Here is a 110,266-nt window from a genome sequence, read left to right as displayed (position 1 = left end):
GTATTAATAAATAGAGTGGTTAGCAGTATCCAGCCACTAAGTTAAACAAAGTTAATGGGAAAGACTGGTAGTTAAGGGACTGCATGGTAGGACAAGCCGGGTCAAATTAAAATTTGCAGTAATCGGTACTTAATCGGTAGGTAGGCACCTGTCCGGTACTGACACAACCAGTACTGTGGTTTGAATTTTTAACACTGGAAGGGTTGTTTCTGCTATGTTAGATCGGTGAATAAACTTTATTAACCATTTTAACTAAACATAAGTAAATGTGAATATTTACTTATCCAAATGCATTCCCTCCTCACAAATGTTAAATACACAATTAAATGTATTACTCAGTACAACTAGTCAGGCAGTTCTTTTTGCTTTGGGTCCTAAGAACCTTAAACCCCAAATGCAGCAAAGTATTGTAGTATTACCAGTGGGATGAAGTCCTATATTCGAACTCCAACCTTTCGCTTGGAATACTGACTTACTAGTGTGGCTATATCGTTTTAGTGCATGTAGCTTTGGAGAGTTTAGCATTCAGGCAACTAGCGCTTGGTTGAGATTCTGACATTAGTGTACCCAGAACAGGAGTGAAATCTTGACATGTGCACTCACCACTGTTTCTAAAATCGTGAGTGGGTTAAGCCTCAACTGAGGTGTGGCTTTAAGATCAGCATCATTGTAGTCAGCACTGAGGTGTGTCTGACAAATGGAGAGACGCCTCTCGAAACCTGTACAGACTCCACTCTTGAGAAAATTGTCAGAATAAGAGTTGCTGCGTCTGGAATACAGAGAAGCACACGGCCCATTTCTCATATCTGGGATTTAAAAAAAAACTTTTTAAGCCAAATTTATATATATTTAAATATATATATATATTGTACATATTTACATATACACACGAGCACAAGCATCAGCCATGCTGGCTTCACCATCCCCATTGAAAACAGCCCTGGCATCAGAGGTGTTCCAGTGGCAGAATGAATCTTCCTTGGCTGTCCCATCGGACAATCGCCTACGAAGTGGAGCATCTGGGGACCAACGTGTTAAGGAACAGGTGATGATGACCGTGAGGAGGCAGAAGCCAAGGACATCATCATCGACTCTGAGTTATGGCAACAAAGGTAAGTTTCAAAGATTTAGAGAAAGGGAATGGAGCTGACAAGGAAAGTAAAATGTAGCATTTTGAAAAATGTATAAAAGTGTATAAAATCTATTACGTTAACATGTTGTCCAGACTGGCCAAGACTTTGGGAAATAAAGACTTGAGACATTATTATTAAGTTAGTGGATATGTAAAATTCAAATTCTACCAAGTAATCTAAAGCAAATTGTTGGGTATGTGTATGTTTCCGTATGCCATTGCAACTAGACCTATTTTTTATTTTATGACCATACTATGATATTATTTAACTATGAACTGGCGCAGATGATTTATTTCTGGTTAGCTCTTTGTTCCCCTGGCATCTGTATTCTTCTTCTACGGAGAGATGGAACAGGGAGAGATTTAAATTGGGCTGTTTATCCAATATGCAGTGAGAAAAAGAAAAAGCATAGTATATTGTAATAAAGATGAATAAATGCATGCTGTGATAGAGGAAACAGCTATAATCAAACAACATATAGTGGTGTAAGAGGAAATGTACTTAGTAGGACAATGAGGGCAATATTGAAATAACAGCGTCCCTTGTGTTAATTAATCTTGCTTCCTAACTCTTTCCACTGCTCTTAGTGGCCTAAAGCTAGAAATATTTGCTTTCATCTATAAGTAGAGTTTTTGGCACCCAATACATTTTTGTTTAAACATAACTTTAGCTTGGAATTGCGTTAAGATTTTTACGTTTTTCCTTAACTGTCAAAACATGTTTTCTTCTCTTTCCCCACTAATATACAGTCATCCTCTGCTTTAACTTTCATTCTAGTATATACAGTATGGCCAAGCCAACTGTGGCCCCTGTACGGTAAATTAAGTGTAATGATGCAAACATGGGGTCCCTAATTAGGTACTTTGGCTGAAATTGCATAGAAATGTTAACATTTATGTATATTGTGAATACACATACATTCAAATGTTTGGGCAAATCTACACATGTTTTCTCACAGGCTAAATTCTTTTTTTTTTACCTGACCAACTATGCTAGCTATGTAACATTTAAACAGCAAATGTTAAACTGGTTTAAAACCTGTACTATATACACTCCTGGCACAACAGCTATATGCATATTACGCATAGCAATGCAATACATGGGGGTGATTTTATTTTATTAGGGGTGCAGAAAGCATTCATACCTCCTTATTCTGTTATAAAATAAAAATGAACTGTAGGCAGTGATGGGATCTGTAACTGCACCACAGGCACACTCTGTTTATTGCCTAAATTTAGACACACATATTTGGAATTATTGCGTGTTATCTGTATGCTCAAGTAATGACATAAACACACACACACATGTTTTTCATTCTTCTATGTTTCACTCTTGCCTTCTCACTTGCACGTATCTGCAGGTCCCCATAGCTGTTTGCTGTCCATCCATGGTTATTATCTGTAACAAAGTTCAGATATTACATACAACATTCTAAATATTGTACTTAAGAATAAAATATAAAGCCCAAAAATGATAGCAGTAAAAAGAGCAAAATCCACAATGTTTTTTTTTAAAAAAAATGTGCAAAATTATTTCACATTGTCTGAAGTAGGGTAAAAACAAAACAAAACAGAGAGACGTGATGAACTTGCTGAACATGGATGTGGACAGCAGTTTTACTAATCCAGGGATTTGAGGATAGTGTTCAGAGAATGTCTACCAAGTTCCAACCAAAATCCTACTATGAATGAGTCAACTATGGTTACTCGGGGACTTCCTTTTTTAACTACTTTTTTGTATTGACAATGGATCAGTCACTAGCCACATGTATTACACATACTTACATGCCTTACTGCTATACACAAAGGTGTCTATTCACTAAGAAGTTGAGTGGCCAGTCAAGTTAACTCAACTGACCATATTGGACTGAGGCTGCATACCCTCACAAGCTAACACTCACAAACAAAAATTCACTTAAATTAATTTGCATTTTTCAGTTCGCATACACTCTACTCTCATGCAGGGGGTGTTTATGAGTTGTAATGTGGATTTATGAGTAGACTTTTGTCCAATTTGTGTAACTTTGCTGCTTCAAACGTTGCTGCCAACTAACAACCACCTGCAGTTTAGCGAAGAGGTATAACCCATTGAATCCCAAAACACACACTGCACTTGAGCCACCATGGTACTTGGCAGGGCTAGGCAGCCACATTGTTCGTGAAGGACATTTGACTAAATGCCCTGTAAGCAACAATGACTTCCAAAAACCTAACCATTGTACTTGGATCCACATACTCAAAATATGTGTTGCTTCACTCATTCAGATCCAGCCCCAACTGCCCCTGGCACTCCACTCCCTTTTTCTGTTGAAAATGTACATAAGCTGCCAGAATGAATCATAAGAAACCAATAAAGTTGGTCGGGCTTCATTTAGTTGGTTAATATTTGAAGACTGTAGGGTGTAGATTCTCATCATACTCACAGACCTACCACCTCACAAAACGTTCCAATTTATCTGGCACAATGCATACACAATTTCTAAAACAATATAAAAATTACTCAGTGAGTCAATTTTACCTCATTAATGTATGATTAGTAGTCCACGCCGTATTGGAAGATATTCTGCTAGGCTATCAGTTGGTTACAGCTATATAATGATGATGATGCCTGTAGCGATGATGAGAGCTCACACATATAAATCCTCCTACATACGCTTTTGTTGTTTATAGTTTGGAAATAAAATAAAAATCAATTTTCTTCTGCTTCTTTTAGCAGGCTCAGCGTATGAGTCTCTGGCAGATAATTACAACCTGAATCGGAACAGCACTGGGAATCATTATGCAAAGTACCAGAGTGGTACTCTGGGTTATCAGGTAAGTACTTTCTATGGGATTCATGGTACCTCTATGGATAGTCAGAAGTTAAAAGCATAGTTCTGGTCTATAACACACATAAAATTGAGATATTTAAAATTGTAGGGTTGGTATAGAAAGTGTTTAGCTCAGTTGGACCTTTTCTTTTTATATATATATATATATACATATATATATATATATATATATATATATATATATATATATATATATATATATATATATATATATATGGAGGAGAAATCAGCCCATTCAAAATTGGATGACTAACTTGAGTTGAACTGAAGCCCGTTTATCTAGTAAAAGCTCTGTAATGGCATGTAGTGGTATAATTGTATATTATATTTGCAGAAGAATTAACCTGATTATATAAGAGCTTGTAAAGTTCATACTGGGAGTGCATAAATATGTCTTTAAATGGCCAATGTGATCTGTTATATTAATGACTCCTAAATATTGGAAATCCTGAACATTTTATGTGTCATTATATGACCAGTCAGTTATCTGGTAATGTTAGCGCAGGGCTTTGTATTCCTAGACACAATGACTAATGGTGTCTCATACCACCTTAAAAAGTTTAAAAAAAATGTATGTGAATGTGGGAACTGGAAAAGCCATGGGCTAAAATAGTAGGAATGTGACTGTGATTGTGCAAAGAAATTTGCTCTCTGTCTCTTAAAACACCTACCTAAGAGGGTTTCAGGGTCTTACATGAATGGATTATGCCTCACAGAGCCTGTCATGGATAACAGAATATATAGGGATATGACTTACAGAGCCTAATAGCTTTGCTAAGGCATGAGTAATCATTCACACGCAATTTTACTGTAGTAAATGAGCCCCATAAGACTTACTCTACATACTCCAGTAAATGCAATTATTTACATAAAGATCATGTCAAGCATGTACTCATTACTGTGTAAAATATATGGATTAAAGCCTTACGTAGATTCCTGTGAGGAGCTTGGGACTTGCCATTATGTAACAACAAGTCATCACGTACTGTTGCAGATAAAAACAATAATTATCTGTGATTAGTGTTATGCAAAAACAAAACTCTTATTGGTTACTACATGTGTACTACCAAAGTTACAGGACATTCAATTCTTGCGGGATTCTTTTTTACTCTTAATTTTGCAGATAGCTAGATGGATAGATAGATAGACATACATTCATAGATAATTATATATATAGCGCATATAGAGGGAAAAACTGTGAAAGACATAAGTCCAAAAGAGTGGAAAGCAAGGGGCACCATAATGGAGGAGTTAAAGTACATGGAGAGAGGGCTGGATAGAGAAAAGAGTGAATGCAAATATGAAATACAGGAGGAGGAAGTTGAGAGAGCAAGAAAGAAGGTCTAAGATACAAAACAATACATATATATATATATATATATATATATACATATATATATATATATATATATATATATATATATATATATATATATATGAAATACGTGTATATAAGTAAATGTGTGACACTATACTTTTAGAGTATATGGATATTATGTCATCTCCAAAAAAGGCATACGTAATTTTGGCTGTCCATCATTCTTTTAAATTTAGCAGGCAAAGGGACAATGACAACGTTAGGTCAAGTAAATGATTATTTACCATATTCCATTACTATTGTTATTTCCACCTCATTCACGCAAGCCATCTTGGATTTCCCTCCCTGACTGTGCTGTTTATGAACTAGTTTATTGTTTGGAAACACATAAAATCCTTTACTGTAGTCTACTCAAGCTACATTTACCGCCCCACCCCACATCATTAAAATATATCCGATATGGTCTTCCGGTGTCTTTAAGCTATACTTGTTCGGTGCCGATGAATCATAAGACTTTATGGAAAAAAATTTAAACATTGACATAGGAAATAAAACCACCTATTAAAATTTTGATGTATGGTCACATCACATTAACAGATATTATCATACCATTATTGACATATTAACCACATATTAACAGTAACCTAGTTTACCTGATTTCTTAAAGGTAAATCTGAAGAGGTACTATGCTTATCCAGTATCCTTAATGTTTGCTCCCAGATTAACCAAACTACAAGGAGCGGTACATTATGTACAAAACCACAAGATTACATTGAAATTATTTAGTATTAGTTGTTCTACAAGTTCTATCAATGCCAAAATACACAGAGAGGTTAAAATACAGAGCTGGACATATCTATGTAGAATTTAGAAGCTGGGTTATTTTTTAAGAACAAAAAAGACTGTATTCATAGAGATTAACATTAGAGCAGTGAATATCAAGAAATTATAAAGAGAAAGAGAAGAACGAGCAGGTGATATAGGGACAGTAGTTGTTATCTCAAAATCTTTATTGTATTTAGTGGTATTGTAAAAAAGGGGGTGGTTTTGAGGCTGCTGCTGCTTCTGAGAAATGCTAAAACCAGCTATGGGAATAATGTGGTGTCAGTCAAAACTCTGCTATGGGGCTAGTGCAGGGAAAGCATAAATTGTGTTCTAGAAATGCATTCGAAAGAAGAACTTCATACTTTGTACACATCCACCTTCAAACTAATTTATGATGTGGTGGTGCAAATACATGTTGTATTATTTGTACGTATGAAGTCACTAACATACATCTAATGCAACAACATCTAGGTGCTCCAGTAGGACAGCCACGTTAAATATTCCCTTACGAAAAATTACTGCAGTTTTTTCTGAAGTAATACTGCAGTTGTTTGGACATGAAAAACTGCAAAACTGCACTTTTACTGCAGTATTACTACACATTTACTGCAGTTTTACTGCATTTGTACTTCATTGTACTGCAGTTTTACTGCAGTTATTTTTGTACGGAAGTACAAATGCAATAAAGCTACAGTACTTTGATAGACAACTGTAGGTTTGCAATATAAAAAAAAGTGCAGTAAATGTGCAGTAAAACTGCAGTACAGTGAAGTACAAATGCAGTAAAACTGCAGTAAAAGTGCAGTAATACTGCAGTAAAAGTGCAGTAAATGTGCAGTAATACTGCAGTAAAAGTGCAGTATTGCAGTTTTTCATGTCCAAAAAACTGCAGTATTACTTCAGAAAAACTGCAGTAATTTTTCGTTAGGGTTAGCTTGAATAAAATTTAGCATAAAGAGTAATGCAGGGCGAAGCGCTCATACTGTGTACTTAGACATTATTGTTCCACAGTATTTTTATCTTGTCAAATATATATATATATTTGATAATTTTTATAAATGCTTGTTATCATAAAGCAGCACCAAATATTTCTCTTTAGCAGGTATTGTAATAGTAATAATAACAATATCCTTGGGGTGTTTAGGGTGAGGTATGTTAATACGCCCTTTCTCTTTGTAGCTTCTCCTGTTTTTCTCCTATTTTCATTGGTGTTCCCACAGCAACAGACAGAGGGGTAGAGAGAGAACCCCTCCTGCGCCTGGGGCCACTGGGGCCACACCTACATTGCAGCTTAATCAGAGAATTGCAAAGTATTAACTCTGTAGTTGCAGAATGGTGCGTGATGTATAGTTCTTATCAGAAAAACAAAGCATAAGAGACGGTGAATAGGGCGATGTTTGCAAAATAAAGGCAAAGGTTGCATAAGTCAAATGTCACCCATTCCATTTTTTTTTTGTGTGCAGATTATTTTATTGAACTGTAATTTTTAGTTGTACTTCTTTTATAAGAATTTTATGACAATTAAGAAGTTGCATTTACAAGCCACTTTATGAAATTTTTATACCTTTAAAATAAAGCTGCTGGACACTTACCCGCTTAGTAGAAAATGACCAATGCAGATTATTATTTTCCTGCACCAAAGGGCACTCTGTTGTTTAACACTATAATTCATCAAAATAATAAGAATTCTGCAAACGTTATCAAAATTCTATTATTTTACATAACATATCTTTTAACAACTCGCCAGCTACAGAGCCTTATAACCAAGCAGGTAGTTCCTGCACAAATGCGACCAAGAGTTCCAGTACATCCAATGCCATAAACCAAGGACACTTGTTCCCAGGCCCTTCTGCGTGAGCTCCTGGACAGAGGCAACACTTCCACAGTCACTCGGAATGAGTGCTGACAAAACTGTTTATGATCCAAAGCACACTTCAAATTTCATCAGCAGAGAACCACCCTAAACCATCCCCGCACCAATGGCTCCTGTCTGCTTAATAGCTGGATAACAGATGCACTGGACAAAACTGCCACCGGTCACATGGGGAAACCACACGAGTCTCTACACCCTGCTAGTCAGTCTTGGTCTTGACCACCATCTCAATTGTATCAGAACCCACCATAACCCCGAACACAACCAATGGTTTGAAAGTTCAGTGCCCCACCACTCAATGGCCTCTACAAAAGTCACGGAGTTCTAGATCAGCCCACTGCACTGCACACCATTGACCCCCAAAGTCAGTGGCAGAGGGACATGGAGCCCTTTCATCAGTAAATAACTCAGTATCTCCGTATACCAGCACATTTGCCCATTGTATTGATACAAATACAATTAAAAGACATACACCATTTTCAGTCCTGCTGTTGTTCCACTCAGGGTAGAGGCCGTCATAAGAAACAACCAAAGATTGCCATTCTGCATTTCAAACTGAAGCCCCACTGCTGGTCATATTTGAACCAGAATTGACCTCCATAAACCTTGTAAGCATCCCAAATCAATTCCAGATAGGCAAGCAAAGTTCCACTACATTAAGGAACCTGCTAAACCAAAGGTAGCCACACATATTGCAGCCAATTTCCAAAGCTATGGGGTAGCAGATGTCAACCTCTTGCCCTCCACTCCTAGGCCTTGAGTCCCTATACTGAGAAACCAGAGATAACATTTCAGTTTCTCCAGAGACTTACAAGGCACATGCATTCCTAGCAAGGACAAGTCTAGCGAAGGGGACACCAAGGAAACAGTCACCATTGCTGTTCTAACAATAGGAGACTGACCCATGTTGGACCTGTCATCAGCCTTACCAGCCTGCAGAAAAGAGCAGCAAAGCTTGAGCTGTGTCAAAATTCCGTAAGGGAAAGATGTTCCATACAATCCCCAAAAGGAAAGAGAGAAATGCTGACAGGCAGCTTAAGGCCTTGGGAAACTCTCATGTCCCCCCTTCCCTACTGGTCCAGGGGGCCTTTATCAGCATAAACAGTCAAGCTAAGCATGCCTTCATCACAAGATGAGTCAACATGACACACTACCCTTCACACCCATTCATCCCCAAACCACATGAGTCATTTTGGCGGACTTTTCATGCTAATTCAGCTGTAAAATGAAGCTCTAGAATTTCACGTAACCTGTTTTTCCTTCCTTGGGAATTTAATGATATAGCTAGAGTGTCATTCTATAAAATCCAGTTGATGACACTTTGAAAACATGCAGAGATGATTGTATTTTTCTATTCATTGTTTTTTCTTTTATAGGATATTTGTATATAGTATTTCTATAATTTCACAACAGCTCCATAAAAACTACTAGAACTACTAATGGCCAATTGTAGTAAATTAAGAAATGTGAATATTGTCATTAAGCACATGAACAAGGCCTGTTGCTACCTACCCCTGGTTACACACAAGGCCTGTTGCTACCTACCCCTGGTTACATTCAAATTGTGTGTGAACGAAAGACAGTAAACATATTTTGTGCCCCCCCCCCCTTTTGAAAATGTAAAAGATATTACTACTGTCACATTTAAAAAAAAACCTTTTGAAAACAGTGTTTTCAGCTCTGTTATCTTTGGACAATCTACTTGCCAAAATCCCCCATCATGCTGATGATAAACAATCAGTCTTAACAATCAGCAGGGACCTTCAGACTCATGTCTATGGCATGGAAAATCAGAATCTCATGTCTGTCCACAACGGCAACGGCAGCCATTTTAACAAATGTGTTATTATTTGCCATATCCCCTACTATAATAATCCCATTTGTGTCCTCATTCCATATGAGATTGCAGTGATAAGGGTATAAAAATTTAAGCAGCTGCACATACATCTTTTAGCATCCGCTGGCCTTAAAGTGCTAGGGATGCTTTTCATCCCCAGTGCAGCCCTGGTTACTGGTTATATTCCATGCCATATCATTCGGACATTTTCATAGCTTGTGAGGGAAAAGTCATCATTTTATTAAAGACAGGACTGCATATCTCTCTTTACACTCCCAGTAGCAAAGTGTTAGCATAGGAAAATTTGGAACAGTAATCCACTCAACATAATAAAGACACAAACACTGCTCTTCCAAATCTTCAGCAAACCTGGAAAAGGGTCTGAAAAGGTAAATTCCAATTCGGAAACATAGGGTGGGAAAATATTCGCCTCCTGTCTTTAATAAAATCGTGACTTTTCCGTCACAAGCTAGGAAAATCTCAGAATGTTATGGTAGACAGGAGTCTTCATATATTGCTGCAAGTTTAAAGCTACATAGCATAACCAACAAACAACCAACAAATAGTAACTAGGCAATGAATCCATATATGTAACAAAAATTTAAAAAATAATAAGGATACTACTAATATGTATGTTAGATAGGGAGGATGTTTATTAAAGAGTACAGTCAAAGCTATGGGAAGTGATGGAAATAGATGGTTTTGACCAATCTGGTTTGAAGAATATCAGAGAGTCAGTCACGAGGTAAGTACAGGTATAACACAAAACAAATTTAGTCTACTGAGTTACCGTTGGTAAATATGCCAAGTTATTAAAAAGAAAAACTTAAGAAAATACTTATCAGTATGATAAAAAATTACTATTTTTGCTGCCATACCCAGTTTGTTTTACATAAGGCATTAATATATAAGGCAGTATTAGACTTTGCACACCTTGTGTTTTATTACTTAGGCTTTCCTATTAAAATGATGAGACCAATAATAAGTGTCTGTAAAACACTAGATTCATGATACATATCACTAAAACCACGTCTTTCATAAAACCTTGATATAAAAACAGTAGAGACTCAATGACACAACCTGAGACTCAGACAGTATGAGATAATAATTTCTTATATTCCATGTATGTACAGAATACTATGACATCAGAAGGACCCAGTTGTGTAGACTTATACCTGCAGAGCATAATGCCTTCTCTCAGATTCTACAGCCTGATGATCTTTATTAGGTTTCCTCCTCTGCGTCCTGACTCAATAAACAGGGTGTGTTTTGGGAGGGTGAAGTAAATGCCCCATTTTATGCTGATGTGGTAATCTCCCATGGAATTAATATTTAATTACTTTTTTTTTTAAAGTATTTATTTATGAGAATTAAGATATTCATAGAATTTATACAACTGCACTAAAGTTATTTACGGTAGTTTAAGAGTAATGCAAATTCCTGAAAATTTTGGTCTGTAATCAATGAAAGAGAAAAGCTTGAATTGTGGACTCGCACGTAATTTAATACCTATTATTCCACAAATGGCACAATGGAAGAATAAGGGTTCAATTACCAATAGGTATTTGGCTCCTGCTTTTGTTTGTTGTTAAATCCAGCCCATTATGTCTTAATAGTAGCCTCGTCAAAGGTATTCTTTCTCAAACAATAAAAAAATAAAAATACGAAGAATTGTTAGATAAAGATTTTAACGATATGCTATGCTGTTCCTTTAATTGAACTTGAAGTTAAAAATCTTTCTGTACGATATCATTCAACATGAGTAGTCTTATGAAGTATGATAAGTTTTACTAAGTTTTTGTAGATATCAGAAATACATATTTTGTGAGTGATGTAAGCCATTGGAAACTGGATTTCAACATTGGGGCAAAAGGGGCAATTGACCCACTTGCTACTAACATGTTTTTGCTGTACTGCATAGCAGAAATACAGTGACTGTTGTTGGGGCTCAGATGGGGGTCCGCATGTTCCTGCAGCAGGGTTATGTGCAGAGAGAAGGACAGCTTCCATTGCTGGAGCATAATTAGTGGAGCTAGAAGGAGCTTCTCTTCCCATCATGTGATAGGATCATCCAGATAGAAGTTGTTTTTGTAGTCAGTAAGAACGAAAGCTGTGTGGCCCTCTGTTTGAAAGGAAAAGGCAATGCTAAGAAATAATCAGAAGTCAGGATCCCCAGCCAGCAGTCACAGGAGCAGAGATACCCTGTGCAGGAAGAGCTTGAATCTATGTATTCACATGTTGTTCGAGTCTTCCTTGTTGATTATTTTTCTCTGTGACAAGATGTGAATTATAATGGTTCATAAAATAGAGATATTAATATATTAGGTTGGGAAACTGTACCATATCATTAGAGTCTGCAGGGTGTATTCATTAATCAATAGAACGGGTAAATCTGGCTTGCAGTCTGGTCAGGGATGCCAAGACATTCAGTCTGTAGTCTATATATATATATATGCAGCAAGTTGCCTGGAGTAGAAAGGGTGTTTCCAAGCTAACACCAGCGACGCAGATAAATGAGGGGAAAACTGCACTCTTTGCTTAAATTATTAAATGCCATGAAATCCCGCATAACTGGAACCAAACAGGAAAGGCACAGATCGGATAAAAGCTTAACGCGTTTCATGCTCACATTAGTGCTTACTCATAAGTTTTGCAGAAGCCAAACTGCGATTAAGTGCTGTAATCTCACCTCAACTTCTCAGTGCTTTACTAATTCATGGTTTATCAAGCGTCACTTGCATTCTCTCCAATGCCAGAACAGAAAATGAAGCTCTCATGGAAAATTGTTTTGTTCAACCAGGTTGGCCTCCGAACATTTTAACGAATATCATGACATGACACTTTTGATCTCATGACAATAGTTGGGTCAATTGGGCCATTAGTGGATGCAAGCCTACGTAGAGTAACCTATGGGACAAAAGTGGCCAAACGACAGTTTTTCAAGTGTTGGAGAATTGGAAATACATTGATGTTCAATAAAATATAGTGATTGCTGGTACTTGTACTTCCGCAACTGCTAGGAGGTTGACTTTTTTGAGGCCGTTTTACAAGAATTCCCGTTTATAATCAATTGTCTATAGCAACACTAAGCAATACTAATTGTATGTGTGTATATCGCAGCTTAAGAACATTTTTACATTTTAGCAATAGTAACTATGTTTAGAACAATACAAATATATTAAATGTAGCCATATAATCATTTACATACCATTCACCACCACTGTTATGCATGCTATGTTAATGCTCACTCTTAAAAAGAGGTGAACCATGCTTTTTGAGCTAAAGCCCAACACCTGCCTTTGGCTTGTCAGATAGGGAAGGGGTGCAAGCTGGAGCAAAAAGGCAGAACCCGCTAGAGATTTCCCATTCTTCCTGCATTTGGCCTTGATGAAGAATGCTCTGAAGGACCTGTGTCTCAAGAGTATGAGTCGGCTCTATAGCTGAGCTAAGGTCTATCAAACAAAGTTTATCAGTGCACTGTTCCAATTACAAATATTATTTCTTAGGAGGGTGGATCAGCGTATTTTTAATATTATTATTATTTATTGTTTTATATAGCACCATCATATTCTGTAGGCCAATGGGTAGACAGGAAATAACAAGTAATAAATGGCATAATTTGTCTTACAACAGGTGAAGAGGGCTCTGCTCAAATGAGCTAACAATCTAGAGGGTACTAAGGCAGGCTGTAGTTGCAAACATTGTCTGGAGTTGCTTACACACTTTTTCCGTAAGGTACGCATCTAGGTCTAATCATAGTCTGTTGACTGTGAGCTTTTTTGGCCTTGTTCCACTGGTTACAGACATGGCTGCTGATTCATGTAGTGTCTTGTCAAGGGCATTGTTCTTTACAACAACAACAAGAAAAACAATAGTTTGAACTTGGTAATTCTCTTTGCAATATGAAAAAAATAAGAGCATAGACCCACATTAAGACTCCATGGGAACTGGGAACTTTGTAAATTATGCCTTTTAAGTTTCGTAAGAAGTATTCTAATGAAGAAACTACCTAATGGTTCTAATAATGGTACCTATAAAACCAGGAGTCAAAAGTAGTATGAACTAATTCACCTGTGTAAAAGCAAAAAGCGAGATAAAAGCATCAATTTCGATGGTCGGATATTATTGTCAGGGTAAAACATAACGTGAGATGCAGATGGACACTTAAATATTTTGCCCTTTTATAAAAAAAAAACCTTAAGGCTCAGGGCTCCACATGTCTTGCGCAGGTGAAATGATATCAAATCCTGCTGTGTTGCATTGTAATTAAGTTCTTTTGGCCAAGTGCCATGGGAAAAGGTTCATGCTTGTGCGTTTCATTAATTAAATACTTTTCTTCTCTTTTGCTTGCGCAGCCTCAATACAATGGAACATTGAAAAAGGATAATCGCCGCTTCAGCTCATACAGTCAAGTTGATACTTGGGGTCGTCAGCAGTACATGTCTGTAGGGGCTCCTGTTAGCCCCGGGAGTGATTTCAACTACATGCACACCCTCAAAAGTAGCCGGAGTGAGCCAGACCTGACAGGCCCTGATGGGAGGGCTACGCTGAGGCGCCAGAACCAGTACAATCATATGAACAACTACAATTACCAACAGCAGCAACAACAGCAGCAACAACAACAACAGCAGCGATCTGGGAGAAGTGCTGTCCACAACTCTAGCTTCTACAGTCACCAAAGCAACCAGCAGAGGAAGAGAGGAACTCTGCCACCCGCTCGCACGCCCTCCTCTATTTCAGCTGTGCAACAGCAACAACAGCATGCGGTCTATTCACAAGTGCAAAAGAATGATCTACAAAAGATGGATCCCTATGGGACTATGACTATACCATCCAGGTGAGACAACTGACTGAGGAGGAATATTCATAGGCATGCTTTATAACAGATTCTTTGTAGTGCAGTTTCTAACTTGTTTGGCCAGACAGACTCTAAGTGTTTTAGTTCATGCTTGTTAAACAGGTTCCATATTATGTATTTTTGTGTTGTTTTTTTTTTTTTTTTAATTTTAAAAATTCTTGCTCTTGTCCCCAACTCTATTCTAGATCGCTTGTAGGCTATTGTTCTTCAAACTGTGCCATTTTTTTGAATGTATTACTCTCTTTTTTCATAGGCTGGACTCTCGAGATGATTATGATGGAGGGATTATGACCATAGAGAAAGCGGTGGAACAGCTTTCAAGTCCAAATGACAAATATCAGACATCTGGAGCTAATTACATACAGCATACATGTTACCAGGACGAGAATTCAAAAAACCTGGTAAAACCCAATGTTTTATCCTATATTATTGCTTCTCCTATGTTCTAACTTCTTCATAATGCATTTCCTCGCTTATAAATATAAAGTCAGAATATTTGTCTGAATCTCATCCATTATGTCAATTTTAATGGAATCAATTATGTTTTTTTTGCCTAAGCAACTAGTCCTTTTTGGTTACTTTCTGCTGTTTAATACCTAGACTTTTAAATATTTTTAATGCCATATATTCTATACCTGTCCTGTTCTACATTTCTCCTGGATACATACATTCTCTCTTTTAAGCCATTTCTTTACTTGTTCCACAGACATTTCTCCAAGGCCAAGATTTTGTGTTACACATACATGATAGCTTCGACTAGTTCGTCTAGGATTAATTTGCCACACATATAACGTATATACACAAGAAGAATTATATTCCATGTACTTTATCCGTGTGCTCGATGAGAACTTGTCAATTATTAGTACAATAACACTGTTATAACACTGTTACACTCTCTCTCTCGATTTTCTAGGTATATCAATACAATGGAATCGCAAAACTTATCAGTCTACTCCAGAGTCCCAATCAAAATGTGCAGCTAGCAGGGGCTGGAGCCTTGAGGAATCTTGTCTTCAAAAATACCCCAAATAAGATTGAAACAAGTCGCCAGGGAGGTGTGAGGGAGGCTGTCAACCTCTTGAGAAGGACCTCTAACTCTGAGATTAAGAAACAACTGACAGGTCAGAGACTTGGGCTCATGATGTTATGATTTAAAGGACTTCCTTCTGAAAATAAAAGACTGTCAGACCCTTGAACGCACACGGGTTCTAAATTTCTAAATCAGTTTGCAGGCTTTAAATAAAGGTTCATTGTTCGTAATAATATATGGATAATATGGATATTTAATCATGTTATTAATATTAATCTCTTAATACTCATAATACTTTGATTTCTACAGGTTTGCTCTGGAATTTGTCCTCAACAGACCATCTGAAGGAGGAACTTGTTAGGGAAGCTTTGCCTGTACTCAATGAGTCTGTTGTGATCCCAAATTCTGGTTGGTCAGAGAGTTCAATGTCTGGTCCGAGATGTTTGATTGACCCAGAGGTTTTCTTCAATGCCACTGGATGCTTACGGTGAGTTATCACTATGTGATACTATATTCCTATGTGTAAAGATAAGTCCTCCTATCTGCATCTATTCAAATTACAATATCTTTCTAACCACACATTATTAATTAAGAGATTTAAATAAATGTTCTATATAAGTAGTAGAATCAGAAGATTTTAAAGATATATTTACTGCGTTACTAAACAGAGAGTTAGTATTTATCTTGCAGAGGTAATCTACAGCGCACCTTAAGCAGGAGCCCCACTTGACAGCGACCGCTTATTACAAAGCATTATTCTCTGTAGATAAAAACGTGTATTTCTTTAATTGTATTTTTTAGAAACTTAAGCTCTGCAGATGTTGGCCGTCAGGCAATGCGTAACTGCCCAGGACTTGTGGACTCCCTGATGCATTACATTCAGTATTGCGTGGCCAATAATTGCCCTGATGATAAGGTAATTATATTTAGGAGTCATTGTTGTGGCACTGCATGCTTTTTCTGTGTGCTTTGTTATCTCTGAATTTTTTTTACAATGTCCATTTACAGTCAGTGGAAAACTGTGCCTGTATCCTGCACAATCTATCATACCACCTGGATTCCGAAGTCCCAAATAAATATTCTCAGTTGAATGAGCAACTCTCCCGCAACCAGCAAACTGACAAGACTTCTACAGGCTGCTTCAGTAACAAGAGTGACAAAGTTCAGGTGAATGCCTTTTACTCAGACGCCACTGATTATATCTGCAACTTTATTTCTTTATACCATAGTCATAGATATAGCCATAGACATTGTTATTCCACTACAGACACTCTTGTGTCATTTAGACAAAACCTTACGAGGTTGATGGGATTAATAAAACATAAGTGGCTGCTCATTGCATCAAAATACTTTGACATGAGCAATCCTGATGAAATCACGTTCCATAAATCGCAGTACACACTGTTTCCCATTTGAAACCTGTTAGCCACAAAACATGTTGGAAGTATATTCTGAAGTTATGTACTGTATATTTTGTTCTCGCCCCTTTTGTTCTTGATGATCTTGCCTCTAAAATGTATGTCGCTCATCTCTTTTTTTTTTACCACTTGGATCTGTAGAATAATAACTTTGAGCTGCCTCTGCCAGAAGAAGATGCCAATCCAAAAGGTGCTAGCCTCCTTTCTCACTCGAATGCTATAAAGACGTACCTGGCCCTCCTTGGGCAGAGCAAGAAGGACTCAACACTGGAGGCATGTGCAGGAGCACTGCAAAATCTGACTGCCAGCAAGGGACAGGTAAGCAGCCTACAACAGAGCATAGGTCATACAGGTTCTCTGAGCTAGGCATTGAGCTAAGCAAGTTAAATAAAGATGTATGTGACAATTCTTAAAGTCCACAGAGACAAACTGATTCAGGAGTACTGCTTCAAAGCAAAATAATTATCCAATTATGAATTATCAAAATTATCATTAATTATTACAAAATTACCAATGATTTCAGCCATCAAGATGTCTTGCGTAACACCAAGGGACAGAGTAACTGATAGACAGGGGTTAGTCTTACTTATTAAACGTTTCATGCCATGTTTCATTTCCCAGATGTCGAATGGGATGAGTCAGATCATTGGCCTGAAAGAGAAAGGGCTTCCACAGATAACCAGCCTTCTCCAGTCTGGAAATGCTGACGTGGTTAAAACAGGAACATCTCTGCTAAGCAACATGTCCCGTCACCCAGCACTTCACAAAACCATGGGTAAGAATAACAATGTAGATACTGTATATGCTTTTCTGTATTATTCAGTCCTTCTCAATATCACCTTTTCTCTAATAATTATGTTCGGTACATCTGTATCATAGGATCTCAAGTTCTCCCTGATGTCTCCCGTCTGCTATCCCAAACCTCTGGGACATCAGCAAACTCGGAAGACATTCTGTCTTCAGCATGCTACACAATGAGAAATCTTGTGCTGGCTGAGCCTCAGCTTGCAAAGCAGAATCTTTCTGCAAATCTAATCAGCAACCTGGTTAATATGGGCAAGAGTGGGTGAGTTCCTTCACTACTGACCTGATAAATGTTATACGAATGATAACTGCTTATGTCCCCAAAAAAGAATGATCTGTAAACCCTTAAATATGCATCGTGTTCCTAAAATCTAGAGGTGGATTTTGATGCATTTTACATGGGGCAGTTCACTTATTATGTAATCTACTTTTAGAGCGTCCCCTAAAGTGGCAGAGGCGGCACGACTCTTCCTGACAGACATGTGGGCTCAGAAGGAGCTTCAGGGGCTCCTAAAACAGGTAAACTTTGCTGCCGATTTATATATAGCTACGGTTCAGTTATCCAGCAGACACTCATTGTCAAGCAGATGGATAGCATAGAGTTTGCGTTCTCTATCTTTTACCCCAATAATAAATCACCATTCACCCCTTTTACCCTGTAAAGTGCATGGAAATGATATTTTTTTTGAATTTTCTGTATTTACAGCAAGGACTTGATAAAAGCATTGTGGGATCCTTAGCAAGCTCTGCACTCCGGAATACAGTGTCACGAGTCTTGTAAAATCCTATTCAATGGAGACATTTTTGGGTGAGGCAACATTTTATACTCTGCTGCCTACTGTCATCTTTATGAGTTATCATATCTTCAGTACTTCGTAAATGTGAACTGGGCGCATGTAGCTGAAGAGTGATATTTCATCCATGTAAAATCTGCATTTACCAGGACTTTAGTAATATGAGCAGGGTGGGAATCATGTGTGGGACACCCTGATTTTGGAAGCCAACTGGCTCTTCAGTGACGTGTTTAGCACCCACCCCAGATTTTACCAAATTCATACCTCTTTAAGATCGAAATACCCCTGCCCCTCTTTCTGTTCCTGATGTTAGTCCTTTTTCATACCTCTTTCAGATCCAAATAACTCTAGCCCTCTTTCTCCCCCTGATGTCAGTCTTTTGTTGGAGATCAGAATGTTTTTTAAGCCCTAAAATCAAAACTATGACATAAGTGTTTTGCATCTAACATCAGTCTTCCAAATGTCTTACCCTATTGCACGAATAGCAATCAATATGTCACAGTGTGACATAAAAAGTCCTGGTCTGCCTCCCAGCCGCATCTCAAAACACACCACCTAAAACCATGAAAAATTGAGGGGTATGCAAGTTTTGTTTAAAAATGACGTTTGCTTTCATTCTGTATGGTGATATCCCATTAAAACAATTTTCATCTCTTTTTCAGGATCCATGCCCACCTTCCCTTTCTCTGTTCTGAGATGCTGGTGCCTGCCCTAATGGCTCTCCTCTAAATGCACAAGATCATCTTGTCTGGTGGATGGGCATGAAGAGCATTCTATGGTGGGGAATCAGGAGGGTTCACCCAGAAATTGTTAGGTCATTGCACATATATTACATTTTAGGATTATATTTTTTTAAATGTTTTTAAATGCCACTTTCCGCCTTGAGAGCTGAGTTCACTTCCAGAACTGTCCCAGACCAAACCCTCCAATTAATAGCGACAGCAACGCAGGATGTGTTCTGCTGGTAACTCAACTCCCAAGGTGCCCTAATGCTAAACATACTCTATTTTAAAATTGCTTATAAACGAGAAAGAAACTGGGTGTGCTCCATATGAAAATACAGGCTTTTGGATTTTATTTTTTTTTGCACAAATGCTTTTCTGAATTCTCTATACTAAATGCTTGCACGCTTTATAAAAACAGAATGCCATGCTTCATATAGTTTTTTAGTATTCAGTTGAGTTTTCTTCTTTCATGCACCTTGTTATTGCTTGATATACTAGACTTCCCTCGAGTATAATAATAAAAGACAGTGCCCACTTCCTATAGTGTATTGCATATTTAGAAGGGGTCATTCCAAGAGCTAAAAGTCTATATTTCGCATTTCTGTCATTTACTATTCCTGTAAGGGCAATTTAAAGATTAATTATTTGTAAATAGTTCCATTGTTTGTATGTTTTAATCAATTGAAAGAGGAAGGTCATTCTAAGCTTTATGTTGGATCCTAGTAGTAGGAGTCTTTTTTTTTTTAAGCTCTTTTAAGCAAAAATATGTCTGTTCTTTTAAAAAGCACTTATGTTCGGACTTTCCCACTTTTCATGCAATTGCATAATAATTACTTGTTTTATGCAATAGTTGTAATTTATGGCTATTTTAAGCAGCAGATGAGATATTTAAGTGCATGGTATGTTACTTAAATATGTGTGCCTTCAAAATACCCACAGAATGGTTATATTTTTGCTCATTAAAAGACGCTTTTCATAAACTAAATACATTAATGCACCCTCTTTTTTAAAGAAATACATAAAATATACATCTCACTTAAATGAAATACGGCTAACAAAAACAATTTTAATACACCCTACGTTTAAACTAAAAATACCATCATTGCGTTACTAAATACTAATAATAGACCTTTGAGGCTCGCACCCTTAGCAATATTTTTATATAACGCTAGCTTCATTACATATACCTGGAGATGCAGCAAGTTACCGCTTCCTATAGTTTAGATATTCTAGTGTTACAGTAATAGTGCAAATCTTTAAACTCTGAGATGCTTACAACTTGGTTACATTAACTCATAAAACCAAAATAAAAATAAATGTTAAAAAAAAATCTACAAACTCTACGCTCTTTTATTATTGTCAAAATAATGTATGTGTTTAAAACATTATTACCAAAAGGGCACTTTTTCGAAAAAGGTTTAAAGCACATTAATGGCAATTATTTGTGTTGCTTGAAAAAACAATTTATCGTTAGAAACTTTTCCCAATTTCATGAAGGCACGATAATAATAAAGCCAATTAACATTATATATCAAAAACCTCCATCAGATGAAATCAGAATCCTTTGCGAAAATATCTAAGCTCTGCCATCACATCAGACTTTATTTTCCATAGATAAAAGCGCTACAATAATGAATGCTGTTTTACATTCAAATTCAAATTCAAATCATCAATAATTTCCCATTTTTAAAAGGACACTTATTTTGCACTTTAACATGGGGAATTTGAGTGTTGGCTAAGAGCCTCTTTTTGGGCAAAACCAGATTAAATAATTGATGGGCCTGAAATCACAAAGACTAGTGTTGTGGTGTGATCTCACTGAACCGCTCAGTAAAATGTGCTTGGTTCTACCATGACTACTCCAAGAAGGAGGTATTTGCCCCTTGAACTTGTGTGCTTAATGCACTTAGATTCTACTTTTTGTCTTTTCTGCAACACGGCTCTTAACCCCTTAAGGACAGTGGGCGGTTCCTAATCCCATTGAAAACCATGCATTTTGAGCCCGTACATATATGGGCTTTGTCATTAAGGGGTTAAAAAATGTTGTGCTTAATAATTTGATTTATTGTATTAACAGTGCTGCCTTTTTTTGGGCCCTCTTCAGTTGAACCATCATAACCTTTTGTTAAGTATGTTATTCGGAATTTATAATGATAAATGTCTTTTTTAAAGTGAAAAGCGATTTTGATGGTAACTTTAGTTACTAATATGCTCTCCAGGACTGCTTTGCACTGCACTTTGTGCACCAACACGCTGTCCAGATACTTAATAAACTATGAATTAAAAAAAAGTCTCCTGTTTACCATCTATCCAAATCTTTATTTCGTACATCCCACTGACAGCTTGTTGGTCTTTGTTTATTTGTGGGTCCGGAATCTATCACTTCAGAAGAGACTGGATATAGTCAATCGATTTATGCATCATTTACTCTTAAACAGTCACCACTTATTAAACACTCATTGGGAACCATGTGATACACATAAGTTGTTGCCTTTATTAGCGCACTACAATTAAACTCTCAGCATACAAGCTTCATGTTCAGACAAGATACATAATTAGATGTGAACTAATAATTAGATGCAGCATACGATACCAAGAGCTTATGACGCCAAACACATCTGGAGGCTTATGAAGATTGCCATGTACTAATGCACACCTGATGTAGGCAGTACGGCTATTTAGTGTTTTTTTTTGAGTAACATGGGAAGTGGGTAATAAGGCAACTCATTCCCCTCATTCTCTCATGGGTGAAATATTTTATTGTAAATATAATGTCTAAACTCATAATAAGATTGTTTTTAGGTGAATATCCTCAGATATGTCCAGATATGGTCTTTATGGTGTGTTCGGTGAGTGTACAAGAGCATAAATGTACAATTATAATACAGGCCGTCCGCAGACCACAGTTTAAAGGAGCAGTAGTTGTTTGACATGGAGCAGTGAAGCAAGCTTTCCATGCTACACTGATCCCAGTGTTACCGCTAAACAAATAATGTTTCTGTTAAAAACACAGCTTGTTTATTGTCCTGGCAGCTGCTCCTTTTTTCCAGTCAGACAGGGTGTTCTGCACTCCCATTGCCTAGTTAGTGCAAGGGTGTCCAACCTGCGGCCCTCCAGCTGCTGCAGGACTACAAGAGCATTATGGGAGATGCAGTCCTGCAGCAGCTGGAGGGCCGCAGGTTGGACGCCCCTCGCCTAGTGGGATAGCTCAGTGTGTGCCAATGGCACATGACCCTGTTTTAATGCATACATGTACACAATGAATAGAGGAGTGTATAATCATGGGCATGGGTGTGCATGTCAGTTGTAGCCACATGGCATTTACATGTGTGTTGTTTATGCGCGTGTATAAGTAGATTCCAGACGGTGTGCTTTTCTCCTGATTTGCCAGGTGTTCTTCATTTCCATCTTCCTCCCAGTATACCCTTCCCAGCTCGAGGACCCTTGGAGCTGCAAAGTGAAAACATCAGAATGCATTGAAATACATATAACACTTTGTGTATAAACGGTTTCTAACCGTACATCAAAAAGTGATATCTAAACCTGCCAAATGATACCTTAATAACCAGTAAGAGTCTCATAGCTGTATATGTGAATGCATAGTAGGCAGTGGTACATCCTGGCCTACATATCAAACTCTATAGTCACTGAAGGTGACAACTTATTTTCCATATAATTGTGACGCAAGTTGTTTAATAGTCATAAAATGTTATTTCAGTGTATAATACATACACACCCACTCTTAAAGTTACATAATATGTATGCACTAATAATATGTATGCACTCTTTTATTGTCTTTTGGAAACCACCTGCACTTACTGTAGCTTAGACTGGTTTCCCAGTAAGTGCTCATAATGTTGGGTGGATGTTTTATAATTTTGTTAACCCCTTAAGGACAATGGGCGGTCCTTAAACCCATTGAAAACAATGCATGTGCGGGCTTTGTCATTAACGGGTTAAAAGTGGAATTGCTCCCATAGTTTTTTCTTCACTTGCATCACTTCAAAAGCAACTTAAACATAAAAATAGTTATGGTTTTTGTACAATACATTGTTTTTACCAACTGTTCATCCAGGCCCAGTCTACTAGACAGTCACACCAAGTCCTTATCATACTGCCTCTTAATGAACCATAGAAAGGCTTAATCACCCAACATTAGTATCTGACTCAGTACAATTTAAGGGGTTAAATGACTTCATTGGCACAAGCCACCAGTTAAGTGGGATGCTTTTGTAGGGAATGTCACCCAAATATCATATCGCTACTTACAAAACAGTATGCCTGCAGGTAAATTCCATTTACTGGAACAACTTGAAGTAACATTCACTTTTGCTTGGTGCTAAACTACATTTTTACACTTTATGCAATTATATACAGAAATATCTTACAATATGTTGCAGATTCGTAGATTCAGTATGGCTGTTGCTACAGTCACTCACCTCTTACTGCATATTTCGTCATTTCCAAAACAGGTGCAGTTGATCAGCAGTAAAAAAAAAAGGAAAAGAGACAGTTTAGGCCTATTTTCGGCTTCAATAAATGACATAATAGATGCATACAATGCTGAGGAATCAAAAACATATATGTATAAATAAAAAAAGGCTGGGTGTACTTGTTTATTAATAGGGTGGTGTGAACAAGGATATAGGAAGAGTCAAAGGAAGATTGTAAACCAAACCACTCACAGCTTCTGGTGATCAGTAACACGATTCCGCAAGACATTGATCTGCAAGAGTCAGAGAGATAATTTTGAACAGGAAAAGGTCTTCTACAAACTGGAGAAGCATACAAGTATCTGTAATTTTAGCATTACACTTCACTGGGACTAAGGGGCCTAGTCCAGACCATTTTCCCTCCTCCACCAAAATATCAAGTAGGCATTATGCATTCTGGTAGGAAGCTCTGGTTTCTCCTGGCATCCGCCAAACCCAGATATATCCATCAGACTTCCAGACAGTGATGAGAGAACACATTTCCACTGCTCCAGAATTCGGTGGTGATGTGCCAGCTGAAGCTTGGCATTGTGCATAATGATTTTTGGCTTGTGTGTTGTTGCTCCAATACACACAGGCACATTACAGTATATGCCCTACTTGTTTCAACACTGTTCTGCGACTGTGCGTGGCCTACCACTTCGTAGCTGAGCTGTTTTTACTCCTATACACTTCCCAATAATAACACTTACAGTAGACTGGGACAGATCTAGTAAGGCAGACATTTCTCCAACTGACTTGTGGCAAAGGTGGAATCCTATGACACTGCCATGTTTAAAGTCATGGAGCAACTCAGTACGACCCATTCTACTGCCAATGCTCGTTTATGGAGACGGCTGCCTATGTGCTTGAGTTTATACACCTGTTAGCAATGGGTATGGCTGAAACCTAAACTCAATAATTAGGAGGGGTGTCCACATACTTTTGGTCATATAGTGTCCGTAAAGGAATTACCTCATATTTCTGCTTCTTGAACTTCTCCTGCAGATCAAATTTTTCAGCCTCTAGTTGATAGATCCTGTTAAACAATCGCTGAGCTTCTGCCCTGTTCATATATGAATATATATTATTTTATTTCTACATTATTTTACATAACTATAATACTATCTTGAAAATCACATTTAATACCATTTTTGCACTGATTAAAAACCAAAGTGCATTTGGTGCTTCAAACTTTATTTTTTCCAAGCACTCAATGTAGTAATATCACATATACTCATTGCCCCATTCATGTCTTCACATGGGGTGAGCAGTTAACTACAGACCAAGCCCAGCCAAGTGCTCCAATATTACAGTGACCATTAAAAAAATTGGGTGTCTGGTGATCAACTAGTTCAGCTTCATGGTTGTGCCATATCTGAATTTACATACAATTCTGAAACATAATTACAAAACAATGACAACATACCTTAATCACTCACACATTACACAACAGGCAACATAAATAAAACCATTCAGCAGTACTTCAGAAATATTCTGTAACTTCCTTGTGTATACTAATTACAATCCAGGCAGGGACAGTGCACCAAAAAATTGCACTTTAAATTTTGCAGAATTCTCAAATTACTAAGAACTCGGCATTTAGTTATACAAAAAAAATAGCGTTTTAGCCACAGTAATTTCGCATTTTTTGGTGTGTACAGGTTAGATCCTTAAATGTCCAGTAAGATTGTTTTTGTTATAATTGTTTTATTAATTTAGCGTGCACAATAATTCAATTATGTCCCACACATACTTGTTTATTACTTAATCTGTTTTTTAAGGTTTGTTAATTACACACTATGACCTACCTATCCTGGGATAATTATGATCATTGACATTCCTCCTCTTTTTAAATAGTTTTTGGAATCATGCACATGTTGCAAAGTGTCATCAATACAAAACACTGGAATGTTGGAATAAATCTCATTGGACATTCATAGAATGCTTAGGCAAAGTTTGCAACAAATCCCAAAATGGTCTGGATTATATATACCGTATATTCTTTGAGTCCAGAGTCAAATCAGCATCATTTGCTACTGAAGCTTCTATGCCCAAAATTCTAATGATGCTATGTCAGTTTTTTAACACATACAGATTGATGGCAGATAAGAAGCATTTGGCCCATCTAGTCTGCCTATTTTGCATGATGTAAGACTTTTAATCAGTTCTAGATCTTATCTTATAGTCAGGACAGCTTTATGCCCATCCCATGCATGTTCCCTTAAAACATTAGCCTCTCCTACTTTATTAATGGGCGAATTATTAATTGTATGTGTATTGCTTTCCACTCTATTCCATGCATTAAATATACCTCACTTTGTCTTCACTTAGATTGTCAATATTCAGAGATTGCCTCCTCTCTGTCAGTATCATTTTTTTCTTTTCTCGTTCGGTTTGTTTCTTTCCTCCTCTTCTCTCTGTCTAGAAAAACACCACACTCCTTTAGAGCAAGTTCCAAAATATATCTTTAAATATATACCTTTAAATCATTCCCCCTCCCTCTGTGTAAATTGAATCGTGGATCTACGGAAATTCACCTTATTATCAAGAATTAAATGCAGGAAAACATTTTGTTGCGTTACAGTACATGTCGGGACAAGGCTTGCACGGATTCGTCTTGCTGGGAAAGTCTGCATGTGCCAAATATGTTAACTGGGACCTGTTCCCATTCTGTAAGGCTTACATAGGAGCATTGTGTAGACAAAATATAAGACTTGCCATCATTTTAAAACGAGAAACAAGTGGTGAAAACTGGTAACACCCTAGTATTATTCTTGCCGGTTGCTCCGTGTTTTCTACTTTGCACAGGATTTGCTCTTTATACTTAACCCCTTACTATTTGTGCAAACTTCGAATAAGTTGAAGTAGACACAGAGCTATATTGACATTGATTGACAACGAACGTTCCTCCATATGAATATGTAATGGTAACTGATATATGACACTGCACTCCACTTTTTAATTTTCCAAAATTGGTAAGGGTCGACAAGTGAAGGTGGGGCAATTGTCTCACAAGCTTAACTGCTTTGAGGATTTGTTGACACTAGCAGACGCTGTTTACATTTTTTGTGGACATTTCCACCATAAAATCTGGGGGGGTTTGTTGTTGTTGTGCAACCCAATGGTAAACTGGAAGCTATAGCAATCCACATATAACCTGCCTTGTTGCAGCTTATGGTAGTTTCTCTAAGTATGGGTGACAGTCTGTAATACTCATACACAAGATAAATAAAGACACAAGATATACTTTTTGCAGATATCCTCCAAAGTGCATCATGTTGGATAAAGCTTTCTTTTTCTTTTTATCTTCCTCTGCTCTCTTTCGGTTTTCCTCCTCCTCTTTGCGCGCACGTTCCTCCTGAGATGTAAAAAAAGCAATACAAGGTGCTTGAAAACATTAAACGATAAGTCATCTAGGGGTTAGAGAAAACAGAGCTTACAGAAAAAAGGAATATAACATACCAATGTCCTTAAAGACATGCCACGAGTACCTACATTACCCTAATAAACAAACAGCATATTTAGGTTTGGTTATTTTTGAGGGGATGACCCTTCCCCTGGATCAGGAGACCAGAATTCATGGATTCATACGTATTTGTTTTAATGTGGCGTCTATATTCAACTCCAAGTTTTGTCTTAAGCTGTTATATTAATGCCAGCTAATTCTGGCAGGGTGCATTGAGCTGATTCACTCGGTTTTGCTTCACATCAATAGATCCCACTGCATTTTTTAATTACGTAAGTGTTTTGGGCTCTGACTTTTATGGCTCGAATTGTATTTATTTGAACGTTCCGCAGCAACGATAATGCTGGCACTGCATTTGGTATACTCACTGCCACTCTGGTCTGCCTCTCTTTTTCTCTTTCGTTTCGTATTCTCAGCTGTTCAGCTCGTTCAGACCTTCTCTTTTCCTAGATCGGATAGTAAAAAGCAACCGATGATAAATGATTACAAATAATAATTTACCGGTAAGGATATGTGCTGGATTAACCTTTTAAAAGATTTTTTTTAGACTGTGAACCCAAAGTGCGCATCACTCCAAAACATCAGCAGTCTTCATTGTATTTTAAACATGTGAAGGCAGGGCCGGCCCTACCATGGAGCAGAATGGGGCAATTGCTCCAGGCGGCACTTTTGAAGTTGTCAGTACCCGCTCGGCGCCCCTCTCTCTCCTCTGTGAGCTCTCTAGCTCGGTCTCGGTGCTGGCTTGTAATGCTGAGCGCCGGAAGATGATGTCATTTCCGGCGCTCAGCATTACAAGCCGGCACCGAGACTGAGCAGGGAGACTTGCCACAGGACTGCTGAAAGGTAAGTACAAAGGGGGGGGGTAGATAATAGGGAGGGAGAGGAAGGGTAGATAATGGGGGGGGCATTTTAAACTTCACCGCAGGCGGCATTATGTCTTGGGCTGGCCCTGTGTGAAGGGCTGTTAGCTAAATTGTGTTCAAGGAGGGATGAGCTGACCCTGCATGCTTCAGTCAGTGAGGTGACTTTCAGGAAATTTTACTGATTTAAATATGTTTACTACAGAATCATGGGAGCTATTCTTGGTGCCCAATCTCAACGGGGTTAACTTCATAATAGGGAAGTCATGGAGATGAATGAAGGCAAACAAGCATCATATGGGATTGCTATGTCTTGGTTACCTCTATGCTGTCATGAAAATACCACACACCTAGATTGTTTAAAGCCTGAATCCACCACTGGCGCAGGTGTATGGTAATACCTTCTTAAATGAGAATACCTTATTTAATGCGTGCTACCATATCTGATGGAAACGCAGCTACCTTCACTTAAGCAAGTGAGAATGTAGGAGAACAAATGGGTTATAGTGATAATTATCACTTCTAATATAGTGAATAGTTGGCAGCCAAAATATTAGGGGATGCCACAGAGCTGTTCAGTGGCTGGTTTTATAGTCTTACTTCTTGTGCTGATATTATGCACCACATTTTTATATTTGTGTGGCTCCGTTAAATTAACTATGTGTTTTCTTCTCTATTCAGTCTTGTAGTCTTTTATCTTTAGGTGTGCAACCATACCATGCGTTCAGTCAACTCCAGTAGCTCCTCCTCTTCTTTTTTACGATTCTCAAAATGAGCTTCGATAAGAGTTTGCAGTTCTGTAAGATCCTTCTCCATACGCTTTCTATGTATGTCCTATGGCAACGAGGAGACAAGAAGGGATGACAAAAAAGTGGACTAATGCAGTTTGATTCAGATTCTTGGAAACATGTATATTAATGTGTGATCTATTATAAATTCTATTGCTGCACATACGAAATGTATACTTTTTTTTCTTACATCAAAATCCACTTTTTCTCCATCAGGTATTTTCAGTGGTATCAAATTGGGCATGAAGAGCCTAATAAAAAGTTTTAAAAAAGTTATCACTCAGTATCTGTTATCATCTATTCTGTTTAGCCCCCCCACCTCCCCCACCAACCTCAATAAGGCCGACTTACTTTGGTTTAGGTTTTGATTCCTCTGGTTCCATAAATGCCATATATAAAATAAAAAAAAGATAAAATGAAGAACAATAAAAATCCAGAAGTGACACCCTGTGCATTGCAACAGCCTTTGTATGGATAAGAGTCTCAAATGATTATTATTTGATTGCTATAAAGCTACCCATTGTACAGCGCTACAGAATTTGATGGCGCTATATAAAACAATAAATAATAATCATATATCACAAAACTCTACAACACGTAAAATTAATTCAAATACTTTTATAAGTGTTATGATGTCATGTCTTTTCCAGCTTTATTGTTACATTGTATAGTAGCTATTTACTGTCAGGGCTCTGGTGGCTGTTAAGGTATTGGCAAAGATAAAATCTAGCCATCATTAGTATTTTGGGGGGGCTTTCAACCACAACACAGTAGCATGCCTGTGTATAGAACTGGTGTCCACACTGGGTAGCTCACCTTCCTCTTCCTCGTGTGCTTCATTATCTGCTTCTTCATTATCAGCAACTACAAGTAAATACATTTAGTGTAAAAAAAGTGGCAAGCGCTACCAGATAATTATTATATATAACTAATGTGAAACTAAAACAGGCTACTCAACAAGAAAGCAACTCTTTTACTGTACTTAAGAAAATAAAATACAGCGAACAAAAGAACTTGGACCACCCCTGTGCAAAAACATATCCATGGTGAAATATTAATCAAATTAATCAAACTTATTTTTGCACTGGGACGCTCCAAGCTTTATTATTCATTAATATACACTATATGACCAAAAGTATGTGGACACCCCTCCTAATTATTAAGTTTAGGTAAATTAGCCATACCCATTGATATCACAGGTGATAAAAGAAAGGCATGCTACATCCATAGACAAACATTGCCAGTAGAATGGATTATACTGAAGAGCTCATTGACTTAGGTGTCATGACATTTCTGCCCTGCTTGATCTGTCCTGGTGTACTGTGCTATTATTGTGCAGTGGATGCATCTAGTAACAACACAGTGCTGAAGTGCATAACAGATACAAATCGCCAGTGCTCTGTAGCATCACTCATTAAAGAATTCTAAACTGCCCTGAAAACAACATCAACCCAAGCACGACGACAAATGGGTTTCATGGCTGACCAGGTGCACGCAGTGCCAATTGTTGGTTTTAGTGGTGTAAAACATATCACCACTGGACTCTAGAGCAGTGGAGACGTGTTCTCTGGAAGTTGGATGGACAAATCTGGATTTGGTGGATAAGAGGAAAGAGCTATTAACCGGAATGCATAGTGCCCTCAAGATTGTAAGCTGGGCTCTCTCCACCTAATGAAACGGTTTGTCTTAGTCTGTCAATTCCAATCTTGTCATACCTCTTGAAAAAATGTATTGTATTAAGAGCTGCGTAAATTGTTGGTGCTATATAAATAAAATGTAATAATAATAATAATTTTGTAATGTTTTGGTGGAGGATGGATAATGGTCTCGGGCTGTTTTTTTAGTTCCAGTTAATGGTAATGTTAATGCTACAGTATAGAAAGACGTTTTAGACAATTCAATGCATCCAACTTTGTCACACCAGTTTCTGGAAGGTCCATAAACACACCAAGAATTTTGGCGTGGAGAAGCTTAAATTGCCTGCCCACAGCCCTTACTTTAACCGCACTGAACACCTTTAGGATGAATTGGAACACAAAGTGCCATGAAGAGCTTCTTGTCCAACATCAGTGACTGACCTTATAAATGCTATTTTGCCTAAATGGGAAAAAATTCCCACGGACACACTCCAAAATGTTGTGGGAAGCCTTCTCAAAAGAGTGAAGGCTGTTATAGCCGCAGAAGGCATAACAACTCTATAGTAATGCCCATGGTTTAGGAATGGTAGCCCAACAAGTTCATATATATGTGATGGTCAGGTCTCCACATATTTTTAGTCGTACAGTTTAGTAGTGTACATATCTACCAATCTATTGCACATATCTATTCATCTACATAACTCGCAAAGTCTACTCACCATTTTCTTCTGTCTCCTCCTCTCCTGCTTCTGTTTCTTGCACTGAAAATTATTACAGTATACTGCCATTAAACATCATCAAAACTGATCCAAGCTATTCTTTTTTGGTGAAAATAATTTCATGGGATATGATGTAATCGAATAATAAAGTAAACTTTACGGAGGGGATATTTATAATATTTCACATATGTGTGAGCATGGATGTTTATATGAGTATATGAGCATGGATGAGTAAAAGTCTATGTGTGAGCATGTATGTGTTAATTGTGGTTGACCATGGATGTGTAAATATAAGTGAGTGTTCGTGAGTATTTGTGTTGGCGTGAGTGTGTATGTCTGTGCAAGTGTGTGTAAAAATGTGTGCCACTGCGTATGTAAGTTACTGGGGGAGAGGCAAGGGAAAGATGGGAAAGCCCGGTGGAACCCCCTGCGACCCCTTCTTCCTGTGTCCTCGTACCGGTCTAAAATTGTTTAGAAAGGGCCCTTCCGACCTGCACTGCACCAATCCAGGTCGGAAGGGCCCTTTCTAAACTATTTTGAACTGGCACGGGGAGACAGGAATGTATCGGGGTCACGTTTCCCGCGGAGGGAAAGCTGCAGGAGTGAGTAAGTGTGTGTCATTTGTGTGTGTTTAAATATGTTGTATGTTGGAAGGGGGGGCAAAGAAGGCACAGACTAGTTGTGTGGGGGCAATAGTGGCACAGACTAACTGTTGATGTGTGGGGGCCCCGGGGTAATTGAAAACAGAGAAGAGAAGGGAGAAGAAAGAAGATGAAGAAGAAGATGCGGAAGCAGAAGTTGTTTGGCAGAGAAGGTAGGGAAACATTTAGAGAGCATTAAAAAGAGAGTAAACGTAAATGAGAGTGTGAGAGTGTGCAAGAGTGTGTGTGAATGTGCATGAATGTGGTCCCACGTAATTTGATGGAAATTGAGCTTTGTGCTTTGTTTTCATCTGCTTTGTGTGGATCTGCTCTCGTTTTGGAGGCTATGTAAGAATCCCAGAATTTACCAAAATTCTGTAAATTGCAATTCGTACAAATCCAAATGCACAAGTCAAGTGTTTATGCATTCCCTTTTTTGTGTTTTAGATCATTAACAAAAGAAAATGAACAATGGGCACTTTTGTCTTTCAAATGTGCTTTAGGATACTTCATTACTGAGCCTACTCCAGGAATAACGCTCTTCTTTTATTTGTGTTTGATCCAATCTAGAGAATGGTTCCAAAAATAACCAGCTATCACTTCTGTTAAAGTGTATTTGCACAGTTCTCTCATCAATAATTCATGTTACAAACAACAAGAGAAAAATGTTACCTTCTTCCTCTTCTTCTTCTCTGTAGTAAGAAAACAAAACATGGTTAGAGCAAAGGGACAGTAAAAAAAACTGACTTATGGATGATGATGCAATTGACTGGTTTTGTACCCTTAGAAATGGGGTATACCCTTAGGTATGGGGCCTATTGTGCAGCAGGGTAGCATGAGAAATATAGTGCAAAGATAATTAATTTTAAGGAAATACTGCAATGTGTTCATTAAACTTCAAGTTGATCCAAGATGCTATAATAAATAATTATAACTTACTATAGAATGATTTACTTGAAATTTAAGACAGATGTGAGAAAAATAACAATAACATTTCCGAATTTTTGTTTCAGTCGAGATGAATTAGGCTGTTTAACCTTGGGTAAAAACTTGTACTTAACCACTGCTACCAAAAAATAGAAATTCCAGAACGTGGTCATCAAATCCCCAAAATTTACGTATAACCTATATTTCGACACTGTTAATCTTTCATTCTTAGGGATTTATATTTTCTATGTTTGATTAAGTAACAGGTTTTATGAGGGCTTCTGGTTTTCGAAGCCAAAGTCCATTTAATATAACTTCAATTCAAAATGTTTTCTTTTTTAACCAAACTGCCATAATTATTAACAAGGTTGAGGTGTCCCAATTAAAAATGAGCCCCATGCCTATTCCAATCATCTTGAAGGTACAATAAAAAAGATGTATGGTTTTGCAAACTAAAATTCTTGTGTTTTATTATAGTTCAACTATATTGACAGCAGCTCAAATGCACCTATTATACTCATGACAGTCCATGCTATTTGTTCAGACATTATTTTAATTTAAAGTTTACTCACTCGTATTCCTCGATGATGTCCTCTGTGTCTGACATTATGTGAGCTGGATCTAAAGGGTTAAAAATATTAGCAAATGCATTAAACATGTAATTTTAGCGTCTTAATATGCCCCTTTGATTAGTTCACTATGTCTCAGGCTGATCAATTGTATAGAAAAACATGTTACTAATTCATTGCTTTTTATATCTACATAACAATGACCTTAAAGGGGAACCGTTGTCATTTTAGCATGATTAAGTCCACCAATAAAAATTACCTATTGCTTGCTACTTTTGACTGGCATAAATATTTTGTTTAAACATTCAGCTTTGTTGTCAGAGCATTATCAAATTAATTTAATGTTCTTAAATTCTCTCCAATCTCCTCACCATCTACTTACAAAGGCTGCCAGAACTAATTAACAACAATCAGCAACTTAACAGCTGGGGAGAGGTAACAATGGGGAAGAATAATCACACAGAACATGCAAAGTAGAATTTAGATGGGGAATCAAATGTCCCATATAAAATATTTGTATAATTTCTGCCAAAAATAAATGCCTACATCCCTTTCGTAGAAGCAACCAACCACTGTCAGGAAAGCTCTACCATTAGAATCATTTATTTTACACTATGATATTCAGGAATGCTTTATCTCTTATCTATGGGAGCACTTTCTGAGCATGTATAAATGGGGTTTTTTCTAACCCCTTCATGACCCTTAGGATGTACTATTATGTTCTCAAAAAACATATCAGGGTGTCATTAGACAGGTTGGAGTCTATCCATCAGCAGGAGCTAGCATTGCCCACTGATCTGATGTAATGGCGCTCAGCTTGAGCACCGATGACATTAGAATAGAGGAGAATGCCCGATCATTAAAGTGAATATAATGGCTGGCGAATCCCTTTAAGATTCCTTTCACTGTGGTTTACACATACAGTGAATTTTAAATATATATATACATCTGTAAACACAGTTCTATTCTATATATAGGACTGTAAAATGTATGATTTTAAGAAAAGTGTCAATTCTCCTTTCTAGTCTATGAACCACTTAAATTTTAGCTGTGTAGTTAAGAACATTTTACCAATTAAATGTAAGATTAATATTTTTTCCAAGCAATGTGAGTCTGCTTCTAGCTTCCTGTGTGAGCTCTTCACATCCACATATTCAGAAATAGTCAAAGTGAGAAATCAAAAAAAATGAATTGAATATTTAGATTTAGATTAGATTTTTAGAAGTAACTTTGGCTGGAGACCTTGTTATCATTGTTAATATTCTCAGCTTGGGATTTAGAGCATTATGTTTGGCATCTGTACACTCAGAGCTTTCTTATCAGGCCTTCCTGACATCTCCATGTATGGCTGTCCTGTTAGATGGCTATTACCTCTGCGGTTGATAAGTGACATTCCTGACGTCTGTTCCTTCTCTGTTGGCATCAGCGTTAAGCAATTAACACTATCGCTGCCTGGATAGGTAGCTATTTAGACATAAACTGTCAGTTCTTTCCAACATGCCATGTAGTTAATTGTTACCTTATTTAAAGTTGAATTACATATCCCATAACACATAACAGATACTGGGCATTCCCATCATTGGGAATTGTAGTTTAACAGCATCTTGAGAGTTATCTGTTGTTGGCTGCTCCTGATAATGGCTGGTAGAATCCACGCAAACTACTAGGAGTCTGCTTGATTGGCATCAATGTTGAGTAATTCAATTATACCTTTTTTACTGTAATGGATCAGCACAATGTGCCAATTATTTCTCATCTGTCAACACACTCTCTGTTTAGTTTTCCTCCCCATTCTTGCATACCAACATGCAGCACCCCACCCTATACCTGTTTGTCAACTTTTAGACTTCTCTCTGAATTATAGAAACATAGATTATGAAAGCTAACATTAATTGGGACCAAATAATTTGCCTATTGCCTCTATATTAGCAGCTCGTATATTATTATTGGTTCCATTTTCCTTCCATTTTAATTAATTGTTACCACTTCCTCTAAACATTGTTTTCTTTCTGATTGGTTATTTAATATATATATATATATATATATATATATATATATATATAGAGATAGAGAGAGAGAGAGAGAGAGAGAGAGAGAGAGAGAGAGAGCAGGAGAGAGAGAGAGAGAGAGAGAGAGAGAGAGATTTTTAAACAAGGCCTAACCTTTTTTCTTAATATATATATAAATATAGTATTAGCTACTCTTTTCTTGTTTCTTTATCATATTTGCTACTGCTTTCTCTATTACTTTATTTAAATGTTATTCACACATACAATATAAAGTCTAATTGCTACATGTATACATTCTTGATCATTGTAGAATGTTATTCTGTTGGTAATGGTTTGTATTTGGTACAAAATACAGTTTAGTCTTATTTCTTAGAAAAAAAAGCATAAATGTTTGAAAAATATGCGTAAAATATTACAAGATATTATTTTAACTTTCATCTGTTTTATTTTCATCTTTAGAATGAACATGTACATAATTGGAAGGAGCAATTCATCTGATGCTTCAATTTGATGTACTGGCATATAACGTATTCTTTATGTGTAAGTTGTCATAATGTCTCCCTCTATCTAAATCAAGACGTGTTTACAGAATATAAGCTTTCCATACAGCAATTATTCATATAGCAATTATAATAAAATAGCAGTAAGGAAGTCTCTTACCTGATGGTTACGCAGTGAACTAGCTCTGAAGGTGAAAAAAGAACTCTAGAAAGAGGATATCCAGACGTTATATCTCCTCTCTAGACAAGGAGATAAGGATAGTAGGGGGTAAGACGCACTACATGTATGAGAAAGATTTGGACAGGGGGATGGAGAATGACTCCAGAGGGAGGTTCTTGTGATACTATTCTTGGTTATCAAAGAACCACTTTAGATATTGCGCTCCACCATATAAGCGCATATGTCCTCTACACAGAAGGTGAGATTCTGTATAATAGCCTTTAAATTAAATAAACCTAAAGGAAATATGTACGTAAGGCTTCATTCATTTACGTTTTAATGGAATTACAGCGCTACTGGAGGAATGAAACTTAAACACAGTATTTGCACAATCACTCCTTGCTTTTCTATCTTTAACCACAAGCAAAATACACACCGGTTTTAAGCATCATTTATGGCTGACACTTTATATGGCCATAGTAGTAAGCCTGCTATTGTAGCCCAAAAGGGCAATAAGGCTCAGGAACAGCAGTATTCTGATGAAGTGTGATTTTATTTACAAGTGAACACAACATAAATCAAATCAACAGAGGAGAGACGGGATCGCGTATCCCTTTTTGTATAAAACAATATTGCATTTCCAAAATATTATGCAGACATGTAGGAAAATAGACAAACAACAGACTCGTCTTATGTGTTCTGTGCTATGCAGCCCTCAATCATAGGCTTAACACAACATATATATCCGCAAAACTAAATTGTAAAATAAAAGCCTAGCTCCTAATTGGAGCCCTCTCTGGCCACGGGGTTCCGGGGGTGGCAAGTGGGGGCCATCGTCCTCCATGGGAATTGAAAGAGGTCCACTGGGAGAAACTGTTTCAAGTAGGTTAACTAGACATAGAGGCAGAAAAAACACTCGGCAGCTGACAAAAAAAACTTTGAAATCTGTACACCCCTCTGCTGTTTGAGTGGTTTGGTCTGCTCTCTTCATCCCCCTCTAGCTGTTCTTCTTCTCTTCACTGTAGCTGCAGCTTCATAGACATGGAGACCCTGCCTGGTCAGCGACACAGTTTGCATGCCGCAGACAGAAGGTAGTTTTATTTCAAACATGTAAGCACGCAGAATGATTTACCCCCTTACTGACCCTGAGACACTGGGTTTAGCCTTTACTATTCATAGTAAATTTAGTGATCTACTTCAACTCACTGTAACCCTAATACACACACACACATAGGGTAAATAAACCCTGAACAATATAGATGAAACTACCACTTCAAACATTATTAATGAAAATATGTTTAGTTATGGAATAAAAAGTAAAATCGAAAACACTTGCATACACAAGTGTGTTGGTTTTTTGATATTTGCCAAGAAGCATTGATTCCATAATCCTTAACACAGGGCAGAGGGGCAGCTGTCTTCGGTCCAGGCTTACCTTAAGGGGCCACAAGAGGTATTTTGGGACCCGTCAACAGGGCCGGCCTTACTATGGAGCAGAGTGGGGCAATTGCCCCAGGCGGCACTTTTGAAGAGGCAGCACTTTGCCGCCCCAAGAAATGCTTTAGGACGCCGCAGCAAGCTATTATTAGCTAATGCCCGCTGCGCAGAGTGTCTTCTCCTCCGTGATTGGAGGTCAGCTCTTGCGTGGCAGCATGAGTTTCCAGAAGAGCACAGTGACGTCAGGCGTCACGTCAGCGCTCATGCACGGGGGGGGGGGAGTTGGTAGTTTGGGTCTGGGGATTGGCATCATTTCACACTTCGCCCCAGGCAGCACAATCCTTGGGCCGGCCCTGCCCATCAACAGCCATATTGCAATTATTTGGTATTGTCTGGTATGCCAGTTAGGGTTGTTATATCATCCATTTTTGTTACACACAAGTCCTAAGTGCTGGATGAATAAACTTGAATAAGTATTTAATGGTATTCTGCTCTGTGATATAGCCCGTACACTGCACTACACGTGGGTGCTCAGCAATGTGTGAAAAATAGATGTGTCCAGGAAAAATGGCTATCCTTTGTGTTTTTGTGTTTGTTCTCTTACCAACTACCAGTCTTACAGTATGCGCATGCTTGATCACTAAAGGTAGAGGTGCCACGGGGCATCAGCGTGAGCTTCTGGCAGCAGGTATGGCCAGGCTGGCGGGACAGGTATGGCCAGGCTGGCCCAGATGGCCCTGTTTGGTTTTTGTTCAGATACAATGTACTGTATAGTAGAGGCATTAACAAGGAATGAAAAGAAATCATTTAGAAGTATACAATATATATTAAAAATACTGAGGTTGTATAAATGTTTGTAAAAATAGAGCTCCATAATTTTGACAATTCATAAGAATTTACCACAGAAAATATAGTAATGATGACTATGAGCCAATGAACCAACAAACCTAATTTAGCCCATCTGGTCTGCTGTAAAGACTTAATTAGTCCTTGGTCTCGTTATAGATTCAGGATGTGACAGACATGTGATGTGATTATGTGATTATTCCCTTACTCTGTTAACCTCTACCACTTCTGCTGGGTGGCTGTATTAGTTATCTACAACCTAATCAGGGTATAAACTATAATTCTGGTAGAATTGGTAAAGCAATGGTGTTGAAAAATGACAGTCATCCATTTAAGGAGCCCTAACACTCCTAACAGCTAATAACGTAGGTGATAAGTTAATGTACAAAGATTCACTAGCCTCCAGTTCATTTTGCTGAGTTACTTGATAGTGTAGCATGGAAAATAATTTTGAACGTATGTTGCTAAGTTTTTCCTTTTTTGTTTTGTGTATTTTTCCTTATTTTTAAGCCCTTTTCTCCAATGTGTATTGTGTACCTGCAGGAGAGCCCAGCCACCATTTTTTAATTGCGTATATGTAGCCTGCTCATTAATATGGTGGCAACTGTGTTTACTCATTTATGAGGTGAGGGATAAATCAATTTGCCAGGGACATTTTTTGTTATTATTAGCAACAGAGTTGTTATGACCACAGCTATATAACAGCCACAGTTCTACGGTGTTATGTCTACCAATATTTGTGTGTTGTATTATGAAAGTGTGCCACTAGGTGTCACTGTGGTGATGTGTTTCTGGTGCATTCTTTGAATGGCATTTTTTGTTTTTTTGGTGTCAGCGGTATGCATGGAATGCAGCTACAGAGTTTTACTGTTATGCTGTCCAACATGTGATTGGTCTCGGTACAGATGACATGGACTTTTTCAGTGACACCCTTCCATGACAGCCCGGACCCTGTTACTATAGGTGGTACATGTTTAGGTGGAGGCAGGCCCGAACTGGCTATCAGGCATACCTGGCAAATGCAGGATGGGCCAGTGGTCAACTTACTAATACTGTCATTCTAGCAGGAAAGGATTCTCATCGCAGCAAGTTTAAAGCAAGAAGTTCCACAACAGCTACACAATGACATCACAAAAGGGCTGCTCTGTGAGTTTGGTGGTCTGGAATCTGTCACACCAACTTGTATAGTATGTACATGGACATGCTACCTAGAGATGGTATGGCCAATGTCAGTATGAGAAGGGTTAATTTGATTGTATAGGCATGTGTTGCCAAAACATTTTTTGAGATAAATTGGTCTGTTGAAGCTGGGACTCCAACCAGGGCCCTCTACAAGGTGTGATATCTTACAGTGGACATGCCGCTATGTCTACTTGATCCACCATATGCCTGTATCCCCTCATAGATACTGGATTCCTTTGATATGCTCAGTGACCACTAGCAGTCAGGAAAACCATTTCTTCCAGGGTTATATCCAACACATACATCAATAATAACCCATAGATTCATAATCATACCTCCTTTTGTGCATATCTAGAACGGGGAAAGCACACCCTACAAAAAGAATACAAACATGGCCAGTACAACGTAAGCCGTTTGGGAGAAATTGTGAAGTCCGTGATATTCAGTCATAAGTAGCAAGTGAGACATTTCTATGGACTTCATAATTTACAAGAAAATTATAAATGCAAGAATTATTGCTGTGGCGAGCACAGGAGGGAGAATAAGATGAAAATGAGTTATTTTGATTGATATGGTTCCACCACACAAGGGGGAGATCACTTATGGTTCCTATAGGTACACCTTCCCTCCGATTATACCACCTCTGGGCCGGCTTGCAAACGTGACATGAACTGGGAAAAAGTATAAAGTTAATGAGAGGAAATTGGTCAGTGTGCTTACTAGGGGCCAGGATCTAATTTTGAGTAAGTCGCTATCTTTCCTTGCTGGAGCCCTACCGACAGAAAAACTGTTACTTTACCATTCAAGTGAGTAGTTAGGTTTTCTGTAATGTCTTCTTTTTATTTTATCTGTTTGGTGTAAATAATCTGTTTATCATCTTTTTTTGTATGCACTGTTACTATTTTTTGTTCATAATAAATTCCTTTATTAAGTTCTGCCTTTGTCAGGTAAAGACTCACGTTACCTGATGAGACCATTTTATCAGTAATTTGAAATCACATAATTATTTTGTTAAACAGGGGAGGGCTGGCAGCATAAGGCCTGGGGGGCAAGTCTAGTCAACTGGCCCATTGCGCCATCAAAGCGGCTGCGAGCGACATTGAAAGCGGCGCCTCATTCCACCGGTGCCTAATGAAATTAAAGCGGCCGGCGTGCACGCACCACGCTGCCCAATGGCCATGCCTCAGCTCTTCATCCCACCCCTTTTAAGACGTGGGGGAAGAGCACAGCCATTGGGTCTGACTGCCGCACGATGCAGGGGTGTACCTAGAGTATTTGGCACCTGTGGCAGATCCTGTATGTGGCACCCCCCCCACACACACTTTAAAACTGCATAGTTTCTATGGTTAGGCAAACATTGACAGGGGTACCTGGCAAATGCAGGATGAGCCAGTGGTCAACTTACTAATACTGTCATTCTAGAAGGAAAGTATTTTCATCCCAGCAAGCATAAGGCAAGAAGTGTGACAACAGCTACACAATGACATCACAAAAGGGCTGCTCTGTGCGTTTGGTGGTCTGCCATCAATGTGGATATCACAGAACTGATATCAAAGTGTGCTTTCTGTTGTGATCAGCATACTCAGAGGAAGAAACCCCTAATAACATCCCCACTGCCTGGGGGCCCATGGCAAAGGATTGCTGTTGACCTATGTGAGCTGAGTGGGAGGAAATAAATGACTGTAGTAGACTACTACTCAAGATGCATTGGCTAGTATTATGTTTGATGTAGATGAGGAACCCAGTATGCAGGGATCGGTATAACAGTCTCACGAATAGAATGGTCAGGCAAGCCTGGTCAGGAGAGGAGAAATCAGCGTAGTCAGGATCAGGCAAATATCAGCAACGGTAATCTCAGAGGGGATATGATAACATTATATAAATATATGCAGGGCCAATATAATGCGCTCTTCAGTGACCTGTTCATTAACAGAAATGTACAAAGAACAAGAAGTCATCCTCTGAGACTGGAAGAGTGCAGGTTGCATAGACGACAAAAGAAGGGATTCTTTACAGTGAGGACAATAAAGGTATGGAATTCACTGCCAAGGGAGGTGGTGTTATCAAATAAACTAGATTCCTTCAAAAGGGGCCTCAATATTTTCTTAGAAAGGCATGACATACAGGGATATAAATAGAATAACATTAATATTTTAGAGCTTCTTGATCCAAGGAGAAATCCGATTGCCTCTAGGAGTCAAGAAGGATTTTTTTTCCCCTGATGGCAGAATTCAAGTAGCTTAATTAGGGTTTTTTTTGCCTTCTTTTGGATCAAGAATAGGAAGGTTAGGTAGAAGGGTTGAACTTGAAGGACTTAGGTCTTTTTTCAACCTTATTTACTACTATGTAACTATGTAATCGAAATAGAATGGTCAGGCAAGCCGGGTCAGGAAAGGAGAAATCAACATAGTCAGGATCAGGCAAATAACAGCAACGATTTATCACTAGGAACACTCGTTTTTTTAAACTTGCTGCGCCTCTAAGCCCCACCCCCACCTTTGATGACATGCAGTGTGCGTTTTGTCGCCTCCACAGAGGTATTTAAGAAGAAGGGGGGCGTGGTGTACACAGAGGCACACATCCCTCCTCCTGGATGGACAGTGGCGAAGGAGGTACGACATGAGTACCCACCGGACACGTGCACCGCAAGGACGCCGCATGGCGAGGACCGCGACACTCCTGGGAGACGGGAAGAGGAGGCAGCAGAGGAGGTATGCATCGAGTACCCGCTAACCGCAGGTACTCTGGTGACTGGCTACACTGTGGACCGTGACAGCTGGTTATCACAGTGAGAGGTGCTATTTCAAAGTGTCATCTCTCATCTAAAAAACATGTTTGCTAGATGGGGCATTCCCCTAGAGTTTGTGATTGATAATGGCATGCAGTTCACCTCTGATGAGTAGTTCAGAAAGGAATATGATTTTCTGCACACCACATCTAGTCCACAGTACCCGCAATCCAATAGGGCTGCTGAGAGGGCCATCCAGACTGCGAAGCATATCCTGAAACAGCAGGATCTGTACCTAGCCCTCATGGCTACTGTAGGCTACTGGTGCCAGTCCGGCTCACCTCATGTTGGGCCGCCAAATATGTACAGCAATCTCTTAGTGGAGTAGTTGACAGTCTTCCATGGGTTGTAAAGGAGAGAGATGAAAAAATCTTGCCAATCCTTGCCCTCTGTCTGAATTGTTCCCCTGGTCAGAGTGTCAGAGTGAAGATGGACGAGGAGAAAAGCTGGAAGACCCCTGCTAGTGCTGTGTGCCACTCTCAAGACCCACTTTCCTATGTAGTACAGACCAACACAGGTGCCATGATTCGCAGGAACAGCAGGCATCTTCAAGCCATTCCAGATTTAGACTGTGGAGAATTACCTGGGGAACACTGCACCAATACTCCACTACACCTTATCTCCCAACCAGAACATAATACTGTACCTCCTGAAGGATCCCAGGTCCCCCCTGCCTCCAATAACATCAAGACTGCATAATGTTTAGTTAGTATGGTAACATGAAGAATGGGAAGAATAATCCCTATGTTACTAGGGGCTAGGGTAGTCTATGCCGATGCTCAAGTCAGGAATATTTTGTTGTTCGGTTTAAAACATATGTATTTTTCCAGGCTAGCTCTATGCACCACAACATCCTTAACATAAATTTTAAAACCAAAAGGGACACTACCATGGTCCCGATATCGTTCTGTCCAAAACTTAAGGTTTTGATCTCTCTTTTTTCTTCCTGAATTTGTATTCCTGCCATATGGACCCCCTGTAACATATGTACAACTTAACTATTCTTACATTTTCATTCATTGTTTCATTTGTCGCTTGCCCCAGAAATCTCTCACATAGGGTCACTAAAAACCTAGAGTCACCCTTGACTATAATAAACAGTATATTTTTTTTTTAAATGGCATTGTTCTCCGCAGCTTACATATTTTTTCTGATCTGGAGAAGGCTTCGTGTCTCAGATGTTTCTTACTTAGAGTCCTTAAAACATCACTCAAATAACTCAAACTCACAAAATACCGGCATCTTTGGCGACTGCTAAGGACTTGTCTGCAATCTTCCAGGAGCAGGAGTAATTGTAGAAGGAACAGTTCATAAGCAATGGGTTTTCTTATATGTAGATGAATTTGCTATTACATTTGTCTTCAAATGCCCTTTTTTCCACCAAACACTTATATTGATTTTGAGTATACCTAGCCCTTTGCTTGCCTGAAATATCCATGCCATCCCATGAAGTAGACCCCTTTTAGAAGGTGTGCCTAGGGGCATCTAATACAATTAAACTATTGCTGTCTACAAGATTGCAATACTTATTGTCCTTACTGTAAAAAAACCCTTTCCTCTGCTTTAGACTAACTCGCCTTTCTTCCATTCTGAATGCATGACCACGTGTCCTATGCATAGTCCTGTTTATGAACAGATTTCCACACAATGGTTTGTAATGGCCCCGAATATATTTATATAATGTTATCATATCCCCTCTGAGGCGCCGTTTTTCTAAACTAAACAGATTTAAATTAGTTAACCTTTCTTCATAACTATAGTGCGCCATTCCTTTTATTAATTTTGTAGCCCGCCTCTGCACCCTTTCTAGTGCTATGATATCCTTCTTTAGAATAGGTGCCCAAAATTGTACAGCATATTCAAGGTGCGGCCTTACCATTGATTTATACAGAGGCAAAATTATATCTTTATCCCGCGAATTGATGCCCCTTTTTATACACGACAATACCTTACTGGCCTTAGCAACTGCTGACTGACACTGCACATTGTTGCCTAGTTTGTTGTCTATAACAATTCCCAAATCCTTCTCATTTGTCGTTACCCCTAATTCACTACCGTTTAGGGTGTAGGTTACTTGTGCGTTCCCTACCCCGAAGTGCATAACTTTACATTTATCTACATTGAATTTCACCTGTTGTGTGCCCAGTCCCCAGTCTATCTAGATCCCTCTGCAGTACTGTAATATCCTGCTCGCCCTGTATTACTTTACCTAGTTTAGTGTCATCTGCAAACACAGAAACATAACTTTCAACGCCTACTGCCAGGTCATTTATAAATATGTCGAATAAAATTGGTCCCAAAACAGAACCCATAGTTAATGTAGAAACTAGGAGCAGTATCCACATGTAGCTGAAAAGTGCATAATGAAAGCAAACAAATGAAACAAAAGATGTTTGGGGAGGGGTGTTTAGTAATTTACTTTTCAGACGAGCAAGTCTTTCTGTGTATTGCTCAGCGTTTACTCTTATAGGTGTGTCATTCTTCTTTTGAGGTAGAAAAATCTAGGGGCTGTGAACCACAAGTCATAGCATGCTTGTGTAATTTCAACTGAACGCTGAGATACACTCAATTCAGGAAAACGGCCGGGTATCCAAAATATCCTTCGAATGCACAGATGGGTGCATCGAGAAGGTTTTACTCTTGAGAGCTCAAGTACAACAAGTGTAAAAAGAGGTATTTCATGAGTTTTATTCATATATTCTTTTTACAGTTGACAGAATTTTAATAAAGAAGGTTGGAACAATAAAGGTAATTACATCTGAGAGGTACAGGTTAACACAGAGAAGTACTCAGAAATCACCATTTTGAATCTAGATAATTTGAGTGTCCCACTTGCACATTCCGTGGGGCATGGGAGATGTTTTTTCATCGGCACTGGTGTCTTTCTCTCCATGTAAGAATTCAAAGCTAGAAGGAAACACATATGAAAACAGTTAGTCTTGTGCCATCATGGAATCAGCTATTTTGTTCATATTTTGTATGGAGGTTCCACAGCATTATCTTAGTCAACCATAATATATTTAAACTATAATGTATCATGTTAAAAAGTGTTTATCATAGATGGATCTAATATAATGTAAATCTGAGTCCAGATTAGCATATAGGTATTAATTAACGCGTTCAAAATACACCTTACCTGATTTCCAGAAAAAGCCTTACCTGATTTCTCTGTGTCTCCTTATTTGATATGAATATTTAAAATCAGTAATGCTAATATAGTACAGGTTCTGGAGTTGTACGTTTATAAACTCTCAGGAATTTGTATCCGAACATTGGGAGAACCCACTGCAAAAGGTCACTGCAATGCAGTGTGGCTGTCAATATATTGAACGCAATAGGGACCCAACTTGGGACTCAAAGTGTTATTTACTGGGATTACACAAGAGAGATATGCACTATATGTTGAACTTGCTGCTTAGTAGAAAAGGGGGTAGGCACCACATAGCTCTCCAGCTGTTACTGAATTATTAACCAGGATATCATATAACAGCTGGTGTGTGATATGTTCTCATTTGCATCAAAATAAAATCTGAGCCAATCCAGAGCTTGCTTTCATGGGCAGCTATTGTAAAACAGTTTTAGGCAATAGCAACCATATTGATTTTCCACACCTTGGTATCATTCGATGACTGAGAACGTTGCTGCCACATGCTCCTCTTGCTAGCTACATCACCTGTTCTGATATCCTGCAATGAGAACCAGAAACAATTATTCCTTTAAGATGATGTTTATTTTTCAATAACCTATGTATTACAACTAGGAGAAGATCTGTGGATTCCCAGTTGGTTTGTTTTTTGAAGAGATACTGAAATAAACCAGGATCCTCTGATGTTTTTGAATCTAAGATGAACAAGTTATCCACCCACCTTGGTTGCTGTGTTGGTGCTTGAGTTGTGTTGATTCTTGTTGCTCCACTGGTTTACACGATGAGATACAGCACCAGGAAGAGTTAAATCCTGTAAGACACAACATGGATACTTATATGTCTCAATCACAGATTTAAAGAGCATAGGCATACCTTTTCCTGATGTATGTATCCCTTTATGAATTTTCTATTTAGCTTCCTTTTCTACAGGTGTTTTATCTAGGACTGGGCAACCCACATTAAGAGTTTCCTGACAGTTGTGCTTGGCTGCTTATTATGCAACCACTTTTGCAGAATATGGATGAATATTGGCAATTTCCATCAATTTACAGGAAGTTTTACCAAAGATACTCTGCCCTTCCATGTGAAAAGATGGGAAAAGCAAAACATCTTGATGAATATGTACTAATCTGTAATGGTTATTCATGTTGTGCAATGAACGCTATTAGAACAGTTTCATAGGCATGTTGGCTATTTTCTCAAGAACATAGGTACAGCATACAGTACAGAGGTATGGATTTTATGCACCACTTTTTATCTGTTATTTAAAGAAAAAAAAAAACTTACCTTCCTGGCACCGGTGGTATTCATTGCATTTGAGTTTTCATCCCTTTCAAAGATACTTTTCTTGTTTGCTATACCATCTGATAGTCCAGTGACACTCCGGAGAGTAGGTATTCTAACACTTTCCGACCTCTGAATCAAAATGAAACATTGGGAAGAGATAATTAAGTTATTCTACCAATTACCCACCTCTGTTTGAAGATTCTAAAGGACAGATATAATTTAGTAGCATAAACATCTGGATAGCTAGTATAGACCACATACAGGTATCACTGAAACTGCCCATTCTCGATTAGTTAAGTAGCAGAAATATATAACTTATATTCAATGTTGAGTCTGGGTAGAAACCAGCAGGTCTGCCAGCTCCATTTGGCAGGATCCCTCAGCATTGGCAAACTAACCCCTGCTAAAAGAAATTGACCTGTTATCTACTCTAGGCAAGGCTTCCATAAATCTGGCTCCAGATTTTCTGTTCAACGTTAAATTCATTTCTGTAGGGTTACCTTATTCTGGCTCCTAAACACAGTATACATACTTTCTGCTTGCAAAATCTCTATCAAACACATAAATAAACAGTTATACATTTTTAAATGGTGAACTGCTGTAGAATGGACAGTTTAGTGTCCCTGATAGCCCATCTAAATCCAGGTCCTGAAGACAACTCTGACAGAGTAAAAACAGTGTACTGCTGGTCATAGTATAGGGCTTGTGGTCTCCTCATTCTCTTGGTGTGTGTAATGGCTACTAAACAAGTTTCAATGGATACATTTTTGAGGTAAATATCATCCAGAGGCTCAAACAGGACATGACAAAAATTTCAAAACTACATTGAGATTCCATGGAAGTGTTTTAAACACCATTCTGGGTCTGAGTTTACTGACCACTATCATGAAATGATGAATTAATGTGCAGTATATGCCAACCTTAGCATGTCCATTGATTTATTGTTTCATGATGGAGGACAGAGATCTTGGCGGAAAGGAAGCCAGGAAAAGCCCCAACATTCAATGTCAGCAAGTCTTCTAGGTAAGGGATGCCCTCTTGACAGTCTTGCTGTCATGATGACAATGACTTTTATTAAACTTTTGGAGGCACAGACCAGCCTAATAGGTAGGGCATAGAATTGACAATGATGATTCCTATGGCTGTGTTTGCTGACAATTCCTGCAACCATAGGTTGTCAAATAGCTGCAGAGAGAGATCTTACTAAAGAACAAAAACGTTTTTTTCTTGGGAAGGCGCAAAAGAAAACCTTTTGACATTTGGTCCAACAATGAATCAGGAAATGATAAAAAAACTACCCTCTTCCAAAGGAAGTGACCATATAGGATTTTTTTGAAATGGTGTCTACCCTCCATTTTGTAAAAAAGAGCCCTCTTAGCAATCGAGGCACTTGTTCCCAAAAGCACTTATGCACTGACATTGAAAACAGGCTAACGTGTCACCAGCCATTAATACAAAACATTTCTTGTCTGTTTATATAGTCATAACTTTTGAAAGTTGAAATTGTACCTGTGCAGCAGAAGTGTATTTCTCTAGGCGATCCTCTAATTTCTGACTCCGCAGAGAGATCCTTAGGCTGGAACTGGGGAGAATAGAAGTAGATTAGACTATAGCGGGTTTTCCTATTTTTTCATTTTACCCTTTGAAAACTTTATTTAATTACCCAGCCTTTCCTAGACGTGGGACTGTGTCATTAATTTTTCTAAGGACCCCAAAAACCAAGCATTGTAAATGTTTATGCCAAATCCATAAAATCTCTACATAGCACAGACTATACTGATAAAAAAGTAGTGTACCTAGGCCAGGGTGCCTACTGTCGTGGGGGGGTGCTATGGTAGCCTGACCTGAGAAGTTCCCAGGTATGACAATAAGTGACTTCATAGTTTAGTGTAAAAAACTAACCTGCGTGTGAGACCTCTGCGACCTTCGACCTGATCCTCACTGTGGGTCATTGCCTGAAATCATACAGAAGGTCATCATAACTCAGCTTTGGCTCCCATTCACTGGAACTTAATAATAGTCTTTCATGCTTACCCTGAAGGAGCTAGTCCGGGGACTGAATCGCCTAAACGAGGAAGCAGCAGGTGGGGTTGTGGGAAGATCATCCTGTAGATAAAGTACAGTAAAGTCTCTGTAGAGCGAATAGTGGTTAAAACTCATGCAGCTTAGTATAGGTAAATAGTATAAGCAGTGTCATAGTAGCAGTTTTTTTTATAGGATGCTGTTCCATAGTTGTAGATGACACAACCTGATGATAACAGAATGTTTTGAACATAATGGCCTGGCCAACTACATAGCCCATGTATTCAATGTAGAAAGACTATTAGACAAGTCATTCCAAGTTTTCTTTTTCTTTAAGGGATTAAATGTTTTCATTCTTTTTTTTTTTTTACCAACAAATGCATCCTGCTCTACCCATATATTCTCTCCTAGTGGCTGGGTTCAGGAATGGATACAACCATGATATATTGTTGACCCACACTAGTCTGCTTAAGGCTTTAGAAAACAAAAAATTTGCTTGGTTTTGGGATAACAAAGAAATAAAATGTGTTATATATGAAGTGTTGGAGATTTATAGATTATTGGTAAAACCTTGCCTTGCACGGGGCTACCATTTTACCAAATACTTTGTGCCTCCCACTCCCACCATTCAAGGAATTATTTGATAGGTGGTGGTGAGCAATATATAAACATTAGATTAGTGTAGATAAGTGTCAGAGAATTAATGACACTCAATGCACATGATACACACAAATTAGCAGTCAAATTGTAATAATGATTTATTATCTTGAATTTTACTTTGCTAATTGACTGCAGTCTACACTGATAAGGAGTGAGATAGACGTTTTTATTGGGTGGGTAGTAAATAGAACCCATAGATACAGAATAGAAATAAGAGCATTGATTGATATACTTAAATTTTCCTCTGGTTTATGTGGTTAAGCCCTGCCACAATGGGTATTTTAAAATACACTAAGAGAGTTATGAATGAGAGCAGCCACTGAAGTACAGCCACTCCATTGTCATGCAACTCTCATCACAGAAAACTTGTGACAGGGAAAACAGAACAAGGGGTCCTGGTTGTCTTACCGTGTTGCTGTTTTGATTTGTGGTGGATGTAGCCTGGACTTCAGTCCTCTTTACCGTTCTTAAAGCAGGCAGTGGTCCTTCCTCTGGCACTGGTGGGGGGCTTGATACATTCTGTATTCCATCACTCCCACTTGACCGACGTGGTATCCTTACAGAGCTATTAAACCATGTACCTGATATTAAGCATGGTAACGGTGCATTGACAGAGCTCAAAGAAGTAGCAGATGTCTAGTAAGCAGAGCTGTGCATGTTAGGGTAAGAAAGGAGTGCGGTGATCAGTTATAGTTAAGACAGATTAATGTCATCTTACCACAAGTCACAAATAACTCGGATTCAGTATATTTGGGGTCATAGAGGGCAATCTGTACATAAAAGTTGAGACAGAGGGGACCATGTTCAAGGTCAGTACGGAAGGATGAAAATATGGAAATACACTGTAGACGGCCGTGTAGATTATTTTGTAGAATCTGTGCAATGAAGATCTAATACCTCACAAACACCTGGCTTCTGTATCTAGATGAGTTCCCAGTGCTAGAGGAAGTGACAGAATTGTTCCCTGCCACAGTTTCTGTTGGAGGGGATGTGCCACTGGTAGTAACACTGGAGATTCTGGTTATACTGGGAACACTGGGAGTTCTGCCAGCATCCTGCCCGCAATCTTCTCTATTAATGTTTTGTTCCTACAGCAAACAAAGTGTAATGTAAAGGCATGATAACATCATTATTTTTACATACATAAGAGCAAAGTGTTATTTTTAATAACCCCAACCCATTCTGCAGTTATTACCTTGGCTTGGCTCACCACTTGGGTTTCTTCTTTCTGGATCCTAAATACTTGATTATCTTTTATTGTGTTCACAGTTGCTTGAGTCTCTTCTTTTTGAACATTGGGCCTGTGTTTTTCTTCTGTGGGTGTCTGATTTTCTTCATCCTGACTCCTCTCCCTCTCTTTCCTTAGGCTTATAGGGCCTTTGCTTCCTTCCTTTTTACTTCTGGGTGAAATGATTTCTTCTTTTTCACGAACGGGTTTCTTGGCATTGGTTACTGTAGGTTTGGACCCCGCATCCTCTTTTCTGATGTCATTGAAACTCTTGTTGTCATTTGTTTGGCTGATGGTAGATTTGGTAATTCCTGCCTCTTCCTCTGGCTCCTGTTGTTTTTCTTTGTCTTTCTGAGTCTGAGGTGGCTGTTGAGTCTCTCTTTCTATGTCTCTTATGGTATGGCCTCGTGACAAGGTGGTAGAAGATGAACTGTAGGTGAAAATATGCTGTTACATCCTCAATTAATGACCAAGCTCACAAGTCAGAATATAGGACAAAACTTACTTGCTCTCTTCTGGCAATACTTCAATTACTCTATCTGCTGGGTTTGACAGAATTCTGTTTCGTCTTCTCCTTTCTCGTATTTGTTCCTCTTCATCATCTTCCGACCACTGTTTGGCCAACCTGAAGAAAATAGTGGGTATTATCATGTCCTCAGAAACTAACTTGACAAGGAAAAGCTCACAAAGTCATATACACAGAATGTTTGCTTAAATAGCTGTGGCACAACCTTTTTCACAGTAGATGAAGGGTTAAAGTTTAGACTTGTATTTTTTTCCAAGAACAATAAATTAATCATGTCCACAAAATACAATATTGTCCCCAGGTTGATTCCACACTTGAGGCATACAGGTAGGTGCAACTATTCCAATAGTTGTAATAGTAAGTTCTAGAAATACCCGAAATTGTACTTTATTCTATACATTTTTAATTGCTCTCAAAAATTTTAAATATTATAAATAGCGTTCATTATAAGGGAGATTAGATAACCTTGTGTAACATATTTTAACGTGCACAATATATAGAACAGCATCGTAAATAATAAACCAATAATCCCCCCGTACAGTCCTATTGCCCAAAAAGAGTACTCTCCAATGCTCAAACGATTTGGGGCCCATATGTAAAAGAACAGAGAAAAAAGATGTCTAGGTGATAGTGTATTAAAGACACAAACCAATATACAATTATGCAAAAAGACCATGAAAACAACTCCATCTGTAAAATATATTTTATTCCATCAATTCTATAAGTATAACCAAGAAACAACAATGGTGCGGTATCACATTAAAACGCAGGTCTGGGACATTTGCTACAGCTGTTGTAGTACAAACAGACGCACAAATAATTATGTGTAAATAACTCAATGGGTGTCTTTGGACCACCATAAACAGATTTTTTTTTTCTTTTGAAGCTCGAGGTGCCGTGCTTCTTGGTGCGTGTGTTCTGTGCTTAAAAGCAGCAGAAGCCTGAAACTTTTTCAGTCTTCGTCTGACAAATCCTCGTAAGGGAATGTCAAACACAAATCCCTCCCCTCCCCGGCCATAAGACCTGCTGGAGGGTCGGATCTTCTGGTCCTCCTCCAGAGAGGAGGACCACTGTACGGGAGAGGTAGGGAGCCATAAGGCATCACACTACCTCTACCCATCAAGACAACAAAGTCCAGATCCACTGCAGGGTTGCAGTGCTCAAAAACAAAGTGCAAAATCGGTGATAAACAGATATCTTTCAGCATCAGAAGGACAAAAAGTAACTTGTCACGGAAGCTTCTGTGACTTGGGGGGCGCCTGGAGGCTGTATTTCCCATTATAGACGGTGGACCCATGGATCGCATTACATACTTCCAGCAGGCGACAGTGGACACTAATTGCAGTGCAATATCTGGTTCCCTTGCTTGGATTTATGTGTAAGTCACCCTGTACATGATTAGGGGTACAGGGTGGCAACAGCGAGTGAGCTAGAGCTCTCTAGATCCCCCCTTCCTCCTGTCTGTCTGACCAATATTATTGGTTCTGATGGCAGGTTTGTGTACATTGGTGTTGGTTGCATAATTTGCATATGATCTGCATATTGCGTTTTACATATGGTGTGATGCATGCTGGTCGTAACTCATGGAGGCTGGTGGTGACTATTTCCTCAATAAAGTTAGTTCCTGTTTTACCTCAATATGAGTCCTGTCTTGGTATTGGGCTAAGCCTCGATGCTGTCCTTGTCAGGGCGGTAAAGCACTGTATTGCTATGCTTCTGAATACTACAGTGCTGCCGAGGTTCCTAAAGAGCTATGTTTCCTGTAGTCTTTGACGCTAGTCCTCCCTGACAGTTGAAGTTTCGTGTTCCTGGTGGCCATGGGGAGAAGGAAGGATCGTCTGGCGGCAGTGGCGTCGCTACAGGGGGTTAGGTTAATCCTTGCCCCCCCTGTTGCTCCCCTGCCGAATTTGGAATAAAGTCGCAATGCGACTTTAAATCCCGTCTTTTTATTTTTTTTATTTTTTTATTTTTTTAAAGCGGAGGAGAGAGAGGGTGCGGCCCGCGTAAGATCGGCAGCCAGGGCAACCGATCTTACACGGCCGCACCTCGAGCCCTGCTACTTACCTGTGGGAGGGTCTTCTGTACTGCATAGAGGAAGCGGAACCTAGCAGAGTTCACGTGACATCACATGACTCTGCTCCAGTCCTGCTTCCTCTGTGCAGTACCAGAGAACGCAGAGGGAGGCCGCGCCCCCTGCTGAAGTCTGTGAGCGGCATCGAGGAGCTGCAGTGCAGGTAAGGGGGTGGGGAGGGTGTTTGAATGAGTATGCGTGATTGAGGGAATTAATCTGTGAATGAATGAGTATATGAATGAATGAGTGTGTGTGTGATAGCATGGATGTGTAAGTGCTGGAACCTAGACATGATGGGACTGTGATTGCTGTAAGCAATCACACTCCTATCATGCCAAGTCAGCCAGTACATGCTGAAACCTAGCTAGCTGCCCCCCTTGTGTATTGATGCTGCCAGCAGTATGGGGTCTGCACATCACTTACAGCCACCCTGTACCAGCATGTACTGGCTGACCTGGCATGATAGGAGTGTGATTGCTAACAGCAAGCACAGTCCCATCATGCCTAGGTACCAGCATTTACTGGTTGGATGTGTAAGTGCTGGAACCTAGGCATGATGGGACTTTGATTGCTATTAGCAATCACACTCCTATCATGCCAAGTCAGCCAGTACATGCTGAAACCAAGCTAGCTGCCCCCCTTGTGCATTGATGCTGCCAGCAGTATGGGGTCTAGACATCACTTACAGCCACCCTGTACCAGCATGTACTGGCTGACTTGGCATGATAGGAGTGTGATTGCCCACAGCAAGCACAGTCCCATCATGCCTAGGTACCAGCATTTACTGGTTGCCTGGGTATGATAGGAGCGTGATTGCTGTGTGGGCAGTGTGGACGCCAGGGCTGGCTTTGGGGTGTGCAACCTGTGATCTATGCCTGTAATTTAGGGGGTTTTAAATATACCTTTTAATGACGTGTTTTTATGTGAATTCCAATTGATCTATACCTGCAAAGCTGGGTTTTTGCGTTATTCTGTAGATCCATATCTATATATTTCCATACATTATTTATGTATACCTGCAAATACAGTGTTTCTATGTCTTATTCAGTTGATTAATACCTGCAATGCTGTTTCCATGTATTTATTTGATCTATACCTGCAATGCTACGTTTCATATACTATTGTATACCTGCAAATACAGGATTTGTATGTCTGATTCTGTTTATTTGATATATACCTTCAGTGCTGAGATCACAAGTGAATTTCAGTTGATCTATACATGCAAAGCTTGGTATGTGTGTTAATGTGTTGATCTATACCTGCTATCGGCAACTGGGGCTAATATTAATATATATGGGCAGCAGGGGCATCAATACACAAGGGGCAAAAACACTAAGGGGGGTAGAAACGACAATGCAGTGTGAAAAATCCATCCTGATGTAAACGTCTGTGACGTAGATTGTGTCCTGCTGTTTGTGTGTTTTTGGTTATCAGTGTAGCAGAGCCTGTCCTTGGGTGTGTGTGTATAGGTGTTGGTGTGGCAGAGCCTGTCCTGGTGTGTGTTTGGGTGTTGGTGTGGCAGAGCCTGTCCTGGTGTGTGTGTTCAGTTGTCAGTGTGGCAGAGCTGGTCCTAGGGTCTGTGTTTGGGTGTCAGTGTGTCAGAGCCTGTCCTGGTGTGTGTGTGTGTTTGGATGTGGGTGTGGCAGAGCCTGTCCTGATGTGTGTGGGTGTCTGTGTGGCAGAGCCTGTCCTGGTGTGTGTGTGTGTTTGGTTGTCGGTGTGGCAGAGCCTGTCCTGGTGTGTGTCTGGGTGTTGGTGTGACAGAGCCTGTGTTGGTGTGTGTGTTTGGTCATCTGTTTCCTGGCACTTAACTTACAGTAGGAATTATTTAATTTATATTTATCCAGAGATAAAATGCCCTCCTGAAGTTGTAGTGACTTCAGGGGACAAAACATTCAAGGCCCTGAAATCATTTAGTGGAAAAGTTATTTATTGTGGTATAATATTTATTTCAAGGATTAGTCACACTCAATTGTGGCTTCAGGCTTCCCATGATGAATGATCAAGTATTATTTTAGCCCAATAACAAAAGTATAATTCCATAGCACATTACTTTTGGAAATTATGAATGCCCCCCCCAGTTTGACTGTGGTATCTTGTGTGCCCCCCCTATATATTGTTTCTAGAGTCGCCACTGTCTGGCGGGTCTACCAAGTCGGGGTACAGGTTGTTCCTGTCACATAACTTTTCTGTAATATAGTTATACCTTGAAAGATATCTGTATATGATTGTCCAGGGGGACCCAATGCATTATTTGCACATAATTCTTTGTGCAACAGCAGCTGTACGTGTCTCAGACCTGTGCCATACCTGTTTTACTGTGATACTGTGCCATTGGTGTTTCATCTTTAAACCTTTAGAATCAATTAAACTGAATTGGTTGTCATGGTCATAGTGCATGCATAACTGTACATATAATAGACTTGTGCATTCGTATTTGGGCGAACATGAAAACGAACATGAAGGGTGCATTTTCGTTGATCAGCCTGAATACCAAACATACGAACATGGCAGCGGCAAAACATAGACAAGACACACAACACAAAGAATCTTCGTGTTTGTCTTCGTCTACTAATCTCCCTGGTCCCTTCTTCATCTAGCCTACCTTATCTACGCAGCATCCGTAGGTTCGCCGCCAGGGGTTAAAGGGCCATGCAAGCGACTCTATTGGTAGAGGCAGCTTCAGGCGACCAATAGGCTCGTACTCGCACGGCCCTTTAAGGCACGGCATCAACTTGGCTGGCAGAGACCACTGGTCACCCTGCTCCAACAGTTAAAAGTCTGTACGAACAACCAATAAAGTCGCTTGTACGGACCTTTAACTGCTGGAGCACCAGTATCTTAAAAGTCTGTACAAGCCACTCTATTGGTCACCAGCAGGGGGCTCATCTGGCATCAACCAATTGGTTGATGCCAGAGGAGGCAGATGCAGATGACCAATAGGCTCACTTGCATGGCCCTTTAATGCACGCCACCAACTTGGCTCCAACAGTAGTCCGTACCGCATTAACCCCATATTAACCCATTCGGAAAAAAATTAACACAAAGAATGTACACGAATATTCGCCCGAACCGAACCGACGAATGGGCGAATATTTGCGGAATGCGAAGATCCCCCCCACAAAGACGAACACGAAGAGTTGGCCGGCGCCCAAGTCTAGTTGAAACCCGTAGGGACCAAGGTTTTTTTTTACACTACAGGAATTGGGTATACATAGGGTGGGCCTCTAACTTCGGTAGTGCGCACAGATACCAAACCACCCTATAAAGCATAATGAAAACAAGACACTCCAGAGTATTTTACTACAACCATTTTGACAATTTTTAGGAGCCCAAAGTTAGTGGTAATTTGACCCCCCCCTCCCCCGGTTTTTAATAATTCTTTGTAGCTCTGGTGTTTATTTGTTGCCATCAAAATGGATAACTGCATAAAAACCTTGTTTTATGTCCAGTAACAGTGACTAAGTTAGTCAACAGAACCCCAATCAAATTACCCCAAGTATTGAAATCACTGTATTTAGTTTTTAAACTAATAGGAATCACTTTTGTTTTAATTCGTTAAACTTTTTGTTAATATGTTTTTTTTATAAATTTATTTACTTCCAGAGAATTGTCACATGACTAGAGATTCCCTTAGATTAGACCTCAGATCTCACTTTTTTGGGACTAACCCCTGATGATATCACAATGTCCCGTTAAAATATTTATTTGGATAATTTCATTTTTCCTGCATGAAGAGTATGAGTTTAGAGCAGGCATTCTATTAGGAATATACTTGTCATTTGGTGCCAATGGGTTAAATAAGCTTTTCAAGTTTCCATGGCAACAATGTAACAGTGCCTGCTTTTGCGTAACATAACAGTTATCTGTTATGCATGATTAAAGAATTACTTTTTGGTAACATTAGGACACTTGACAGTACTAAATGATATAGCATTTTGGTGAAATATTACTACATCTTTAGAACTGTCCTATCTTTGTAATACTAGCAAACCTGAGGGAAAATGACTATTCAGTGGCCAAATCTGCTCTGGATTCCATTATAGAATTGCACAATGATACAAAAAAAGAGAGAACTTGTATTCTAGTTTTATTTCCACCCACAGAGTGACAAAAAATATCTTCCCTTTGAAATAAGCTCCAAACGGTTTTAAAAATGACCCAACCCTATGATCACAGAGATACGCTCTGTCACCCACTCCTGTTAATAATGGGGATTTTTATTGCTTCGGCTAGGGAACAAAGAGCACAGTGTGACATTGGGAATATGTCCAGGTATAGCCACACCTTAAATAAGCTGTTTACAAAGCTTGATAGATGGAACAAAACACCAATGGTAATAGATACGTACGTCAGGTCCATAAATATTTGGACAAAGACACTATTTTCATAATTTTGGCTCACGGGTTGGCCCAAAATATTGTTCCAAGAATGAAATCTTGCCCCTCCACATCCAACATGTTATATCATGATTAATAAAACTAAAATTAAGCTTATCATTGCCCAAACACACAGACACTGACAATAACACAACTGGACACACACACTCAGACACTGACACACACACACGGTAACTTATGCAGACACACACACTCTAACATACTCATATACACACTAGCATACTCAGACACACAAAGTAACATACACTAACATAAACAAAACAGCTCCCACCTTGCTTCAGATTCCAAAATGCAAGCCCCTTCATAGACTTTAGGTAGCAGACACAGAACGAGGATGTAACTCCATGCCAACAATAACTGAAACACTGGGTGACTAGAGGCTTGTGCAAAAAACTGTTGGAAAGAAACAATGGCTTCATGCGCTAACATACCCACTTACACATAAAGAGACACACACTATCATACCCACACACACAAACTCACACTATCATACCCAGACACCCATACACTAACATATGCAGACACAGCCACCACAATAGCATACCCAGACACACACTAACATACCCAAACACAGATACAAACTTACATACCTAAACACAGCCACACACCAACATACCAGACACACTAACATACACAGACACAATCACACACAACTCACCATAGAGAAGCCTCATCCTGCCTTAATGCAGCTCGCACACAGTGCAAACTGCCACGCTACTACTAGGAAATCACGCAACATGGCCTTACGTGACCCCACCCGAAAGAATATACCTTGGGCCCATGTAGGGGCCGACTCACCAAGATGTGATTAAAGTACAGACTTTGAGCTTTAAGATTGCATAAACCATTAAGAATTACAGCAATTTTCATACACAGTCCAGTCCTTTTGCAGCATTTGGTTGAAAATGCATTCTGCTGCTACTGTCAGCAGTCACAACATCAACAAACACTACTGACCCAGTTCCGCTGGCAACCATGCATGCCCATGCCATAAAACTGCCTCCACTATGTTTCACAGATTACGTGGAATTCTTTGAATCATGAACTGTTCCTTCCCTTCCCCATACTTTTCTCCTCCTATCATTCTGGTATATGTTTTATACCATTTTCATATGTTTTCTGGGAAAGTCTAAATTGGCCTTCCAATACTTGAGGCTTACCAGATCTTTGTACCCTATGATAAAGCCTCTGTGTTTACTTCCATTAAGTATACTCTTGATTGTAGACTTGGACAATGACACACTCACTTCCTGGAGAGTGTTCTTGACATGGTTAGATGTTGCGAAGAGGCTTTTCTTCACCAAGCAAATTCTGTGATTATCCACTACAGTCTTCCGTGGTCGTCCAGGCCTTTTGGCACGGATGAGCTCACCTGAACGTTCCTTCTTTTGTACCAAATTGTTGATTTAGCCACTCCTAAAATCTTTACTTCCATTGACATCTCTTTGGGCCTCATATTGAGAGTTCACAGCAACAGCTTTCAAATGCAAATTCTACTTTTGGAATCAACCCAATAATGAAGGAACAGCCCACACTTGTAATAAAATAATGAGGAAATAGCCCACACCAGTCATAAAATAATGAGGGAACAGCCTGGCCTTGAATCAGCTTTAATTATCCTATCAGTTTTGGTCCCTTGAAAAGGAAGGAACTACTTATTACAAGTGATGTAGTTCCTAAATCATGTACCCAATATGGACATAAATACCCTCAAATTAAAGCTGGAAGTCTGCACTGTGATCTCACGAACAGAGCCAAAATTATTAAAATTGTGTCACTGCCCAAATAATGCCTGTACATGTAAAGTGGTTTAAAAATGACAACTACATATGTATACGCTCAGATTTCCAGGGTGGTGTCTTTTTGGGATTTAATAAGCTTCTTATCTGTTGCTGTCACCAAGTGTGAGTGACATGTTTCTGATTCATCCTCTCTGCAACCCTGGTAATTAACCCACAATTATTGCTGCTCCAGCTATACCTGTTTCAGAAGGTGCAGAAGTATCTTGCTGGGAAGGCTGCTACTGGCGCTGTCTGCATTGTTTAGATCTAGGGATGCTTAGTAAGTTTGACACTGTAATTCAAAACAAAGTTGACAAACGACTATTCACAGTTACAGTATTATAGGGTGTTTAAGAGTGTAGCCCGCATTATTAGAGCCACTTGTATCTGGGATCTGAAAACCTTGCCATGCCTTTTTCAAGTTCCATAGGAATTAAATATGGGATTAGCCCCGCTGCGGCCCGGCACTTCCGCTGAGGCTTCCTTGACGGAGCACCGGTGGGACATGACCTTCCGGTGCCAAGTTATAGAAGCCCTGGCTGCCCCCACTAGACACCCGAGAGTCTGGAGGATGGGGGGCAAGTCTGGGGATGCATTGGTAAGCCTGGGCGGGCAGAGCGGCATATAGGGGGTATAAGGCATATCTGGCGTGGAGAGTGACATATAGTGGTGAGGCAAATCTGGGGTGGAGAGTGACATATAGTGGGGTATAAGGCATATCTGGGGAGCAGAGTGGCAAATAAAAGGAAATAAAAAATGCATTTTACTCAATCATAGTTTTTTTTTATATGAAAAAATTGTTTACATGAATTAATATTTACTTGTAAAACTTTTTTTCCTATAGGGTAGTCTTATATTCAGGCTTTTTCTTTTTTCCTAAATTAATATTTAAAGTTTGGGGGTCATCTTATAATTGAGCAAATACGGTGTATTTGATGTTACCCCTTTGCTAGTTGAAAACACTAGCTTTTTTAGTCATTAACTTGGCACAGTGTACATCCCTTTTCATATATCTAACAATACCTCCCCATTAGTGTCTTTTGTGCTTTATGATATATGGATTATGGATGATATACCTACTGGAAATTAGGTGACTCAAGTAAGTACATCTCCGAATAATGAAAAGTCATGGTTTCCATGAGGACCAGTATTAAATCCATTTTGTAAACACAATTAGCGAGTTTTCAAAACTGTACTATTAAACAGTTAATATTTAGTCTTAGGGTCAGCTAATTTAGAATGCTCTCAGGTATGATTATACCCCAGTACAAGATATGATCTGTATTCATGATCACAATACATAAGTACATGTTATACTAGAGATTTCACATTAGTATAGGCTAAGATTAAACAGATATAGCATATAATATATTGCCAAGAGAACTTCATTATACAAAAACTTTGTTTTGAGACTGAGAAATATATATTTTTTTGTGTATATAATAATAATAAACAAATTATGGTGGGAGTTCCCCTTTAATTTTAGACAGTTATTACATAAGGAACACCCAAAAGTCACCAAATGACATCACAAATTCAGGGAATGAACCCAGTCTGAAAAGCCAGGTCTATGCACTTGCTAAACCATCTATCTTACCACCAGTGGCTGGGTTCAGCAACTAACGCAGCAGTATCCTAACTTTGTTATTGACTTGGAAGCCTGACATACAAAGAAACTGATGTTATTTAAAAAAAAAAATAGAGGGTTTAGTGACTAACCAGCCTTTCTTTCACAATATATAGTATTTTGGAAATTATAAATAATTAGGTGTCAATCATTGTTTTTAACATGCAACACCAGCCGGCAAAAAGCATAGCTACTTGTCTACAGAGGATACAGGCATTTAATTTAAAATATGATTAATTAAATATTCACGACAACACAATAAAAAGCTAGTCACTATTATATGGGTGGAAAGAATATGAGCAATTTCACAAAACACTGGATATCATGGGTCCCATAAACCAGTATTACAATACTTCATACCAGTCTTATGATAACATGCTATAAATAGACTGTGGGTCTGTTATTAGAACATAACCTACATACCATTCCCATGAACACACAGCACATTATAAGGATGCTCCAAATATAATATATATTTTGTTCCCTAAATGGCATATTGTGCAGACATATTGTGTGTCGTAAACGTGTTAAAAAGCACTACTGTTCTGGTTTATTGGATAGTATACTAAATGACTCTTAAGGTTTTAAACCTAATACATATATACCATATATATATATATATTTACATAGATGTATATACTGTTTTTGGAATTTTAAGTGGGGATCTGTATATAAAAGAATAACATATGGCCTGTAATCCTCCAAACTTTGTCCACCAACTTGGCAACATTTTATTTTTAAGGTATCCGTGCTTCTAAAGAGGAGCAAGAAATTATGATGAGAGGTTTGCTTTTCTAATGCTTAGAACTGGGTAGTTGTCTAGGCCTTTCCACTCCACAGTTGGGCTTATTTTAAAGGAGAGTGGACCTAGAACTGCCCATAACCAAGCCAAAGGGTGGTGTGCGATATTTTTTGTTAGCGGAGGCAGCTGCATTTAATGGAAATACAAACAGGGACATGCTGAGCTAATTACCGTATTTGCTCGATTATAAGACAAGGTTTTTTCCAGAGCAAATGCTCTGAAAAATACCCCTCATCTTATAATCGGGGTCGTCTTATAATCAGACCTCAAATAGGTTTGACTATGAGACTAAGATCCAAATCCCCCACAGCGATGCAGGGGACCTGGATCCTCCTGTGTTATGCCCCCTCCCCCCAACTTACTGGTGCTTCTGAGTCCCCGGTGCTTAGCCCGTGCAGTGAGTAGAGCTGTACGCGATTCGCGTAGACAACTTCCGCTGCAGCCGGGAGGAGGTGCTTTTAGCACCGGGGGTTGTTTGAGTCCATCGCGCAGACCTTCCCCAGCTTTCAGAGATCAGAGTTCCCCGCACCGGGGCGTCCGGGGAACTCTGACAGCCGAGGGAAGGTCTGCGCGATGGAAGGTCCGCACCTCCTCCCGGCTGCTGCAGAAGTTGTCTACGCGAATCGCGTAGAGCTCTACACACTGCCCGGACTAAGCACCGGGGACTCAGAAGCACCAGTAAGTTTGGAGGAGGGAGGGGGTAGGAGTGTTAAATGGGGGCATAAGGCATTTCTGGAGGCAGAGTGCTCTATGAAATGCCTTTTAACCCCCTTAATACCACTCTGCCACCAGAAATGCCTTTTAACCCTCTATACGCCACTCTGCCTCCTGAAATGCCTTATACCTCCCTATATGCCACCCTGCCCCATAATATGCCTTTTAACCCCCTAAATGCCAGAGTGGCATATAGGGGTATAAGGCAATTCTGGAAGCAGAGTGGCACATAGGGAGTCAAAACACATTTCATGGGGCACAGTGGCATATAGAGGGTTAAAAGGCATATCATGGGGCACAGTGGCATTTAGAGGGTTAAAAGGCATATCATGGGGCACAGTGGCATATAGAGGGTTAAAAGGCATATCATGGGGCACAGTGGCATTTAGAGGGTTAAAAGGCATATCATGGGGCACAGTGGCATATAGAGGGTTAAAAGGCATATCATGGGGCACAGTGGCATTTAGAGGGTTAAAAGGCATATCATGGGGCACAGTGGCATATAGGGGGTATAAGGCATTTCTGGGGCAGAGTGGCAAGCCAGGGGGCAGATGTGCATAACTGGGGGGGGCAGGTTGAAAAAAAAGGAAATTAAAAAAAAAATTCTCAATCATAGCTTTTATTTTTAAAAAAATGTTCACATAGTTTACATGAATTAACATTTACTGGTACAACTTTTTTCCTATAGGGTCGTCTTATATTCAGGCTTTTTCTTTTTTTCATAAATTAATATTCAGATTTTGGGGGGTCATCTAATAATCGAGCAAATACGGTAATAATATCATTGAGGAAACATTTGCTTTATGTTAAGATGGGAAATGTAACTATAATTCTCATGAAAGGCGCGCTCAAAATTAAAAGCAGCTCTAATAATGTGTTCCTCTTATAGAGTATATGCATAGGGTGGCCACCTGCCCTGAATTAACAAGACAATTTAAAGACTGTCCCACATTCTCCATTACTGTACTAAGAGAGGCCCTTGCAAGACTCAAAAAGCTTTCCTCAAAACACACCAAAACCTTTGAAATAACCAGAGCTGTAGCTAGCTCCTTTTGCATCTGAGGCAAGAACGGAAAATTGTGCCCTTCACCTCTTTTTTTTTTTTTAAAGAAGTTATTTTATTTACACTGCCTTTACCCATACCTACCAATAAACACACATATACACATACACTGCCCTCACACACACCTGCCCATAAACACACATATGCATATACACTGCCCTTACATGCCGCCTTTACACATACCCGCCCATAACCTCATATACACATATACTGCCCTTACAAACGAAATGCTGCCTTTATAAAAGAAAGGTATTATTATTATTATTATTGTATACCTGCCTAAAACTTTTGCATAGTATTGTGTATATATATATATATATATATATATATATATACATATATATATATATACATATTAAACCTACCTTGTGTGTGTCCTATGGAATCAACTATTTGAACTTTCCTTAGGACATGGATGATTATTCATCCCAATTAAGTTTTTTCCCATATTGTGAATTTGCTTACTTGGGTGAGCTGTGATCTCAGCTTGTTGAATTAATTATGCAGCGAAAAAAGCCCATCCCGTGAACACTTTTGAAGGAATAGCAATGAAGGCACTGAATAAAGTATTACCATATATATACTTCAATCACTAAGAAGACTATCAAGAAGTCTCACTGATATCATCATTACATAAAAACATCCATAATTCAGACGCTCGCTGGGATTGGACCTTCATAATGCATAATGCCAACTCTGCTTTGGTGATTATTCATTGTTAATTGGTTCACACGGCTTTTGTAAAGCTCCAAAATGTTTCCAGGAACTCAAACAGAGGCATACAGTGCCTTTGAAAAAGCATGATTCCTAGTGTGTTGTGGTTTGCTAGGAACCGCCTGATCCTGGGTAGGGAACAGATCACTATTCGAGACTGTTGCAGGTTGATACTATGCTTCCTTAACCTTCATTATTGACAGTGTAAAGAAGGAAGACTAGCCTCCACAACACCTCTCATCTGATTCCCTCAACCCTAGGTGTCACTCCTGCCAGAATACAGGTACTGCATTCAACCATGCAAGTCAATGGAGCCCAGCTTTCTTATCACAACGTGATTAGTAAAATATTTAAAAAAAAATAAAAGAAAAATATGGGGGGGGGGCTAAACAAAAAAGTGGGAACATTTAAAAATAATTATGGAATTGGAACCATCCAATTGTTTTAAATGTAAAAAAAAAAGTCCAAAAAGAATAAAATAAATAAAATAAAAAATAATGGTTACTATTATGAGCAAGTGCTAAAATTAGTGCTGTACAGGGCCAGCCTTAGGGGTGTGCGACCTGTGCGGCCGCACAGGGCGCCATGGCAACAGAACTTAAATTAAAACATCGGGTTTTTTTTGTTTTGTTTTTTTTTTACTTTATTTAAATCCTTCATGTTAAATAAAGTTTTTAAATAAAGTGTCGGCTTTTCATGCTGAGCACCGAAATATGATGTCATATTGCGGCGCTCAGCTGTAAACGCCGGCACCGCGACGGAGTCACGGAGAGTGAGGGGCGCCGAGCGGTTGCTGAAAACTTCACGAGCAACCTCCCGGCGCCCCTGCCCGGGACTTAAATTAAAGCATCGTTGTTTTTTTTTATTGTTTTAACTTTATTTAACATCCAGAGTGGCAGAGCGAGAAGACAGACGCCTCCCGCTCCCACCGCAGGACTCAACAAAGTAAGTAAGGATAATGAGAAGTAGGGAGAGGGGGTGAGGGGAAGGCAGTGAGAAGGGGCAGAGGGGGAGAAGGCAGTGAGAAGGGGCAGAGGGTGAGAAGGCAGTGAGAAGGGGCAGAGGGTGAGGAGGCAGTGAGAAGGGGCAGAGGGGGGCAGTGAGAAGGGGAAGGGGGGGAGGCAGTGAGAAGGGGCAGAGGGGGGGAAGGCAGTGAGAAGGGGCAGAGGTGGTAAATAGTGAGAAAGGGGAGTTTTGTGACAAGATTTTTTTCCTTTCCTTTTTGGGGATGGGGGGGCGCCACAGGAGTAGTCCGCACAGGGCGCCAGAACACTTAAGGCCGGCTCTGGTGCTGTATCTTCCCAAAAAATCTTGACATGGAAAGAGTTAAAGTAAAAGCATTTCAAATGCCCAAGGGGTGTCTAATTTAAAAAAAAATGAATGGTTTGGGGTGGTATCACTGTACTCGGGAGATGTTGCTGAACATAGATAGTGACGTAACCTGGAGCTATAAATTTATACCTGAATACAATTTGTATGAAAAAAATATAAAAAAAAATTACTACCACAAACTTTGGCAAAGGCTGGTGGTAGAATGCATGGGGTAAATTGAATTAGCCAGCTTCAAAGATGGCCCTATTAGGACATGGGGGTAGTAGGACTACATATAAAAGATAAAAAATGCGCACTTCCTGTGGCGTTTTTACCTTCCAAACAACCTGACAAAGCGGTATCACTGTACTCGGGAGATGTCACTGAACACATATTGGGGTCTTGTTTGAAAGTGACGTATACCAGGACCTGTTAATTCATACCTGAAGCTCAATGCATGTGATAAAAAAAAACCCAAAACAAATTACTACCACAAACTTTGACAAAGGGTGGTAGTAGAATTAGTGCATGGAAAGGGTTAAAATACCAGTATCTGAAATTCTAAGCAAAATTTGAAAACTTTTCTATTTATTTTATTATAGGTTTTTTACATACTAGTACTCACAAATATTATTTTTTGCATGTTTCTATGGTTTCAAACGAAAGCCCTATTTTTTCTGGAAAAAAAAGGAATCTTGATTAAACCAACATATTGTACAAATGGTAACAAATTATTGGTACGTAGGGTACTAAAGGGAAAGGGTTAAGAATTAAGGTCAATTTCAGACACTGTAATGCATGAATTATACTAAATACAAGCGTAGCAAAAATCACATCAACATAAAGTAAGTTTGTTTGTTACATGCATACCTGGGAACTCTCCGGGTTTGACCCAGAGATTGCCGGGTGAGCACTGCTCCTCCGGTTCTCTAGGTCAAGACCCGAATCCCCTGGGTCGCAGGGTCTTGACACGCCCCACTCCCCGCCCATTTTTTCCTTTACATGGGGGTGTTTCCCGCTGACGTCAGAGTGCAGTCCTGGCTGCGTCCCGCAAGGGACCAAAATGCAGTTCCAGGGTGTTTAGCAAATTGTTAATCACAAAGTACTCAACTAAGGCTCAGTATTAATACGCTGTTGAAAAAAAAATCATAGAATTATATGGTCTTCAAAGCCTGACTTAATTACAGCATGCAGCTATGTATGAGCTATAGATGTCACATGCATCTAGGCCTGGCTTCTAGTGGTCTCATGTGGTAAGAAGGGTGCTCTCTGTCTCTTTCCCTGCTCTATATAAGTGTTCCATAGGCATAATCATTGAAGGAGCCGGGTTGTATCATAACTGGATGTGAACAGGCAGAATCGAGCCAATTGCCAGAGATGCCCTGAATCCGAGCTCAGCTCATTAAGTCAAGTAAATGGTGAGCCAGATATAACCACAGTATTAGGGCAGTAATAAATACTAAACAGGAGCAGGAGTATGAGTCAGCTACACAATGGCTTGCACTCTTTAACTCTCGTTGAAGTGGACTGAGTCTAGCTCTGTACCCTAGCCAACACCATCTTGTCATATGTGCAAGAAAAGAAAGATGTGTGCTTTCTGTGACACAGATCTGTTTACTCATAAAGTAGACCATCACGAATGGTGGCACCAGAACATCTGTCCCATCCCTGAAGAATGGTGAGTGCAGTAATGTGCATTAGCAAGGTGCATTTTTTAGGACATGGGATCACTTTGCTCATATTTTTTCCTGTGCCCCACTAGCATTTTTATGTAACCGTTCAGGTGTGAAAGTGTTGAGTAATGTATTTTAAAGCAGTAGACTTCTGATCATTTTGGAACTGAAAGATTTCAAAATGTCTATGGCCCCAATAGGAAAATATTGGACACCACTGTTGTTGCACAACAATGTTATGACTTGTACTATACTGTAATATAATTTATGAAATATGTTTTCTCCAGTATGTGAACTTTGGCATTGCTTTATTTACTTCAAAGAAAGTTGTCACTGCTTAAACTGAAAATGGATCAAGGAAAATGTTTCGTAAAAAACTGAGAGTCATACTCTTTAAAAGTTGAACATCTGGGAATATGTTATATATTCTGGTCAAACCTGTTTTACGTAACAAAAAAACAATGGGAATTCCATCCCTTTCATAAAAACTTTATTAACCCACTCCTTGACAGCTAGGCTGAAAGAAGAGACATTTTAGTGGGTTAAATAGTTTTAATATAATTATGATGCTTACCGTACTTACATATACCTAGACTGCAAAGTACAATATGTTTTGGTTTTTTACCTAAATCTTATTAGTTTTAAATGTTCAGTTCCATTTCGGCAAAACATTAATTGCACTCCAGCATGCTAAGCAAATGGATCTGTCATTTCATTATTTGCCCTGAAGGTTTAATCAATACAAACTATTATACAAGTTTTTTTACGTTTCTATGGCATCAACCTATCGGTGCCTGCTTTTGTGTCACATGACAATTAAGTGTTCCCAGCAAAAAAAATGAATGAGGCAATATCCATGTATTTATGCCAAAGATTTGGGCTTTCAGCAGTGCTAAGAATGATGCTTTAAATTGTGTTAATACATAGTAAGACAGGGTCAACTCTCCTGTGCCATAGGCAGCATTGAAGTCGTCACAGCTAAGTTCAGTGGTTTATTTAACTTCCTTAGGTTTTGCCAATGTCATATCATGGGGATTGCAAGGAAAGCAATGATGGGCATCGGTGGCAGAAATGGCATAGATCGCCTATCCTATGTGAAATAACTGTGCTGCACTAGACCTAGCAATAAATTAGTCTGTGACTAAATTAAACCCGAGAACCTCACAGCTTTTTGCTGTACCAAACATTGGTACCTTAACTCAGCTGTACTCATATCCCAATGTTTGGGTCTGTTTACTATAGAAGCTGTTCCCATATCAGATCTCTGATACTGCTATTCATTATGAAGGGCAATCCAGTGAGTTCTCTGTATGAGAATCTGTATGAGTGACACCTACACTGTGAAAAAACTTCAGTAAGTGACATCCAAGCATCACAAAGCAAGAAGGAAACCTTAAGTGGCAAGGAGAAATGAGATGAAAGATGAGAGTTTGATATCAAAGATGCTTTGTATATTACGGTAAAATATAGTGAGTAATAGCTAGATATTCCACAGAAAAGGTAACAAATATACAATATGCAATACCTATATAATGAACAGAGTTAGGGATATTTCTGTGTAACGTACTGATGAGTTACAGTGAAGTACAGCATATGCAGACTCATATTTAAAAGAGCGCCGTGAATAAGAAGGGAACACTATGGGTAAAAGCTAGCTATACTTTATTCCAACAGCATGATTAAAGGTTAGTAATTAAGAGAAGTGAATGATCTGTCACTCTTGTGACAACAGTGAGGGACGCAGTCAGAGACAAGGCAATCTATAACATTAAGAACCCTACTGAACAATGCTCCAGTGATAACTTATTAACAGTTAAGTATACGTGAACATTGGAGACAGTAAAAAAAAAACAAGCAAACAAAGAGTGAGAAAATGAACTACAAGATGTAAGTTGTGTCTAGATACCTGGACAGGGCAGACCAGTTACTCCGGCTGATAGACATGTCCAGGTGGTGTAAGGTGCTGTGCCGGTCTCCACCTCCTCCTCTTCTTCTTGTGAGTGCAGACACACACCTGTCTTCCTGGTTCACATGGACACCTTGACTGTAAGAAGTCACGTGACTGAAATGTCCCCACCCAAGGAGAGGGAGGGACATGCAGGAGACACTGCACCTTGTACAGCATGAATGCACTTACTCTATTGCCATGATGTGTCCATTGCCTGCATTTATCAAAGTGCTGTATAAAATGTGATAAGTGATAATGAACGCATTGTATGATGTCATGATGCGGTGAACTTAATGTACTTTGTAAACATTCTGAAAGCTTATACAGTAGCACTCACACAGAGAATTGCAGGGAAAATCATGCATAATAGCGGGTATGTAGCGGGTATGCATCATCACTTTTCTATACCCACTAATTTAATGCACGCTACACCAGATTGCTGAAAATGTATGTTTTCACCGCACCACATAATATTCATTAGTGAAGCATAACTCAATGGAAACATAACAAGTAATAACTTTTATGCCACTTAATGTGAGATTTCAGATTGTCTCAATTTGCATCTCTACCACATGGCTGATTCCTCTAAAAATAACCAGAAGTGTATCCAATGTCTGTTAATATATATACATGGGTTGCAGAATTAATTAATATGAATAGCCCCCCAAGTGGTAGAGGTTGGTACAGTGAAGGAATTTATTATTAAACATGGATGGCATATGGCGACCGTGAATCTAAGATGAAACTAAGTATTGATTAATTTATTGATTTAATATTTCTTTACAACAAGAAATTAAAATAGGCAGAGTACATGGTACAAATGGTGCTTATTTGTTGTAAATTCTATATTTTTGTGTAGGCTACATACAGACTCAAACGTCCATAGGGGTTAGCAGCTAGCTAATTTTTTTAAGGGGGGGGGCAAGTATAGCCAAGAGGCCCCAGGCCCCCTTCATGAAAAAGCCCCCCGACCACGCACACTCTCCCGCCTACCCTTCAAGCTTCAGTCCTGCTTGCAGCACGTGTGTACAGTCACATGTGTAGAAGGGGGTCACGTAACATCACATTACGTGACCCCTTGACGGCCCCCATGGCAACTGAACAAGTGCAATGTCAGATCAGGCACTACACCTGCAAAAACTGGTGGAGGCAATAAAATCTCAAAAAAGGTGAATTTCTCTTCCCTTTATTTTTATTAGATTGATTAACCCCTTCACGACAAAACCTGTACGGGCTCATAATTCATTGTCATTAATGGGTTTAAGGGCAACCCCTTGTCCTTAAGGGATAAAAAACCAAAGATGCATTAAAGACAAAATATGGCCACATCAGAGTTTCTGGGCATTTACAGACATGAAGTCATCTGGTGAGAGGGGGTGTCTTGGTTGCCCAGAGGTGTCTCGAAATAAAATTATTTTATTGACTTGTTGTTGATGGGGGGGCAACAGGGTTCCATTAGCTATAATTTGGGCAGTGGGATAGGTATACAAAACCTAAAGGTGAGCCTAGGGATAGTGCTCCCTGGTTCCACTATTTATTTGGCCAATACTTTATCACCATACACTAACACACATGCACCCTTTCCCTCTTCTCCCTCCATCCTTATCCTACTCCTATCTTGAGGACAACTCAAACATCTCTGTTAAATTAGTTTATATATGTTCTTATTTAGTATTGTTGGGGATATCATAATATAGTTATAGACAATATTTATCTGGACTTATTCATAGCTGTCTCTTAATGGAAAATGTTCAGCAAGTTACCCTTTTTTCGTGTGGAGCATCCCATATCTGAAATTTTATCTGGATTTATTCATTTAAGGTATAATTACCTTGCTTCAGTTTTGCTTCAGTGCTCGGTGCAAGTGATGAACTACTTGGCTAATAATTTGTTTGTTGGCCCTGCAGGGTTTTCAGCTTATTTGAATACAATTTTGCTGTTTCTGGCTAGATTCGTGTGTGTGGTTGGTATCCCACTGATTAGAGAAAAGCAAATGGCATGAATGGGTCTGGGGCCCACTGAACTCAGCATTGTTATCATGTCTCATCTGATGCAAAGGAAGTGAAAGGAGTTGAAAAACATGTTTTTTAATGTTACCATTTTTTGAATGGTTAAGGGTTGCTTTGCCACATTTGTCTAATGTGATTAAACAACCCTGTGTATTAATAATCATTATGTGGTTAAAGAAAAAAACACCATAATTCAAGAGCCAGAATTTCACTAAGGTCTCTTATTTTTTAAGCTATATAAAGGAAATTAACAAATCCAAGGAATATAATAAACCGCTTTTTATCCCAAGTTTGATCATTTGAGGGAGAAGGATGAAATACGTCGTCCCACCTGAAGAGGCATCCAACGTAATTCTGGAGAAATATAATGATATACTAGGTAGCCCTATAACTGAAACTTAAGTGAGGAATGCTATCAAAGCTTGAAAGCCAATAAATGCCCTGCCCCAGACTTGAAGCAACTAGTCACTGGCACATTCCCACTTAGGAGTGCTTTATGAGCTTGGGTGGTGGTTGTTCGACCCCCTGGAACACTTGCACGAGCCAGCAACAGACGTGGCTGGCAGTGAGTATGCAATGCTTGCATACTGGCAAGCAGATAACATGTTTTGCTGGAGCTTGGGGAGGGAGGGCAAATACTGCAAATGATGAAAATGTGATTTTGGTGAAGCCTTCCATATGTTTGCAAGGAAGGAAACTTTTATTTAGAGGAGACATTTGCGTTAAAGTGCATTGGAAAGCAGCCAGGGGCCGGTGGTAGGATGGGTGTTTAAATTGTCTGTGAAATTATGTATGTAGTAGTGGAAAGTCCTGGGATAGTAATGCAGCTTAAAGGAGTTGTACGAGTGTAACTGAACAATAAGGTTATGACATGAAATCATTGAATGTGCATATAGTTTATTGAATGCATTTATTACATTATTAAGATGTAACCATGAATCCTGATTGTGTGGATTTTATATTTATATGGTAAAACCACATCCTTTACCATGGCAAAGGTCACTCACTATCTTGAAGAAACAATCAATAGGTCAGTGCTTCCCAACCTTCCTAATGCCGCGACCCTTTAATACAGTTCCTCATGTTGTGGTGACCCCCAACCATAAAATTATGTAATTATATATTGTGAAATATGTGTTTTCCGATGGTTTTAGGCGACCTCTGTCAAAGGGTCGTTCGACCCCCAAAAGGGGCCGCGACCCACAGGTTGAGAACCGCTGCAATAGGTCTTTTTTCACCTCTGAAATGGGAAATAAAGGCATAGCATATATTTCATATTTATTTCAGATTCCCCTTAATACAGGGATCTTGAAAAATGCCTGAAGGATTGCAAACAGGCTGGTCTTGTGGATAATCCTCTACAGGCCTGGTTGCTTCATCATAGTTGTTGAAATCAGGGATGTAGCGCAGGCCCCTGTAGCTCCTGTCTTGCTGGGGGCTCCCTAAGCCTTAGCCCCACCAAATATTCTTTATGTAGAAATGCAGATGATGAGCTGTGATCTTTTATTATGAAGAATGCATGCATACATATTTTGTGCAAAGTGCATAAGTGAGCACTAATTTCAAATGCCTAATGTGGCAACCCTGCCATACTTTTCAACTTATCGTTCACCAGCTGCCAGAGAGGAGGATCCAGGTCCCCCCATTTGCTCTGAAAATACCGTATCCATAATTTGTTTCTTTTTAGGGTAATTTCCTCTGGTTGTGCCTGTTGGCCATATTGTTTCGTGTTTAGGCTTATTGTAAAGATAGATAACAGGTGTGTGTCAAACTGCATTCCAGAATGTCTCAGACGGAATATGTTTTAAGGATATCCCTGTCTGCAGAGGTGTCATAATCACTGTTTCCGGCATACAGTAAATCGTGCGCACACCATAGTCAGCATACAGTTTGTAACACGAGATGGCTGCATGCCTCTGGTATAATGTAAAGCAAACAAATCTCCACTAATCCAATATCACAATACTAACTCAACAATTTGAACTCATGAATTTAGAAGTTAAATGCTGTTTTCTCCCGATGACCTGGACAGTTTGCTTTTAGACATTGACCACTCCCTGAATGAAATTAAAGTTTGCTTGTACAGCAATGTACAATGTTTCTCCTGGGCCAGCCTAGCTGCTTTAGGAGAAATACCGTATTTGCTCAATTATAAGACAAGGTTTTTTCAGAGCAAATGGAGGGACCTGGATCCTCCTCTCTGGCAGCCGTGAACGTTTGCGTAATGCGCACAGACAACCTCCGCTGCTGTCGGCACTTCAGCCGGGGTTCTATAACGAAGCACGGGGGACAAGTATGGGGATGCATCGGTAAGTTGGGGGGGCATATAGGGGGTATAAGGCATATCAGGGGGGCAGATTGGCAAATAGGGGGGAATAAGGCATATCTGTGTGGCAGAGTGGTAAATAGGGGGTATGAGACATATCTGGGGGCAGAGTGGCATATCAGGGAGGCAGAGTGGCATATATGAGGTATAAGGCATATCTGGGGGCAGAGTAGCAAGCCGTGGGGCAGGTGTGCATAACTTTGGGGGAGGGTGGAAAATAAAATGAAATAAAAACAAAAAATGCATTTTTATCAATCATAATTTTTATTAAATATGAAAAAATAGTTTACATATGAATTAAGATTTACTAATAAAACCTTTTTCCTATAGGTTAGTCTTATATTCAGGCTTTTTCTTTTTTTTTCTAAATTAATATTTAAATTTTGGGGGGGTCATCTTATAATGAGGGTCATTTTATAATCAAGCAAATACGGTAGTCCTTGACTGGTGTGTAAGTCACAGACAATAGACCGTCAATAATGATGGAGTTTTATTTATTTCATTCACATGCTGCTTGGCTTTTAAAGACACAACTTCCTGAAATGATTGCTGTGCTATTGGTGTATCTTCTTTGGTCATAATAGATTTGGTCATTAAAGGAAATATTTTAAATACTTAAGGCCTATCATACCACATTCAAGTTGTGAGTGCATTATGAATGTAATGATATATTACAGTATTGTTGTTTATTTTCTTTCTCTTCTATATTCTGCACATCTCCAGTTTGGCTGTATGTTTTTGACCAGCGAGTTGGGATATCACTTTGGAATGGAGGAAATTAATATTGTTGTCCATTCACTTGATATCACCATTTATTTAGCTTTCTGATTCGTGTGTCACATAAGCACTCTTGTTTCTTTGATATAAAATATAAAAAATATAAATAAAATTAAATTCTGGGGTAGCCAAATGATTTTAAAGTTAACTGTTTATTTTTTTGCATGTGTTTGCATCCATGTGTAAAAGAAACTGTTCTGGTGCGAGGGGAAAAACTGGCTTTAACTAGCAGTTGTAGGGCAGAGTTTCAAAGTGACACATCTGAAGACAAATGTTGTTAAACACAGTGACATCAAACACTGCTTGTACGTTATTTGAATGCAGTTTCACATTCCAGGTCCATTCAACTGGGTTGTATTTCATTGTCACTGGTCATAACAGATCCGTCTACGTGTTTCATCACATGAGTTGCGGAAGATAATTTTAGGTGGTATGCTTGTCATCGTACAATTCTGTTCCGTGAATGGAATTAGAGCAAGTACCCAATTACCGGGGTGCACACCACTGCTCTAAGTTACTGAGTACTGCACTGTATTACATCATTTAACACGGCAATATGGTGTTACAAAAAATGCTGAGGTAATGCTGGTTATTGTCTTCCAAAAGTTGCCTGCCCTCCAATGTGAGCAAGAATAGGGTTGTGAATGTTACTGTCCCTGTATCTACAAAATGAATCAAAGTTACCATGGAATCTAGGGCAAAAACCACATTGTTCTTCATGTTACATCTAGTTATTTGTCCCAGCAAAATAGACTAGTCTGCAATGCTGAGAATCCTGACTCATTGCATTTTAAATGTAAATTAAAGTCACACTTGAATTAAGAAGCTAATAATAAATGCATTTGCATTTGAGAAAATGTTGTGTTTAACAATATCCTTTGTCATGTGTTTTTTCAGTTTAGTAATATTATTTTGCTATTCTATTTTCCCTCTACGTTAAAAAGGGGGGCTGTTTTACTACATCTTATTATCTAAATTTTCTTTTAGTGTCCATAGATTTGGAATTCTGGAGGGGTGGGGATAATTTTTTTAAAAAAAGAAACAAGGCTTCACCCAGAGACTCCGGGTCTGAAGAGTTCCAAGGTATGGAAATGTACCCATACAATATGCATTAAGAGATCATTTTCAAAAGATAATAAGGCACCAGATTTTGTGTTGTTGAGTAGACTTAGTTTCCCGGACTGCATGGTGACGTGCCCTGCAGTTAGATTTTATGCTGAGCCATGGACATGAATCTGTCTTCAGGCTAAAGGACCAAGATGACCTTCAGTTACTATCTCAGCCAATCTTCTTAAAAATCACCATGCTTAAAACTACTAGAACTACTAGTAAAGAAATCATTGGGAACATAGACTGAAATCTACACACCTGTGTTCTACTTCTGACTCCTGAGGTGATTTAGACAATACAAAACCACAGCCATGTGTGCCTGCCAAAAGTCTACTAAGCAGGCATCTTTGTAAGTAGATTCTCAAGTTTTCCCAATATCATGTCTGCATTTTGGCTTTGTGAGAACGTTTGTGGTTAGTATGTTTGTGTAATGCAACTTGAAAACACACCCAGAATGGAGACTGACTCATCGAACGGGTACTGGTATACTGGAAATATAGATATCTGAAGAATTTTCTTCGGTGAGGAGGTGAAAATGGTGTTACAGGAATATCGGATACAGTAAGGTCTGGACACTTTCCTTCCACAGTGAACCACACGATAAAATTACTTGTCACAATGCTATACTGTAAATGCACATGACAGGTAAAGCTGTTATTTAGGCATTGGCCTCTACTAGACATGTGCAAATAGGTCAAAAATGATATGTACAATGTATTCCTGCACGATTGCTTAGGACAAAAATTGAGCCCCATTTTAAATTTGGGAACGGATTTTGTTTTCTGATGCCCATTCACTCTCATTTTCATTCATTCTCTCTCACGCTCTCGGAATGTCTCCCTAATTTCTCTGCCGACCACCTCTGCTTCTGTGTCTCGCAGCTCCACTTCCTTGTCTTCCTGTTGTCCTTCCTCTCTTCTAGCTTTCCTTTAGTCTTTACATCCACATCTCTGTGGACATAACCTCTTGGCGAACCTCCAGAAAATGGCAGATCTTCTGGTGGTAATCTCCTCCCACTCGCCTGATTGGAGAATGGATGTCACCAGATGCTCTGCCATTTTGGCAGTAGTTTATGCAGGTTTATCTTAGGGGAAAATGGTGTCCGGTGTTGTTCTCTACCCCGGCCCTCCAATCCAGGGAGAGGATGTCAATGGAAGCTTTGTTATTTTGGCGAAGGTTGGCCCGGGAGGTTATGTCCGTGGAGATCTGGACAAAGGAAGAAGAAAAAGATGCAAGACACGGAAGCAAAGCTGTGAGACATGGAAGTGGTCGACATAGAAGATAGCGAGACATTCAAAGCCTGCAAATTTCGGATGAAAAACTGTGACTTTTTTGCTTTCTTTGTGTCCATTTCATGGGGGTCTGGCCTCATTTTCAGAGATTTGTATGAATTGACATGAAATACTTATGAATCCGAATGCACAAGTCTAGCCTCTACTAAGAATGGCACACGTTTAAATTTTTCTTTTTTATACAGTATGTTTACATTGTGTGAGTGTGTGTGTGTCACTAGCTTGTAAAACATCCTTCTGGGTTCAATGTGGCTGTGGAAGTATAAATTGTTTAGGACTAAACCTAATTTCTACTAATGAAAGTTGCTTAAATATTGAACTATTTCTTCATCTTTAGAAGACCTCTTTTGGTAGAGTTATCCTGCCTCATCTTTAGCTGCAGATAGTTGTCACAGATGGATACATTGGAGGAACCAAGAAGTAAATGGCCCTGAAAATTTTGTTTAGAATACCTCAAATGTTAGGGTTTTTTTTTACATCCACCATCTCTATACGTAATGCTGTTCCGGGCAGTTAGCTACTAAAACGTTCAGTTCCTAAATTCCACAAGAATTTGCCAAGTCCTGCGTTTTCACCTTAATGACTTTTGCCTTTATGAGTGCCCAGCTAAATTGTCCTTTTTACAATGCATTATTTGTGCACCCAGGTATAGAAAAGCTGATACCAGTAAGCATTTACATGATCCTGAAGTAGGTTTTAGAAGAGCTAGTGAAACTACAGTTTGTGTAAGACATTTAGGAGAGATGGTTACTTGTCTTAGTAGTCCTTAGAGGAGTTAATTCTTACTCAGTAAGTGCCTGTTTTAGCCTGGAGTGTTTGCAGTTTTATTGTATTATTTGCCACATCATGTTGAGTATGGTTGGTAAAAACTTTACAATATAATTCAATTAGAGCAGGTCCAACAGAGTTTTAGCAATCTTGTAAGGTGGGGTCACTGTTTCAGGTGGTCTGTATTCTGGGCAGGGTATCCTTGTTGCTCTACAAAGCCTTTAGGGTTATGAATTGCAGGTTCCCTTGAGATGCATTATAGTTAAAGCTGTTTTTTAAACAAATTATGGTAAAATGATAGCACATGTCAGTGATTATTTAGTATTTAGACTTCGGAAAAGAATATACATGTCAAGTACATTTAACATGCTGCATCTATAGTACACTCTAGCTAGTACATTTGAATTGCATGGTAGAACATTGCAATGTAATGAGAAGTCTACCCTGTATTATGTTACCAAACTTGATAATTTACACACTACACTGTGAAATATACTGAACGCTCAACTGTATGCAGCGACTGAAGGTTTTTGCTATCTACCCCCTGCATAGAGCTCTCACCTCTGTTTTGTTTAATATTTAACTCCAGTGTGCTCTTTACACCTTAACTTGGTTTCTAAAGATGGGGGAAGGGAGGGACTGAAGCTGAGAAAAGGTGGAGAGTGGGGATGGATATTTGTGTTCCAATTAAATCCTAGTGCTTTAACTGTAAACAGGTCTGCAATGGAACATAGCGTGTGCATACAAAGGCCGATCTGAGCATTAGAAGTGAAGTAGAGTAAAGTAGTTCAAACGTGTTTTGGTTTTACACTTACAACCTACATAAGAGTGGTTGCCGCAGGCAAAGATGTATAAACATATTTTGAATATACCATTGATGTTATCATTGTATGGTGACATGACTGCGCAGAGTAAAATGTGGCAATATAGAAGAAAGAAACATTGAGTTACTGGAAAAGGAAGAGGATTTCGTGAAGCAAATGAAGAAACAGCAAGGAAAGCGGTGACAACTGTCTTCTATGGTCCTAAAAAGAGAATAAAAATAAAGGAAGCTTAAATTGTGGTTTAATTGGTAACATAAGCCAACAGCCCATGGGGAATGTGCTACTTCTTGTATGTTTGTCATCTGAGAATAAACTAAAATCTAGAAATTTGTGGATGTGTACGATATTTTTACAGTGGTGGTGGCAGTAGTCTTGAAGTATAAGAATTCAAAATGCCTGAGATAAAAACACATGTTAAAACATACTAATAGAAAAGCAGAAGAGGGCCCTGCTCCTGCAAGTTTGCTATCTATGATTGTACCGCATCTGGTAATGGGTGTGCTTCTTTTGTCCTGTGCTATGCAGTAAAGATAAAATGTTATAGATAACAGAACACAGCTAGGGCAGAGATTTCAGGCGCTGCACTGATTTGATTTGTAGTGCAGGTCTGTGCCAGGTGTAACTGCAGATCAGTTTCAAACTCTTGCGAGAGCCTCCGCAGCAGAGCCATAAAATGTGTCAGATATTTTTTTTCACATGGAGAAACATAATCTACCAGCATACAAAGACCATTCGGCCCATTTAGTATGCACATTTTTCCTGATGTAAAGATTAAACCTTAAGCAGTCCTTGGTCTTGTCTTAGATTCAGAATATCCGTATGTGTATGCCATGCATGTTTATATTCTCCCGCTGTATGAGCTTCTTCCACTTCTGCTGGGAGGCTTTTCCACTTATGTTCCATTATACCTTCCAACAGTTCCAGTTGTCACAGGACAGTCCTATTTTGAGAGCCCTGTCTCAGATAAGGCCCTGTCTCCCACTATCCTGTTTTTTGAATCAAATTTAATTTTTACATGATATGGGACGTGTAGTTTTAAAATGTTTATCACCTGGTGCAGTAGTGACACCAAGTGGCCAATGCATCATTTGGCTACTGTACCTCTTCATTGTCCTGTGGGTGACTTTGCTGCATCAAACATCTTCTTCCTGCCCTCCATACCAGACATTGCCTCCACATTCTTCCTCCAGTCACTGACTTCAACTGGACGCTCCTGTGTGATGAAGAAATACTTGAATATCAGAGAAGTGTACAATCTTTTCAGCTAGAACCTCAACCTATCTTATCTGCTACTTATATAACCCCAACATTCATCTATGGCTCTATCTCTCCTTTTTGTCTATACCTTGTGTCATTCTATGACCTATCCCCTCTAGATTATAAGCGGTGCCCTCTATCTAATGTATTGGTTTGTCTTTTTTAGTTCTACTTCTGTCATACCCTTTAAATGTTTGTACTGTAAGAAGCGCTGCCTAAATTGTTGGCACTATAGAAATAAAAGAAAGTAATAAATTAAAAAAATAATAATATGATTAAACATACACGTCATAGCTTTAGAAATCGAGGCTTCCTGTGAGAAAACTACAAAACTGTACAAGTTTCTTTCAGGTAGTATAACAAGAAACTTTGTAGACAGTCTGTAGACACATTAAAATGTTACCTTCTCAGTGTCTTCCTTCTTGACAGATTTCAGGTTGGCACGCAGATCCATAGACACCTTGTGTTTTGAGCCTAGTAGAGCACGGAGCATGGCGTCTGCAGAAACCCGTACCCTGCGCAAAGCTGGCCTCTTAAACTTCCCACGCAGATCTAGCACCTTCATCTTCAGGTCCTGTATCTGCACAGTGTTTAATGTTGGGTACAAAGATGTCACTTATAGTTTACCTATGCTACATTTCTTTGCTTAGGCTATTGTTGATCAAGTAGTGTCCTATATAGTAGCTGGTGGTTTCAGAGAATATATACAATTTTTTGGCCGCTATATTGATGACTTGCTTTTTGTCTGATCAGGCGGCCCGGACCTGGCATTATCCTTTGTGTCCTATGCCTATGAATCTAAAATTTACGTTTCAACACCACAAATATACAATCTCTTTTCTGGATTTATAATTGGGGGTGGGGCCTAATACTCTTGGTATCGCAACCTCTGTTTTCCGTAAGAAGCTTGCTGGAAACACTGTGCTGCATGCCAGTAGTCGTCACCCACGACATGTTATATGCAGTGTCCCTACTGGACAAATTATACGACTGAAAATGAATTGTTCCGCTCAGGATTCATTTGATAAGCAGGCCACTGAACTTAAAAACTGGTTCAGAGCTAGGGGCTATAGAGCCAAGGATATAGATAGGGCCTGTTCTAATGCCAATGCCAAACAGAGAGAGCACCTTCTTACTGACAGATGTGGAGACACTAGGAAGAGTGGTGAATTGATGGGTACTGCCTTCATCACTACTCGCAGTGTAGAGTTCAACCAAATATTTTACAAAGAATCTATCTATCCTGAAAACTGATGAGACAGGGTATTAAGAACATTTCTAAGCGGCCACGTACCCTGGGCGATATGCTTGCACCGAGCCAGCTACCTCAATTGAACAAAGAAACTGGTACCTGGCTTAATACTGCGTGCATGTATAGCTGTGGTCACACTATCAGCAAATGCTGCAGGCATGTTCAAAATAAGAAAAAACTATTTGTGTCATCTACCACAGGTGATAAATTTGAGATACGTAACTATAGTGTTATGTTTGTATAAACTGACATTTACTGCCACCTGGTGGTTGCATTGGTTCTTTTCTACTGGTAATTTTGCAGTAATTTGGAGACTATGTATCACTGGATTTTCTGTTTTGTGTAGCATTTTACTACAGATATGCTCCCTGTGTAATATTCCTTATTTTGTCTCATGTGTCTATTCATATTACATCAAATTGATGGTGCTCTTTATCCATTTGTGTGTGTATGCATTAATATATGTTATTGAATTTGTATATTATTATAATACTATGTTTAATTTTGCCTTTATATTATATATAAAGGCAAAATGATTCTCTCTCATTATTCTAGGCATGTGGCACCTGTGGTGATTTGACATACTGGGTCTAGGAGGGGTGTATCCCCAGCTCCTGAGTCTCCTCCCACATTTGCACAGCTGTTGTTGTTTTTTAATTGTTTTAATTTGCATTTACCCTATATATTCAACACAGTGTACCATTCTGTTAGGCTGCTTATGAGTTTGAAACTCATCAAGCGCTTTAGCCTTTTTGTTCGTGTTTTTTGCTCTGTTGCCCTCCTTGATTTTATTGACCACGGACGTTTAATAAAAATTAATTAATTTTATACATGCATGGATATCCCTGTGTGATTTTCTGGTGTCATTTTGTAGGGCTCATAAAAATCCAGAGCCACTCCTGAAGTGGGCATACATTGCTTCAAAGCTGTTGGTTGAACCAACCTAGGACTACTCTTCTGGTACTTTAGGATTGTGTTTGTGCACATAATGTGCAATGACAGAAAAATCTACCAAGATGCGTCTCCAGATTATGGAAATACTCAATTTGAATAGGGTTTTTTTTATGTTATTTTGGAAGTTGGGCACTGGATAAGCATTTTGCTTATGTTATGTGCCAATTCACCTCTTTATTTCCCCTTTTGTTCAATAAACCCAATTAATACTGTGTGCCTTACAATGCAGGGTTGAGGCACAAGTACAGCAGATGCACGGACTAATAATATTTAAAGTCTGTGAAATTTCAGCCATGCTATTTTTAACAGAGAAGCAATGCCAGCCTCACACATGTATCTAAAAGTTACAGAAAGAAGCAATGCCTCTTATTCAGCAAATATATCATACTGGAAAAAAAACACATTATAATTTGAAATGTGGGATATTTATTTCCTTATATATCATCTGAGATATATGAACATGAGCATCAGTACAAGGCCTTTACCTCACGAGTGTTGTGAAGGACTTTTGCCTCAATGTCATATCGCTCTTCGTCCACAATACCAACCTTCTCATACAATTCCCTGCATAGTTCCTGTCAAGATAATTAAAAAAAAACAAATTAGTGTGTTCGTTTTAAGGGGAATTTAGCATTCCAACCTCATCACAGCATGCTGTCTTTACCTGTAAGGCAGTCAGTGACAGGCCATGGGTGTTGACACGTGGCACCCTCTCACTTAGGTATCGCTCTTTTTCCTCCTGATTATTGATGTGCTCTTGATCCCAAGCCTCCTTTGCTTTTGCCAGCATCAAACTCTATAGTAGAGTAAATAAGGGGGTAAGAGAAAAGTCCTTTATCCTCAACCCATACTCTTGTAACTCTCCTTGCTATGCCTTCTTTTTGCCTCTTCCATCTTTATTTTTTGCTTCCACCTCTAGGCCTCAACTAATGAAGCGGAGTATGTTCCTAGTTTCTCCTTGTCTATATGCCAGCTCTGCCTCTTCTGCTTCATAAAGAAAGTGTTCTTCACCTTCTCTCCTAAAAAGTCATACTCCTTATTTGCGTTTATTTTATTTTTATCAACTCCTTCTGCATGTTTACATATTTACCTTTAAAAGCAGCTTGCGGGAAGCTGAGATTTTTGATTTTCTCTGAGAAAAAAAGAAAGAAGGTATTAAATATTGTGTATTACACATGTTTTTAATAATAAAGTTAATTGTTTTATCAAGACCAGGATCTAAATAAGAAAAAAATGCTGAATGCAAATAGATATATACGTAGAGCTCTTACCTCTCTGACATTGTTTAAACAAGTGTTTGAAAAGGAGAGAAAGGAAAGATAGATAAGTGTCCATGGATAATATAAAAATATTTAGGTAGAAGACAGACTGACAGCATACTCACGGCTCAGGCATAGTGACGTTTTAAGACACCACCTAGTGAAAGAGATGAGAAGTGAATGGACTGGAAGATTACCCAACCCAGTTTTGGTAACACCAACCAATTTACTCAATAGTGAAGACTGCTAAAAGACCAGATTTTCAAGGCACCCTCATATAACTTGGTGGGTGAATAAGTTGTTTATTCAGTTTGACAGGTTAATTACTTTAGATGTGTAAGTTTATGGCAGGGGTAGGCACCAACATTGTTCATGGTAGAGATTTCCTGGGGTCTTTGGTGGACAATCTTCTATGGACTTTTACAAACCTCGCCACTGTTGGCATTTTGCCTATCCCTGGTTTATGGTAAGAATCTTCCCACTAAGGGTTATTAGAATGTTGGACTTGAGAGCTGATTCACCGAGTAATATAGAGAGTTATGCATGGTCATCTGCAAAAGTGGGCACGTGTCCCACCTTTCGCAAACCTTCCGTGTCAGTGCCATGTGGCATCTGTATATAATTAGTGAGGCCTCTGTCCTCTTGCAGTCTCTGCTGGCTCATATGAGCAAAAACATCATTGTCAGTATGGCATAATTTACCAGAGCTCCGTATTTCTTATACCTGAAAAAACTTTGAGGGAGAAGACGATCTGTGCTGACAGAAATAACACTAAACACAGGATTAGTAACAAAAAGATGAAGAGAGGGTGATGGAGTTCAGTATGATCCTAAAAAGGGGTTGTGTACATTTAGATGCCATGCACCTACAGGAAATGCCTATAAAATGCTCTGGATATGAGGAATGCCAAATTAAAACAGGAAATAGTTATGAGATTTTCACAAAACTCCAGAAGACCCCCATTTATGGAAGGCCACTTATTGGCTACTTTAAGCAGACCATGGACCAAGGAGGAGGAGGACAACTGCAGCTTCTCTGTAAAGTTAATACTTTATTTAAATTAATGCATATTAAAGTGGCGGTGATGTAAACTGTTCCTTTAAACAATATCAATATCTATTAATTTGGAATGTTAAATGTTTTCTGTGGAGAAGATTTTTCCCTTTGGTATGTTGGGCTTAACTGCTACCTGGCATGTAATCCTTTAACCTCTGGGCTCATTTTTGATCCCCGTCTGGCAAAAATAATAAAAAAAGTTCTTGAGGTGAAATTAGATATGTATAATGTATGGTTACATGAAGGAGCTCTCTCAGAAACTCCCCTGAAATATTAAAAGCATCTTCGAACTCCCTTTGTAATGAATATATATCTTCATCACGGCTTTGGAGCGAAGAATTTGCAGTACTTTTCTTTGGGGAAAGCCCACTGGGGTAAACCCTTCATCATGTTTTGGGAATGATATTCTACAAAGCGTAATGAATAGAACTGTGTGGCAGCCTGATTCCCAGATATGCCCTTTTACCATGAACAATGTTTTCATACCAAGGGTTGCTAACAAGTAGCTTTCATGCTTCTGTGGAATCTTTAACTTTCAGCTACATTACATTACATTTAGTTATAAAGTGCCTGTAGATTCCATAGCGGTGTTACAATTAGTGGAATAATTTAAAGTCACACACAATAACAAACCGGTACATCTGGACCTGATCAGCTAGTAGTGGGTTACCTTTTTGCTAACAAGCAAGGCCTTGACAAAGACTAGTTACAGCAACTAAAGACCCATCAGCTATAATTTAGCTAGACTGTTCAGATATATTAAGACCGACACCTCTAATTTAGTCTCATTCCAAGAAGGTAGATTTGTACCCAGTAATTGCTACAGATTTCATCCAGCAAATGATTTATCTTTTTAACAATCTTACCCCAGACTTTTGATCAGCAATTATGTTACAGTAAGAATGAAAACAGTATGGTAGATCTTTTTCACAATACTGAGGTTGATGATTCTAAAAACTGTGACACCTGTTAAAATTATGTTTTTGACTAGAAATTCGCTATTAGGTTTATTCCAAGTAATGCCCTGCAGCTACGTCTCTTATGCAGTGGACGTTAGTGCCCTTCTTTTGTATAAGCACCAAGGGGGCTATTATTCGTCCTTGTGACACAATCAACTGCCTCAATACAGAGTGTATGTGGATTTTGGGTCCAGCTTATGCTGCAGATAACTTCCTTTTCCTCTACTACCTGAACTCAAACTCTATTAACCTTAAACTTTTTACAAATATTTTTACAAAAATGTGTTAGTGGAAAAGGACATAATGTGTGAGCAATTCTAATGGTTATAAGCTACTGTATGTCATATGGCCTGCATGTATACATGTACATTAAGATAATTTCAGGAAAAATTATAGTAAAAATGGCCCAGTTAATCAACTTCAGGTGGAGAATGCATGACCAAAACCTGTTGCCCCACCCCAGCTGATATCTTATTGAAAATCTGCAAAGGGGAAACAACAGACTTCCTCGGCCAAGGAGTCACAACTGGCTAAAACCGTCATAAACCCAACAATTTACTGGTATATCTCCGGAGCCAATCCCCCCTGAGACACTGCCCTCCAGAATTTACAGAGTGTGTGTGGTGCAAAATAGGCAACCATAGCATACCCCAAAAGTCAAGTTCTGTGGAACCTTGTTGTCTCCCACTGAACCTCCAGCACAGCTGAACACTGGGGCAATTGTACAGGACCATCAGAGGCTTTTCCATTTGCACCAAAGTGTTGTCTGAGCATCTCAGTCCTTGGTCTTGTCTTAGATTTAGGATAATGCTATGCATATACGATATATGTTTACATGTCCTCACTGTATTAACCTGTACTACGTGTAGTGGGACATGCCTTACCATTAAGACCTTTTGTGATATCACTAATAAAAATATATATCTTTTTTATTATTTATAAATCTTATTTACATAGTTCCATGTTATACAATTCATTTAACTATTTGCATAATTTACAATAGAATTTTCATACTATGTTATTAACAAAGAAAGAATAAATAATAACCAAGACTGCTGTTCTTTGAGAAAAGCTAAAAGACATTAAAAATGGGAAGGTTCACTCACCACTTTGCAGTGTGTGTACACGGCGTACAGTTAGTTCAATGCGCTAGGACTGCACTGTGTCACGATTTTTAATTTGGGACACCAGATCAACACCCCCATTAACCCATTCTTTCCAAAGAGTTCAGGATGAGAGCATGTCTTTCTTTGTTCTCCTTTGTTGTCAAGGGAGGAGTCTTGTTGGATTAACTGCACCTGTCTTTTGCAGAATGTTTTGTCACCAGTACAATGATGCCTACATGCGAATGCTGGATATTTTAATCCCAAACTCTATTATGGGACAAGAATGCATAATGTTGATAATCCCATCCCCACATAGAAGGCTCATTTTGTCCTATACATCACATCTATTAGGACTCTGATTTAGATAAACTTTTCCTTTCTCATCTTTTCTGGTATGAAAGATGAATTTGAAGTGATCGTCACAATGAGATGCATAATTAGTCATAGAGGTGTCTCTGACCTACATTTTAATACTTGTCCTCTTTCCCCTTAGCTGCCACTCTTTCATTTAAATTTGTGTAACAGTATATACCGTATTTATCGGCGTATAACACGCACTGGTGTATAACACGCACCCCCATTTTAACAAGGAAATTTGAGTAAGAAAAAATAATTTTAACTTGGAAGCTATGAACTTAACGTTGGAATAATGTTTATTACATTATAACATTTATTATAACATTTATACCACTTATAAGGCAAATATGAAAGAAAAAGCACCTCTTTGAACAAAAAAACTGAACAAAAAAAACTTCATCAGAATCACTGCTATCTGGGAAACCACACACACACACACACACTCAGACACACACACGCTCAGACACACACACTCAGACACACACACAGTAAGACACACTCAGACACACACGCTAAGACACACACAGTAAGACACACACTCAGACACACTCACACTCAGACACACGCTAAGACACACACAGTAAGACACACACAGTAAGACACACACAGTAAGACACACACAAACTCAGACACACACACAGTAAGACACACTCACTCAGACACACACACTAAGACACACACAGTAAGACACACACACTAAGACACACACAGTAAGACACACACAGTAAGACACACACAGTAAGACACACACACTCAGACACACACACTCAGACACTAAGACACACACTCAGACACACACACTAAGACACACACTTAGACACAGACACAGAGACACACACAAACACACTCAGACACACACTCCCTAACCCCCCTTCTCAGGATCTCCCCTCTCCCTCCCTAACCCCCCCCCGGTCACTTACCTTCAACTCCTGTGTTGGAAGCGTGAGGCGTTTGTCTCGGGTGCCGGCGCTTCACTGCTGAGCGCCGGCGTCTGACGTCATATGCCGGCGCCCAGCGTGAAGCGCCGGCACCCGAGACAAACGCCTCACGCTTCCGACACAGGAGTTGAAGCGCTGAGGCAGGCGGCGCTGAGGCAGGCAGGCGGCGGCGCTGAGGCAGGCAGGCGGCGGCGGCGGCCACCACCACCAGCAGAGGAGTCCTGGATTTCTGTCAGTCAGGGGGCCCCCTTGGGCCCCCCTGACTGGCAGAACTCCAGGGCCCGGTCGCAGTTGCGACCCCAGTAGTTCCGCCACTGGCTCTAGGATTTATCGGCGTATAACACGCAGGTAGGATTTCAGCTTCAAATTTTAGTTAAAAAAGTGCGTGTTATACGCCGATAAATACGATACTTTTACCGGTATATAATGTGTATGCATATCTATCTATCTATATACAGTATATATATATATATATATATATATACACACACCACTATTGTAATTACAGTTAAAATAATAAAGTATGTGAAGGCAGAAACACTTTTTATTCTGAATTTAGAATAAATTAGGACGACTACTGGAGAAAACAAGGCAGAAATGCAGGTTGATCAGGGCTGTTCATAGGAGCTAGAGGCAGAACAAGTGATGCAATGTAATTATAATACGTCAGGAGCGTCCAAAATGCAGCCCGCCGGACCTCGAGGTGTGGCCCACGTGAGATTCAGGGGCAACCGGGATCGCAAGGACCCTGCTGCTTACCTGTGGGGAAGCGGAACCTTGCATAGTCACGTTAATTTACGTCACATTACATGACTCTGCTCCATTCCAGATTCCTCTGTGCAGTACAAGAGAAGTTGCTCGCACTGAATGCAAACAACGCAGAGGGAAGCATCGGCCCCTGCGGAAGTCTGCGAGCGGCACCAAGAGAGCTGCAGTGCAGATAAAGGGGTGGGGAGGTGTATGAATGAGTATGCGTGATTGAGGGAATTAATCTGTGAATAAATGAGTATATGAATGCATGAATGAGTGTGTGTGTAATATCATGGATGTATAAGTGGGGGGCGTGGCACAGGGTGGCTGTAAGTGATGTGCAAACCCCATACTGCTGGCAGCATCAATACACAAGGGGGGCAGCTAGCCAGGTTCCAGCATGTACTGGTTGCCTGGGCATTAAAGAAGTGTGATTGCTGTTAACGTATATACCGTATTTGCTCGATTATAAGACGAGGGTTTTTTCAGAGCAAATGCTCTGAAAAATACCCCTCGTCTTATAATCGAGATCGTCTTCTAATCAAACCTCAAAATGTCTGCTGGGGCCATGCTACTTACCGGGCTTTGATCGCGAGCAGCAGGAGAACAAGAAGCTAGCAGCGTGTCACATAACTCTGCCTCCCCCCTCCTTCCTCTGGGGGCGGGGCCAGAGAAGTTGCACGCAAAGCCGGGCCCCTGCAGAAGTCTTCGAGTGGGAGATCTGTAGTTCAGGTAAGGGGGTGGGGGAGGGTTTTTGTGATTAATGTGTGAAGTATGTGGGATTAATGGAATGAATGAGTATTTAAATGTTTGTGAATGAGTGTGTGTTAGTATGGATGTGTAAGGGTGGTGGTGGTGGTAGCATGGCATAGGGAGGCTGTACTCACACTCCTATCATCCTCAGGTTCCAGCATGTACTGGCTGCCTTGGCTTGATAGGAGTGTGATTGCTGTTAGCAGATATATATATATATATATATATATATATATATATCTCCAGAAATGCCTTTTAACCCCCTATATGCCACTCTGCCCCATGATATCCCTTTTAACCCCCTATATGCCACTCTGGGATATAGGGGATTAAAAGGCATATCATGGGGCAGAGTGGCATATAGGAGGGTATAAGACATTTTCTGGTGGCAACCCTGGGGGCAGATGTGCATAACTGGGGGGGCAGGTTGGCAAATAAAAGGAAATAAAAATATATATATTTTTCTCAATCATAGCTTTTATTAAATATGAAAATATTGTTTACATGAATTAATATTTACTAGTAAAACTTTTTTCCTATAGGGTAGTCTTATATTCAGGCTTTTTGTTTTTTTCCTAAATTAATATTTAGATTTTGGGGGGTCGTCTTATAATCAGGGTCGTCTTATAATCGAGCAAATACGGTATATATATATATATATATATATATAGTTGAATTTTTTGTCCAATTTTGGTGTGTTAACCACACTTTTATTAAAAGTAAGTAACACCAAAACTGGACAAAAAAATATAACAATATTAATTTATATATGATTGTTCACAGCAATCACACTCCTATCATGCCCAGGCTACCAGTACATGCTGGAATCTGGGTATGCCTGAGATTGCTGTTAATTATATATATATATATATATATATATATATATATATATATATATATTAACATTGTTAATTTTTTTTACAATTTTGGTGTGCAACTTACTTTTATTAAGTGTGGGGTTTTTTTTATTTTCAAAGGTGAGGGGGTCATTTTCCTGAACAAAACCCAGAATTTTCATTTCGGTGCATCCCTAGAATAAATATAACTATTTAATTTTTACTTATTCAGAATCCTGAATTTGTAGTCACTTCAGAGGACAAAACGTTCTAGGCCCAGAAATCAGTGAGAGGAAAACTAAAGGTTTTCTGTCATTTACTTTATTTCAATCTGCATATCTTATTAAAGGCCATATTTTCTCACAGTGAAAAATGAGTGTGGCCCACGCACATATACATTACTGATGAAGTGGCCCACTGCAGAAAAAACTTGGACACCCCTGTAATGTGTGAAGATCCAAAGTAATAAAATGCTTCAAGAAATAAGAGACTGATGAACACATGAACAATCTATAGATAGTTGTATTGCGTAAAGGAGCTACGGGGAGGGTACTATAAGCAGATGATTTTAGCATTATATCAGTCTAAAATGTGATTTCTCTAGTATGATTCACAGTTAAAGGGCAATGTAATGCACTTAATAGCAGAGATATAATTTTAACTTATAGTGGTGTATCACATGCAAATGCATGGGGGGATTCTGCCTCTGGTATTTTCCAGGTAGGAGATGTGTTCAAAGTCCCAGGCATACAATCATGCCCTCCACTCCCAACACAGCCCCCCCAAAAAAAGTACTTGCCACACTGACTTTACAGAGGCAGTGCAGTCTTTCCCCTCCCCTGTCATCATCCCCAGAGTCCCTTTGTGTCCTCCATCACTGAACCATACCTCTTACACCCTCATGTAGTTCAGGTATTCAGGTATAGATCAAACAACAAATGAAAACACAGCTGTGCAGGTATAGATCAACATTATAATACATACAAACCCTGTATTTGCAGGTATTAATAAATAACACATAAAACATAGCATAGCACGTACAGAGCAACTAAATAGCGCATAAACCCAGCCTTGCAGGTATAGATCAACTGAAAACTCCCAAGCAAACTCAGCATTGAAGTTATTAATCAAATAAATAATAATTGAAACCCTAAATTGCATACATAGATCACAGATTGCAAACCCGTAGCTCCCAGATTGCATCCACAAAACCTGCCAAGCTCCCAGATTGCATCTGCAGGAGCTGCCTAGCACCCAGATTGGATGCATAGGACTTGTCATCTTTGTCCCCAATCAGCCTCCCTGTGCTATCCTTGCCCCAATCAGCCTGCCTGGGCCACACTTGCCTCAAACAGCCTCCCTGTGTGATCTTTGACCTATACAGCCTCCCTGTGTCAGCTTTGCCCCAAACTGTCTCCCTGTGCTATGCTTGCCCCAAATAGCCTGACTCTTTGCTCCCCACTTACACTTCCATGCTAACACACATACTTATTCATTCATTCATTCACAGATACTTATTCACACCCATTCATTCACTCATTTAGAGATATACTCATTCACAAATACTCATTCATTCACTCATTTCACCCCCTTACTTCAACTGCAGATTTGCAGGAAAACAGCAGGGTCTTGTGACCTAACATGACCTAACCTGACACAGCTGGGTTCCTGCTTCTACTGGGAGGCACAAGAGACATTGCTAGCACAGTTGCGACCCCTGTCCTTTTTGCCTTGCATTAAAGATGTTTGACCCTGTTTGAGCCTGGAAACCCAGTTCATGAAGCTTGCGATGCACAGGGCTTGTGCTGATGTTGCTTCTAGAGACAGTTTGGAATTTTGTAGTGAGTGATGGTTCAGCTCTCAACAGTCCTGCTATGTACGTGGTCTGTCACTTTGTGGCTGGGCTCTTGTTACTCCTAGATGCTTCCATTTCACAATTACAGCACATAAAGTAGGCTAGGGCAGATCTAGCAAGGCAGAAATTACATAAACTACCTTTTGGCAAATGTGGCGTCCTTGTGTAAAAAAGGTGCAACGTGTAAAGTCTCTGCCATGTGTATCTATAAAGATGGCTGCCCATGTGCTTGATTTTATACACCTGTTAGAAATGGTAGTGGCTGAAACCCTTAAACTCAATAATTAGGAGGGGTGTCCACATACTTTTGGTTTTATAGTGTACTCACCACCAGTCAACTAAAGCACTTGCAAATGGAGCAGGAGGAGGAGGAGGAGGGAAGCTGCGCCTCTACCTACTTTATTCATTTAGTTTTTAGGAATGCATATTAAAGTACCCGTAAACTGGAATATTGTATTGTCCCTTTAATATCCCTTCACATTTGTTTATCACAGAATGCTGCTCATTCTAGCTTTTTATTTCTATTATGTTATTTTTTTTTATAATTAATTGAATTAAACCAAACTAAGTATTGGAAAGGTCAAAGTCAAGTATATGTTGGTTCAGAAACCAAAGCCTCATCCCAGCTATGAGTTTTCATTCACCACCTGTTCCAAGGAATTTTGAGGAGCTGCGTATCACAGATAAGAATCTCTCATACATCAGCTGTTGTTCCTATATTTGGATCCTGCACCTCTGGGTATTGTTCTAACAGAATGTCAAAGGTCTAACTTTACACACCCCACCATATTCAGCACACATATAACTGCACCAAGGGGATCTGTGTGGATTGTCTGGTGTGTGAGTAAAGGTCTTTAGGTGTATTTTAGGTGTTTTAAGTCAGTGTTTATTTTTATTATTAATATTTAATGTATAACATATTTTACAACCTTTTAAAATAAGCAAACACAACATACAAATATTTGATAACGTTTCATGTTAAAACATGCTGAAACAAAAGCGCAAAAGGATACTGCTTGAATGAATTTACAACGTAAAGACCTATTTAGGCTTTTTTTCCAGTCACACCCTAGTAATGTTAACATAATCAGGTTGTCCAAACACGGTTTAACATATCTATCAGTGATATTGGTGGTATTAGATAGATTTATATACTTAAAATCTCCTAATTAGGCTTTGTATATAGAACAATGCAGTCAAGACAGTAACTCATTTATATATGTTGGACACTATTAATAAAAACGTGTATAAGAATAGACCTGAAGTGATACATTTGGTCTACATTTGGGTCTCCAGTAAAGAGTTTAAAGATGTACATCAATCCTTCTAATTAATTTTGGAGTGTATTTGTGGGGGTCAAATCAACCAAATGGGTCAGGCATTGATGTTGCAGGATAAGGTCTCGATTGCAATCAGCATTTCAATTCATCCCAAAGGAGATCAGAAGGCAGAGGTGTATCTAGGATATGGCAGCTATGGCTCGTGCCATAGGCGCCATTTGAAAGGGGGCGCCAGTGAGTGGCTTTTAAACGCTGGGTTTTTTTTTTGTTTTTTTTTTTGATGCGGAGGAGAGAGAGGGGCGCCCAGCCGTTGTTCTCCCCCGCATCAAAAAAAAAAAATATTACGACATCATATTAAAATTATGACATCATATTACGCTCAGCAGTGAAGCATCCAGCACCGCAACAGTGCAGGAAGACAGAAGACTCCCGTCGCTGGACCTCAAGGTGAGAGAACTACATAGGGGGAGAGGAAGAAGGTAGTAGGGAAAGGGGAAGGGGTTAGAAAGTGACAAGGGAGGGAGAGGGGGTAGTAAAGAGTGTGAATTGATGTGTGGAAGCAGCATTAGATATTTGGACAGGGGCGCAATTTCAGTGCTTGCCATAGGCGCTATTTTCACTAGATACGCCTCTGTCAGAAGGTTAGGGTTTTCTGCAGGCCACTTGAGTTTCTTCACACCAAACTCATCAAACATGTCTTTATGGAACTTGCTTGGTGCACAAGGGCACAGTCTTGCTGGAACAGGAAAGGGGCTTCCCCATGTTATTATTATTATCTTTTATTTATATAGCGCCAACAATTTACGCAGAGCTTAATACAATATATATATATATATTCAAGGGGTATGACAAGACGAGAATTGACAGACTAAGACAAACCGATACATTAGGTGGAGAGACCCCTCCTCGCAAGCTTACACTCTTGAGGGAATGGGGTGCCAAACATAAGGCACACAGAAAGGGTGAGAGGTAGTGTGGTGGTTGTATCAAGGAAAATGAGGTTCTAGCAGGTAAGATGGTATGCTTCTCTGAAGAAGTGAGTTTTGAGATGTTTCTTGAATGTTGGGAGGGAGGGTGAATGCTGAAGGTTCGGTGGAAGAAGATTCCAGATATATGGGGCAGCCCGAGTGAAATCTTGTAGACGGGAAAAGGAAGGAAGAGGTGATAAGTGAGGAGGAGAGCCTTAGCCCATGGGAAGAACGTAAGGATCGAGTAGGAGAGTATTTGCTTATGAGGGCAGAAATGTATGGAGCAGTGTTATAGAGGGCCTTATATGTTAGTATTTAAAATTCTAAAGGTAATAGGAAGCCAGTGGAGGGTTTCACAGAGTGGGGAAGCAGAAGAGGAGCGGCGTGGGAGAGGTTAGAGTCAAGGATGACCCCAAGGTATCGGGCCTGGTTAGTAGGAGAGATAGTCTTGTTGTTAATGGTGATAGAGAATTCAGGTAGTGGAGATGGAGTTCAGTTTTAGAAAGATTATGTTTCAGGTAGCATTGTGACATCCATGAAGAAATAGCAGACAAGCAATTAGTAATACGGGACATGAGACATGCAGAGAAGACAGGTAGATCTGGGTATCATCTGCATATAGATGATACTGGAGGCCAAATTAGTTCATTAGTTTGACAAGAGATGAAGTATAAAGAGAAAACAGCAGAGGGTCAAGGACTCAACCTTGGGGAACGCCAACCGAAAGTGGAAGGGGCGATGATGTCTTGCCAGAGAAGCTAACAGAGAAGGAATATGAGGAGATCCAAGAGAGAGCTCTATCTTGAATGCCTGTAGAAGCAAGTGAGTCAAGAAGATGGTGGTGATCAACAGTATGAAAAGCAGCAGAGAGATGCAATAGTATTAGAATGGAGAAGTGACCTTTTGCTATGGCAGAGAGCAAGTCATTGGAGACTTTTGTTAGAGCTGTTTTTTAGTAGAGTGAAGGGGTTTGAAACGAGACTGTAGAGGGTATCTGGGATGGACATAGAGACTTTGTGAGGTGTGATGTGATGGGGTCAAGGGGACAGGTTGTTCGGTGAGAGGAAGAAAGAAGAGTGGCTCTCTTCTTCAGTAGTAAGGGAAAAGGCAGTTATTATGGGATGAGTGGAGAGAGTGGTGGTGGGTGTTGTAGGAGGGGGTTGTAAAGAAGAGAGGTCTTGTCTACTAGTCTCGATCTTGTCTTTGATATGGGTAGCTTTGATATGGGTCAGTGAGAGAGGTTTGTGGTGTGGGTATGGAGGGACATAGAAGGGAGTTGAAGGTAGAAAACGGTGTTGCGGGTTGGAAGAAAGGAAGGATATGAGAGTGGAGAAGTAGAGCTGTTTGGCAAGAGGGAGGGCAGAGTTGTAGGTGCGAAGCATTCATTTATAGTGAGTAAAGTCTTCACTGGATTTGGATTTTCTGAAGTACTGTTCAGCCATGTGGTTTTGGTATGCCACAGTTGGCTTTTCAATTGTCGGGGGTAACATTTAGTAATTGGAGCTATGCTGTTGAGAGATGAGGCAAGTGTATTGTTATAAAAAGAGGCTGCCGTGTCTGGGCAGGAAAGGGTTAAAATGGAAGGTAAGAGAGGTTCTAGAGTCGGGTAAGGATATTATCTTGTAATGGCGTACAAATATGAGGTGAGCACTGCAAGTTTGTTTTGTTAGGGGTTAGCACTGGAGAAAAGGTTAGAAGGTGGTGGTCAGACAGAGCAATGGGAGAGATGGAGAAATCTGAAAGGGAGCATGATCTGGAGAAAACCAGATCAAGTGCATGTCCCTAAGTGTGGGTAGGGGTAAATGAGAGTTGAGAGTTGTTAGATATATCTAAAGAAATGTTAAAATCACCCATAATAAGACAGGGGATATTATGAGAGAGGAAGAAAGGGAGCCAGGCAGAAAAGTGGTCAAAGCACTGTGAGGTAGGACCTGGAGGGCGATATATTACTGCAATTTCATGAGAGAGTGGAGAGAAAAGATGGATTGCGTGAACCTCAAAGGAACAGAATGAGAGGGAGGGAGGGAGGGCTTGGTATATATGCTGGAAGGTGCAGTGAAGTGAGAGAAGGATGCCTACACCACCACTCTTTTTACCATCAGAGTGTGGCTGAAGTGTAATCCTCCGAAGGAGAGTGCAGCAGAGGCGGTAGTATCATGGGAGGGGATCCAGGTTTTAGTAAGTTCTAGGAGGTTAAAAGCATGGGAGAGAAAAAGGTCATGTATATAAGAGAGTTTGTTGCATACTGAGAGGGCATTCCATAGGACACAGTTAAAGACGGGAGGGAGTTTATGGTTGGAGATGATAGGGATAAGATTGTTTAGGTTGCGCATGTTGGTTGAGTTTAGTGGTTGACAGTGATAGGAAGGAATAGGGAAGAATATGTGGGGGAGAGAAGTAGCAGAGCAAACCCAGTCAGGTTTCACATATAAAGGTTTAGTGTTGAGGTACTGGGGTATCTGTGAAGGTGGGGAGATGGAGAGGGAAGAGATTTGGGATGGTTTAATGAGGAGTAATGGGTAACTAAGGCATCCAAAGAGTTGGTGCCCTCTATTGGCATGTTTAAATAGATCAGGTGATAACTGTCCATATATTAGGACAACACAGAGGCGGGTGGGAAAATAATTCAGTTGTTGGGAAGATGGAGGAGTGTATTGCAGGCTTTGAGGGCTGTAATAGAGAGTGTTAAATACTGTTAAAGTGGACAGGGGCAGTAAGAGGGCAGATATTGGAGATAAGGGGTTAGTGGGGCACAAAGATAGAAAGTAAACTATAACATACATAAATAGTGACAGGCATGACAAGTTTTTATTTACCAAAAAATAGTGACAGACTAAGACAAACCGATACATTAGGTGGAGTGAGCCCTGACCGCAAGCTTACAATCTTGTTGGGAAGATGGAGGAGTATATTGCAGGCTTTGAGGGCTTTTAGTAAAAGTTTGCATGTTTGCTTGGGCTTCAGTTATTGTTGAGAAGATGGAAGAGTGTATTCCCCATACTGCTGAAACAAAGTTGGAAGCATACATAGAAACATTGACGACAGACCATGGGCCCATCTAGTCTGCCACTTTTTAATAATTCCTAGATCTTGCCTTAAAGTGGTAGATGTTTATATTCCCTTACTGTATTAACATCTACACTTCAGATTGGAGGCTATTTATCTAACGCCATTTTAGTAAATCCTTTGACCCTTTAGTTTTAGACAATGACCTCTTGTTCTAACATTTATTTTCCTTTGTTAAATTTCATTTCATGTAAATGTTTCTATCGCATTCCTGTCTTTCTCTTTTTCTCCAAGCCATACAGTGGGGCAAAAAAGTATTTAGTCAGCCACCAATTGTGCAAGTTCTCCCACTTACAAAGATGAGAGAGGCTTGTAATTTTTACCATAGGTACACTTCAACTATGAGAGACAGAATGAGACAACAAAGTCCATAAATCACATTGTCTGATTTTTAAAGAATTTATTTGCAAATTATGGTGGAAAATAAGTATTTGGTCAATAACAAAATACTTTGTTATATACCCTTTGTTGGCAATGACAGAGGTCAAACGTTTTCTGTAAGTCTTCACAAGGTTTTCACACACACTGTTGCTGGTATTTTGGACCATTCCTCCATGCGGATCTCCTCTAGAGCAGTGATGTTTTGGGGCTGTCGCTGGGCAACACAGACTTTCAACTCCCTCCAAAGGTTTTCTATGGGGTTGAGATCTGGAGACTGGCTAGGCCACTCCAGGACCTTGAAATGCTTCTTACGAAGCCACTCCTTCGTTGCCCGGGCGGTGTGTTTGGGATCATTGTCATGCTGAAAGACCCAGCCACGTTTCATCTTCAATGGCCTTGCTGATGGAAGGAGGTTTTTGTCACGGACTGGGTCCAACCAGATGACTAAAAGACCCAGCGCGCCCAAAGATTTGAGTTCCCTTAGTCTTCCTTGATATTTTTTTATCCTGTAAGCCATTCACCATTTTGGTAGCCCTCTTCTGATTTCCCTCCAAAATGTCAATATCCTTCTAGAAATAAGGTCTCCAGAAGTGTACTCTAGGTGTGGTCTGACCAGAGATCTCTAAAACGGCATAACCAGCACCCTCTTCACATACAATGTCTTCACTAAAACTAAAGAGTCTAGCCCAAACCCTGAAAAATAGCACCAGACCTAGAGTGACCACATGTCCCGCAATGGGACCTCAATCCAGTACAATGCATTACTTCCAAGGAGTCAGACTGCCACAGCAGCTTCAGTAAGTACTATGTGTATGTACTGTGTATTTTATGTATGTGTGTTGTGTTTATAAATGTACCGTATCTATGTGTATTGTGCGTGTCTATATTTACTGTGTAAATGTGTACTGTATGTGCATATATACCGTGTATCTTTGCAGTGTATCTGGGTGTGTGTATGTATATGGGGAGCTTGTTTTACCAAAAGGCCCTGGCATTCCACATAGAAATGGCATAACATAAATGTAATACCATTGAGATGTGGACTAATTCACTTTTTAGCACTAGGTGGCAGCTGTGAGAAGCTATGGAAAAGGTTTGGACACGGAGCATGAGTTAAAAATAATCTGATGTTGGAAAAGTCTCTAATGTCCTGGTAAAAGCTTAATGGATGGGTTTTGTAGGCTGTCATATACCGGTTAATTGTTTTGTGAGCGAATACAACTGACTTAAACGAAGGCTGACTTGGAGAGCGCACAGATTGTGGCTTTTTATATCTCAAACATTAGACTGACTGTATTTACCAGTTTTCTAGAGTAATTCAAAAGGTGCAGACAATCAGATATACTTAAATCCTGCAATGGATTTCTACCTGTGTGTTTATGAACGTCACATAATGCAAGTTAGCCCTTCTTAGATGGTGATCACTAATATGTGATATTTATAAATGTGGTTAATGTATCAGACTTTAAGAGAATGAAAACCATCCAAGTATGGCCTACCAGCATTTGTCAAGCAGTTAATATTAAAATAGTGGATAGGGCCTAGATGCTGTAGTCAGCATACGGTTAAAAGTGAGGTGTAGTGGTTTTGCAGCATTCCCTGGCATTGAAATGATTAATAGATATTGTTGAGTCCTGGCGGTGTAATTCTAACCGTATAAGGACAGAGCGTTCCCAACTATCTTGCTATAAACATAAAAGGTATTTTGTTCCAGAGAAAACACTTCAGTTCATGTGCAGTAAGAATGTCTTCTACTATGATGAAAATTAACATAAGTTGTTATTCTTAAAGGGGTAACAATACCATGTGTTATTGAAGTGAAGTCAGGTAGAGTACTTGGAGAGCTTTTAAAGTGGCCAACTTATGACAGGTAAGGAAACATGGCACAGAATCCCAGTACTGTAACTGAAGCGACCAGCAACTGCTGATTAATGAAAAATATAATGAAATACTAAACTGGGACATTAAAGAGAAGACGAGGTTAACTTTTCACCAAGTAATTGGTGAAAAGCTATTTGCGGTTGGAATCATTTTCATTGGTAAACAGTCAATTGATCTGATGATTACTGCATACAAAGTATGCATTGATTGGTGCTCCATAAAAAATGGATTGTGTTTAGTTTTTTGTATTCTATTTCAACATTTCAAGCAACAAGGTATGCTTGGTTTAGATTGCTGTGGTATATCTAGGGGGTATGGGCATTTCTTTTTATAGAATTAAATCTTTTTGAAGAAACATTTTTACACAGTTTATAAACACACTTATAGTACAGTATGATATGCTCATACCCACTAAAAATGTCCAAGAAGAGAAGGAAAGTGATTTTGGTCCTAAAGCGGCAGGTCCATCCTTAAGAGACCTTTTTGGAGTAATGCTACATTTAAGCCTTGCTGGTTCTTTTTGGTTTAATAAAAATGCAGTGTTTAACTCAACATTACCCCATTCAGTGATGCAAGCGTGGTATTTTAGTGGTCATTTTATTTAGTCTTCAGTCCCCCCAAGCTTGTGGGAAGCAAATCCCAGTCAATGCTGAGCACAGCATTGAAAGAGTTAAAAAAAAAAAATGATTAAAAAAATCCAGTCAAAGGTGCTTCCGGGTCAGTTGCTAAGAGTTAAGCCTCTGCTGCAGTTCCCACCGCTGCAGAATCAATCAAGAGTGGGCTGGTGAACGATCAGAGAGAAAAAGAGGTCAACTAAGGTTAAAAAATAAAAAAAAAAGGTTTGGGCCCCAAACTCATCACCCACATTTCATTCTTTGGTGTCCCAGATACTGGAGACTACATACTGTCCATGCGTAGAATGAATGTAATGCATATTAATGTATATTGTGACCCGGGGCTCCAGGGTTAATATGTTTTATCTCTGCTGAGGTTCTACTCTCCCCGGTCACCTGATATAAAACCCATTATTAGGTATGCTGAAAACAATATATAGGAGGAACTTCATTTAACATCATATGCTGCCATAAAATGTTAAAAGATTTTTAGCTGATAAATCTAGTTTATTTGGTAATACCATTCTCCCAGATAGCAATTCCTCTTTGTGATATGGAGAAACAATAGCTGCATTTAACATAGCTTTATTTTATTCTGGATGGAAATGTAGCATAACAAGCCTCAAGCTGAAGAATTGCACAAAACTATACAGGAAAGAAAGACCATCCCTCATGGAATGTTGAATTAGTGTTCAAAACGCACAGTATGAGTGACAAATATGGACGTACAGGTTTCTTTATTATGTGAACTTTCAAGTTCGATATTATGGGAACAAGTTTGTTTTCTCTTATCTCTGAATATATTTAGATGTTAAGTTACATTAAAAATAAAAACAGAAAAAAAACAGGACACTATCTTGGCTTGGGTTAAATACCAATTGCCATCAGTGGTAGAATATCAGCTGGGTTTTGTAAATGTAAAAGCTATAGCTTCACTTGAATGGATACTACTAAGAAAAGCACCGGTTAGTCCATCTAATCTGACCTCTGAATTATTTTACATGTTACTAGAATAGCTTTATGCACATCCAAAGCTTCCTTAAATCTTCTTGTGGGAATTTGGTTTGCCAGATGTCTTTCATTTTGGCTATATCTTTAAACCGTGCTGTTGTCTTCAATAAAGGAACCTGTACATGGGTAGATGTGATTCTGAATGATATGAGACCACCATATTAAAAAGTTGGACAAGTCTGTCATATGTGTTTCCTTACAGAAGTGGAAAGGAGACTTCTAGGACTGAGTTGGCTATAGGACTACACATTTTCCCCCCATTGTCATAATTTAGGCAACTTGGTATAGAAGCAAGCCTGTGTGTGTTTAATAACTAGTTTTAACATGCAAATAAAACACTATAATACTTGTTCATATAAATTCATATGGATGTGACATGCAAACAGAGGCATAACTAACTTTACAATAATGTGTAGTGTCTTCTGGCACCAGCTTTTTTTAATGAACACAGTTTTAGTTTTATGTTGTAACAAGGAACATTAAAAAGGCTGGTAGCTTACCCAAAACAGCAACTTGTGCTACCTATTTTAACCTGTTTTGCTGTCTTTTATTTTTTATAACATTGCATAAAAAATGACATTGGTATTTCCGCAGTCTGAGAAATACAAGAGTGTGATGTCCTGTAGCCTATATATATTTTTCTAATAAATATACAAGAAGCCAGCCAATGTGTACAACAAAAAAAAATTAAATCGCAAAGGGCAACAGAAATATTTAAAAGTATTTAAGCCCAGCCTATTCCTGTGCATAATTTCCTTTTAAGGCTGCAATATATTTTTGGCAGTGGTATAGGAAAAGCAGCAGACCCTGATGCCAGGTATCAATTCTTCTGTGGAGGAAGTACAAATGCCTCCTGGATGTGTGGCACATCTGTCTGTGAGGCTGCAGAGTTAGAGGCCTTCAGAAATGTCATTATGTATGGGCCAGAGCCCCAGCACCCTGACCAAACCCAAATCCTTTAGGTCCAAAGTTCTTTGCGTAGCATCCTGTGGAGGAAGAGAAGAACATAAAGATGTGTTAACTCTTGTGCCTTGTCTGTGTGCACAAACAGTACTTGTACAGTAATAAATTAATATACACTGGAGGTGACTCTAACATGCTTTTTTGGGTACCTATTCTCAATTTTAAGTAGACTTGGGTGCCAGCCAAGTCTTCGTGTTTGTCTTCGGGGGGGGGGAACCCTTCGCTTCCACAAATATTCGTCCGTTACTGTGTTAGTTTCGGGCAAATATTTGCGTATGTCCTTTTTCTCTTCGTTTTCTGGCAGGGGTTAATACAGGGTGAACATGTTAAAACTTAGCAGGAGCTTTGCCTCAGACAACCAAAACTTGGCTTGGCTTGGAACAGGGATTTGAGTCCCCCTGACAAAAGACACCTTGCGGCAACTTTGGCTTGGGGCGACCAATGGCTTTGGCGCCAGGAGTTAAAGGCCCGTAAGAGTTGGTCGGCGGCAGGGACCTCTTCTGGCATCAACCAATGAAGGTCAGCTGGCAGCAACCAATAGAGTTGCTCTTACGGACATTCAAGTCCTGGTGCAATCTTATGGATTCCAGTTCCTGTTAGCCCCTGCGATGCTACAGAGGTAGGTTAATGGCAGTGACTTGTATGGGGGGAAGGGACCAGGGAGATTAGCTAGGAGATATTTACGAAGAAACGCAGATTGTTGTGCTTCTTCATCTTTGCCGCCATATTAGTTTATTCAGTAATCGGTTCGAACAACAAAATCGCAACATTTGTGTCTAATTCTAAGAGTTTGAGGAGACGTCAGAGCTAAACTCTTCTGAACTGAAAGAATGCTATATGTTGAAGTTTGCTCTGTTCTGCATTAGGACACCTATTCTCTATTAAATGAAGAAACTGCTTAGGCTATAAATAATGCCCAACCTTGTCATAAATCCTATGTGGCATGTATGTAAATGGTAACTGTGAGTCAAAGTTAGTGTGGAACAGATAACTATAGCAGCCAATTAAATGCTACTACTGACTGGTTTTAGTTTTATATGACCCAATGTGTTTCACCTGGATGTGTTTGTAAAGAAAGAGGTGGGTAATGGGATAGATATACCTTTGCAGAATATCTCTCCATCTTTGTCTGCCAGAGTTGTAGACTCCAACCCTTTCCCACACTTGGCACAGCGAAAGCAGGATTTATGCCAGGACTGAAAAATACATGAGATGGTTAATCAAAACAGCAGAGCACAATGCTAACAGTTCTCCCCCATGCTCTAATGCCCCCCCCACATACACACACACAACCAGTTCCAGTGGCCCACAACCTACTTACATTGCCAGCTCCAACCACTTTCTCTGCGGCATACACAGACTTTGAGCAGCGAGGGCACACATCTGCTCCTCCTACTTTCTGTGCAAACTTTGAGGCATTGGGGTTATTTGTCGGCTGGTGGCCCCTTTGCCTGTGCAAATAAATTGAAAAAAGCAAAACAATTAAACACATATCAGAAAAGTGTAGAGTGCATTTATTAGGAGCATTTATCGGACAACTACTGTAAAACTGTGTGTACAATTGCATATGCGTGTTACTTTCCAGATCTGTTTGCCTGCTGTATTAAATACATTAGGAAAATCTATACAGTAGCCCTAAAATGCTATGTCACTTAATGGAAAATAACTATTCAAGAATAAAGAAAGGCAGCTAGGAAAATTAGCAATACAATGCAAATGTTGAGCTGTCTGCCACTCACTCTTCATGCTGGATGCCCAGGCCTTCTCCCTTGTCCATGCTCAGAGTGCCTGCTCCCTGTCCAAAGCCATAGCCCTTTGGTCCATATTTCTTGCCATAACAGGATTTGCAATAAATCTCCGATCCATGTATAGCCACTGTTGTGCTATCCAGATTCTTCTTACAAACCACTGCAAATATAGAGCAAATGTATTTAGAATATCTTCATGATGTTACATATTTGGTATTGTTAGTTGTATTATTGATAATCTTCACTCTTCCTATTCCCAAAAAAATCTGCTTGTGCTGTATAAATAAATGTCTGGTACCCAAATCCATGCATTATGTCAAGGTTTTCAACAAATACAATAGAATATTCTGGTTTATAGTATACTTTATTCAATTTACTGTACTAATCTGTGGGTATACAGCCCAAACAACTTTTCATGAATTTCATATGTTATCAGTGTTAAAATACTTTCACTGCTCCCTATTGTAACATGGCTAGGAAATCTGCTGGCGCTATATAAATAAATGTAATGGGTCAGGCAGGAGGCATATGCATCCGTACTAGCATAACCTGTGTTAATGTGAAGTAGTTTCATGCATACTTTATTATTTTGTTAACAGATTCCAGTGTATCCAAACAAGAAAAAATTTAAGCTAATTGCAACAAAAAGTGTAGATGGGATTGGAGGAAATTTGCAAGCAGATTTAGCTATGAACTGGACAGTAGAACAGTAGAAATGTGATGTCTGAGGGATGAATCTGGGTTTGGTGGATGTAGAGAGAATGCTACCTACTGGAATGCATAGTGCCTGCTGTAAAGTTTGGTGGAGGAAGGATAAAGGTCTTGGGCTGTTTTTCAGAGTTTGGCCTAGGTTTCTTAGTTGTAGTGAATGGTAATATTAATGCTACCGCATACAAAACATTTTAGACAATTGTGTGCTTTCAACTTTGTGGCACCAGTTTGGGGAAAGCCCTTTGCTTTTGCAGCATGACTGTGCCCCTGTGCACAAAGCAAGGTCCATAAAGGCATGGTTTGACAGGTTTGGAACCTGAGCGGCATGGAGAGAGAGCTGACCATAACCCCATTGAGCACTTTTGGGATGAATTGGAGAGCCAACTTCTTGTTCAACATCGGTGCCAGACCTCACAAATGGTCTTTTGGTTAAAATTTCCACAGCCACGCTCCAAAATCTTGAGGAAAGCCTTCTCATAAGAGTGGAGACTGTTATAGTTGCAGAGGGGGCTCCATATTAATGCCTATGGTTTTAGAATTGGTTGTCCCACAAGCTCATGTAGATGTGATGATCAGGTCTCCAGATACTTTTAATCATTTTAATCATTTAAGGTATGTCTATATATATTATACCTAGTGACTTTCATGGACTGGTCCCCAGAGCTGACCCTCTCTAACACACTCTATATGGGGGATTCTTAAACGGGGGTATGGGAACCAAATGATGCAGGAATGGAACTGGATCTCTGAATAATTCAGATAAAGTGTTGTTAGTTTATTAACAAGGCAGATTGGTTAGTGAGGCCTATCAGCGGTTAGATCGCTTAACACTGGCGTCTTCCCACTTCCCTGTGTTGCAAGTAGGGGGGTCTGTAATTGTAAAAATATTAAGAACCTCTAGTAATAAAGGTTATGTAGAGGCCAGAACCAAGTGCCACTCCCTCGTCTCAGAGATTAAAGGCAGTCTGAAGGCCTGTTAATTTACTGTGATTTGTGGAGATTTTAGCTAAACCCAGAGCGTTCCAATGTTACGTGTATATATATATATATATATATATATATATATATATATATAGTCAGTTTGGGTCATTTAGCTGATGTGCTATATGCCTGCTTATTAATATTTTCTATCTATATAATGTCAACAATTTAGGCAGCGCTTCTTATGATACATTCAAAGGGTATAACAAAACTAGAACTGACAGATAAAGACAAACTGATACATTAGATTAGCAGGGCCCTGCTCACAAGTTTACTATCTGGATGCCTGATAAGGGTGGTCTTACATATACAATCCTCTGTCCAAAATACGAAAACCGCATTTATATTAGCAAAGCCATTAATTCAGCTATGCACGCATAACCACTAGAACTGTGTATTGCAGGGGCGTCCAACATGCAGCCCGCAGGCCAAATGCAGCCTGCCGGACTTTAAGGTGCCTCCGCCGACTCCTTCATGGTTTTGAAGCGGCTGGCAGGCAGGCACCATGCCCCCCAGTGAGGCTCTTGGCCCCGCCCCTTGGAAGATGCGACATGATGCTCAAGGGGGCGGGCTCACACGGAAGAGTTCCTCGTGACGGGGAGAAGAGCATGTCGGAGGAGAGCAGTCTGCAGGGGAAGGAAGCCAGCAAAAAAGTATTTAAAAAAGGGTGATTGTCACAGAAGCATCTGTGGCAAGGTTGTAGGGGTCTGCTAGGTAGGCACCTTCAATATTGGTTGCTACAGCCACACCCCCGGAAATCCATATATGGTAGGGAGGGTAGCTCCCCCTTTGATTGGTCCCTAAGTTAATGGGAAGTGGGCCGTCCCTGACCACACCCCCTGCACTGTGATTGGTTGCTCCCTGTTCCAGCTCTCTCCTGATTGGTGCCAGTTAAAGGAGATTCTTACTTGTTAAAGCCTAAGACTGTGTCTGTGATTTGGGGACAAGGGACACTTCATCGTGTAGTGTAACTACTTGGTTACTGGAAGTCTGGAGTATACCGAGGGGACCATAGGAGATCGCTGGAATTATTGACGGCAGAGACCATTCGTCTCTACAAGGTCCGTCACAGTGATAGATGGAAGGGGACCCATATTCAAAGGGGGGCTGCCTTGGGGCAACTATTAAATAATACAAAAAAGGGCAGCTGAGGGTTATAAGCACACATCAGGGTGGTTGGGGCATCACATAAATCAATACAACAAGGGGGGTGGCTGTTTACACATGGGTATGAGGGGCATTACAAAAGTACTGGCTGGGGCATTACATTAAAATGAATACACAAGGGTGTGGGGCATAAATGGCAAAGGGAGCTGGCAGATGCACAAATACACAAGGATTTGTGGGGGCTGAGTACATTAATTCTAAAGTCGGGTGTCGGTGTGGCAGAGCCTGTCCTGGTTTGTGTGGGTGTGGCAGAGCCTGTCCTGGTGTGTGTGTGTTTGGGTGTCAGTGTGGCAGAGCCTGTCCTGGTGTGTTTTTGGGTGTCGGTGTGGCAGAGAGTGTCTTGGTGTGTGTGTGTGTGTGTGTGTGTGTGTGTCTGGGTGTCAGTGTGGCAGAGACTGTCCTGGTGTGTGTGTTTTTTGGCTAAACTTGTTTAAAATGGTTTGTGGACTGACTTTGGTTTACTATTTAAGTAATTTAGTATTGATAGAATGAAATATAAAAGTTCATCAAAAAACTGTTTGACCACTGCTTTTTTAATAATATTCATTATCGCCAAATTAACCCTGTATTAATATGCATTATAAAGCTAAAAGGCCATATTTTCTCTCAGTGAAAAATGAGTGCCACGCACACATACATGTTTGATAAAGTGGCCCACTGCAGAAAAACTTGGGCACCCCTGGTGGTATTGTTTCCTACCAGCTGGGCTCAGGATCCATGACACTCACACTCCAGCTCGCTAGACAGGTTAGCGTGCAAGTGTTTGGGACTGAGTGTTTCACACAGAAAGAACATTATTTTCTTTAATGCAATGGTATCAATCAGAAATCTTAAAATGTGTTCAATGTTTTTTTTTCCATGTTCGCACCCCCCATGGAGTTGTTTTAAATGTGATTAATTTAAAGACCTTTGGCATTAATACTCACTGCACAAGAAGCAGGACTTGTGGAAGCTGCCACCCTCGCATTGCACCTCCTCTGCAAAGTAGACAGTCTTCTGGCAAACTGAGCATTTCTTTCCACCACCCCAATTAGGCATTTTCCTGTAAGCATAAACCAGGTGGTTATAATAAGGGTAATGGAAGGCCAAAATAAGGGAATGTAAAATGTGGCTATTATAATTGACACGATAGCAATGTGGGGAAAAAACAAAACACTGGCAAACACCCGAAAGCAAAAACCCCAGAAATATAGAAAAGCCTCTCTGAACCACCATAAGCAGTCTCCTAGCAAACACAGCTGAAACACAGCACAAACTCACGTACCCACCTCTCTGTTTATTTTATGTATACGTCATCTTGTCCATGCTAAAGCCACTTAGCACTATTTACTGTTACAAGAAAGCTACTACTTCCTCTTTTCACCCCGCCCTTTGTTTCAATTACCCATACTAGTCCCTTAGATTGTAAGCTCTCAAGCGGAGCACTCAAAGCCAGGACCTTTTGTGTAAAAGTACCATAAGGCTAGATGGCAATCTCACCGGCAGGGTTCTCAACGCCTGATGTGTCTGTATGTTTTTAATGTATATTTGTTATATACGGTATCTGTTAACTGCTCCATTTAAATTGTGCGATGCTATGTAATTTGTTGGAGTTTAATAAATACAAAGTAGTGATCAAATGCATTAAGGTAAGCTAAGATATCGCTTTAGGGAAGAAGAGATATTCAGGGTCAATGTTATGATGTAAACTCTTCCTAAGATTCCATTCAGCTCAAGTAGCACCAATTTGGTGGGATGTGATTCCACAGTGAGTGATTTGATTGATTTTCCACTTCTTAAATTACTCTATTTTATCTGCTTCATCTCTGACTCAGCCACTCCGTCTGTATTTTTTTTCCCTCCCCTTTGTAGATGTCCCACTTTGTGGCTGCCTATCTTCCTCTCTCCATACACTTCCTGCATACTCTCATTTTCACCTTAAAAGGGCATGGTCGTCTCATTTCTTAAACACCCAGAATTGTAACCTTGCAGACGTAATTTAAGAAAAACAATTCTTTTAAAGACACAAAGAAAAAAAAAACACACACACACCTCGACATATGCACATACATCAGCAAACACAAAGCCACTCCTTCTGTCTGAGATGGCTTATTTCGAAAATCACCATAAAAGGGCTATTTCAGGAGCCACTAACATTCCTGAGGTTACTGTGGGAGTAACATGGATGTGAAAGGCTGACAGCGCCTTTCATCTAATGCATTCCACAGAGGGTTCCCTTCCATCAAAGTGTCATCCAGACTTAACACAGATATACGTTTCTAGGTGGTTTGCTAAAAATCTCTTCTCAAAACGATTTCTCAGTTCTTAGGGGGTTTTTTTTGTTCGTGGAAGAATTAACATTATTATCTTTTATTTATATAGCACCAACAGTTTATGCAGCGCTTAATACAATACATATATTCAAGGGATATGACGACAAGAATAGAATTGACAGACTAAGACAAACCGATACATTAGGTGGAGAGAGCCCTGCTCGCAAGCTTACATAAGCAAGCTGCTCGCAAGATTACATAAGCAAGCATAAGGGTACAAGTATGTTTGTGATGAAATATCCATGTTGCCACAATGCATCTGCTCCGAGGTGTTAAATGATTAGTACATGACAGATCACCTTAGTGGCAGTGTTAACAAAACTGAACCGAACAGAAAGAAAGTAACCTTGTAACACTTTCTCTTGCAGATTAGAAATCTCTAGTTGCAGCAATACCTGTGTTCGCAAATGTTACCTGTGTACTTTCTCACTTTTATGGTTTGTATAGAATCTATGTAAAAGTCTGGTTATATTGGCCCAATAACAATTATCTGTTATGTACAGTATTGGCCCGATGACAGTTACCTTTTATCTACAGTAGTTGCCCAATAATAGGCCACAACCTTATGTCTGGATGTATTTGGTAATACAATTGTTAGAAATATTGGTTGTATCTAGGTTCATAATTAATACATTTGAGGGAGACCCAACGCATATATTTAAGTCAATATGGTGTCGGCATATTCTGGGTGTACGGTAATAAGCGTGTATTTGCTTAAATATACTTAAAAAAAATAATCTTACTTGTATTATTCTTAACAAGTAGTATGTAACATAACAATTTGACTTACAGAGACAACAGATGAGGAGGGCCCTGCTCAAACAAGCTTACAATCTAGAGGGTATATGATGTTTGCGTATTATCTATGCATAGTAAATAAAGCGTTAAACATCTCGTACATGCTATGCATCAGTTACAGAATATTGAGAAACATAAAATCTCTGACTTACTTGATTTTTTTTTGAAAGAAGCTGAAAACTGTTCTTGTCTTCTGCTGTCTGTCTCCCTCTCTACAGATTTGGTTTGCTGCTTTTATTAAAAACTACGGGGCACTGGGTGTGACTTTACAGGGGAAGACTAGAAAAATTCAGACAGAATGTGTAAACATAAAAGAGGGAGGGAAATGATCTGGGCTGGGTTAGACTAAGGAGATGGAAAACGGAAGGGAGCTGAGCTCATAGACTAGGTGTAATGTATTAACCTATTGAGCGCCGGAAAGAAGCCACAACATAGTGACGTACATGTCATAGATTGTTGAAATGAAAGAAATCACTAATCCATTTTTTAAATGAAGGAATCACTAATCCATTTTTAAAATGTTATT

The 110,266-nt window shown here is 39.5% G+C and overlaps 5 protein-coding genes across 7 annotated transcripts; 1 reads left to right on the top strand and 4 right to left on the bottom strand.

Annotated features, from left to right (window-relative positions):
* Positions 1-686: 686 nt before the first annotated feature.
* PKP1 (plakophilin 1) lies at positions 687-20,762 on the top strand. The gene is made up of 14 exons (XM_053457808.1): positions 687-1,112; positions 3,846-3,946; positions 14,172-14,653; positions 14,928-15,075; positions 15,588-15,795; positions 16,014-16,191; positions 16,506-16,620; positions 16,713-16,871; positions 17,264-17,440; positions 17,744-17,897; positions 18,002-18,188; positions 18,361-18,445; positions 18,633-18,734; positions 19,383-20,762. Exons 1-13 carry the CDS (start codon positions 908-910, stop codon positions 18,705-18,707), a joined length of 2,274 nt encoding a protein of 757 aa, XP_053313783.1. The 5' UTR covers positions 687-907; the 3' UTR covers positions 18,708-18,734; positions 19,383-20,762.
* A 1,816-nt stretch (positions 20,763-22,578) lies between these two features.
* Positions 22,579-36,355, bottom strand: TNNT2 (troponin T2, cardiac type). The gene is made up of 15 exons (XM_053457816.1): positions 36,197-36,355; positions 33,531-33,579; positions 32,704-32,723; positions 31,391-31,432; positions 29,851-29,898; positions 29,386-29,407; positions 29,225-29,285; positions 28,964-29,080; positions 27,755-27,832; positions 27,168-27,278; positions 26,232-26,341; positions 24,893-24,983; positions 24,131-24,171; positions 23,885-23,890; positions 22,579-22,895 (listed from the first exon to the last, which is right to left on the bottom strand). Exons 2-15 carry the CDS (start codon positions 33,563-33,565, stop codon positions 22,844-22,846), a joined length of 834 nt encoding a protein of 277 aa, XP_053313791.1. The 5' UTR covers positions 33,566-33,579; positions 36,197-36,355; the 3' UTR covers positions 22,579-22,843.
* An 8,762-nt stretch (positions 36,356-45,117) lies between these two features.
* Positions 45,118-69,540, bottom strand: LAD1 (ladinin 1). 2 transcript variants are annotated; one of them, XM_053457810.1, is made up of 12 exons: positions 69,380-69,540; positions 51,297-51,416; positions 50,759-51,221; positions 50,461-50,651; positions 49,972-50,128; positions 48,916-48,987; positions 48,784-48,836; positions 48,391-48,463; positions 46,882-47,010; positions 46,316-46,405; positions 46,061-46,135; positions 45,118-45,356 (listed from the first exon to the last, which is right to left on the bottom strand). In XM_053457810.1, the coding sequence occupies exons 1-12, from the start codon at positions 69,415-69,417 to the stop codon at positions 45,351-45,353; spliced, it is 1,467 nt and encodes a 488-aa protein (XP_053313785.1). In that variant the 5' UTR covers positions 69,418-69,540; the 3' UTR covers positions 45,118-45,350. The 2 variants fall into 2 exon arrangements, with proteins under 2 accessions (XP_053313785.1, XP_053313786.1); XM_053457811.1 differs by having other exon boundaries at positions 50,774-51,221.
* A 9,037-nt stretch (positions 69,541-78,577) lies between these two features.
* Positions 78,578-86,513, bottom strand: TNNI1 (troponin I1, slow skeletal type). Its single transcript, XM_053457814.1, has 8 exons — positions 86,371-86,513; positions 83,371-83,406; positions 83,081-83,122; positions 82,655-82,786; positions 82,476-82,565; positions 80,188-80,364; positions 79,629-79,740; positions 78,578-78,728 (listed from the first exon to the last, which is right to left on the bottom strand). The coding sequence occupies exons 4-7, from the start codon at positions 82,778-82,780 to the stop codon at positions 79,633-79,635; spliced, it is 501 nt and encodes a 166-aa protein (XP_053313789.1). The 5' UTR covers positions 82,781-82,786; positions 83,081-83,122; positions 83,371-83,406; positions 86,371-86,513; the 3' UTR covers positions 78,578-78,728; positions 79,629-79,632.
* A 14,105-nt stretch (positions 86,514-100,618) lies between these two features.
* On the bottom strand, positions 100,619-110,065 carry CSRP1 (cysteine and glycine rich protein 1). Of its 2 annotated transcripts, none has more exons than XM_053457812.1 (6): positions 109,889-110,065; positions 107,557-107,672; positions 103,763-103,931; positions 103,345-103,474; positions 103,126-103,219; positions 100,619-102,046 (listed from the first exon to the last, which is right to left on the bottom strand). In XM_053457812.1, the coding sequence occupies exons 2-6, from the start codon at positions 107,666-107,668 to the stop codon at positions 101,973-101,975; spliced, it is 579 nt and encodes a 192-aa protein (XP_053313787.1). In that variant the 5' UTR covers positions 107,669-107,672; positions 109,889-110,065; the 3' UTR covers positions 100,619-101,972. The 2 variants fall into 2 exon arrangements, with proteins under 2 accessions (XP_053313787.1, XP_053313788.1); XM_053457813.1 differs by having other exon boundaries at positions 109,893-110,065.
* Positions 110,066-110,266: the final 201 nt, after the last annotated feature.

This window comes from Spea bombifrons, chromosome 2 (assembly GCF_027358695.1).
Source record: "Spea bombifrons isolate aSpeBom1 chromosome 2, aSpeBom1.2.pri, whole genome shotgun sequence".
NCBI classification, from domain to species: Eukaryota; Metazoa; Chordata; class Amphibia; order Anura; family Pelobatidae; genus Spea; species Spea bombifrons.
The sequence above is the reverse complement of the archived record's forward strand: the minus strand, read 5'-3'. Positions and strand labels throughout refer to the sequence as shown.

What these genes read in the sequence shown, in the direction of transcription:
- PKP1 (XM_053457808.1), top strand. Translation starts at nt 908, where the DNA reads ATGCTGGCTTCACCATCCCCATTGAAAACAGCCCTGGCATCAGAGGTG. An exon ending in ACGAGAATTCAAAAAACCTG is followed by an intron (nt 15,076 to 15,587) that starts GTAAAACCCAAT and finishes TCGATTTTCTAG; the next exon opens with GTATATCAATACAATGGAAT. An exon ending in GATTAAGAAACAACTGACAG is followed by an intron (nt 15,796 to 16,013) that starts GTCAGAGACTTG and finishes TGATTTCTACAG; the next exon opens with GTTTGCTCTGGAATTTGTCC.
- LAD1 (XM_053457810.1), bottom strand. Translation starts at nt 69,417, where the DNA reads ATGTCTATCAGCCGGAGTAACTGGTCTGCCCTGTCCAG. An exon ending in GTATTGCCAGAAGAGAGCAA is followed by an intron (nt 51,222 to 51,296) that starts GTAAGTTTTGTC and finishes TTTCACCTACAG; the next exon opens with TTCATCTTCTACCACCTTGT. An exon ending in CAAATCAAAACAGCAACACG is followed by an intron (nt 48,988 to 49,971) that starts GTAAGACAACCA and finishes CTTTATCTACAG; the next exon opens with GATGATCTTCCCACAACCCC.
- TNNT2 (XM_053457816.1), bottom strand. Translation starts at nt 33,565, where the DNA reads ATGTCAGACACAGAGGACATCATCGAGGAATACGA. An exon ending in CTAAGTGAAGACAAAGTGAG is followed by an intron (nt 24,984 to 26,231) that starts GTATATTTAATG and finishes ATATATGAACAG; the next exon opens with GGCAGAAGCTCAGCGATTGT. An exon ending in TCAAGAAGCAGAAATATGAG is followed by an intron (nt 24,172 to 24,892) that starts GTAATTCCTTTA and finishes TGACTCTTGCAG; the next exon opens with ATCAATGTCTTGCGGAATCG.
- TNNI1 (XM_053457814.1), bottom strand. Translation starts at nt 82,780, where the DNA reads ATGCTGGCAAAAGCAAAGGAGGCTTGGGATCAAGAGCACATCAATAAT. An exon ending in TGTCACTGACTGCCTTACAG is followed by an intron (nt 82,566 to 82,654) that starts GTAAAGACAGCA and finishes TTATCTTGACAG; the next exon opens with GAACTATGCAGGGAATTGTA. An exon ending in TCCTTCACAACACTCGTGAG is followed by an intron (nt 80,365 to 82,475) that starts GTAAAGGCCTTG and finishes AACACTGTGCAG; the next exon opens with ATACAGGACCTGAAGATGAA.
- CSRP1 (XM_053457812.1), bottom strand. Translation starts at nt 107,668, where the DNA reads ATGCCTAATTGGGGTGGTGGAAAGAAATGCTCAGTTTGCCAGAAGACT. An exon ending in CTGGGCATCCAGCATGAAGA is followed by an intron (nt 103,475 to 103,762) that starts GTGAGTGGCAGA and finishes TTATTTGCACAG; the next exon opens with GCAAAGGGGCCACCAGCCGA. An exon ending in TGGAGAGATATTCTGCAAAG is followed by an intron (nt 102,047 to 103,125) that starts GTATATCTATCC and finishes CTTCCTCCACAG; the next exon opens with GATGCTACGCAAAGAACTTT.